This window comes from Emydura macquarii, unplaced genomic scaffold (genome assembly GCF_026122565.2).
Source record: "Emydura macquarii macquarii isolate MOO-44397 ecotype Brisbane River unplaced genomic scaffold, CSIRO-AGI_Emac_v2 contig_3122, whole genome shotgun sequence".
In the NCBI taxonomy this organism is placed as follows: domain Eukaryota; kingdom Metazoa; phylum Chordata; order Testudines; family Chelidae; genus Emydura; species Emydura macquarii.
In genome coordinates this window covers 2041276-2185454 of record NW_027133259.1, presented here as the reverse complement: position 1 = coordinate 2185454, position 144179 = coordinate 2041276, and the positions used below count along the sequence as shown (strand labels likewise).

The 144179-nt window shown below is 42.3% G+C and overlaps 3 protein-coding genes and 2 long non-coding RNA genes across 9 annotated transcripts in view; 1 reads left to right on the top strand and 4 right to left on the bottom strand.

The window, feature by feature from the left end:
* The window catches only part of CREBL2 (cAMP responsive element binding protein like 2), a 21503-nt gene extending 289 nt beyond the window's left edge, over positions 1-21214 (bottom strand). The window contains exons 1-4 of the mRNA XM_067531003.1: positions 21055-21214; positions 10949-11146; positions 9618-9765; positions 1-1071 (exon numbers count right to left, since the gene is read on the bottom strand). The exon at positions 1-1071 is cut by the window's left edge and continues 289 nt beyond it. Of these exons, the coding sequence (XP_067387104.1) occupies positions 1067-1071; positions 9618-9765; positions 10949-11146; positions 21055-21069 (366 nt within the window). The 5' untranslated portion in view covers positions 21070-21214 and the 3' untranslated portion in view covers positions 1-1066. The remainder of the gene's footprint in view (positions 1072-9617; positions 9766-10948; positions 11147-21054) is intronic.
* Positions 21215-43908: 22694 nt separating this feature from the next.
* DUSP16 (dual specificity phosphatase 16) lies at positions 43909-125354 on the top strand. 2 transcript variants are annotated; one of them, XM_067531002.1, is made up of 7 exons: positions 43909-44023; positions 85052-85649; positions 86820-86958; positions 104017-104180; positions 112467-112626; positions 114623-114746; positions 121708-125354. In XM_067531002.1, exons 2-7 carry the CDS (start codon positions 85422-85424, stop codon positions 122882-122884), a joined length of 1992 nt encoding a protein of 663 aa, XP_067387103.1. In that variant the 5' UTR covers positions 43909-44023; positions 85052-85421; the 3' UTR covers positions 122885-125354. The 2 variants fall into 2 exon arrangements, with proteins under 2 accessions (XP_067387103.1, XP_067387101.1); XM_067531000.1 differs by lacking the exon at positions 43909-44023 and having other exon boundaries at positions 81576-85649.
* Positions 44027-52748, bottom strand: LOC137141897 (uncharacterized). Of its 2 annotated transcripts, XR_010916766.1 has the most exons (3): positions 52679-52739; positions 47145-47236; positions 44027-44346 (listed from the first exon to the last, which is right to left on the bottom strand). It is a non-coding gene; the product is annotated as an uncharacterized lncRNA (long non-coding RNA). The 2 variants fall into 2 exon arrangements; XR_010916765.1 differs by lacking the exon at positions 47145-47236 and having other exon boundaries at positions 52679-52748.
* LOC137141898 (uncharacterized) lies at positions 102737-112083 on the bottom strand. The gene is made up of 3 exons (XR_010916767.1): positions 111738-112083; positions 108909-109034; positions 102737-103721 (listed from the first exon to the last, which is right to left on the bottom strand). It is a non-coding gene; the product is annotated as an uncharacterized lncRNA (long non-coding RNA).
* Positions 125355-133560: 8206 nt separating the features above from the next.
* BORCS5 (BLOC-1 related complex subunit 5) overlaps positions 133561-144179 on the bottom strand; it is an 81489-nt gene continuing 70870 nt past the window's right edge. For all 3 annotated transcript variants that reach the window (XM_067531055.1, XM_067531054.1, XM_067531056.1), the window contains exon 4: positions 133561-134417. In XM_067531055.1, coding sequence (XP_067387156.1) covers positions 134187-134417 — 231 coding nt within the window. In that variant the 3' untranslated portion in view covers positions 133561-134186. The remainder of the gene's footprint in view (positions 134418-144179) is intronic.

The window sequence follows — 144179 nt, the reverse complement described above, 5'->3', positions numbered from 1 at the left end:
TTCCCTGCAATTGTGAAAATTTAGATCAGAGAAATAAAAAAAATGCTTAAAACCCATAATTTTGTGCACCTGTAAACATTTAAACCACTATAGAAAAAAAATGCTTACAAACAAACAAAAAATTCAAATTCTGCCAAGCCTCTGTATGCAAGAAATATGGCTTGAAGCCATAGCTAATATTGTCAGTGTAATTAAAGCCAGTCTTGAATTAAAAGGGGAACATAAGAACAAGTGGGTCTACTCCTTTATTCTACTCAGGCAAAGCTTCCATTAACTAGGGATCAGGCCCAATGTAAGTTCAGTGGCTTCAAGAGCCATTGAAAACCAGTGTTTCTTTATTTAAAAAAATTAGGTGTTGCTGCAATGCATTAGTAAAGAAATATTAATAATAATTAATAGTTAATAATTTCTTAATATTTTCTAGTCATAATTTAAAGAAGGCAAAAGAGATAACAGAAATGCAAATGACAGTATCACGAATACATACTAAAAACTTTTGCGAGAATAGTTAAAAGGAGATGTTACAATTTATGCCACGCATGCATATATGAGACACACAAATTCAACCTGATCTTGGGCTACTGATGCAGTATCAAGAGTATGAGGCCACATATCTTCCTGCAGATTAAAAGCACTTTTTTCCCCTTAAGTAACCACCATAAAAAGTAATAAACAAATTAAAACATACAAAAAGCATACAGCAAGAGAATATTACATAGTATGAACAAGCGGGAAATTTAGTGTTAAGGCTGAAATTTTGTTTTTTTCCCCTCCCTAGAGAAGAGTTGTCAACATCAGATGATCTTACATGTCCCATATACTGCAATACTTAAGCATGAGTCAGTTAAAAGTTGAATTTCAGCCTTACCTCTGAATTTCTCTACATTTGTGGGCTAGTGTCAAACTCTTTATGGTGATATTAACACTGATTGTTGTGGTATAACAATTATAAAAGATCACACAATTCAGTGGCAGGTAGCAAAGAGAAGCAACATTTTCTCCATTCTTTCAGGGATGCAGGGCAGGATTGGATTCACCACTGACTTCCATATCAGCTGATCAACTTTCACCCTGAAACAGAAATCAATCAATCACAAGGACTCTTCTAAACATAGCAATGGTTTCAGCTGTCAAGAAAAAGGAAAGCCTTTTGAGATCTAATACATTTTAATAACTACGTGTAAGTTATAAAATTCTTTTGAAAAGCACTTCATGAAATCAAAATTCCTCAGTGAACACTTACTATTATCCAATTATGAAAGCAAACCATGACTGATGGCTCTTAAAATAAATGAATTTATATATATAAATAAAATTAGGCAAAACCTTCTCTGTTAAGTGACAGACATACAGAACCTATCCCCCCACATTTTTCATGATTTTGTACATCAAATAAATACCTGGGATGAAAAAGGGCAAGGTTTACAGTATTTTATTTTCTTACTAACATTTCTATTATCTAAGTATTCCTTGGACCTGATTCACCGCGGCTTTACTCCAAATATATGCCTTGTCATTCCATTAGAATCACTCCGATTCATTAGCATAAAATTGGTGGACTATATCAGTGAAACAGGCCCTTCCTGTCTACTTCATGCACATACAGAACTTGGCTGAACAGCAGTCCACAGAACTCATGTCCTGGGTTTTGTTACAAATCCATGATGCGCTAGGGTTCACCTAACAACGTTTTTAGAAGTCTTTGGATAATTTCTACCCCATATCTACCCTCTCCCCCCACTAGATTTAAGATCCTAACTGACTTTTAGATTCCTTTTATGATGGATAGAGATACGAGATGCTCTCTCCTTGTCCTTCAATATCTTCAGGAGGTAGCCAGCTGCCAGTATGGCTATAGCTACAGTAGTAGACAGGGAAGTGGAGGAAGAGTGTGGGAAGAGGAATTATGGAGGAGAGTCACAGTATTATCTGGTGTATTGGATGGGATCCCCATTTGAAGGACCAGATTTATTCTTTATTGGGGAGCAGTTTTCTGAGCTGTTTTGTGCATAAACAAGATCCATGGGCACAGGGTACCATGTTTGCAAGAATAAAAGTTAGTTTAAAAACCTCATCAGTTTCCAAATGGAGCTGATGAACTTAATGAGCCCCAAAATGAAGGGTTCATGGAGATTAACAGACATTAAGGCTAGAGAAACATTTATAGTCTAGTTTGATTTCCAACATAACACAGGCCATAAAATTTCATCCAGTGATTCCTTAATCAAGTTCAATGACTTGTAATTGAGCTAGAGTGTTTGAGGCAAGCCGGGAGGATACCAAATAGACTGCTGTTCGGACCCATCTTTACTAAGGCTATGTCTTCACTGATGACAGCAATCGCCGCCGTTAGATCGACTTCTCTGGATCAACTGAGCGGTCAGTGAAGACCTGCTCAGTTGATCCAGAAATCGACATATTAAGACCTCCTCCTCAAGTAGCGTAGTGCTGCATTGACGGGAACATGGTTCCTGTTGGCGCAGTGCAGTGAAGAACAGAAGCAGAGAAGTCGACGGGAGTTATGCAAGTTTTTTGCATAGCGTGCGTAACTCTGGTCGACTGCCGCCGAATCTCGGAGATAAATGAAGACAAGCCTTAACTGTCTAGCCATGCCAGCAGAGAGCAGCACCTGTGTGCCTACATTTTTTCTGGTTTGCAGCATGAATAACTATCATAAATCATGGCCATGAAATAGGCTGGAACATATTTCCTTTACATAATTCTATAACCATTTTACCCCACCCAAAACAATGGTGAGAGAACACAAATTACACTCAATATGCCAGATGACTGTGGACTGGCATTTTAGAAAATTCATAGAAGACCAGTGGCTGGCTAATCCAGAAAGCTACACACACTGAGGTGAAGGACAGCAAATGGGGAAGCTATTACTCACCATGACAGGAGATTTAAGGTGGGAGTGGAAATTCCATCTCCTTTCCCCACCCCATAAAACAAATGTATTGCACAAGAAACCTTCAAATGAGATATAATGAAGTAATAAAGAATGGAAGAAGGAAGAGAGGAAGGAGATGCAGTATTTTTGATTAGATGTAAAACCAAAGGCTTGTCCACTTGTCACATATCCAGCTCTGGAAAAGACCATTGCTCTAACGAATAAAATAATTGCTCTGTGTGGTTTCTGCAGCACTGATTCAATAATGCATTTAATGTATGTGCTTAACTTTAAGACATGCTTAAGCTCATGTTTAAATGCCAATGGCCTCAGTGGGCCTTAAGTGCCATACAATTTAAATTTGTCAAACAGAAATATCCTATTGCTTGAAAGACACTATATAAATGTAAGTTATAATCAGAAATTAAGGATTCTCACCCTGTACAGTAACTATAGTTCTTCAAGTTCTTCAACTGTGTCCCCCTATGGGTGCTCCACTTCAGGTGTGTATGCAACTCTTGAGCCCTTGATCAGACATTTTCTATTAGCAGCATCCATTCAGCCCTCTATACAACCTCACGACATGAGAATTATAGAGCTGTGCAGGCAAATCACCCTCAGTTCCTTGTCTATCTCAACATCGGACAAACTGTCCAAAGCAGAGGGAAAGGAGGCAGGTAGTAGAGCACCCACAGGCACATACTGAAGAGCTACAATTACTGTACAGGGTGAGTCACCTCTTCTTCAAGAAGCATCCCTATGGGTGCTCCATTTCAAGTGACTCCCAGGTAGTATTCCCAAAGGGAGGAGGGAGCTTCAGAATGGAATCCAGGACTGAAGACAGTATCACATTACCAAGCACAGCATCCAGTCAAGGCATAGTATTTAAAAAAAAAAAAAAAAGCATGCACTGAGGCCCATGTAGCAGTTCTACATATCTCAGACACTTAAACGATTTTGAATAAAGTTGTAGATGTTGCTTATGATCTTGTAGAGTGTACTATTACCCTCAGGTGGCTCGAGCACCAATTGTGTCATAGCAAGTGACAACACACCCAGAGATCCATCTTGAAAGTCTCTGGGCAGAGACTGAGGATCCCTTGGATCTCTCTGCAATGGAGACAAACAATCTAGTAATTTCCAAAACTGCTTGGTCCTACCTAGGTAAAAGGAAAGCAGGTCTCCTGCTGAGACGTATGTGATTTTGGGAAAAACACCAGTAGAAGAATGGACTGGTAAAATGAAAATCCAACAGCACTTTAGGTAAGACTTTAAGGCGTGGTTGTAAAGAGACCTTGCTTTTGAAAGAGGAGGGGAAAGAGGTCTGCTATCAAGGTCCCCAACTTCCCCAACCCCGCAACCAACCCCGCAGACCAACATAATAGTTCCTAAAAAAAAGCCTTCTTCATGGATAAGCAAAGCAAGGAGCAGGTTGCCATAGATTCAAATGGAGATCTCATGAAATATCTGAGTACCAGGCTGAGAACCCAAGTTGGAGTGGGATCCTTAAGCTGAAAGTAAAAACTCCCCAAAATCTTGAAGGCACAAACTAGGCAAATATGGAATATCCTTCTAGTGAAGGATGAAATGCTAATATTGCAGCCAGGTGAACCTTAATTGAGCTAACTGATTTCTTTAGGTCTAGCAGGTAATCCAGTAAGGCTAAGAGCAAGGTGGATATAGGCACAAATCGGTGACTGTAACACCACTGGTTGGATCTTTTCCATTTCTGAAGATTGGAGTTAACTCGAATAACTTTCTGCTGTTTAGTAATACTTCTCGTTCAGCTGTCAAGCAGGCGGACTCCAATCCTGTGAGCCACAGAGAAGCCATGCTCAGAGACTGAGGACCCCTACGTTGGGGTGAAGAATATAACCTGCATCCTGGGAGAGGAGATGAGGGATGGTTGGAAGCTTATGCCAGATGGACACACAGATGAAGCAGGTAAGGATACCAAACTTGTCTCGGCCAGAATGGTACTATAAAAATAAACCTGGCTCTTAGTATTAGCAGTATTGGAGAGAATGCATGGAAGTCCAACTCCCATTTGTAGTCCTGGGAGAAGTGCCTGCTGAGCCTATCAGCTGTGACAGTCTGGACTTCAGGAGAATAAATGGCTGAGAGTTGAATCTGAAGGGCTATACAACAGTTCCATAAATATATAGCATTGGCATACAGGGTGGGAGGGATCTTGCTCCTCCTTGTTTGTTGATCAGAACATGCAAGCCATATTGTCTGTCATGATCTTGGTTGATTTATACTGACAAGGGGTAGGAACCGAAGGAAGGCATTCCGGATTGCCCTGAGTTCCAACAGGTTGACATGGAGACTGGTTTCTCAGGTGACCATCTGCCCTGAGTTGTGAGGGCATTGAGGTATGCTCCCCAACTCAACATTGATGCATCCATTCACAGTGGGTGGGTGTTGCCGATTGTAGAATGTCCAACAGCTTTTGCTGCTAGTCTTTGATCTAGTCAAGAGTTATCAGAAGGGTGTCAGCCATCTTCTTCATAAGGTCCTGGAACTGGCAAAAACTATCAGCCATAGATGGTGGTGGAGGCATGATATCTTGTCTGGAAACAAGAATGAAACAGGAGTTTGAAAGGCAGCCTATTTAACCACCATAGCCTCCTGTTCCTCAAATGTTTCCTCATGCTGGCAGGTTGGTTGATTGGTTGGGGGGGTTGTACTGTACAGTCCTAGCACCTCAATTTCCAAGCCAAAAGATCTGGCAAATTGCTGCCAATATGCAGTGCCAGGGTCCCAGTATGGCCATTGGGGGGGTGCCCATACGGGAGACAGGGTGACACCAAGAGTTGATCCCACAATCCCTACTGACAAGGATCTTTGTCAAAATACAGGTTCCTGTATGGATGGAGAGGAGAACCCTGAACCCACAAAGAAAAAGACTGACTAAATGCCTCCTTCATCCTCCTCAATACTCTCCAATGGGGGGGCACCAATGGAAAAGGGTGAAGAGAGTCTTGTGGTACTGGGAAGCAGTGGTAATCCAGAGACCAGGGCCTCGGTACCCATAAGTAGTGGGGACTCATCTAAAACTGACATGTTCCTGAAGTACCCAAATTCCTGCAGTATCGAGTAGGTCGGTACTGACGCAGTAGCTGAGGTGGACCGTGCCATCAATCTGGAGCGTATCAACAAAGGGACAGAAGGCAGCTAGCGCTTTGATTTGCCCAGTACCAAGGGTGCCAAGTGGGAAGACATCAATGGTAAATCACTGCAAGACAGTACCGTTCTGGAGGAGTGCATGTCCTGTACCAGAGGCCTGTTAGAGCTGTGCTTTTCTGTGGTGCTGTGGAACTTCCGGCCAGTATCAGAGGAGTCTTTCACCCCTATGGTACTGAGCCAAAAAGTCAAGGTTTCCAACACTGAAGATTCAGTTGGAGATGAGGCCCTTTCATGAGCCAGTTCCCTGTGGCGAGAGACTGAGCTCCTCTTTGGAGATCTCCCTAACTCCTCCAGAGCCTTCCTCTTCTTATGGGAGACCTGAGCCGAGGTCAAAAGGGTGCTGGATCTGTCCTGATACAGATGTATGGGGGAGGAGGTATCTTGCCTTGATTTGGAAGTGAGTTGAAGAGAGCACTCCATCACCAGAAGTCTCAATTTTAATTCCTGCTTCTTCCAGGCTCTGGATTTGAGAGCCAGGCAGAAATTAGCTTTCTGGAAGGTGTGGGATTCTCCCAAGTAACAACACGCTTAGAGTGACCATCTCTGACCAGGATAGCCTCCCAAGGAGAGGCAGCATTTGAAGCCTAGCAAGCCAGGCATGCCCAGTCAGGCAAGTAAGGCTCCCCAGAAGAGGGGAGGAGAGGAGCAAAGACAATGCTCTCACTTCTTATCTAACGAACTCTATACTACCAACTAGTACTAAACAACCAACACTAAACTAATTCTAAGAAAAAAAACTGTACAACGATAGCTGAGGCACACACGAGGTGGACATGCTAGGGCTCCATCTCAGGCTGAGGCAGTAGAGAAGGAACAGAGGGTAGTTTGTGCAGCCCTATATACCCTCGGTATGAGACATGAGGATGCAGAGAGTACATGCATGGGCTGAACAGACACTGCTAACGGGAAATCTCTGATCAAGGGCTCAAGAGGCATATGTGCACCTGAAGTGGAGCATCCATAGGGACACTACTCAAAGTAGTTGTATTAGTTTTGGTGCATCTGATTTTGTTACATCTGTTGTATGCAGAAACCAGCACCTCTGGTGAATGAAATTCATTGTGTCCAAGAAAACAATTCTGGACACCTTACACAGATAGTTTTTCCACAAAAAACATGTAGGAGGCCAAACAGTCATTAAGCCTGTACAGCTGACCTATACTTCTCGCTTGGCTCTGCTGTCCTCTTCCAGGCAATATAGGACATGCAATGCAGGACTGGCCTTTAAGAGAAATATAAAGTCTGTCCTTTTCTGTCTTAATGATGCTTACTTTTTAAATAGATTTCCACCTCTATGTAACTTTTGTATTTAGCAACAGTCAGAAGAATTAAATGTGAGAAGGGTAACATAAAAGCAGACAGCTCAGAATGGAAATAAAAAAAATACTGTACTTAGAATTTTATAGCATTGTATAACTCTCAAAGTGCTATATGAATCCTGGATTTCAGAGACCTCTAAGCTAATCAGTTATTTCAATAGAAAGAATGCAACATTCCATCTAATTAAGATAATTCATTACACTATACATTCTTCCTTATTATTTATTTTATAGTATCTAAAGGTGTTGTAGGCATTCCACAAAATACAAAGAAAGACACAATCTCTGTCTCCAAAGAGTTTATGGACTCTAAGCCCACTGAAATCCACATAACTCCACTTTTTCCACAGTATATTATCTGCATGGAACAACTTACAGGAACAGTGCCTTGTATCAGGAGGTGCAATCTGAAGGAAGTGGGAGAATTTTTAGCAATGCATTGTCAGGGCTCACTTCACCCAAGAGTCTTGAGCCAACCTATTTCCAGAAACCTTCTCTCATTCCTAGCCTGAACTATTGATGCAACCTGACTTCCTTGCTGCTAGTTACCGGCATTACCTTTGGGCAAGGAACCAGCACGGAAGAGGCAAGCTGAATTGGAAGCTAAGGCTGGGGAGAAATTGGCATAAAAACCAGAATACAGAGGTGCAGGGCAAGTGGATGGGGATTTAAAGGAGGCAGTATGTGGGGAGAAGAGATTGGGAGGCAGTTAGCCCACTGGTGGGGGTGGGAGTGAGAGTGTAGACATGTTTCAGTTATGGGGAGAGAAAGAAAACTGCAGCCACAAAAAAAAAAAGGTGGTGGAGGCTCTCAATTAAAGAAAAATACTTGTCTTTATAACCTCAGTATACAAAAAGCGTGCATGCGTGCGTACCCATGCACAATATTATAAGGGATGCTGATAACAACCCCTTTACTTAGATTGCCTAAAATGCTTCATTAGAAAGGATTCTTGCTACCTTTTCTTTGGGAAGTTCTCACACCTCTATTGTTTGTATCAGGCCTTTGATATTCAGCAGGGGAAATGCCTTCATGCTTACAAAGTGCCTTTTCTTTGTCCCACGAAATTCCATTTAGCTTTTGCCAAGATATCATGTGTTAAAAACTGCAGTTTCCTTTCCCTTGCTTGCATTCTACAGAATATTTTTGGCATTCTCCCAAAATAGTAATTGCACACACAAACGTTCTAAGACTGAGCTCACATCACTGTCACAGCAGCCACTGCAATGGGAGCACCAGGGAGCTGCCAAAGCAGCTGTAGCAGAGGGAGAAGTGGACCAGATTCCAATCCAGTTATCCACCATGGGATAACTGACTTTTGCAACTGCCAACTAATGTAGTTAGTCTTGAAGTTCAAGTGGTAGCTGTTCGCTGCAATGCTGAAGGTTTGGGGTTCAAAACCCTGCTGATGCTGCATGATGGGAGGATTGTTACAATTGCACATCATGGAATGTTTTTAATCCTGGTTTTTTTTTTTTTTTAAACCCTTGGAAAATTACATTTTAAAAGCTACATTAAAATAAAATTTGCACTCCAAAGTTGGGAAACATGAGATTTATAGTTGCCCTTGCAACCTTAATTCTTAGTCTTTGTGCATGCATGATATAGTTATTAAATTGTATGATCACACTTTTTCCTCAGAATCCCTGCCTCATTCACTGAACAGGATGGACAGCAAAAAGGAAGAATTAAGACTGCACAGGCAATTGAAAAGCTGAAATTGCCTAATTTTCAATTGCTTGCTTGACTTTGCAACCAAAATAATGTTCTTTTAAAGCAGGTAGGTTAAAGGCATTTAAATACTGTGCACTCAGTAAGTGTTAAGAACACAGGAATTGCTATACCAGAGTAGTTCCTTCCTCCAACAGTAGCCTTGTGCTCAAAAGAGGGCAAATATACACGTCAAATGTTTAATATTTCATCACAGAGAAAATATATTTCCTAAGCCCACCAGCAAAGATCTTATGCTTTGAAACACGTTAATTTCTCTTGAAAATTATTACCCAGCTTAGCAGCTACTATAACTGCATGTGTTGTACTTGTATAAAGATTTTGTGATATTTACATAAACATCCCACTAAACCCTCTGACTCAATGCTACAATTTATCATTTGTGTATGAGAACACACTCTTATGCTTCTGCCTACCACCTTGGCACTCCTGTATGAAGACAGATTCACTTTCTATTTTGTTATCGCAGGCATGATACTCACAGGGATTGTTACTGTGTGCTTCTGTCTTCCCAGCCTTGGCAAGTTTAGTTGAGTTCTGCTGTGCTTTGCTTTGCTCCTCCCCAGTTAGCAGGGCTTTTATTTCAGAGGGGATTTTCCCTTGGTCCATTGCCATGCACCACTGCTTGTACTGAAATATGCAAACACATTAAGCACTAGCAAAATCACATCAGAAGACAAAACAGAGCTGTAATCTTTACCTTTGGTATATTCATTTAAGGTTTGAATTAACTAGCTGGAGCCTTTTACATGACTGCTGATGAGTCAAGCATGTGTGTGTGGTTGCACACCTGGCTTGAGTAAATCTTACTTCAGTTACTAAAACTACTACTGGTGGCAGTGCTACATACTACAATATAGTAATTACTAAATTGCATGGAACACTGTGTGGATTTGCTGGCATATTAACAGCCAGAATACTCCTTCCAGCTCACAACCTTTTAAAATTACGTCACATGAATCTAATGCTGGTGGATACTAGTGAGTTCTTTTCTGGTACTCTGCAAGCTAGAATTATGGGAAGCCTCCATTCCTTTCAGCCACATCACAATTGATTAAAACTTCCTCATTAACAGGCTACAAAACACAGAGAAACTTTTTCATTTTTGTGAGGCAGAGGCATGGGAAAGAAGATGTTACCAATCTAGTCTCTGATGGTTAAACTATAAATGGCTACCAAAAAAGAGAAGAGAAAGTAAAAGATTGCTCTTGATTATCCACTGGTTCTTAAATAAAGGTGATTATTTTGGGTAGCTCAAACCATAGCCTAACAAAGAATAAATTTCCAACCAAAATCTCCATTTTTCAAGCTCATTTTTGCCCACCAATTTATTGTGCCTGCAAAAATGTACATACACCCATTTTGTGCACACAATAACTAGACAACCGAGCAACCAAACACAATCTACACATGCAAATTCAATTTTGTGCATGAAGAGTCAGCCACATGCATGAAAGCAAAGACTGGCTAAAAATGTTTACAAACGACAAATACTCTACATATCAATATTTCAGTGTGCCCCCTCCCATCCTTTGAAATCAGACTCTTTCCCAGATAAAAAATAAGATTTTAAGATGACAAACTCATGCACAGACGTCCCCTTACTTATATCTAGTTCAAACAGGACTAATCTTGTAACCAGGATCATATTCAACATGCAAACCAAGCAAGCACTTAACATATTTATTCTTGTGATTTTGACATCTTTGCCCTAATCATGCTCTCATTTAAGTCAATAGCAAAACTCTCACTGACTTCAATGAGAGCAGGATCCAGCCCAAACCCAGTTTTAGGTTAGAAGAAAATTCCTTACCATTTCCAGCTCTTCTCTGAGCGCACAGATTGCTCTCTCTCTGCTTGATACCAGCTCTTCCAGATACTGGTATCTCAGCTTCTTTCTCGCTCTGCATTCTCTTGCACTCTGACGACTTCTTTCAAGTTTTGCCTTCAAATCTATTTTGGCTGGTTTACGACCTCGTTTGCCTGGTTTCTTTACTTTGCCTCCGACCACCTATAATGACAGTAAATTAAATTTCCAGTCAGCGGGGGGAATAAGCATGAGCTTTCTCATGTTGTACTAGGATTTGCATAGCAAGAAGGGAACCTACTGCTGGGAAATTTACAAGGAAGGAATAAAAATGGTATATTAAAATCAAGGCAGCAATATTCCATCAAATTCTCTAATGCTTCATGAGTAATACTTAGCTATTTTAGTTGATACTGGATAACCGAGGAAGAAAAGTTTACTTTTTACAACTACAGCAGCAACAAGGACTTAAGGTGAAGTCACTGCTCAGCTAGCTACAGTGAGCTACCCCAATACGACCTGGAGAACCCTTTTGCAGAAGCACAAAAAGAAGATCAGTCAACTCACCAGCCAAGTCAGAGGGCCTGTTTGAACATCAACTGCCATTATGAACCATTACATGCAGTGAGGAATCCTGTCCACTAAAGATGTTACATAGCCCCAAAGTCAGAATGGAGTTTAGCATCTTAAATTGGAGTTTATGATTATATAATAAACCTAAAATTATTTTGTTTAACAAAATAAGGGTGATTTCCAAATTCAAAGGATTCGAAAGAGGAAATTTGCAAATTAAAAAGTACTAGCCAGAAAAAACAAAATCATATACAAATCATGGCTGAAGCCCAGCTATCTAGGGTCTCATGCAGACATAAGGCTGGAAAAAAAATTCTATTCATTAATACAAAACAGATCCACTTCCTGTTATCAAAATACACTTTACAAAAGGAATCTCACTCTATATTACACAGACTTGGCCTTCTTAAGATCAGCGTTGCAAAGTTTGACTCACCCATGACAAATTTTTGCTTTTTGGATAGAGGAATAAAAATATCATCTTCTTGGGGATGGGCAGGTAGATTGTATTGGTAAGTTCTCGTGATTTTGCAAGGCTGATTTAAAATGATTTATTAATGCACAGAACTGTAATATGTAAAAAGAAATATTTAATGTTACAGTTCTCTATAATCTTGATTCCTATCTCTCCCCTTAGATTTGGACTGGTAAAAGTCTAACTGTATACTCATTTTTGTAATCAATGGATCTTCATTAAAGAGACAATGGTTTTAATGATTAAGAGCTCATGAATTTTACAAAAGTTACCTAAGGTAACACAAAAGGCTTGTTCCTTAAAAATCTAAAATACACCCCAAATCAAAAAGCCCTCTAACCATGGTAACTATATTATGTATAACAACTTGAAATGATTTTATAGAGCTAGAGCATATCATTTTATTTTACAGCTATAAGCTGTAGCATCTTCCATCTCAAAGTATATACACGTAAGCTCTTTGGGGCAAGCACAGTCTTTTAGTTATGTTTGTAGAATACCTATTATGGTGAGTTGAGACTTCTAGGTGTTACAGCAATAAAAAATAAATAAATATGAATAATGTAGTACACCGAAGTGCAGCCGCCTCTGACACACAGATTACGCTGCACAACAGTGGGAAGAAGGAAATTTTGGCCATGGATACCAGAACAAAGCTCTACATTTTCAAAGAGTGCCATAGGATCTTTGATGCCCATGCAAAGCAGACAGAACCCCAGATGTTAAAGTTTCATACCGGAAAGAGCATGCACTCATGCACACATGCATGCCCACAGCAAATTACATGACATTCTATTTATGTGACGAATGAAGGGCTGAGCTGACCCTGATGTGATTTGAAACCATAGTTCCAGGGAGTCTATTCTAACTATAATCAACCACATTTGCATCCCCTCAGTTCTGATTCACTTCAAAAGGCATCTATGATGGATGTTAGTTAACTAGTAGTTTGGTTACATTTCTATTCCCAAATCCTCTCTTTCAACACCACTACCTATCCTGTCCCAACACTGCCACCTCCACAGGAATTGAATGTGTACTCCATGCAAAGTATTCAGCTCCCATTATTGAATGTGGAGAATCTACTTTAGGACGTCCAACACTAGAAGCACATTCAAATACAGTAGTGCACAGAAAGGAATCATTTCTCTACCATTTACTCATCAATTCCCCTCCCAACACATTTTGCTTCTCATGCACAAAGATGACACAGAGGTCTTTCAAACCAGATACCAGTGCTATTGCATGGGGTAACTCTGCACATGCCCACGCTACCAAAAAGAAACTCTTGCTTTAGGATGGTAAGAATCCCTCAGTTTGATGAGCAGAATATTGAGAATTTTCTCTACCCTCAACACCTTCGTAGATCACTGGCTTAATTTCCCCAGATTTCAAAAACCTGTGATGAACTACCAGTCAGTATTGCACCATTCGCTTGTGATTCAGATGCAGCAACTTATGCACACACTGTATTTTTCTTATAGGCAATTGTTCAAGTGTTACAGCCCATTATTGCTGCACAACACAAACATTGTAGAACAAGTGATATCTGCAATTATCAAAGCAAGTTTGTTTTGTAGCATCACACAGTAAAAGCAATTTATCACTAAGTGAACTCATGTTCTATACTGAAAAGTGGATTATACAAAAGAATTCATTCTTTATGTAGTGAAATGATTCAGCAATCACTTGGCAGGCTAATCCTATCCCTTCACATATTGCCTTTTAGAATTTATTCAAAAGTGGCTGCCTGCCCTGAGCAAACGGGGGAACACAACGTACACAATTACTTCACGGACTTCTACTGATTTTGAAACAAATATAATGCAGACATAAAACCAGAAGAAAATTCAAACCCTTTGTCAAGCTGATCAGCAGAATGTTATTTTAACTGTTAATTCCCTGAACCCTTTCTATGACAGAAGACTCCAAAGCACATAATTTTAAAAAGGAAATTTTAAATAATCATAAAAAATGCCAAGGGAACAAAATTCATTCAGACATTCCTCAATTCATCTCAGCTGGCTACACCTCTGGTAAATTTGGCCCAAAATCTATAAAGTTTTGGAAATACCTCGCCAGAAATATTTATAACTGGTTGGTTTCCATGCAAATTAAGTGTTTTGCTTTACTGCAACAATTGAGGCTTCGTTGCTTATTCTAATATGGGTTACTTGCATAATGATTTGTATGTTTAAAGTGCTACAGGAATTGTATATTATATTAAATAAATAAAATAAAAAGGGTCCCAGGCATTCAGAGTTCATTGTCTTTTTTTATCCATCATCCAAAACACAATCATGGAACTGGTACATTAATCATTTCAAAAGGAGGTTCCACCATTTCTGAATATTACATTATCCCAGAGACCACATCGTAATGATATGATATTAGGTTTGAACCACTTAAGACTCTATGGAAGCATGTGTAGAAATCATGGAAGCATGTGTAGAAATCATGGAAAGACAAATCAACATAACATGGAGAATATAAGTATTGGTGGGGAAACTAAGGGATGAAGCACATTGATGGGGTAATGTGGGAAAGCTGGCAATGCTGCTGCATCAGCATGTATTGTACCAGTGTGACGTTCTGGGGATCAGCCAAACTAGTAAGAGGTTCAGTCGCCACCTGCCCTATAACCTTGGTTGGGTGCCTTTATGCTATGCTGCAATGACTCAGAGCTCTTACACCAGTAGCCACCCCACAAGCATAAAGGTCTCACCCTGGCTTTCACCAGCCTAGTTACTCCTTCCAGGGTGATACCAACAGCCCTTCAGTCCTAAGTCTCCCCAAATGTGTCCACCCCGAGTTCTTAACTACCAGATGCTTGGACTTTTCCCCTCTGGCTCATCACCCCTGAAGATGTAAAACCAGCCCACTGACACCAGCTTGCTTTGGCATATACACACACCATAGTTTGCCCACCACAGATCTGCTTGGGGTAAAAATAAACAAAATATTTAAATAAACAGGGAAAAAAAGGTCACAGATCTAAAGACAAAAATAGGAAAAGCAAACACGTACAAGTTACCCAGAAAATAAACAAAGAACCTCAGGCTTTACATGGTCAAGTTAGATAACCTGTGTTAGAAAAGAGAGTTTATCTATTGCCTAAACAGTTTCCCAGTGTTCCATGGACAGCACCTGCGAGCGATTGTCTCTCGGTTTCTGGATGCTGTTCAGTTCAAACCTCTTCTATTTTTAAAGGTTTGCAGTTTTGTTCACTATAGATATTCAAAGTGGGGAAAACTCCCTCCATCCTTAGTTTTCCAAGATTGAGGTTCTCTTTTCAGTTTCAAGTTGTTTCAATGGTTTTCCCATTAATTTTAATGGCCCAAGCACAGAAGTTATATTCTCTAGAATGAGGGAAGAGTGTCGCACAAATACCAGAGTCTACATGAAAAGAAGAAATTGCATACATACAAGCAAAATGTTGTAGTTTATACCATAATTCAGGTACTTGCTCTTATAAAGTATAGTGGCTGAAGGTATAGGTCTACAGTTTCCTAGGTAATTAATCTTTTCCTAACCTCTGTTATCTACATTTTGGCTCACTTTTAATTGCTAAAAGTTAGGGCTTAGATGGATGCCATAGACATATGTTAAGCAAAACTTCTCTCCTGATAAATAAAAAATTCACATAAATACCTTGGATACGGATATTAGTGAGAATTATATGGTCCCACTGCAGTTCTATCTGCAAATGATATATGCATCTAATGTCCCTAAAGCCCATGGACTAAGACCTGTGCAATGGGAGCTAAGAGTATGAGAAGACCCTGTACGCTTTCCCCTCCACCCTGTCACACTCACAATTTGTCTAAGGATTCTGGATCATAAGGATGCACATGGAGGTAGACAGCAAGGTAAGCAGTGTTTATCACCCTGGGTGTGTGTTTGGGAGGAAGACCAAAGCGGGGTGAGGACAAAGTGATGACCCTATAGCGCCCAACCCCTAAATCAGCAGGGCAGCATTTTAGAGTAGGAGCATGTGTTACATCTTTTCAATGGGTTAACCATGCTTTACATGGACAATACGATTAGGTATGTGAGTGCAGATCTATCTAAAGAGGCATAAGTTGGCCCTCTGTATGACAATATATTCGAGAGAACAGAACTTTGGTTTCATGATCCTTGCCACACTTACCATATTAACAGCATTAACATATAGCAAGGCACTGACTATTAATCTGAAGATTTTTATATCTATACCTATAAAAGCTAAACACACAATACTTGTGATGGTAGAGAAAACTTCTATCCATGTTCATAAGTTCTCTCTCTGCAACAATAATCAAAAATCTAGTAAGCCATAAGCCCTAAAATAAAAGTGACAATACCTGACATACCAAGTACATCACTTACATTAATACAATATAACGCAACTGGACACAATGCAAGAGATTCCGATATTATGGTACATTTCATGTTTCATATTGCTTAACTGACGTCCATCAGATTCTTGGGCCTAAACCATCAGTGCTTGGATTTCTGTCTTCACTGGTAGGCCTAGTTTTCCGAATCACAAAAAGAAAGCTATCCAGATTGAAATTGACAGCTATTCAAAAATGTAATTGTTCAGTTAGTAAATATATTTTTTATGAATCTTAAATAGCACAATACCTAGCATTTATAGTGTAAAATCTTTTATATTTATAACTTATATAGAGAACCCCAATTCTACCCAGCATGCTTTCAGAAACTCCTATTATAAAAAAGGATTTTATTAAAATAAATACAAACGATATTTAAAAAGTTACAGACTTGGGCCAAGCACTATAATGTTAGTGTTCAGTACTGCCCATCAGGAAATGCTGCAGGTTCAATTTCAGCACCACTATCTAAACTCTGCCTAGCATGACCTTGAATGCTTCCTATTGCTCAAAAATCAGCAGCCTCCCTCTGTCCATTAAGGAATTGTGGCCTGACATCAATAAATGTTACATGACAGAGAGTACATACTGATTTAATTTCTTATCTATTCTAAACAAGCCCAGGCATTTTTTTAAATCTGCAAGTCAAAACTACTTTACATTTAGGTTTTAATTTCAATATAAATAAAAAGAAGATTTTACATTGCTATAGGTACCTTTCATCTCAACAGCCAAAGGCGCTTTTACAAACTATGGACACAAACCTGAAGCCACATACCCTAAAAAAGCTCCAACTGGTAGAAAACATAGCAGCCCATCTTCTTAACACAGGTCACTATGAATACACCACCCCAATGCTTCACTCCCTACAGACTGCTCAATAAACAAGTATCCAGCTAGAGATCCCGACATTCAAAGTACTTCATAGGACTGACCTTAATTGCCTACAAGATCACCTGCCCCTCAACGACCACAGCCTCCCACAACAGCTAGGTACCACAGCTGAAATTGTTAGAGGGAGTCTCATGAGTAACCAAGACAAAACTTTCACAGGAGCCTGAGACAGACTATGGAACTCACTTTCAGTACAGTATGGATGACTGCAGGCTTCACCACTTAGAGACAAGCACAAAATTAATTTAAGTAATTTAGCTTTCCCTCAAATTCCTCACATTCATTCATACCCAAGCATAAAGAAAAAATCCTATAAAATAATCAAACTATTTCTCCTATACCCCTCAAAAGAGAAATGTTATTGTAATTTCTATCTGTAAATCCTTAGAAGGCACAAAGATTCTGCAGTGATAGGGCCTATATAAGTATGCACCTACTAAGACCCTTCTTCCTGTACATACTTCCACTGACGTCAGCTTTGTCATCAATTATGTTGTGCTACTGGGATTTTTAAAAGTAAGATCATTGAAATTAATGGGACTCTGCACAGGTCCACACCTATAGTCCCCATTGCAGGACTGGGGCTTGCAACATTTACATACAGAAACACAGCCAACCCTGGGGTATAGAGCAGCAGTCAAGCAGTACTGTATTTGGCTACTGGAACAAATCCTAATTTAAAAGCAGCACCATAGGAACTACATCTATACAAAGTAAACCAGACTTTAGGTTTTACCAGTGGCATTTTAAAAACCATACACCGTTGTTTTTCAATTGGCAGCTTACGGGCCAGATCCAGCCATGAGGGCCTTCTGTTTGGCCACCACATGGCATCAGCTGTTCCTTCATGCCTCCTGAGAAGTAGCAGGAAGCCAGAACTGCTCAGGAAGCAGCAAAGAGTTCTCTCCCCCCTCCCCCTCAGGAGCCTAGCCTACTTTTGCAAGAAGGTCGGCGGAGAGGGGGGAGGAAGGAGCTGTCCCTGATCACAGAAGGGGAGAGAGGAGATAGGAAGAGGAGAATAGAACAGAAAGACCCTGAAACTCAAGGCTCCTCCATTCCTTCTGCCCCCCCCCCCTGCACAGGGATGAGTCCTCTGCTCCTCCTCCTTCCCTGTAACTCCCAGCCTGTGAAGGGGAAGGAGGGTGAACAACCCCTGGAGCTTCTCCCCAGCCTGGAAGGGGGACTCCACTGCAGGCCCACCCGCCTCCTGGGCTGGGAGAGGGGGATGATTTCCAACACCAACAGAAGTGAGACTGAGGGTTACAGCTGATGGGGGGCTGGGAGCTGGGCAGACAAAACTCCCATGGCCCTCCAAACAATAGCCTTGATCCCATAAGCGGCTTCACAAAGGCAGACCCTTGCAGCGCCTTGCCGATTTCAAAGAAGGTCCACTCATTTGGAGTAGCTTGCAGAATCAAGGTCTAACAGGGCAAAATAGTATACATACTAATATCAAAAGCTTAACATGAAACCCTTTGTGAAATACGTTTATCTACAACTAAGTTATTTGTAGAAGTGTTGTGACCCTAAGAGTCCTGGAATACCCACTGTCAGATAGCCTATCATCCTGCAACTCACAAGGTCTGACCTACCCATTACCTAAACACACTGTTGTCATATGCATCTAAAGGCATCTTGTAAGCTATCATATGTAAACTGGTGACTTGCTGGTACTGAAACCATCGCTTGATGTATGTACTGCTTATGTATTTAAAAAAAAAAAAAAAAAGTGTTTGTGCTGGAAATGTTATTAAAATCCACATTGGAGGCAGTGCATAAATACAGTCTGCCCTAGACAAAGGAATGTGGATTCATCTGTATAATCAGCTTCATTACAGGCAGGGGACAGTGGAAGTACATTCACATACAAATTAAACAAAACATTCAAGTTGACAAGCAGCAGCTTAGCAAGCACACAGGTAGCCAGAGTTTGCACCTTGGGAACTGTCCCTGGCTCTTGAGGCAGAAACAATGGACTTTGGGTAATAAAACAGAAGCAAAAAGTCATTTTAGTCATCCAACACTCAGGGGACATTGGGTACAGCAACCTATGAAACTTAGATCCCCTACGCTGGAAGGCTAGAGATGCTGGTAACTTGATGTAAGAAAGAAAACTGCCAAGGCAGATTGTAACTTGCTAAAATTAAATTTTAATCATGAGAAAGCATGTTTTGTTTTGTCTGTAGCTATACTAGTCTCTTTCTCATGCTTAATATCACTTAAATCTGTTCTTTATTTATTACAAACCACTTCCATGCTGGATATTAAAGTGACATGAGTCTCCAGCAAGCTCTCTCTTTGGAGGCAGCAAATTTAATAATTTGTGTGTGTGCAGTGACAGGGACTAGACACTCCAGAGATACATCTGTGGGAGAACTTGGGTTCACTATACGTTACCTGCAAGGCAAGGTTTAGACTGGCAAGAGTTTCCTGGTGAAAAAGACAGAATGGTGTGGCAGTGAGCTAACATGCAACCTAATCCCCAGCAAAGCTCTCACCTGCTGAGGCAGAGGGGTAACACAATGACTTACAGTTCTGGGTGTCCTGAGCAGAACCTCACAGTTGGCTCTTAGAATATAAATGTATTTTAAAAGAAGTCACACTATGCTATTCTCTCATGCAATTAAGACAGATTAGCACATATAGTAATTTAAAGTAAACCACAAGGAGAACTGGATGGTTCCAGGATTTGTAATGGGATATGTGCCTTTCATTTCTACATACTGGTTTTAATACTCCAACCCTGCTCAGGTCAGGGTTTACCAAGCATTAGACAGCTTTTTGGTAACCTAACAGCAACTGTGTTGCTGATATCAGTCCAGTTTCTAGAGAACAAGTGTCCATGGCACAGAAACACCAACATATCACAGCCAATACACAGATGACTCCACGTACTGCTCCTCTGCTGGCCATCTCAGCGGAAAGGCTAAGGACTGAAGGGAACAGAGACTGAACTAGTCTCTCACCCCAGCAATGGCGCTCTAGGGCAGGTCTGAGGCACAGCGGCCCCAGCAAACGCAGGACATATTCGTGCCACTCTTTCTGCGATATCTGCTGTGTGTGTCATCGGAGGAGGTCATTCTGCAGCGTCCTCCTGGTGCTGTTTTGAGCCTGCCAGAGGGAGAGTGAGCGGTAACAGCCCCGTTGTCAGACACACGTTTACCTCCACACCGCAGCACGTTGCTAACGTGCTCACACAGCATCTGGCCTGGGTGATAAGGTAATTATCTACACGAAGACAGGTCAGCACCGGACGGCCCGATTCGCCATCCCAGCGCAGGACACCGGTCCGCTACCAGCGGCTCGCACCCGACGCTTGACAGGACGATCGCAAACAGACAGACTGCAGCGTGCCGCGCAGCAGGGGGTGGGTGCGGGCGGAGAACCGGGGCGCACGCCCTCCTCCGCCCTGCGGCGAGGCTAAGCGGCGCGCCAGGCAGGCGAGATCAGCCCCCCGTACTCACAGCTCCCAGCCCCCACTCCTGGCGGGCGAACCCCGCCCGCCCGCACACGCCTCGCGCCCCCCTCGCGCCGTGTCGCAGACTCAGGGCCCGGCTGGGGGGAGGGGCGCTAACCGTCACCCGTCGAACGCTCGCGCGCACGAGGCGTTACCGCCGCCGGGCCCCTCCCCAACGGCTGCGCGCCCCAACGGCTGCGCACCCCCACGCTCGCCCAGCGGGGCGCCCCGGGCGGGCAGAGGGCCGCGGGCTTGGCGGGGGAGAGGGACGGTGGGAGGGGTCCCCGGCACACGGCGCCAGGCGTCAGCCGCCCCGGGGGCCCGGCCACCCACCCACCTTGCTGTCATCCATGGGGGCCGCCAGGCCGGGCCCCGGCAGACGCCGCGCGAGCAGCAGAGCGCCCCGGGCTGGCCCCTCACAGCAGCGCTCGGGCACCGGGCAGAGCTCGACTGGCCCCGGCTGCGGCCCGCTCCATAACGCGCGGCGGCGTCGGAGTTTGTTTACAGGCCCTCTCTCTTCCTCCAATCAGCGGCGGCCGGCGAGGTGAGCGCGGGGCGGACAGGACGGGTGCATCCTGGGAATTGGAGTTTTGTATGCCTTCTGCAGCCTGCGCTGTCTGAGGAGGCCTCTAGGCCAGAGAACTGCAGCTCCCAGGAGGCCAGGCGCGGTGCACCTTGGGAGTGGTAGTTTTACACCGCAGGGGAGGTGATGGGTTAAGAGGAGAAGCCGCCCAAATGAAAACTACGTTTCCCAGAAGGCGTGGAAGGGGCCCGGCCCATGCAGGGCTCACGCGGGTCTGCGCAGCGGACGGTGTCTGCAGCTGTGCTGCAGGTGTGGAGGGGTGGGGGAGCCAGGAATTTCTGCGCGCGCTGCTGGGGTGAGCTAATGGGTGGCGTCTTGTGCGCCAAAGCAGCAGTCGCTCCTTGCACCGCAAAGCACCTGGGAATTAAACATTACAGCCACAGCACTGCAAGCCACACCCCTTCCTGTCCAGCAATTCACCCCCTCACTTCCAGCCAGTGGCCTCAGTGACACGAACCTCCTGGCCAGCACAGAGCAAACATCCTCACGGAAAACCAAAAGCCAAGTGAGATGCTGGAACAACAGTGAAGTCCTTGGGCAGAACAAAACAACAATCACCAAGAGCGCTGTAGTGCCACCCGCAGAATGATCACACTCGCTGCCTGGCTCACGGCAGAGAATGAAATGTAAATGTAATTAAAGAGTAATAGTAATGGGTGACCTAAATCATCTAAACGAATCTTGTTTCAGAAAGTGCGGGAAGTAACCAGGCGCACAGCCATTGTAGACTTCATTCTGACAAGCTGGAGGAGTTGATTGTGAATCTGAAGGCGAAAGGTAATTTGGGTGACATTTCATCATTCTAAGGAAGGGAAGGAGTGAGAGCAGCAGAATAAGTACAAAGGACTTCAAGAAAGCAAACTAACAAATTCAGAGAACTGATAAGTAAGGTCCCATGGGAAGAAAATCTAAGAGCTAGAGGAGTTCAGGAAAGCATATAAAACTGGCAGATGACACCAAACTGGGAGGGGTTGCAAGCACTTTGGAAGACAGGATTAGAATTCAAAACAACCTTCACAAATTAGAGAATTGAAATCAACCAGATGAAATTCCATAAAGCCAAGTGCAAAGTACTACACGAGGGAAAAATCAAATGCACAACTACAAAATGTGGAATGACAGCTGAAAAGGATCTGGGGTTTATAGGGGCATCACAAATTGAACATGAGCCAACAATGTGACACAGTTGCAAAAAAAGACTAATAGCATTCTGGGGTGTGTTAACGGGAGTGTCGTATTTAAAACACAGGAGGTAATTGTCCTGTTCTACTTGGCAATTATGAGGTCTCAGCTGGAGTTCTGTGTCCAATTTTGGGGGACTACACGTCATTAAAGATATTAACAAACTGGAGAGAGTCCAGAGGAGAGCAACAAACATGACAAGAAGTTTAGAAAACCTGAACTACAAGGAAAAGTTAAAAAACTGGGCATGTGTAGCCTTGAGAAGAGAACACAGAGGGCTCGTCTACACTGAAAACTTATATCAGCATAGGTATCACAGGGGTGTGAAAAATCCATACCCATGAAAGATGTAGCTATGCCAACCTAACCCCTAGTGTAGAGAGTGCTAGATCAATGTAAGAATTCTTCTGTCAATCTAGCTACCGCCTTTTGGGGAGGTGGATTAACTACAGCGAATACGAGTGTCTACACTGTGCCACTGTAGCATTTTTAAATGTAGACATACCCTGAGGGTGGAGCTGATCACAGTCTTCAAATATGTCAAGGGCTGTTATAAAGATGATAGTGATAATTTGTTCTCCATGTCCACTGAAGGTCGGACAAGAGGTAATGGGTTTAATCTGCAGCAAGAAAGATTTAGGTTAGATATTAGGGAAAACTTTCTGTATGCTGGAGGCTTTAGTCACCAGCTGGAGATAGACAGTTAGTCACATCCATGATAGGTCTCTGTCCCTTTCTTCAGGGCTTGTTTATTGTCTTCACAAATAAAGAAAAGTGTGCAAAAAGTATCACAAAAAACAGTCTGCTTAGGGAGTCAGACTGGGGCCACCTGGTCTCCATTAGTCACCAGGTAGGGCCATCTCTAACTGCAAGGGAGGGCTAGCAAGCCTGTCCTGGTTCCCAGCAAGAAGTGGACAGTCAAGCTGAATCTCCCCCCGCCCCCCTTATATTGACCAGCTGAGAGTGTGAGCCAATCCATGAGGTGCTGATCAGCTGTGTCAGATTGCCCTGTTACACACCTCTGCCCCAAAAGAGGAATCAGGTATACTTTGTTCACCAAACCTCCCGTCCATCCATCCTGTGAAAAAAAGTCCACGTTCCCATGGGTGGCTCCAGGCTGGTGGTAAACTGTAAACATATATGGCTGCAGGGCTAGGTACCATTGTGTCAGCCTGGGATGTGTCTCCCACGTGGCATGTAGTCACTGAAGTGGAGCATGGTCAGTAATGAAGGTGCGGGGTGCTCCAAGTAAATAGTAACTCAGGGCCTCCATGGCCGAGTTCATTGCCAGGCACTCCTTTTCAATCACCACAAAGTTTTGTTCACAAGTTAGAAATTTTCTGTTCAAATATAATATGGGGTGCTCCCCGTCCTCAAACATCTGAGGGTGGATAGCTCCCCAACCCTCATTCAGAGGCATCTGTCTGTAGGATGAAGTCACTAGAAAAGTCTGGGCTATGTAAAACCAGTGTGCTGCAAAGGATTCGCTTTACTTCTCCAAATGCATCTGCACACATTGGAGTCCAATATACCTTCTGAGGTGCCTTGTTGTGCAGAAGAGCTATTATAAGGGGCTGTGATTGTTGAGCATGAACTACTAATAGTATCGAGTCAGCCCCAAAAAGGATTTCACTTGTCACTTAGCGGTGAGGACTTTGAGATTCTACAATGGCCTTTAACTTGTCTAGCATCAGTTTGAGTCTCCCATTCCCCAAGGTGTATCCCTGGTATTTTGTTTATGCGCAGCCAACTGGACATTTGGCAGGGTTGGCGGTGAGGCCTGTTGCCCTGAGGGATTGGAGTACTGCTGTGACTCATTAGAGATGCTCTCTCCAGGTATTTGTATAAACCACTACATTACTCCGGTAGGCCCCACCATAAGCCTAGTGGGATAGCAGTACCTTATCTATTAGCCTGTGAACTCAGCACTGATAAGGTTTTGGCTGAAGTACTGTGTCCAGTTCTGGGCACCACACTTTAGAAAACGTGGACAATTCCAGAAAGTCCAGAGGAGAGCAACAAAAATGATAAAAGATCTATAAAATGACCTATGAGGAAAGATTGGGGGAAAAAAGAGTTTGTTTAGTTTGGAGAAGAGAAGACTGAAAGGGACATGATAGTAGTCTTCAAGTACCTAAAAGGGTTGTTATAAAGAAGAGGGTGATAAATTGTTTTCCTTAACCACTGAAGACAGGACAAGAAGTAATGGGCTTAAATTGCAACAAGGGAGATTTAGGTTAGACATTAGGAAAAATTCCTATCTGTAAGGGTAATGAAACACGGGAAGAAATTACCTAGGGAGGTTGTGGCATCTCCATCATTGGAGGTTTTCAAGAACAGATTAGACAAATACCTGTCAGGAATTTATAATACTTAGTCCTGCTTCAGTACAGGGAACTGGGCTAGATAACATATTGAGGTTCCTTTCAGTCCTACATTTCTATGTTGCTGGGACCCTATGAAGACTAAATGGGAGGGTTTGAAATTGATAGAAGCCAAAAGGTATGGCAAATGCAATTGGTTCCCTGGATTCTGGGGCTAAGGGAATTTGCTATTATCCCTTAGTAAGGTATAAAATTGTTATGTATTGGGCCTCCCTCAGTCCATCCAACATCTCATCAATCCGAGGCACAGGATATGTGTCAAATTTAGATACTGCATTTATTTTGCTGAAGTCAATACAACACCGGATACTGTGGTCTGCTTCTGGGACCGGCACGATTGGACTACACTATTCACTATGAAAAGTTCCAGAGGGGTAGCCGTGTTAGTCTGTATACAGCAAAAACAACGAGAGTCCTGTAGCACTTTAAAGACTAACAAATTACATTTCTGTAGACATAAGCTTTCGTGGGCTGCAACCCACTTCATCAGATGCAAAATGGGGCCATGAGTACTGGGGCTTATGACTTTGCATTGGGAATAAGGAGGGAGACTGTTGCTAGCTAAATGGGGAAGTTGTTGCTCTGTGTGTGTTTGCAGAATGCAGCAGAAGAGAGCACCAGAGAGGTTTGTTGGGGAAAGTTTACTGGCACCAAAGATGACCAGGAGCACCCAAGACTCATTGCTGGACTGGAATTCTGCCCAGGATTCCTGAACTCTGAGTCTAGATGCAGTGCTCGGTGTCTATCCTTTTATATTGTGGTACCACTGGGCCTGCGAGTCCTCGAGTTGGCTGTGACCTTGTTTTATCGCCGCACCCCTTCTTTTCCCCCATTCATCCATCTGTAAATAAATATTTCTCTTTCCTCTATTAGTTGTACTATTCTGGTGTATATGTTATTTTACTCAGGGGAGTGGGAGGGTTGGAACAAATGCCCCTGGGGTTATGGGGATTTTCTCTGCTGCTTTCTTGCATGAGTCTTTTCTTTTCTGGAGATGCCCCACAGAGCAGACTCCATCTTGGCCACAAAGGCACTAGAGTTACAACTGGACAGCACGCAGACCAAATGGGCTGCATGGATCCTGGCTGAAATGCCTAACAACTTTCAACGATTGTTTACTTGAATAACTTAATAAAAGTTTGAAGAACAGATGTCCAAGATGGATGGTGACAGGGGGAACATAAAAAAAAAGCATAAAAGAAGCATAAAAGACAGAAGGCCACAGTGATCCTATGAATTATAAACAGATCACATGCTTACCAACTATGTGAAAACTTCTAACAGCAATTCTAGCAAAGAAGAACTAGATAGTGCTAGCTCACAATGGAATAATGCCTTCTGAGCAAAAATGCAGCCCCACAAGCATGGAACAGAAAAAATACCACCTCAAGTCGAACAGGAGGATCACAGAAGATACAAAACAAAAGAAAAACAAAGAGAAATATTCAGAGATGGTGTGGATAGACTACCGAAAAGCATATGACAGCTTCCCATCTTTGTGGATCATTGAGGCACTGCAATTGCACAAGGTTAATCCAAAGATAATTTCCTTTATGCAGCAATATATGATTAACTGGAACACTTGACTCCACCTGGAAGGGAGTCTCATTGTTGAGGTCCAAATTAAAAGAGGAACGTTTCAGGGGGATTTCTTAACACCAATGCTATTCCTGGTAGCAATGCTGCTGCTGACATGGATGCTCCACAGTGAGATAAATTGCGGGTGTCACATCAGCAAAGAACAACAACCAAGTAACCATTTGTTATACATGGATGATATGAAACTATATGGACGGTCACAAAAGGAGATACAGAGATTGATGGCATGTGTAGAAAAGTTTGGTGAAGATACAAAGCTACTAGTTGGCTTGGATAAATGTGCGTCAGCATGTGTAAAAAAGGGGCCAGCTGGTGCAATCAGATGGCATTCAAGTTAACGAAGGTACTAACCTAAATGTCTCTCAGCATGGTCTTACCGGTATCTTGGAATCAGGGAATTGCCAGAGTTTCAACATAAGGAATTCAAAGAAGAAATGAGGAAAAAAATATTACAGATGAATAAGAAATACTCCAAGGACAAAACTCAACTTAAAGAATTTTATCCATGCCATTAATATGTGGGCAATACCAGTAGTACGGTACACTGCCGGAGTGATCAAGTGGAATCAAGAGAAGAAGAAGTTATTTGACATCCAAACCAGAAAGCTCCTGGAGATGCATAGAGTAATGAATATCTGTCAACACATGGACAGGTTGTACATCTGATGATGTCATGGGGGAAAAGGTATGCTATCTGTGAAGGAAGCAATTGACAGTGAAGGATATAACATCAAAATATCTGAGGATTTAGCCAGAGTAAAAGATCATCTGATTGCGATAACAAATGATGGCTGAGCATGCATCCCAGCCCAAGAAAGCATAAAAGAAAGGAGAAAGCAGATCTCCAGAGAAAGTCTCAAAAGATTTACACAGAAATCAGTGCATAGACAATAGTGGAGAGAGATGTAACCCACTGGTGATCTAAGATAAACAAACTCATGGCTGGTAGAAGGATACCTCAAAAGAGAGAGAGCCTCATTATGATTTCACAAAAGCAGTCCTGAAGGCTAATTACAGTCAAAACAAAATTGACCAATAGAACTGCTCCCCGAACTGCAGAACATGTTCTGAAGAGGAGGAGACAGGGGCGCATGAGTTGAGCACCTACAGGAGCATGTCTGAGATAGAGTATATGAACTAAAAATGAGGTCGCCAAGTGTCTGCATAGGAGCTTCTATGGCAAGTATGGATTTAAATGCACCATGGGGTATTAAGACCACTGAATTGAAAGTGCTGTACAGAATGAAGAGGCTAGTATTTTAGGTCATCTGGCAATTGTCACAGATCGAATGGTGCAGTCAAACAGATCAGGCATAGTTGTTGCAGAAAAGAAGACAAACAAGGCCATGTTAATTGATATTGCCACACCAGCAGACAGAAACATCAAAAAGAAACAAGAAAAGAAGATGGCGAAGGATGAAGAACTCTGCCACAAAATGCAACAGTTACAGAAAACTAGAACAGACAATCCCAGAGATTATTGGTGCACTTGGAGTGATCCCGAAGAAGATGACTAAGCAGCTCAATAACATGTTAGGACCACAGGACATCATCATCATCAACGACCTCCAGAAGATGGTAGTGCTCTTAGGTACTGCAAGAATTTTCAGGGAAGTCCAGGGAGAATAAGTGCATTTAAGCATCTAAAATGCAAAAATTCTGCAGAGTGTTTAACAGAATGTCTGACTACCAAAACCTACAGAGTCAGTTCCTGGTAGGATTTATTGATGACTCCTGGGGATAAATTTTATACAGTAGCCTTACCCTTTGTATGCTTAAAGATCTTGTATGTTGTGAAGGTTATTTGTTGTTTGTTTTTTTAAATCCCCATGATGTAATGGTGAGGGATGCTAATAATAAATGGATTTGATCTCATTTGTGGTGATTTTTCTGGGCTGCGACTAGCTGACCTTCTTGTCCATTCAGATAATTTGACAACACAGATAGGGCTGTTGCAGATTATAGGTTGTTAAGCAGATATATTACTTGTAAATTAAAATCTCTTCTTTCTGCAGCAGGAAATAGCTGGTTCATATTCACTAACTAGCTACCAGAAGTAAAAGACAAGGGTTAGATTTTCCACTGCCTTGCACCTTTATTTACACAAGTGTAAAGTAGGTAGGTTAACCATAGGTCCCATTTTGGCAGGACAGTCCCCTTTTTCCACTCTGTCTCAGCATCCCTACTTTTTTGCTGAAACTGGGTATTTGTCCCTGACTTGTGCAGGCAGCGCTGCCTTCAGAGCTGTCCCCAGGGGCAGCAGCCACCACTCTTCGGCTGCAAGGCAGAGTGGAGAGTGGCACCTGAGAGAGAGCTTGGGGAAAGTTCTGGGGATGGGCAGGAAAATGACTCTGCACAAACCCCCCTCAGCCCATCTCTGCTCCCCCTGTGTCTGTGACTCCCAGAGCTGCTCCCCTCCCTGGCACAGAAGGCTCTCCTCCTAGAACAGAGGCAAATAGCACAAGGGCAACCTCATCCTCCAGAAATCTCAGCACACACCAATGCCTGGGTCCCAGGAAGCTACTCTGCCTCCGTACACAGAGAATAAAGCAGTGCAAACTCTGCTGTCTGCCACAGCTTCTATCCCAGGGCAACTACAACATTGAACTCACAGTGACACGCTTGTCTTCCAAAGACTGAACATTTGCTTGCATGCTAAGAAAAAGAACCTGTCAGCCTGCCTAGCAAACAAAGCCACCTGATGCCTCCCACCATAATAACAACAATTCCTGGTGGAAAGGAGCCAGGAACTCTTGGGGGAGAGTTCAGCCTCCAGGACCTCTTCAGCCTGGGGCTGCCCTGCTGAGGCTGTGGAGCATATTGTTAGTGAGGGGTGAGGAGGCTGGGTAGGGGATGGTACTTGTGATTTCTCAGAGCTCTGTACAGCACTCACATGCCCCTAGCACTCCAGCTGTTTGTGTGCAGGGAAGGTGTCTTTCTTCCAAAGCCCCTCTCTAATTGAGGATTCAGATCTGGGGTTTCTTTACCCCTCCCTGGCAACAAAGAGTGACAGGGATTGTGAAATGAAGTGTATTAGGGAAGGGATTCCACCTCTTTTGAGGCCTTGACTTGAGGCAAAAACCCTCAGTGAGAGCAGCAGGTGGAGAAGCTAATATCCCCACTGTCTCTCCACCACCTGGCTAGCCCTGTCAGGGATTCTGGTGTTACTGCCATAGGACCCTGGGCTGGGTTGCCAATAGTCCAATAGCTTCACCTCCTGGTTCCGATCAAGAGTACTCAGACCCTACTTTGCTGCCCAGATCCCAGCCTATACTCATTCCTCTTCACCCTCTCTGCTCCTTGGCTCAGGTGGGGGTGCGGAGGAACATTTGGGCAGGGCAAGGCTTGGGCCAGCTCCACATGTCCTATTTTCAATTTAGGGAAATATAGTCACCCTAAAAGAAGGTGTAAAATCATAATCATTCTGAGTAAAAGACAGTGGAGAATGAGGTCCAGCATCCCTGGAACTGTTAAAGAAAGACATTTTAGTAATCTGGATTTTGTTAAGAATTGAAATTACTCAAAAATAATTAGATAAAGCAAAGGACAAAACAAAACCAAATCATTGATGGAAAGTTAGGTGGAAGCGTGGTCTGAAGCTCAATGAGGTGGTGAAGGGAACAAAAATTAATCTCACTGCTGAAACTACAAACAAAGTAGAGTAGTACAATATGCCACATTCAGGAATGTCATGGCCATGTTGATATGTGTATCTGGCACTTGAACAACAGGGAATTATTGCTGCTGATATGGTAATTGCAGAGGTATAGAAAAAAGTGGGTGGGTCATGTGAAATTCATGAAATACTTGAGGTGAACTCTCAGCAGAAGTATTAGTCACTTTTAAAATTGTGTACACGGATCTCTCTGTGTGAATTGTTTTGTAAAAAGCATATTGTTCATTCTCAAGAGGTTTAAAAATCTGCTCCATCTCAGTGTTGCTTTTTGTTCTAGAGATATTTTGCAACATGCTTTCACTCCTTTTGGCCTACGCTGACAAATATGCCTACATATGCATACCTATTAGTGCCAGAGAAAGTCTGTGGTCTGTGACTGGCCCTTTCAGTACTAGTGCTTGTGGTTGTACTGTAATCATGTTTAAACCTATTTTTGAACGCAGGTTTACCCAAACACGGTTTATATAACATGGACTGTGTTTACACGCTGAACAGTTACAGACCTTGAGTCTAACACTGCAGCTTTGTCTAAGGACACGTCCAAGATTTCTATATAATTTGGGAACAGAGTTAAGGCTCCCTCTACACTATGGGATGGAACTGTGTTGTAACCAGGTCATGCTATATTGGGCTTGCCTTCATTAGGAAAGCTTATCATATTTATGTACCATTTGGGAGTGGAGTAAGCTGAGACTATGCTTAACGTAACTTGTCTTTGTCTACACTGATTAGTCCATTTTAATCGGCATCATGCCCATGAACTAGACTCCTTTGCAGTCATGTTTAAACTTGATAGGATCTCCTTGTGAAGTCAAGCCCACTGTAACTGTGTCACCTGACATGACTGTAACTGAGCCCTCATGTATGTGATTAAGCCTTGCTGACATGAGTAGTACATTGACACCAATGGGGTTACTTATATGATCAGTGATTGCAGGATCAATCCAGTATTACAACCATCTCTGGAAAATGTATTCAGACTTTGCTAGAATGCCAGACAGTAAGTTCTGAATTTGGGTTAATACATCTGTTTGCAACAAAACCCTGTCTGCAATGGAACATTATGCTAGCTACAAACATGCTTGCCAAAGGGTTGGCAACTTGGTATCTGATTAATGTGACAAAACCATGCTTGGCAACCTTTTTTTTTTAATATGGCTGGAGCTACACGGGTATGATTCCCCCAGAGTGAACTGTATTTAGGCCAAACTGATTTTTACTGAAGGTATATTTACAAAACATATCACGCCAAATTCTGCACTGAATAATACTTCATACAATCCCACTGACTTCAATAAGGTTGCATGGGGATACATTTTGTGCAGAATTTGGCTTATAAATCATTACCGAATTAGAATTTGGCTCAGTAAGAGAAGTGGAATGTTCTCAGAATCCTCCTTCTAGGTTCATAGGGCCTGATCTTCTACTGCCTTTATTGTGCCGTTATTTACATTTATGTAAAGTGGGTGTATAATGCTACCATTCTTGCACTTACAGTCTCCAGCTGCTGGAATGGTTCCTTGGGTTCGTGCTGTAACACAGAGCCCAGAAACTGGGAACCAAATAGCTAGTTCTGTGAATCTACCCCAGAGTTACAAAAGCCAGTTTTCTTTGTGCCTGAGCCTGCTCCCATTGAAGTTAATGTAACTTTTGACATTAGCTCACTGCAAGTAGCATCTGACAAAATCATCAGTCAATTCCTAGCTCCAAATTGTCAGATGAAAAAGGTAAGATACAAGGAAATGAAATACTAAGATGCGTAAATATCTGTTAACTTTCTTTTCTTCTCTCTTTCTTTTTTTAATTGGTTTTAGTCTCCAGACTGTTTGAGGCTTGAAAGCATAACTAATTTACTAGAGATGTATTTTCAATTTTGGTGTGTTAAAGGTAATTATGGTATAAGCTCAGCATTAAAAAAATTGTTTTTGCAAGCAACAAGGAAATAAACCATCTGATTTTTTTTCTTCTTTTCTTATCTAAAAGGACCATATTTAAACCACAGAGTCAACTGTGGAGTCACTTTTGACTTTTTAAAGTTAAAATGCCCCTAAATGAAACTTCAGCCAAAGCTCTGGTCAAAAGGAGGACAGTAGGCTTTTCCAAAAGCTCATGTAAATTAGAATCAAACTGCCTGGTTTTTGATTAACGCTGTCTTACCCTCTACCTCAGCAGAATTTAAGGAATGGGGGGAAGGGCACAGAAAAGTCATCAATTGATCTCACTATGCGCTCCTAAAGGTGTCCAAGTTTAAGTACAAAAATATGCAGAGCCCCTTACACCCACACTGTCTGCCATGTGCCAGGTAATTCATGGTCAAATTGCATGCTGTTCATCTGCCCTCAGAAAAGGCTTTCTATAGCATTTCCTCTGGATCCCAGAGGGTCCAGGACCAGAAACTGCATATGGAGAAGCATTACTAATTCCTGAATGGATCCAGCTCTGTATGGTGGATTCCATTCCCCCCTGCCCCTCTCCTCCTCCCCACAAACACACACACAGACAGTACCAGAGTTACTGCCTCTGGAAATAAGGAGCGGGAGGAAAGCTAAAAGATGCCATGAGCGCGTGCAGAAACATAGGACTTATGCATAGGTGGCCTCTTTACCTCTAGAGGATCCCTTGAGGATCTCTCATGGAAGAAATTGGAGGATGCTCCATGAATGGAACTCACTGAGTTTTCTCCTTGAATCGTTTCACAAGTATGGGAATGAACTTGGCCTGAGGAAGGAGCACACAACACATGTAAACTGTGACGCAGTTGTCACTCCAAATGACCAACTTAAGTTGATTGCCATCAGTTAGATGGGTATTTTCCAATCAGAAATACACATAGTTCTTTTATCTTTTTCAGTTCTTTACTTAAATGAGCTGTTTATTAACCAACAACCTCGTTGCTACAATGCCTGGTGTATAAACATTAACCAAGGAAGTGATGAATCTGCACAGTTGACCGCTGACTTTTCAGCTTGAAGTTTTAATTGTATATATAGTGTCTGCCTGGTGAAAATGTAAAGTATCTTCATTGTATCAGAACAAAAGCCAACCAAATAGAGTTGCAAACTTTCCCATTTTCAGTGGAACCATTCCCTTTTCCCATCTTTTTTTCCTCTATAAACTTCCTAGAAAATCTTGTCTATTTTAGACAGGGAATGTCCCATCGCTGAATCTCTAGCAGTGCTGCTGTGGAAAATTCTCCCCTGACCCCCTCAGAAATGTCATTCAGAGTCCCTCAGATAGCTTTCGGCATTCTTAAGTGGGACACATTTCATCCTTTCCCCCCCTGTAATATTTAAAGCAGACAGGTGGCAACCCAACTGGTGGCAAATTCCTAAGTATTTATATCCTTTAACTCACAAATGAAATGAAGATGTAACTGGAAATGTCATGCATTGAGTAATGTGCCCATTAATCAATCATCCAAAATAAACTGGGTTATTATGTGCATTTGTTTGTAGCATACAGTAGCTATTTGCAGATAGAGTTGCTGAAAGCACTCACCTGATTTTCCATTGCCTTGCCCCTTGTGTAGAGATTTAAGGCTAGATTCTCTGGTCTGCCAAGTTCACTTTGTGCCATTTATGCTTTTGCTCAGGCACAGTGGAAAATTTATCCCTTACACCAAACTAGGTGTAAAATGCTTCCAAATCAGAATTCTGCCCTCTCTTATATCAGCATTTTACACCCACTTGGGACTCAACATAAGTCTAAATGACCATGCTAGCTACAAGATGGTGGAGAATCAGTTCCAATGGGCCACATCTGCAGCTGGTAGAAACTGGCATAGCATCTGGCCCAACCTGTTTAAATAGAGTCAAGATTTTAAAAATAAAATCAAAACAAAACAAAACAGCCATGCTCGTGATGATAACCTAATCTTAAATTATTAAAATAGAAAGAATTCACCAGTTAGGCTGGTGGTGCATTATTCTGCATCTCACACAGCTTGGACAATGGAACTGGATTTGTCAGTTGATTCCTGGTTCCCTTGCACTAGGACAGTGCTGTTGCCTTGATGTTCCAAACATGTCAGGAATATTTTTTTTAAATGTTTTCACTGGCAATTTAAAAATATATATGCACACATTCCTATTTATATGATGCGTTGTAAATCCTCTTCTTTTTTCTTTTTAAACCCAAATTTCAAGTCAATGGCCCTGTTCCCACAAACATGTATGTGCTTAACTTTAAGCACATACATGTTTGTAGACCCACTGCAGTCAATGGGTATACTCACATACTTAAAGTTAAGCCCATATGTAAGTGTTTGCAGAACTGGGGCCTAAAATTGCTGCATAATGCCTCTTTAAAACATTCAGAACAGGCTAAATGTCTTACGACAATCATCTTCATTTTACATAAATATACTGGTTTGTTGCATCATGTTTACATTTATTTAGCTTTTAAAGCACATTAATACACTGAACACTCATTGTAAAACACTAAAGAAAGGGGCCATTTTCTAATTTACACTAAGGGTCTTTTACACTATTCTGACATGAAAAGGGGCCTCACAATGAATGTGAATATATAACAATTTTATAACCCTTTTAAAGCCCCTTTATACTAACAGAGCAGTATAAAGGTGCCTTGATATAAATTAAAATTAGGCTCAGGGACTTTTTAGATATGCTAATGATAATGGCTTCCATATATATTTTGTTACTAATTTATAAAGCATTTCACACTTTGGTTCCTTCTTATTTTATAGGGCCTGATTATCATTTAGATTAAGTCCACTTTACATCTTTCAAACAGGGCTCTTGAAGGGGGTATATATATAACTTACTACCACTATATAGCCCAATTACATGACACAGCAAGAAGTTTTACTGGTCCAACAAAACCTAGGACCTACACTACCTGGAAGAAATGCCACAAAGGAAAAAATCTGGAAAAAATCTAATGTGTCTTTAAAAATCAGTTTAATCTGGAACCACAAACACTAAAGTGGCTTATTCATAATTGTATGATTATTGCACGACTCATTTCGCTACAGAGTTAAGGTTGTCTATCTGTGCCTTTCTTATCTTAACTTGTTTGAATTTCATTTATGTATAGATTAAACTCTGAATTTTCTGAATTTATAATGTTTGGTTTGGGGATAATTACACCATCCCAGCAACATTTGGTAGATAAATATTATTCCCATTTTCAGGTGCGGAAACTGAGCCACAGAGCGAGTAAATGACTCGTCAAAGATCACTCAGTGAGATGGTGTCAAAGGCAAGAATAAACACAGGAATCCAGACTCCCAGTCCCCTGCTGACACCATTAGATAAAAGTTTATTTAAGATGCCACACTCAGCTACTCTGACTGATGTTACACACTCAGTTACAACAAAGAATGTTTTTTGAACTTGAAAATATGACATTGTTTGACCCTACCTCCTTCTATAAAAATAAGAAATGATTCAACATGCACTTACTTGAACCTAATAATTAGCTGAGACCTTCCCATACATTTCCATTAGATAATTCTTTTGTCATTTACACTTTAGAAGTCAAATTACATTTACTTTACATTTACATTATTATTACTTTACAAAGTAAATTGTATTTACTTAACTATTCCAACTGATTTGTATGCAAACAGAATGTATCCTTATATGGGTATTCCTTGGTGCACCTGCTGAGTCTTATTTTTTTAATGTCCATGGTCCCCAATAAACACCTTAAAAAGTCTTTCTCCTCCAGCTGGAATTCCCCATCTTGGAAACTCCCCATGCCCAGTTGATTTCATGTTACTTTAATTAGGATTTCAGATAATCACAGGGATATTAGTCAACATATTCTTATCTGGAACTCATCCTCATTAGGTCAGTGGACTGAAATGAATTTTCAGAGACTGGAGAGTCAATGGGCCAAATTAAGATCTGAGGTAAACAGGTGCAACCACAGGGAACTAATTGGAAGATCCAGTAATAGAAGATAGGGCTCATAACTTCCAGTCCTGTACTTTAACCTTAGGGACGTTCTCTTCTCTTTCCACCCAAAACTCAAGCCGACCCTTTATAAGCTTTAGTTTTTGTTTTTTAAATAAAGATCTTCTTTTGTACTCCACTGTTTTTCATTTTGTAACACCTCTGCACTTTTTGGTTCTAACCAGGAATGGAAATACAAGTACCAGTATACCAGCAGAAAGACTATTCTTGATATATATATATATATATATATATATATATATATATATATATATATAGCCTAATTGGAAACAGGAAATACTGAAAAATCTCTTGATAAAGTCTATTCTTGTGAGATTTCCAACTCAGTTTTGTAGCCACTGGATAAGAGTATCTATCTCTAATACAAAGGAGTGAAATAGTTTCTGCGCATCTCAATGGCAGTCAAGAAGACAAAGTAAAAATAAATGATCAGTCCTTCACCCCACCTCCACCTTAGATTTTTGAACTCTTGAATGCTTCTAAAATAGGCATGAGTTAGCCTTGCACTCTGAGAAAAAAATTCCAGGCTTCAAAATCTTCACAAGCTTCTTTTCCATGTAACGTGATATTTACACCTGTCTTTCTTGACATGCTCTTCTGTCTGTTATTAACAATTGGTCTGGTACCAAATTGAAAATGTTCTTGCTGATGCATTCACACAATGAGGAATTCTTCAGAGAGAACAGTGACCTTTTTTTAGTGTGTTTTTACTATGAGGTCATCAGACTGATTTTTGGGTGTTCTCTCTTTTTTTGTTTTTACAAATGAAAGTGTACAAATGAAAGCCGCAGTGGAATTCATGCCTCGTTTTCCCACACTAAGGGATGAACAGTAGCTTGCTTTTTTTTTTTTTTTTTTTTTTTTTAAAGATCTACAAGCACTGCAGTTGCTGCAGTGCTGTAATACAGACTCTTGCTGCAGCAACAGAAGGGAGTTTTCTATCACTGTAGTAAATTCACCTCCTCGAGTGATGGTAGCTACCCTGATGGAAAAATTCTTGCATCGACCTACTGGTGTCTACACCAGGGCTTAGGTCATCTTAACTATGTCTCTCAGGGGTGTTAATATATTGATCAGGTGACAGTAGATTTATTCTTGTAAAGTACTTGTACACGCCAATTCTTAAGAAGAATGTTTTATTATGCTGTTCTTTGTAAATAATGTTTATTACACCCTCCACCTTCAAATGCCTCCTCCAGACCCAGTTCTGCTGTTTCACCTACAAGAAACCATAATGATAGATGATGATTTGACTACTCATCAGTCAGAGTAGCTGATTTTTTTTATTTATTTTTTTTAAAAAAAGTCTAAGATAATTGGGAACCATCAGGAATCCCCATAGTTCATCTACGGAGTCACGTGATTTTATTTTCTTTATCCTCATCCTCCCTCCCACCTTCAGTTATTTTTCACACCCTCATGTTGTTTCTTGTCTCAGATTGGGCCCTGATCCTTTAAGTACCCGTTTAAGTGCTTAATTTTACTAACATGAGTAATCCTATTGACTTCAATGGGACTACTTAGGCAGGTAAAGTATGATATGCCTAACCGTTTGCAGGATCGAGGCACTTTGATTTTAAGTTATTTCGTGCACAAACTGTCTCTTACTGTGTTGTAGACGCTGTCAAATATAAGTTGTTATAGTGTTTTAGATGTTATTTTAAATGCCCCAAAACACTGTTAATACAGAGTTAAGGTTGCCTAGTGGTGCTTGTGCCCTTCCACAACGTGACGAGTAACTAGACTTAGGCTTAGTACACACTTACCGGGAAATTCGGAGGCAGTCGACGGGAGTTACGCAGAGTAGCTTGCGTAACTCCCATCGACTTCCTAATTTCCCTTAAGCGTGCAGTCTCCACTGCGCTGCACCCACGGGAAATGCCGACTCAGCCCTATGCCTTTTGAGGAGGTGGTTTAATTGAATAGACTTCCGGATTGATAAATGTGATGGCGGCGAATTTGCCGCTGTCAGTGTGTACATACCCTTAAACTACAAAAACCAGGAAATACAAAGTTAAGTTACTCGCCACCCCGCAATGTCACCTTAATTCTTCTCCGTGGAGCTGGCAATACCCACTGGGAATAGTTCAGTAAGGAGACAGCCATGATAAGTAGGTAAGAGGAAGTTCTAAGAGAATATGCCATTGTTTGTGTTGTGCTCCATGGGTTTGAATTCCAGCATTTATCTGCTGTCTTCACTGTATTAGGTGTAGCCGTAAGAAGGGTGGATGGATTAGTTGGAGCAGCTGGAGAGAGCTGTTACCATGGCATTTCAAGAAGTGTATGTGTGCTTTGAAAGACTGAACATGTTTCATTTCAGCACTGAGTTATGTAGCTCCGCCAAGGTGAACAAGGGCATCTTCTTGCCCCAGAGATTGTTGGCGGTCTAATAGCACACAGGACAGTGGTCTCCAGGGTTTAGTGATGGGTAAGTGAAGGCAGTGTCTCAGCAGGAATCCTTTAGGCAAGGGTGAAGGGATGGTAACATTTATGAAGCCTGGGGTGGTTTGTGAGGAGTAGGCTCAGTGTCTGAGTATAGGCCAGGTATAGGTAGCTCCTGTTTGCTATGCCTGAGCTAAATCGAAGTTTTGCCTTTGCAAAGAGAAGTGTTAGACTGTCCTACAGGGCTCATATGCTCTTTTCCAAAAGTGTTCTGTAACATCTGTAAGGGGAGAGTGCTTGTATGTGTGTTGTTGGTGTGTAGGATCATTGCTCAAAGACGGCAGAGTTAAGGTTGTGTTGTGGGGGTGGCATGTAACTTAACTTTGTATTTCCTGCTTTTCAGAGGTTTAAATTTAGCCACTCTCCATATCCTGGGCAACTTTAAATCTGTGTTAACAAAGTTTTGGGGCATTTAAATTCCTTGTTTTCTAAAAGATATTCTCTCAGCATCACAATTTACCACAGCCTAGCCCTCCCCCTCCACTGCCTCTGGCTCCTTGGCAATGATTACCCTGGCCAGAGAATGAACTGGCTGCATGTTAGTCCCTTCACTGCCCCTGCAGCATCGCCTTGTCTCTGCCTGTCAGGTATAGCTCGGTTTTCCCTCCCCAGCTGACATCCCGCTGACAGGCAAGTGTCAACATGGTACCCACAGGCTGAGGAGCTAAGGAGAAGCTGCAGGAATTGTGCAGGGAGTAGCATGGAGTCAGTGGGGACATTTTTTGAAGTGGGGGCAGGGGGACAGGCATCACGGGGACATGAGAGGAAGGATGGCCCAGTAGTTAGGACCTGGAGCTTGGAAAACCTGGATTCAATTCCTTGCTCTGCAACAGACTTCCTGTGTGACGTATGGGGATAATAGCACTTCTCCACCTTACAGGGCCGTTGTGATACACTAAAAACTGTGAGGTGTTCAGATACTATGGTACTTGGGGCCATATAAAAAAGAAATATCTGTCATTGATTGGTGGTTGGATACAGGGGACCTTGGGGCGGGGGGAACTGAAGCCCCTCCAACATCTCTGCACAGCTCTGACCATTTCCTTTCCACCCCACTCTTCCCTGCCATGTTCCAACACTCCCCGTCACTGCTTCAACCCCCTTTTCCCTTGCAACAGCTCAGAAACCCCCATCACTGCTCCAACTCCTCCAGCATTCCCTCCATCCCTCACGCACAAACTGCTGCTCTAAGTCCCACTCCCATATCCCTAATGCTATACACACTGCAGCTCCGAACCCACCCACTCCTCAACTTCACCCATCTTGCCACTCCGTGGTCCTGGTCAGTTTGGAGGGGCCATATGGTGGTGTCCTTAATCACCCTCACTACCCTTGCCACCACCCCATGCTACCCCTTCCACACCTTCCACTCCCTCTGGCCTGAGCCCACCAACTTCTCTCCCCCACCACCCATTCCAATTTATTTCTCTCCCTTTAATCCCCTTCCTTTCTCTGCAGTCTCAAATCCCTCTCCCCTTATTCCCTACTCCCCCACACCCAGTGACCCCTCCTCTCCCTGCACTGTCCCAACCCTCAGTACTGGTGCCCCAGACACCCAGTGCTGCTTTGACACTTCCATGTTCCCTAGCTTCGCACCAAAAAAGGTTGTAAGCATTTTAAAGTGTTACGAGCAACTCATGTGAAGGGGACTGTGTATCATGAATCCCCTGACTAAGTTACATTGTTCAGGAAACATGATTGCATTTATCTTAACTGTCTTTCATCTTCCCTCTAGTTAATCAATGCTAATTGATTAATCAGTGCTGGCACTCTGCTACACTAATTCCCCAGGTGGAAAGTAGCAACATGCCCGGCATATATCTGTGTAGAGTATGTGTTATTTATTATCTTTCAGAAAATAGTTAGAGACCCTTCTACATTGGCTGTGCAGATTAGCAAGGCACATTTTTTTAAAAAGTTAAAAAAAAAACCAAAAAAAAAAACCCCAAATCCTTAACAGAAGCAGATAGTAGCAACATTCGGGCTGCCTGGAAACCATCATGTTGTCTTGCTGCACATGTATAGTCAAGCTCTCTGGCTCGTAAGTTTTAGCATGTGCTTTTCTCCAGAGCCAAGTTCTATGGTCAATATCATTTGCAATATTGCTTCTCCACAGGGGCAGTGGCATGTGGTAGTGAGAGAAATGTCAAGCGACCGAGATCAGTTGGGGGACAATCAGAGCCGTATTTGGAGCTCAGATGTGTGCAAAAAAAGCATTATAAGAACCAGTAGTGTTTGTAAAAGGCTGTTTTTTCAGGGGCTTTATTTCAGGAACACTTTCCTGAAATGATCCCCAAGGTTGGACCACTAACACTACTAAGCACGCCTATGAAACAGAAAGTGTCGAGACAGTCCAAGTAAGCATGCAGATTTTAGAGTACTTAGACGTGTATACTTTTACACAGAATCTGCTGCTCAACCTTAACCATACAAAGCTCTTGCTTCGGTATAAGATAAATCAGGCACTACTATTGATTCTTTTTAAGAACATAAGAACGCCATACTGGGTCAGACCAATCGTCCATCTAGCCCATTGTCTTGTCTTCCAGTAGTGGCCAGTGCTAGATGCTTCAGAGGAAATGAACAAAACAGTGCAATTATTCAGTGATCCATCCCTTGTTGTCCAGTCCCAGCTTCTGGCAGTAAGTGGCTTAGGAACACGCAGGGAATGGGGTAGTGTCCCTGACCATCTTGCCTCTTAGCTATTGATGGACCTATCCTACATGAATGTATCTAATCTAATCGATGTTGCAAGAGACCATTCAAAGGTGAAATGAGCAGTTAACACCTCTACTGTGGTAGGACAGAGATGGGTTGGTAGGTGACAAATTGTTGCAATAAGCCATAAATTCAGTGACTTTATTAAGTGCATGATTTTTGGTGTCTAGCAGAGTTATGAATTTAAGTTCCCAGGCTCATCTTTTGAAGCTGTTGCACAGGTTTCCTTTGAGGATGAGGACTAAGAGGTCAGATATAGAGTGATTGTTTTGTGAAAAGTATCTGCCCCTGGGTGATATGATGTTTTTGTCTTTTATCGTTTTTCTGTATGAGTTCACTCAAAAGCGTAGTGATTGTCTGGTTTCACCCACATAAGTATTATTGGGACATTAAGTGCACTGGATGAGGTACACCACCTGTTTTGATAAGCATGTGTAGGATCCTTGGATCTTGAAAAGTGTCTTATGGGAGTTCTGATCCTTGTAGCAGGGGAGATAAGTCTGCAGGTTTTGCAGCTGTTGTTATAGCAGGGGCGTGATGCATAATTACTTTGTGTGATATAAAAAGTATATCTAGATGTTCCAGCTTAACTTTCAATTTCTTTTCCTCAAGGTTTTTGTTGTTGTTGCTTTAGATAAGGAGTTTTTCTTTAACAAAAGTATTTCTAAGATCTTGGCCCTGATTTTCCAATGAAGTCAAAAGGGCTCCATGCAGACATAAGGGTGCCCTATTGGGAAGTCAGCTGAAGGACCGGGCGCCTTACCAATGTGGCTATTTTTCTGTTTTACTTATAATTTGATGTAATATCATTTTAAATTGATAAATATACATTTTGAAAGTCAGCTGACGCAATTATTGCCAGGTGAGACAATTACGATTAATGATCATTTCTCTAGCACAGGATGCAGTGTGCCGTGAGGTTATTTTGAATTTGTTTTAGGACCTGCGTCCCAATAAAGCAATTAGTTAAAAGAAATGCGAAGAAAGGACAGAAAAAGAGGGGAAATTAATTCCCCCTTTTAGGGCATGATCCTTGTTCATGCTGAGTAGTACCTTACTCCATGAGTAGTCCCATTGAACCAAGATCTACATCACCTTGTCTGCCCTAGGGGCTTGTCTACACTTAAAATACGGCACTTCAGTGTAGACGCTACCTTAGCCCACAGGAGGGATTCTCTCATCAGCATAGGCAAGCCACTTGCCAAAGAGGCGGTAGCTAGGTGATGGGAGAATTCTCCCATCTACCTAGCGCTGTCTGCACCGGGGGTTAGGTCCACATTGGTTAACCACATTGCTCAGAGGTGTGGATTTTTTACCCCCCCAGAGCGAGGTAGTTATACCAGACCTAGGACTCTTCAGCATGGTCCAGCGGTTAAGGCACTGGTTTAGGATTTGGGAGCGCTGGGCTCAATTCCTTCCTACACCACTGACTTCCTGTGTGCCCTTGGGCAAGTGCTTTAGGGCTGGTCTACGCTAAGAACTTACATCGGTGTAGCTGCCTCCTCTGGGGTGTAAAAAACCCACATCCCGGAGAGACGTAGCTATACCAACCTTACCCCCCAGTGTAGACCGCGTGAAGTCAACAGAAGAGTTCCCCCATTGACCTAGGTACCACCTCTCGGGGAGATGGATTACCTGTGCCAAGAGAAGAACCCCTCCCAGGTGCAGGTGGTGTCTATACTGAAGTGCAACAGTGGCACAGTTGCAGCATTTTAGTGTAGTGTACATGTACCCTCTGTGTTATCTCTGTTCCTCATCTGTATGATGGGCTTAACAGCACTGCCCTGCCTGCCAGGAGTGTTGTGAGCCCATAACTCAAGGCTCCTGCCCGCCTTAAGGGTGCAGTTGGGTTGGGGCTGGTGCTTGGGGTAAAACTCCCCAGTGTAGACAGGGCTGGCCTGGGAGCGAAGGCAAGAGGGGGGACAGAAGGTGATGGAGCAGGGGATGGGTACAGGAGGCGAGGGAGAAGGGAGAGGAGAGCCGGAGGGGCTGGGACGAGGAGGCAGAGCGGCAGGAGGAGGCGGCAGAGATAGGAAGGAGGCGGCGGGCAGGAGGGAGGGAGACGAGCCGCGGGCAGCGGCCCATGTGAATAGCTGCCTCCTTGTCCCGCAGCGGGCCAGGCTCCTCCCAGGGCCGCCCCCCAAACAAAGCCTTCAAAGAGGAGCCGGGGGGGGGTGAACCCCGCCTCCCCTCGCCGGGCAGCCGAGCGCGGACCAGCCCAGCCGGCCTGACAGCGCGGCGGGCATGTGCTGAGCGCGGCGAGCCGGCCGGCCGGAGCTGGGGCTGGGGCTGGGGCCGGAGCCGGGGCTGGAGCGGCGCCTGCGGCGGGGCGAGCCCGAGCCCGAGCCCGGGGAGGAGAGGAGCGGAGCGGAGCGGTGGCGGTGCCGGCGCTGTCTCCGTCTCCGTCTCCGTCTCCTCGCCCTGCCCCCGGCGGGGTTCAGTCACTGCCATTGGTTTCAAGTGACGCCAGCGCTTTATTTTTACACCGATGAGCTCATCGCAGCAGCCCGGAGTTACTGACCAGCGAACCTCCCTCCTCCTCCTGCCGCTGCCGCCGCTCGGCTGTGCGTTCGCCCTCCTTGCGGGCAACTGGGGCCGTGGGGAGCCGCTCAGCTTCTACCGTGCCGCCCCCGCCCCGCACTTTCTCACGCTGCCCGGGGGGAGGTGGAGGGAGGAAATCTCCAAGCGCCCCCCGCCCGCCCGCCTTTAAATAGCTCCCCATAAAGTTTGGAAGAAGAGGCGCTTCCCAGCGGCTGGAGGCAGAGAGCGTGGAGCCTGCGGTAACTTTTATTCCTTATCCAGGGGACACACGGGGGCTGGGGGAGGTGGTAAAAGTAGAGGGGGGGCTGCAGAGGCTTGGAGGAGTTCTCCCCCCGCGCTCCTAGGAGCAGCCCCCCCAAGCGAGGGCCACCCTCGCTCTCCCTCCGTCCGTCCGGCGGGCCAGGGACCCCGCCACCCTGGGGCCGGGCTGTGGGTCCGAGCCCGTCTATTTGCAAGCCAGCTCTACAGCCTCCAGCGTGGTTTGCTGTGCTCCTCGCTTTGTCGTTTTCCTGACGTGGGCTCTCTCTGGGCTGGAGGGGTGTGTGTGTTTCAGTCTGTAGGCCTAGGAGCAGAATGTTAAATGAATTGGAGTGAGGGAAGGTGCTGGAAGCTGCTAATAGTGATGGGGTTATAATAATAATCCATGCTCGTCTCATCTTCCCACACAGAAATCCTTTTATTCCCCCTCTCTCCGCTTCCCCCCATTTTGTTTATGGGACGGTTTGTTTATCGGGTCGTGACTAATCTACAGCCCCTTTTCCCACCTCATATGGGGAAAGGGGGTGCAGACTGGTAGCTGCCCGTGTGAGACGCTTTTTAGACTTTAAAAAAGTACCTGTTGCATATTTTTTTATTTCTCTTAAACACCCCATGCTCATTTGGGTTGTGTGTATGTTTTGTTTTGTTTTCTTAAATTCACCTTTGCAAAAAATACATAGCCACCTGTCTTAAACTGCAGATTTTAAAGGAGCCAGGACTGAAAGAGAAAGCAGAGCTTCAAGGAGGGAAAAAGGAAAACAAAAAAATTACAGAGTTTAGGTTAATGTGTATAACAAAACAATCTTCAGGATTGTTTTGGGAATTGGTTGACGTGTTTGTTTGTTTTTTGCTTCCATGAACAATAAGTGCTTTTGACCCTTCCAAACTTTGTAAATAGTCATCTGGATTAATGATTTCAATTTTTTTTCTAAATTATTTAAAACAATCAAGATTAAAAAAAAAAAAAAAAACCCAAAAGGTTTTAAAGTACTATCCAAAACTTTAACATTGTTTTGAAAACACTACCTTGAACTTTATGAAACACTTTAACTAGGCAAGGCAACAAAATGGAGGGTTGATGTAAAATCTAAAAAAAAGTTACCTGTGAAATGTTAGCCTGGTTCCATTTTCAATATAGGGGTTTTAAAAAGAGCTGGAGTGATGTTTTGTATTACTTTTCAAGCCTTCCCTGGAATCTTTTTTCTGAATGTTTTAAGAAGCCCCGAGAGGAGGAAACACCTCCACACATCAACATGTGCTGAATCTGATGTATGTGATACGTTTATTGCACAACCTGATCAACAGTGGTGGGTTCAGTATTCAACACCATTTACTATTCATCTAGATTCACCTACATCTAAGATGAAGGACACTAAGCTGTTCAGAAATCTGAATATGTTTTTCTATTATTGCAGTTCAAATAGGTTATATGTCATCCCTCTCTTTCTCTTCATCTTCCCCCACTCCCCAGGTGAAAGGGACATCACTAGTGTATTTTACTGTTTGAGCTATGGCAGATTTTTGCTCAAACATTCCGTGTATGTCCGTTATAATATAAACATATACACGCACTTTAAACTTGCAGGAGGCATTTTGAGATGTTTCTCCCTGAAAGGATGTGTTTTCAGGTTCTCTCTGGGATTTCTGGGATCTTGCATTACTTGCTTTTAGAGTGTGTTCCTGGCAGCGTGTGGTTGGGTGGACACAGAACTTATGAAGTCACAACTGAACAACCAGGAGTTGGATTTTAAATGGGTGTATTTTTAGGGGAGAGGGGAGAAATGTTAAGAATTAATTTCTTTGTGTGATGTTCACCTTGGTGGCTCACTTGAAATTGGAGCATTCACAAAGCCTGTTCTTTAGATGAAGTATGAGGGAAGTGTGTATGTTTAAAAAGCATGTGGGGAGGGTTGGAGGAGGAAGGAGGAGGAACATGCCCCCCCCTTTTTTTTTTGGCTTCAGCTTTTTGAAACTGGAGACAATTTTAAATAATACGCTATTCCCAAAGAGATCATACAATAACCAGATATGCTTGTTGGTGGCAGTCGCAGACATTCCATACAAAAATAGAAATGTGCAGGAGGTTTAATATACCCTGTGCAGTAAGCCTGCTATTACAGTGGTGCTTGCATATCTCCTGATAGCGTTTGTCTCTTTTTTTTAAGAAATGCAGCAAAAGTGATGGAGAAGGGAAGTGCAAGTTTTAGGTGAGAGCAGCAGGATTTGTGGGGTGGGAGAGTTGACATTAAACATGCAAATGTCTAAAAAGACAGTGGCAGTGTTTTAAAAATCAATATACTTTATTCCGTATCCAGATCAGGGTTTTTTTACTCCAAATAAATATCTTTGACTGTGATGGGTCCAGTTTTCCGTTTCAGTGATCTAAATAGAAGGACTGGGACAAAAATTGGCCCATAGTTGCACCAGAGTAACTATGGAAGTAAATGGGCTTGATTCATCTTTGATTGTGTAATGTGCACACTCTTGGTCTAGTGGGGATGACTATCCTAGCAAGGGCATTTGACCTTGGTAGAAAATAGTTTTAACCTTCCATAGGAGCCCTTCTGGCAGAAGCTGTCTGAGGATATGCTGGGCACACTGGGTGGCCTCCTTCCCCAGCCAGCACCGTGCACTTCCTGGTCACTGCCAGTCACAGGCCCTTGGGTAGAGTTGTTGTTATATCTTCCATGTGCCCTTGCAAACTCCAGCACCAAACAGGCTTTCCGCCATGAGAGTCTTTTGCTTCAGTTTCTGCCAGCGGAAGCTAACAGTATGCAGGGTGAATGGAGCTAATTGAAGTTACTGGATTTACACTGGTGTAACCAGTAGCAGAATATGCTCCTCTTTCTCTCACTCTCTATCTGAGACCAGTCTAAATAATTAAGTTTTGCTACGGCTTTGGAGGGCTAATTTAGGGTCCCTTTTGGATCTCTGGAAACCTTACTGTGTCTCAAATATACTCTCCAGCTGATGAACTAATTCCAGCTAATTTTCAGATTCCGGTACCTTCAGGTGAAGCAAAATCCTGTTGCCAAGCAAACAAAAACCTGATGTGGACAAGTGAAATGTCCTTATTTTCTGCTATTAAGGCAAGATACTGACCTGCACTTAAAAATTGTGGCTATGGGACTGGCCAGTACCTCTGACCTCAGGCTGAAGATGGCTTCCCCACCTCAGGTGCCATGTAAAACCTACTGAATGGCAAAAGAAATGGATTATTTGCCTACCTAGTTTCTGATCCTGAAATAAGCTCTGTGACTTCGAGTTCTGCCTTGTTCTAAAGTGTGAGTTAGTTCTGCCTAGAATTTTAGAATTAGTTCTTGTTCATAGTAGATACTTGAAGGACCTGATCCTCTATTCTGTTACATCAGTTATATGATAGGATAGCTTCATTAATTGCAGTGAAGTTATACCAGGATATAAGTAGTGCAACAGAGTGGAGAAACAGACCTGGAATCTCAACTGCCCTCACTACTAAAGGATGTTCTGCGTTGAAGCAAATTGCTGGGATAGGGATGTTGGGATACTGCTGACCTTGCTGTACCTTTGGATAGAAGTTTTCAGTTTCCTGGGCTGTCTAGCTCTTTTGCTTAATGTCTGAAAAAACAGAAACATGTATTTTAAGGAAGTTTGGCTCTGTCCTTTCTAAATTTCTCTAGTTTAGTCAGAGCATCTCTTAGTTTGCTTAGGGATATAGCTTGTTGGCAGCTGCCGACATCTCTAGTGGTGACCTTGTTGGGCACCAGTAAGTTACTTTTGTTACCTCAATGCCAGAAGTCAGTTGACATATAGGGGAGGGGCAGGGGGCATGCTTGGTGTCTCCTGCTGCACTCTGTGGTCCGCTACTGAGCCAAGACTGATCTACTCAGAATTGGCTCTGAGAAGACTGGCTTTTTCCCATTTTGTGTCCCCACGAAATGGTTCTGCAGAATTTGAAACTAAGTGAAATAATTGGGCCGGCTAGAGAAAAAGAGTGAAAGAAAGTTGCCATTGGTGCTAGGGGGTTCACTGTGACACTGCACTGCGTGGCTGTATCTTTGTAAATTTCTGAGGTGCGGTGGGTATGGAGAATGATCCTCTCTTAGTTTTGTTACCTTGCCTCCAGTTTCCCAACGCTACACACTGCAGTTCTTTTGATTGTTTTTTTCCTTCTCTTGCTCTGTGAACCAACTGAATCATTATATTTATGGTTCATAAATATGCCAAATTAATGGGTAAACAGATTGCTTTAACATGAGGAAATCCTTAGTTAAACCACAACGTGAGCCTTGCACCTTCAGCAAACTTTTTAAACCTCTCTCTCCAGTCACAGTATTAGAATAGTTATATAATAAGATCATCAAAACTAAACTCAGTAACGACTAAATTCCCTACACATAGAAATGTTCACATGTGGTTTTCACACCCTTTTGCTTAATATTTCATGTTTAAGATAAGACTTGTTCTGTTTTTTTACATTTAACAAATATTGACCTGTTTGTGTTCTATCTCCTCTTGTATAAGTTTTAATTTTTCCAGATGAAATAGAAGTACAAAATACATTGTATTGATTTTCCACAATAAATCTCCTTTAAAATGATAATGATAACCTACAAAAATTAGAATATGAAAGACATTTTCAATAAAATAATTTGTTTTAAAGGAAGTCAAATTTCAGGCCTAAACTACTCGACAAGGTCTCTAATGTTGAAATCAAAGTATTGATAATTAGTTTCACTGCGCTGTACTTCATTTTGCTCTGTGCAGTGAAATGGGGCTGCTTAGTGGCTAACTTATAGCTTAATGGGTTTCTGCACATATGGTCTTTCATTTAAATGCCCTTACATATTTGTCTTCAGTGTTTTATAGTATTTAGTGGTGAGGGGAAGCAAAAAGATTGACCTGAGTGCTAAATGGTAGCAACATGTGACTGAGAACTTTTGCAGAGAGCATAAAATGAAGAGGACAACAGAGACTAATTGAATGAAATTCCTTTTATGCACACATTCTTGGGTTTGAATGACTAGTATGTATTCAGCCTGCTGGATTAGAAGGCTTTGGCTGTGCATGGATAGCATGGATGTTGCTCTCAAAATAGGAGAGAATTTGTAGGCGGCTTTTCCCCTACTCATTACTCCAGATAAAGTTGATTCTGTACTTCATTTTTCGTCTCTTTTCCTTGATTTTATAGTAAGGCTTGTTAAAGCTGAATCACTGTTAATTACTGGCATATGAAACAACATCCTACTGTTCATAGATAGTTTGTTTATGGACTGATCTGTATAATTCATTCCTGGTTTGAAAGGCTCCTGTCTCATGCCAGTATTTGGGTTTCCAGCCAATGAAGATATTGCAGTGTAGTACACATGGGGGAAGGGATTGGGGGCAACTTTACTGCCACATTTCAAAGAAGATATTCCAGTCCTGCATGCCACTTGGCATCTGTAAGTAGGAAGCTGGTGATCCCCCTAATACATTCTGACAGTCTAGGATAAAAACTGTTCTGACTAACATGCTCTCTTCCCCCATTGAAACAGGTTCTAATTCAGAAGGGTGAGTGTGAGAACTGTTTAAGAGCATGTTATGACTTCCATGTTTGCCTAAACATCGACCATTCTATTTGGAATACATGAAAAGTCCTATATAAAATCTAAACTGCACTCTAATTCAATTTTTATAAAGAGAAATCCGTTAGCTAGAAATAGTTTCTATAAAAATGAGATGTATGTGCTTACTGATGCTTTTGTCATCCTCCTTCCATCTTTGACTTTAATACAACTAATTGCTAAAAGAAAGACTAGCTGCAGCTACCCTTGATTTAAAAAGTGATGTTTGATCCACATCTCTGCCCTACCTTAAACCATAATATGGTAATCAACAGACAAGTTAATTAGGAGTAGATACTTCCCAGAGGCAAATGAATGTAGTGCAGAAATGTATGACCAGCGAAACAACAGTATCCTAGCATTATCCTATTACTCTTGTTTAAAATAGTTAAAATGTACAAAGTATATTAGGGCCAAAATTTTTAAAACAGCCCAAACTTAGTCATCTCAATTGATATTTAGGAACATGCCTGATTTCCTGTAGCGAACCCAATAGCTTCCATTCATGTTGGATTTTGGTCTTCCAGGCTCAGTGTTTGCTTTCTTATTTCTGGGAAGTGAAAGGCTGTCTGGGTCTGGCTCCTCTTTAAATATCACCTCACTTCATTGTGTTACTCACATATTGGCAGGTACATAGTTAAACCTGCTCAGTTATTGTGCTGCCTCGTCCCTTTTTCTTAGGAGCCAGAACACTTTAAAATTTTGCCTTGGAACAATCACCTTCCCTTGTGATGACCACAGAGTTCAAAAACATATGATGCCTTCCAGAATATTTTTGAACGGACAAGCACCATGTTCATTATCTGTTTTGGTTTTTGTAATGATGCATGGGAATCTGTTTTTGAAGGCAGTCAGCCTTTTGTCTGATTACCAAAATAGTTTGGAGAAAAGAGTTAGATCTGACTTGTGCCTCCTCCACTAATCCTCCCTCCGAAATTCTCCTTCAGTAGTAGGTATGTTCCTCATCAATTGCCCTCATTCGAAGAGGTGCACTAAAATTGGAGAAAATTAGAGGAATCTTGCAAATAAAATGTGTAGAGCAAATCGTATAAACATGAACTCCGTTTAAAAAAAATCAAAACAAAACTACTCCCTTCTCATGTAACTCAGAAAGCTTTGCTGACTGCTGAGCAAGGGAGAAAATACTTCTGAAAAAATGTAGATGTCCAGTCTCGGCACAGAGATTTAACGTCTTGCGAGTTCCAGATAATAGTCCAAAGATCAAATCCAGAATAGCAGAAAACAAATGGCAAAGCAGCTATTCATACTGTACAGTAGCACGCACTCTGAATTTTTTTTCTTGCCATTGCACTGATTGAGATATACGTTTGGGGCCTAAACAACATAACTAAGTGGTTTGGTTTTGTTTTTTGACAAACTTGAGTGGCCCTTAAATCTTTTACTTTGTGAACCATTGTGTTGTGACTTGACAACACAGTGCAGGTGTGACCTATTCTGGTATGAGGAAATGCATAGTAACATTCTGCTGCTGCTTTTGTTGAGATGAAGCCTATAGAAAAGCAATGGGGAAGTTCAGGGAATTTGTTTATCTCTAACAATGTTATGAGCTATTCATGACCTCTGCCTTTAAAAGAACAAAACAGTTAATGGCAAGTCCTTTGTGGGCTTTTTTTAATGATGTAGTGTAAGCAAGCACGTTTAGCTATTTTTTTTGGTCAAAACCGCCTGTATGGCAACATCTGAAGTAGGTGAATATGAAGTGTCTGCATTGCTAAATGAGAACACCTCTAGCCTTTAACTCAAAATTTGGGGGGTGAGGGGGATGCAGTATTATGAGAATTATTTTTTCTCTTTTAAATTGAATGACTAACCTCTTCCTAATCCAGATGTGGCACAAATAGTCAAGATTTTACACAAAATAAGCAGGATATTTCTTTGATTCGTTGGCTTTTAGGGCTTATGTTTCAATCTATAATTAAGATGTTGCAGAGTAGGAAAGGATGGTGTGTGTGTGTGTGTGTGTCTCTCTCTCTCCCCCCCCCCCCCCCCCCGGTAGCCCCCAAGCCTTGTTCTCATAAGAAACCTCTAGTTTGTGTTGCTTGGGATTTTATCCTTTAGGTGCTGCTAAAGGACAGCCCCATAAAGATTGCTAATAATGTCACCATACTCAGCTAACACTAGTTTAAAGAGACCCAAAGTTTGTTTTGAGAATTTTAAGGAATACCAAGTTTTCTTACAGAACTCTATCAGCTTTGCCAGAGAAATGGCCTTTAGGGTATTTTGAACCATGGTGAAATCTTTAAAGGCTTGGGGTTACTGAAACACTTTAATTCATTAAAATAAGCAATTTTTGTGGGGGGATTTTAAAAATTGCTTGGCAAGGAGTTTGTCCTTAATATGGACAAGTACTGTCTGGCCCTGATTCAGCAAAACACATAAGCCTGTGATTAACTCAACAAGTCCTACTGACTATCAGTGGGTCTTAAGAATCATAGGTTCTTGGCTGAATTGGGATCTCTTTGAAGGGGGAGAAAATGTTGTTTTAAGATGTATCTGAAAATAAGCCGTGCTCAGGGGGATAGAACAAAGATTTTTTTTTTAGAGCAGTTATGTCAGAAATCCCTTGCACTGGTGATTTGTCCTGTGCTGTTTGTCCTGTCTGGTAACATCCCACTTCAGGAAGGGTAGCCATTATTTTTAGTGAAATACTTACTACTTTTCTATTCTATCCCTCTACAACTCTCCTAGATCAATATACGAAGTGCAACTAACTCTTTTTCTTCTTTAAATGTCTCCGATTGTTGTCAGAAGGCGGCTGTCATAGGTTACAGTTGGGCTTGAAAATTCTACTTGCCTGTGGAAAGCAGGATTTTAAAAAAAATGTCTTCCAAATACCACCAGCTTTTGCAGAATGTAAGCTGTAGTAGTTAAAAACAAAACACCCCTCCCCCCCACCAAATAAAAAACATGAACAAAACTGCAATCACATTCTCTTGTCTCCATACCACCACCTCCCAAAAAAAGGGGGGGAGGGGGCTTTCTAACTCTTATGGTTGTGTAGATAACCTTGCAAACATAAACCAAGTATACCTTGATGTGCTGTATTATCTTCCCCTGTCTGCAGACTGAGCTTCAATGCCTTTGCTACTGCTCCCTGTTGCCAGGCTTCAGTGGGGGGTGGAAATGGCTCAGTCTTGTCAGTTTCCTAGGTCCACACCCAGGTGGGAAGCAGTGAAACTGATGGTAATAAGGTCAATTACCCTAAACAGCAGCCCTAAAGTGAAACTGGGATGAAATAAGGAGAGAACAAGCAAGAAACACAATTTACAGGAAGTGAGGACATAACATAAGGAGACCAGAAGAAGGAAGACAAAAAAAGAGGAAGCAGATAGTGGAGACGTTGCAGGAAAAGATGCACTATGATCTAGTATGAGAAAGAAAAGAGGAAAAGTATAGTGAAACCCAGTGGGCAAAGGAGATGTAGTGCATTTTACAAAAAGCTATTCAAATGGAATGTTGTCTGAGAGTGTTTGTGATACAACTGTGCTTTGTTCCTTTTAAACTATAGGGAGTTGGTTCTAGGTTGGTGACAAGACAGGTATTTTCATTCTGACTTGTGCTAGTAGATATCGAGTAAGGTTGTACCCCCGCTCCAAAAAAAACCCAAACTTGTATTTTAACACAGGCTTTTTGCAATTAACATATGGTAATGATTCTAGATGTAGTCCAGCATTTTTTGAAGTACTGGAAAAATGCAACTTCTGATAGGATCAGAATTGCAAATATTACAGGTCCAACTAGAAAATCCCTTAGTAAGAAAACTCTAATACTAACTTACTTTGAGTTGGATTGTTTTTAAGAGCATACTGTTTTGTAACTTTGTAATCCTAGTTCAGTTTAAATCAGCATAATATAATAGGCACACTAAAATCCTACATACAGAATTGGGATATGTGTTTGCTCTTGGGAAGGGTATATCATTCCTGGTTTTGTGTTATACATTCTAAACAGTAAAACTTAGTACGGCAACCAACAGATTAATTGCATTGCGAATGCTACACCATAACAATAGCCTACCTCTTCATCATTTGGAGAGGCCTCTATTTGTTTAAGGTCCAAGGACAGTAGGCCACAAATAACTTGCTCTCAGGCACCTGTAAAGAGGTATCATATATAAATTCCCACTCTAAGGGGCATCTATCAATCTTCACTAATGATTCCCTGATGAGTGCATGATTTTCTTTTTTTTTCTTCTCCATGTATCCGTGGATGTTTACATCTTAACAGAACATGAGTATGTGGTTAGTCTAGATGGAAGAGAAATTTTGCCCTTAAAATGACTTAAACTTTAAGTGATATAGTATATGAGACTTCTAAAATATGTCCAGTACAAGAGACCCTCTAGTCAGAGCAGGCACAGTGGTGGTGTATTAGCTCCCATCGGCTACTGTGCCATTATTTATTATTTTTTAATATTCTAGTATTACATTAGGGTTCACGCTGAGTGGTGTGCAAACACATTAGAAGAAATGGTCACTGCGCCAAACAGCTTCAGTCTAGGTACACAAAACAGAAAAATATTGATCGATGACTTATAAGCAAAATATCAAAGTTATAAAACTTGTCTAGATGTTAAAATATTCCTCAAACTATTATCCCTCCCTCTCTGTTCAGCATGGCTACATTAACGTCAGTGGAGCTACACCAAATTACACCAGGTGACAGTCTGTCCCACTTTATCTCTCGTCTGTCCTGGAGGGACCATTGAGGCATTTCCCCTCTCCATACCTATTCAGTGCTTGCCTGTCTGCCGAGACAGTCAATACTTAACAGTTGTGGCTTTGTGATGTGGATGTTTCTGCTAGAAATGAGACTGAAACAACAAATTCCTTTCACATAGTCCATGTAAATGGACATAGTCTAATGGCAACTATTACTGGCCACCACACACCAGGACTGGATTAAACTGGCCTCTGAAGAGTCCGAAGGGTTCTATAATCCATTTAAAATCTCTTGGTCTCCGATGAGTTATGAAATTACAAATAGTCTTCACTTGAGGATGAATTTCAGTTTCACTGCTTTAGTTAAAATTATGTTTACCTTATGTAAAGCATTTTGGAATATTTTGAATGAGTGCTATGTAAAACCATATTCTGAATAGATCTAGATTCAGCACATTAAATAAACTAATATTAAACAGTTTCCTGTAAACTTTTTTTTTTTTTTTTTTAACAGTTGTGTGGCCCTATCCTCTTGGACTGCATTCTCTTCACCTTTCACAAGCTGAGCAGGATTGGGCCTAGATTCAGACAGTACTTGGATATGAGGTCTCAAAGGAACGGTTAGGAAATGGTGTTGGTGATTCAATAGGCAGAAACACAGAAATTGTTGTACTGGACCAAGTGCATCTAATCTACTGTTTTATTTGTGAGTGTGGCCAGCACCTGGTGCTTCAGAAGAATGTGCATAAAACCCCCATAGAGGAAAAACTAAAACTTTCTTTGATATCAGACTGAAATATGTTGGCTGAAAATGCGAAGTCAATCTCCCTGTGTCCTTCTGTTTTGAGACTAGATAAATAGGCGTGATTGACTTTACCTTGTCCATACCAATCTTTATTTTGTATACTTCTAAAACGTCCCCCCACCAAATTCAATGGTACCGATCTTTTTAGTCTCTCTTCATACAGAAGCCTTTCCATACGTCTAATAACTTTTCTTGTCTGTTTCTAACCATATAAAAATATGGTCAAAGACCGACAATAAAATATATCTATGGCAGGACTCAACAAACCCCGGGCGCCAGGTCGCCATGGTGCCTAGAAATGTAAGTCTGGCACCTAGTATTTCTCCGGGGGGGAGCGGCTGCCGCGCTCCGGCCAGGGCGCCACTGCGCCCAGGTGGCAGGGCTGGAGGGGGGAGCACTGTGGCTGCCGCGCTCCAGCCAGGGCGCCCTGCCCCTGGGCCCACGTTGTCCGGCTCCTTAATTTTTGGGCTTGCTCCTAGCTCCAAACAAATTTGTTGCACCCTGGTCTCTTGTATTGTGTGTATGTGTGTCGGACCAGAACTGAACACCGTATTCCAGATGGGGCTATATGATTGATAATACAGTGGCATAATATTTTCAGTACTTTTTTTATCGTCATATTTGGTTTTTGAATGCTGCTGCACTTGCTCAGACATTTTTAATTGAGCAATTCCAGAATGATGCATGGATCTTTTTTCCATGAGTGGCCACAGGTAATTTAGAAACTGGTCATTCAAATTATTCCATTCAACATGCATTACATTGCTTTTGCAAACATTGACTTTAATCGGTCATTACGTTGCCTATTTACCTAGTTTGGTTAGGAACCTTTGAAGTTTGTCACAGTAGTCTTGTTTAATCTGAATTTTGTCACTTGCAAACTTTGCCATCTCATTGCTTGTCCCCTTTTCCAGGTCATTAATAAATGTTAAACAACACTGGTCTAAAACAGAAGCATTGGTTACCCTGCTGTTAACATTTTTGACAAGTTAACTCCTATTTGTCTTGTCTCTTTGTTTCTCCCTAATCTATGGTGATATGTTACCTCTTACTCCATGATTTAGGTTTCTTCTATAGCCTTTTGTTAGGGACTCTGTCAGACTTTTTGGAAAGTCCACATAAATCACATCAAACAGTTTTTTAGATGCTTGTTGACATACTCGAAATCGAATATGTTAGAGTTGCATGATTTTCCTTTGCCAAAGCCATTTCGATTTTGTTCCTGTTCTTCTAAATGTTCTATAATTCTACTTTTAATTATTTTAGCCAGTTTCCTTGGTACTGAAATAGGACTCACAGGCTTAGTTCTCTGGATCACCTTTAGTACATTTACAAACATTGGTACAATATGTTATTTCCAGTCCTTCTGAAGTACCTGATTTTAAGAATAGAGTGCATATTTTTGTCAGCTCAGCCCGTCGTCGTTCTTTAGTTCCCTTATAACTCTTGAATGCAGATCATGTGGATCTGGTGACTTACTAGTTAATCAATTTGTTTATTGATAACACCTCTTTTGACGGCGTGATGTCTGACAGTACCTCATCTAACCTACCTTGGGCCTACTGTTTTCAGGAAAGAATTTTCCTAGTATCCTGTGTGGTAAAGTTTCTTTAAAAAAAAAACCAAAAAAAAAAAAACACTCACTTTCTCAGCAACACTGTTGCTTATCCTTAACTGCTCCCTTATGGTCCAGTGCAACTATTGATTCTCTAATCTTTGTTCTGATATACTTACAAAAACACTAGCATGAAATTTTTTATCTTTAACTTTTTGGTCTCCTACACTTCCATTTCAACTGCTGTGGTTTAATTATGCTCCTTTCTATTTGCCCCACTGGATTTGGATTTCCATTTTCTGACACATACTCATTTGTCAGGAGTAACACCTTGAATGTTGCTATTTAACCATAATGTTTTTCCCCTTTGCCTTCCTGCTTCTTTTTCTTGTTAAATGGTATGCACACCTTCTGTAACTCTGTTATGGTTTAAGTAGCTTCTATGCTGAGTCTGAGGGTTTTAATTTCCTCACTTTTGACTTCTGAATCTCTTCCCTACCTCCCAAGTTCAAAATGGAACCATACTGTGCTGTGACCAGAATAGCTCCTTATTTATTTGTGTTGTTTAATACACTTGGGACCAGAGACACCTGACCAAGAAGCACTCCTCTAGTGGAAATTGCTTTACCTAGTAGGCCATGACATTCCATTAATTAGAAAGGATAATTCTACTTGATCTGAGGAATAGATGTGCAGAGTCTGGCAATGGTGAAAGAGTAAAGAAACTACATGGAGCAGTTCATGCTGTTAAAACTGGAGTCAAGGCATCCAGATATACAAGCTATCCAGTTTCAAAACCATTGTCTCATGACCTGCTTGTAACTTGCATTACTTGTATAGATGACAGAACCTTACATAGGGCTCCCTAACCAAGCTGTCATCCCGGATTTTGGCACGTCTTCATTACAAATGTAGTTGTGTAACTTGGTTAGTATGTTGGCCCCTGTGTGCGTGGTGGTGGTGATGTAAGATAACTGTTTTGCATATTTTGCAATCTCATGAGGATCGGTATAGCAAGTGTAGAGGCTTGCCTCTATTATGAGCATAGATGTGGAGAAATCACCAGCACAATGGCAGAATTTCTAACTCTTGTAGCTTGTTAAACCATGTCCTGGATGGCATTTAAAAAAACCTGTATTTCAGTTTTTCTGTTGCAGGAAAAGCCTTAATGAAATGAATTGATGTAACTGCTGCCTTACCCAAAACAGTATGCAGCTAAATAGCAGGAGAAACAGTGAACTGTCACCTCTCTGGGTTTATTCATATTTACTTTGAAGACAATTTGGAAGATGACCTGAAATGGAGGAGGAGGAGGAAGAAAAAGCAGATTTGTGCCACTTTTTGCTTCTTTTTGATTTATAAAAGGCTTGAAAGTTTGTGTGCGCGTGTTTTCTCCCCCACTCTCCATTTTACTACTAAAAATCAGTATGTTTTTTGCTGGTGCTCTCAGTTGGAGGACCCAGAGATATGGCTTGGGAGCACTATCATTCTGAACAGAGGAAATGGAAGAGCTGAAGTCTTAACACAAGTGTTTCCCTCCAACTGTTTGTTAGTCACGTGTTAAATAGTGCCTAAGAAAACCCCCAAAACAAACAACCCTCACTTTTAAACAGTCTGCATAAAAATCACTTCTCTCAATTAATGGGGTGTATTGTTTGGTATTTGTGGCATAATAAGCCTCTGATGTTATCCATACTCTTCCAGGAAATTGGGGTATGAATTTTAATGGAGAAAACACACAATATTTCAGGCTGTCTTTATACATCATAATGAAACAAGACTCCAAACCTTTTGAAATCACCTCCCAGTTCTTGTGCAGATTAACCACAGAGATCTTTAAATCATTCAAATGGACTCAAAGCCCTTTAAAACAAAAAATGCCCTTCTCTTTTTTTCTAAAGCAGGAACAAGTCACACTAGACAGGGTGGGAAGAGACTGGGGTTTTCCCTGCACTATCATCTAAGACATCTTTACACCTTATTTCCCTACCTTTTCTTCTCTGTAGCATTTATAATGTCACTTCACCTCCATTATGTAGCATCTTTAACTGCTGTTGTAACCCACTGTGTTTGTGTCACCTGATAGGTGTGCTGAGCAGTGACAAAACCTGCTCTCTATACCTGGAGGAAATGGAAAGATTCTTGCATATATACAGGTTTTGCAGTTGAGGAAATTAGAGCCCAGAATTAGGTGTGTGAGATAACATGGCATGAATTATTGCTTAATCTGCAGCGCTTCTCTTGAACAGAGATCCTTATTTAAAAGGACACCAGGTTTTAAAAAAAAAAAATCTGAGGTTTTTCATCAGTTGTTGCAAAGTAACAACTATGATTACTATACTAGAAAAGTTTAGAGAAATCATTTCCAGTTGTGGTTATTCTGTGCACTGACAGCACAATGTTTGTAGTCCGTTTCCGTTTCTCCTGTCTCTTCAGTCTGTTTCCTTTCTTGTCGCTGAGCCTTTCATACACTAAAATATTTATCTGACAATCCCTAGTAGTCAGTTGCATTTTTTTAAACATTTGTTAAATAGAATTGAATATAGCACAGAATAAACAGCATATGGCCTTTTCAACTGCAGTGTTATGGCTTTTGGGGTGGGGGAGAGGGCATAACTTCTTTTCCCCTGGCTAATAGGCTTATTCCTCAGGCTAGAGATGTCTCGTATGTTTTCCAAGCCCTTGTTAAGTCTCTGTCTTCTCCTCTGCCTGTGTGATGTGATGCTCTGTCCAATACACATGTACGCTTCTGAATAATTTAGTTATGATGTCATTGTTTGTGCATCTCCATGCTGGGATGTCCTAGTAGCTGGGGCGGCAGATTCTCAACTGGCATAAATTGGTGTCATCACTTCATTTTTAATGGAGCCATACCTGTTTACAGGAGCTGAGGAGCTGACCCAGTATGAGCATATATTAAGTAAAATCTTAGGAGTGTTGGTTTTTCTCAGGGGAAGGGGAAGAGATTTGTTAGGTGTGTGGGGATTTTTATTTTGGTGGGGCGCTTTTTTTTTTTTCTTCATTCAAGTTCTTTCAAAACAGTGACTGTATCACCACAGGAGGAGCATAGGTTTTTTCTTTTGAATTTATTTAAAGTCAACTTAAATCGCCCAGCCATCTTCTAAAGCTTGGGAGTGTGCTTTCCACATAAGTTCCACCTCACCCAACTTCTCTCTCTCTCCCTTCCTTCACCAAACACCCCCTCCCGCCCCCCAGCCAAGACTATTTATTTTTTCTGTGACACCTGACAGATGTGGTGTGAGCACAGTAGTAGGAACCAGAAACTCCTGAATTTTAGACCTAGTCTACACTAGAGCCTGACCTACACATAAAGTTGCACTGGTTTAACAAGAAAGTGTAATACAGGTTTGAGCTAGCCCAGCAGTGCCCAGGCAGGGTTTTGCAACAGTTTAGAAAAATCCTTTCATAACCAATGTAAGTTTAAACTGCTGCAACTTGTGTGTAGATAACGATGGGAAAAATTGTGTGTATGTTGTTTAACAAAATGATAAGCACCTTTTAATACCTAATGTAGACTGGATTTAACACCACCTTGTAAAAACATTTCTGTTTTATGGTCAATCCTAGGGGAAGATAAGGTTTAAACCTTATCCTCACTAGATGCTGTAGGAATGTGTAGCCATCCCTCCCTGTCACTCCCTGAGGGAAGCCACACTCCCTCGCTTCCACCTGCCTGTAACCCTAAGGGGAATTAGCAACCTTCAAGGTCCCCCAGCCCTCTAGTCAGGGAAGGGCAGATAAGCAGCCTACTCGGCTCGGGCTCACAGGTAGGGTGGAATTTCAATTAGTTTCTACAAGCTTGGGCCCTCTGATAGGGCGGAGTCCCATTCAGTCTATAGCTCAGGCCCCCAGACGGCAGGGTTAGCAAAACAGTCTTGGGGCTCTGGCCCTCGAGCAGGGCAGAGTTGGCAACCAGTATAAGGGCTCCGACCCTTGCAGCACGGAGTACTAACTGGGCCCAGCTCTCTCTTTTATACTTCCTGTCCCACCCTTCTGCTTCCAGGGGGGTAGGCCTGGCTGTTCTGGCTCTGCCCCCCAGGGGGCAGGTAGGATGATCTCCCCGTCACTCTTTAAGGAAACCATGCCTCCTTGCTACAATGCTCAGTGGTGTTTAAAACCTTATAGGCTAATATTATTTTTTTAAGAAGAAAAAAGAATCCACTCTCTTCAGAGAAACCCCTTCAGTCTAGATCAGACCTTGCTCTTGATTCTGACGCAATCTCTGTGCCCTAGAGCAAATTGCTTTCCCTTGGTCTCCAGATGCCCCGTTAGTGAAAATGGGACAAGAAGTACTTGACACATCCACCAAGTGACTGACTGACTATTTGCAAAACTCTTTGAAGATGAACATTTTCTAGGTATTTCTTACTGTTAAATTTCAATCATTGTGTGGCAACTTGCTTTCCTTAGCAGATTTTCTGATTTAAAAGTGGAAGCTGACCATGGTTCAGGGAACCTAGTAAATGGAAACACTCCCCTTGCTGCATTTTAGCAAGTAACTGATCCTCTTTGCACCTCATTTGCTTTGACTTTCTCACTTTGTCACTATGAGTTTTTTCTTTTCTAAACAGGATTGTGTCTTTTCAGTCTTCTGGCACTTAACCCATCTCTTCCCACTCTCAAAGTGGACAACTCCCATTGATTTCAATGCTGCATGTGAGGTCATGCCACACAGCGCATGCCATCTTGAAGCGTCCCCTGCCAGCGTGACCCCCTCGTGCACAGTGTGTGTGAGGTCATGCCAGTGGGGGCAGGGCATTCTTCAAAAGGCCGTCTTCCATGCATGATACCAGACAAAATCACATCCAGTTTTGTCTCAGTACCAGACGAACGAGGGACAAATGATGGAAAAACAGGACTGTTCCGCTTAAATCAGGACAGATGGCCTGCCTCCTCCCATCCTTCAGGTGGAAGAGGGACTCCTGTTTCATGACACCATCCCTCAATCACCACCACGCTGCTGTCCATGCAGCTTGTGTCTGCTTGACCTCTCCCTCCAAGTCCCATGGAAGATAGCTGGAAAGATAACACAGCCCAAGACTATATAAGCTTTTCCCCACAATGGGATTCCCCGGAGCTGTGCAGCCAGATGGTAATCCCTGCTCCTGTGGGTCTGTGCTCTGGGGGCAGAGCCTGGGACATGAGACCTGCGTTCAGTTGCCTGCTGTGCCACTCACTTCCAGTGTGGCCTTGGGCAAGTCACTTAGTTTCTCTGTACCTCAGTTCCCCATATGTCAAATGGGGATAACAGCACTTCCTTACCTCACATGGGAGTTGAGGATAAATGCATTAAAGACTGAGATGCTCTGATACTATGGTAAAAAGGGCCAAATAAGTACCTTAGACAGAGAATGGAAGGGGTGCTGCCAGTTACCAAAGCTGGTGCAGGACCTCCATGTATGTTCCTGGTATCCCACAGACCTTGGGGGGATCTGCCACGTTAGAAAGAACAGGGTCTGTGGGGATGAGGTAAAATAGTTTGAGGTAATCTCTGCAAGAAATTCCATGTAAAAAGCACCCTACCCCCTCCAGTTTTGAAATGGGAAGGGTCCTTTGTTTGTTTGTTTGTTTGTGGGGATTTTTGGGTTGGGTTGGATTTTTTTTTTTTTTTTTTTTTTTAAACCGCTTGGGCCTTGTCTAAACACACAAGGTGTACCACTTTAATTATACTGGTATAGTTAACACAGTACAAATCCCACCCCTTAGTGTGACCGTAGTTGTACTGGGGTAACTGTACTTATATTGGAGAAGCTTATTCCTCTACAGGAAGGATTTATAAGCTATATCATTATAGGCACACGTACACTGGTATAACTGCATATTATTTTAAAATAAAGTCCCCCCAATTGACACAATTATACTGGTACAAAAACTGGGGGTAGACCAGGCCTCCTTCAACTCCGAGGCATAATTAACACGGGGGGGGGGGGGGGGGTTGTGGAAAGATGGTTTTTGTTAAATGCAGTGCAACACACGTGCTTCTTCTCAGGCATGAGGACTCTCAAATACACCTCTCCTGGAACTCCTCCACCTCTAAGAAGTTCTCCTGAAAAACCAGGGAAGAACAGACTTGTCATTCCTGGTATTTCTAGTAATATTTAAAAAACCCTTCTCTTGTTTCCCTTTCTTTTGAGGGGCATAAAATAAAGCTTCTAGGACTACTTTATATCAAAAACCTTTTTTTTTTTAAAAAAAAAGGGTACTTTTTTCTGCCTGTGATTTCTAAAATCAGTGGGGCTGAAATATCTTTAAAATGTTCTGTGTTTTGAAAATCAGACTGAATAACTGTGTGGGGCTGGAAAGGTTTGGAAGTGGGGTTGCTAGCCCTCTGGAATACTGTGCTATACATGGCAGTGATTGAAAACCCCTGGCACCATCAAACCAGTCCTTTCAGAATGGACACTAGCGAACTATATCGTTAATGTTTTGGTAGATCTCCAGAGTGTTCAATAACTGTTTGGATGATTGTATTTGTGGGGTAGAGCTATCACTTGTTTTGGCTTCTAAAGCTAATGTCACAACTTCCTGTTGGTTTTTAAATGGTGTATTTTCAATATGTTCCTTTTCTGTATTATGTCAGCATTAATTTAGCACCTCTGAGCCCTAACCAGGGAACAGGACACCATTTTGCTAGTTGCTGTACAAACACAGAACTGAGATGGTTTTTGCTCCAAAGAGCTTACAGTCTTAAGTACAAGACAAGAGACGACAGATACCGAGAGGGGAATGTAAGGCAACAATGAGACCTTATTGGTCAGCATGATAAGTAGTGGTCTTTGCACATGAGGAGCCTACCGTTGTCTGGTTTTTGTAGGCATCATGGCAAAGGAGGGTTTGAAGTAGAGATTTTGAAGGAGGATAAGGAGGTAGCTTTGTGGGTGGTTATGAGAAGCAGCCCCCAAGTGTGTGGGGAAGCATGAGAGAAAGCACAAAGGTGCTCATTTGAAAATGTAACAAGTGAATGATGGTCGATTGGGAGGCGGGAGTTGACATCTTCTTAGTGAATGAAAGATGATAGGTAGGGTGGTGATAGGCCGTGAAGATAGTCAGCTTACGTTTGATGTGATAAAGACGGGCACCCCACTGAAGGGGCGATGTGGTCCAAATGACAGCTAGGAAAATGCTCTTTGCAGCTGCATTCTGAATGGATATGGAGTGTATTTGTCAAAGGCAGAGAAAAGAAGGTTTCAGTAATTAAAGATGTGAGATGATGAGAGGCTGGGTAAGAGACTTTTAGCTGTGTGGATAGCTAGGAAAGGCTGTATCATAGATATGTTATGCAGAAAGAATTGGGAAGAATAAGACATAGCCTGGATGTGAGGACCGACAGAGAGTTTTGAGTTGAGCTGATGTCCAAAGTACAAGAAAGCAGGTGGGAAAAGGGCTGTGGGATGTTGTGTGGATTAAGAGCTCTGGTTTTAGCCATATTGAGCTTGACCTGTTGACTAGACATCCATGGGGAGGTGTCAGAGTCTAGAGTCCAGATTTTAATTGAAACAGAAGAAGACAGGTCTGGCATAGAGATGTAGAGCTGAGGTTCTTCCATACAGAGATGGTAGTTGAATTTGTATTTGCAATTTGATTACCCAGTGATAAGGTGTAAAAGGAAAAGGGAAAGGGATCAAGGACAAAGCCTTGTGGAACTCCTTCCCCAGCTCCCTGAAAGTTGGAAGGGGGTTGAAACGGACCCTCCAAAGGGGACACAGAAGGCACAATTAGAGAGGTAGAAGCAGAACTAGGAGAGGATAAAGTCACAGAAGCCAAGGGAGGACAAGATTTCAAGAAGAGCATGGTTATCTGTGTCAAAGGTGGCTGACCAGTCAATGAGGATTGTGCACTAGTTCTGATTTTTGGCTAGGAAGAGGCAGTTCAAAACTTTTCAGTGGAATGCAAGGAGTGGAAACCAGATTGGAGCGGGTCTTGGATGGAATTGGAGACTGGAAAATCAACATGTGCCATGAGTTTAGAGGTGTAAGGGAAATGGGGCAGTAGCTGGAAAGGCGGGTGGGATTTTGAAGATGGGAGAGATGACAGTATGCTTTTACTGTGAGGGGAAAGAGCCAGAGCAGAGTGAGTGTTAAGTCTGAGCACAGAATGCTAAAGATTAGAAACCGACCCGACTGCAGATTTAATTACCTCTTTAATACATAACTTTGAGATAATGGTGATGTCATTAGCTAATGAAATAATTCCTTTAGGTTGGCCAGTGATCTTAATCTTGTGTTTTTCCCTCACCACCTTTATTTAATTGCAATACAACTGGATGATTAAAAATGCAAAAGAAATGTGGGTTTTTTCAATGGTACAGTGACTATTTTCACCACTCTTCATTAGTTATCAAAGGGAAACTTTTGCTAATGTTAGGAAGACTCCCAACAATTTACAGTCATGAACTTCTAAAAGATTTATGTTAAACATCTTTTTAAAAAATCTCTGCCACAATTCTTGATGTTAATTCCTGCCTTTCCATCACTTCTTCCTCCAGTCTGTTTATTGCAAGAAGTGAACGTGTCCTTAGCCAGATCCAATCTTGTGATATGTGGTTGTTACAGAGCCTGCTTTTGAGACTGTCTGATAGCAATGTCACATGGGACACCAAATTGGTAAGGGGCAAATATGCTACCAGTTGCCAAAAAGTAGCTTGTGAGAACTTGCTGCTGGGACACAAGACCCCGTCTCTTTTGAGGTGCTATTACTATCGTATATTTTTGTGGTGCCTATATCTGTGTTTTGGAGGGGGGTTGGTTTTGGTTTTATAAGACACTGATAGGATTGTCCATGGGGCAGAATTGAGATAGTTAAACTGACTTTTCAGTCCTTCAGAGACTTGGTTTCTGGTGAATTGAATATTGGTTCTGAATTTCCTGTGTTTTCTACTGCCTTTTTTTGTTTGACTCTAATGTTTTTGAAAGAATCACTCAAGTCACAGAGGTGCACCTGCAATCTTAACATGACCTTACTGGAGCTTTTTGTATGGTATTCTGTGGTCTCATTTCTCTTGCCCTATATTCCCATCAATTTCAAAAACATTTTGGCTGTTTGTTTAGATTTATAAATGGTTGAAGTGCTAGTCTCTAAAGCAGATTACTTTCTCAAATACTAAAAACAAGCTAAAACAACTGATTACAGGAGTAGATGCCAAGTAACACAAATGTCATGAAATGACCAGGGCTTTGGAACTTTCTCTCTTACCTTATACGGCTCAGTTGATACCATGGTATCTTTAGTGTGAATGCAGAGCAGATGGGATCTTGGTTACATAAGGACCCATTCACTGAATTAGGCAGGGTTCTTCGGAAAAGTAGTGTATGATCATGTACTATCACAATGCATGTGCACCAGGGGCTGAATTAAGGTTGTATATGGATAACCATAAACTATGGCATGTCTTTACTTCTGAATGCTTGACTGTACAACCAAAGTGTTTATTTTTTTATGTAGATTTCTTAAGTAATTTCCAGGAGTAGCAATAGCAGGAAAAGTCCTCTCTTTTGAGCTGGCTCATGCTTTGCACAGATGGAATCTTAGGAGAATTTAGCTGCAAAACTCTGAATCTTTAAGGAGCATTACCAACTGCAGTTTATTTTTTTGAAGGCTTGAAACTTGGCTGAGTTTTCATGTGGATGGCAAAAAGCACCACCATGCAACACTGGTGTGACCTCCTATGCCAAATGTCAAGTCCCTGCTCCAAAGCATGGAGGCTGTAGGATTGGTCAGCGAAATGGTTGTAAGACTTCTTTTTTTAACATGGGCAAAATGTATTTTTCCCTAATCTTGTTCTCACAAACAGCTGAACCGTGTTAGCTGAAACTTTCCAAAAAAGCTCAGCTTGAGACAGACACCTGGCATGGAAAATTTCATCCCAAATGGTTTACATTTGGTAAAGTTACAATAGAGAAAGTTCAGACACCCTCGTCAGAATAGGCAGTGATCCCGCTTCACCTATAGTAACTCCCTTGGTATTAAGGTTTTTTTTAATAGGGCAGTCGAGCTCAGGGAAATGTGGGAATGACAGTACAAACACAGATTTCATAAACATTCAGCATAGGATAGCTGCAGTGGGTCTTCTGCCTGCTTGCAGCTTGTGGGGCAGACTCAGATTTATCTTGTTGAAAGAGCCTTCTAGTTTTCTTCTGCATCCACAGCTGCAGGCAGGGTAGATAGATCTCCCTCTGGATTGAAAAGTGTTTTGTTTTTGTTTTTTGTTTTTTTCTCTCTCAACTAAAACAAACCAAAATCTTAAATTTCTGATCCAAGTGGGCTTTGATTTGGCTGGATCTGTGCCAGACATTCAGCTAGCAGGGCTTGGACCACTTAATTCTTGGCTTCCAGCAGCATATTGCCTGGTATGTTAGTCCCAGTACGGTGGACAAACAAGAAGAGAAGCCTGAAGGGGAAAACCTGCTCCTTCTGCACAGGAGACCAGACAGTGAATGTTGCTGGAATTGTGGCTGAGGGAAGATGACTGCTCCTTCCTTTCTGCACATCTTGACCCATTCCACAAATACATCACCCAGGCGTCCATCCTCTGAATCAGGGGAGAGCTGAGTTGAGGAGACAACCTCTCTGTTCCAAGAGGACCCCCTTGCCTCGACTTCCTTATCCAAAAGGCATCTGTCTGGCATTTATAGGTGGAGACTGGTTCTCCCAGTGTAAAGCCATTTTGCTTTCCCTACAACCAGCAGACAATCACTGCTGGGGACTGCACTCTGGGACTTTCCCTTCCATGCAAAATTCCCAGCAGAGAAGCCCAGGAAGATAACTACATAGGTGGAGAGCTGTCCAGATAATATTTTATTCACTGGATCTTGGCCAAATACATCCAAGGTACTTACCTCTCCTGTAACAATTTAAAAGGCACACTTTTTTTTTGCTCCCATGTATGTGTCCTTGGAAAATCTGTCTTACCATTTGGTTTGTTGATACTGTATAAATTAAGTCGTGGAACAGGGAAAAACATGAACAATTACTCGTTTAACTTTAGAAGAGCCAGGTTATTGGGTCTTGGTTTTCTTCTATTCTGTATGGCTAGTTTCCATTTCTGCATTTTCTGCTATTGTTGGAGCTGGTCAGTTTTTCAGGGGAAACAAATATTTTCAATTCACTTTTGTGAGTTTTTTTCAGAGAAAATACCACTTTTTTTTTTTTTTTTTTTTTTGAGCAGTACTAGTTATACTGTAGCTTATTGGGACCACAGGTTTTCATTGACCACTCTACCAATGAAAGCGAGAACTTAAATCTTATCCATGATGTAGTTGACGCTGGTGCTGAAAACAGCCATGATCTAGCATGGCTTTTTCTGACCATAGTGGGAAGGGATTTTTTTCCCCCAAATGTGCGAAGAAAACCATGCCATCGCATTGCACCACCGAGTAGTAAGTCTGTGCTATGGATTGATGACATCATGTCAGGAAAAACAAAAATCCCATGTCACCACGGATCAGAAAAACCTGGGCTAGCATCATTTCATTACTAGTGTGGGCCCTGGACAAAGTGTTTAGTGGACTGTTCTGTCGCACTTTCCTTTACACCCCCTTGTATGTTTTGAGAGTGTTGATTAACTACAGAAGAAGCAGAGACTCCTAAAACTGATTTACTTCTTTTTAAGATACCCTATAGCAATAGATGGATAGATTCTTCCCCCTCACTTCCCCCCCCCCCCCAAAAAAAAACAAAAAAAAAAATTTGCTGCTCTACTTGTAACTGGCCAGATATTTTGCTGCCTTGGGGTCTAATCTGAAGCCCACTGAAGTCACTGGGAATCTTTCCATTGACTTCAATGGGTTTTAGATCAGGCCACCAATGCCCAAAGCTTAAACGTTAAGTCCAACCCTCACAATATACTCACAGTCTCATAAACCATCTCTTGTGCCAGAAACCCCTAAGTACTTTACAAGAACCTTGGCAAGGTCTGTGTCTGAAACGCTAGAGATTGAAAAACTACATTTTGTTTTTAGGTCTTAAAACATTACATAATCAACTGTATTTGCCTTATGTTTTTTCAGGCCTGTGTGGGAAGCATCTCCAAACTCAGGGCCTGATGCTGTGAGATGCTGTGTGCCTTCAAAATTCATTCAGGATTTCAGTAGGTCAGGCCACAAAGTTAAAAACAACTGTCAGCACCCTGCTCCCTAGATGCTGTAGACTAGCAAATTAGATTGGATGCTCTCTAATCAAGATGAGGCTTATAAAGAGTCTTAACCTGGATAAAGTCACAGGTTTCAAACGTTGTAAGTCAATAAAGCACTATCAAAAAAAAAAAAAAACCCAACCCAACTTTCTGCAATATTTGACAGGAAGCCAATGTAACTCCCTCGAAACTGGAGTGGCATGCCTGAGTCAGCTTAGTATGAGCTAAGAATCTGGCAGCAGTGTTTTGCACAATGGAAGGCTGAAAGAGGCTCTCAGGAAAGCTATATGCTGCTAAATGTGGCATGTTTGAACAGGAGACTGACATCATTATGATGAGTTCATAGCAGCGAAAGAACAAAGTATCAGCCACAAATTAGACTGACCTAATTTTAAGTCACTTCTGAAAACTTATTAGTACAGCCTGAAGCATTTGTAAGCTGCTGATTTCCACCCTAGCCTCTTGATTAAGCAACAAGTTATCCATTTCTCAGAGAGAATTTTCTAGAGTCTTCTTTCATAGGTTTCCCTCCTTGGCTCTTTCCGTTCTGGCCTCATCCTCCAGATGGAAGAAGTGATTAGAATGGCCACTTTTGGTATACCTGATATTCTAGGATCAGTCTTTAGGAAGTAGGGTCTGGAGATATAACAATAGACAGCCACGCACATGTTTATCAGCTTCTCAGAGTGTAACTGGAAATCTTTGTAAAAAAGATGTAAAATACTCCCACCTTTTGTGAAGCTCAAGAAAAGTTTGACCTGAAATGTAATTGGCTTATAATATCTTATGACCAAGTTAACTAGGCACATTTTAAAACTACATTTTCAAAGAAGTTCTTTAGCTTCTTACCGTTTTTGTAATAACTCCTCTGTAAACTTAACACTGAAATGTTTGTTCTAAATTTTGTTTCCCTTCCTCATACATGCTGATTTGCTTCTGAACTCTGGCACTGGTATTCTGGGCTCTTTTTTTATTAAACTGCTTTGGGGTTTTGTTTCTTTTTGGGTTTTTTTTAACTTATAAAAAGCACTCTTCCAGGATACTCAGGTCACTTGTAATCAAGTTAATAAACACAAAGGTATACATGAGGTAGTTTTATAGAGTGAAAAACTTGTCACTCATGAACAACCAGTCCTTTCCCCGCATCTGCTATTCGCCTGCTAAATAGATGAGCCTACCAATTTAGGGTGAGCTTTTCAAAAGTGTTTTGCATTGGCCGTATTCTTCAACTGAAGTTAATGTTTACTTTTTTTTTCCCTTTCACTGTTTTATTTGTTCTTGTAGAAGTAAGACACTGAACTACTCATAATAGCATAGTTATTAGCTATTATTTATTTGTATTATCATAGCACAGAGGAGCACAGGTCAATGGACCAGGATTCCATTGGGCTAGTATGAAGTCCAATGCTTCCTCATTTGTCATTGAGAACTTTCAACCAAATAACAACTGCTGACCTGCAGTTCCTATTTAAAGGGATCTATAAAATCATTCACTGTGTAGCTGGAGAACTTTCAGAGTGTATGTAATTAAATCCAATGTTTGTTTTTAAATTCTTGTGTATATATTTTATAGCTGTGTATACGTTTATAGAGGCACTTCAAACAATGAGTATGTAATGTACATGAGTAATAGCCCATGCTGCTCCCTGCATCTTCAAAGCTCTGTGGAAACATTAATGTGTTAGCTGCTGCTAACGTCCTGTGGAGGACAGATGCTCTAGAAAACACTAAAACCCAGACCTTTCAAATGTTTCCAGATTGAAAGTGTAATAAGGGAACCTGACAGATATTTTGTAGGGGGAAATACTGTGAGTTTGTGGTGTTCTTCTACATGTATCTATGTTGCTGGAGAGGCTTGGCAAAATTCAGTTTTTATTTTTTGATAATTGATTTATTTTTTGGTAAATTGTTTATTTTAAAGCATTGTTTTAAAGTTCTTTTTTTAACTTTCACAGTTGTGGGAAATTATTTGGGGGGGGGGGTCAGCCAATAAGGAAATGTGACAAAAGTTTACTGACCGTAGATGTTAAGATTAAAGTTAAAGCTTTATAACTGTTAAAATGCAAATCGTCAACATCACAGGTCAATCTACAAAGTAAATATCCTTAAATCAAACTGAGTTCTCAAGCAGCGTTTTTCTTTCTTTGAGAAATTTACAGATAGGCAATGGAAATATTTTGTCTGCGTAATGAAAGCAAAGTTTACTGACATTTACCGATTTGAAAAAAGCTAATCCTTCCAAGCCTTCCCCTCACCCCCCTCTATAAATAATATGGTATCAGAGAGAGGTGCAGGTGGGGAGCATAAAGCAGTAGTCATACGGTTGGAAACAGTAAACCCCTAAAAATTAAATACGGCCTTCTTTATTTTAGTAAAATGACTACCTGATTGGCACATGGACAGGTCATCTGCTCTGGCAAGTTAAATACTGTCGTGACTTTGAGACTACTGCTGACCTTGAACCCTAAAGCACAATACCAAATAAGCTCCTAGCATCTCACAGAGGCATCTCATAACAATAAGTGTGTGCTGTCATGTCATAGCCCCCTGTATGTCCAATAACAGAAAAATGTGTTAGTACAATGATGTCCTTCAAATGATACATTGGAAGTGGGTGACTGAGGGGGACAAGAAGCAGCCCAATGAATGATGTGCATGGGGTGAAATGTGCATGGAAAATGTTTTCAGCTCTGATTTTCTAAATTAGCCCATCCGCAGTAAGTGTGTGTTGGCAGAAGGAGGAATGGTAGGGGTTTGGCCTCTAATCTTGGATCTAAGGAACCTCACGTAGATTCTCTCTGCGTTGCCTCCCAGCTCCCAAGAGAATCATGGTTCAGCAATGATTTACGCTCTCGATCTGCTAGTGCTTCCGAACTCATTTTGCTTGGGGCTTTCATATAGCAGAAGGGAGACAATAAGAAAACCTAACTAAGCATGGGCTTCATTTCTTTGCTTGATTGGGAAGGACTTCAGCACATGCTTAAGTGCACTGGCTAGACCCAATAATATTCCTTCAGATCAGGATGGCGCATATGGGGTAGGGACATCTTGCAGTGGCATTGCTGTAGCTACTCTGTTAACAGAGGACTTCCCCTAGACTCTTGCACTAACACCGCCTCATTTTTAAAAATGTATACAAAATCTTCATTCTGAGGTAGAATTGTAGAGTGTCTGGAACTTGCTTGACAGTAAGATGTAACTTACATTTAATAGCTATTAATCTTAAATGTTCGTGATAGTAAGATTTTTTTTTTAAATATATTTTTGGGTGCTGTTCTTTAGAGCTGACTAGACACATGCAATACGACTGTTTCCAAACACAAGCAGGAAGAAGCAAGCTATTAAAGCTGACCTAACATTAACAAAAAAAATCCCTGTAGCTTTTCTCATGCCCTGGTGTGAATAAGTTGAATGCTTGTTGCTTTCTAAGAGAACTAGTGTCACTTCCTCAAATGGGTGAGAGATCATTTAAATTAACCCACAGTTTACCACAGTGACAGTGTTTAACACATTTTTTGATTTTTAAATGAGGCCCACTCCTCTTGCGAAGGTGATGTCTTGTTTAGAACTATGATATTTAATTCCAGGGAAAAGTCATTAAAATGTTAGTTCCTGAAAATTCACTTCCCCCCTCCCACTTCCTTCCCGCAAAAGAGTTATTCTATTTCTCTTCCACAATAAAATCACCATTATCTTCTGATTTCATGTGTTCTTGTCTCCTTGGTGAAGCATTCAGATCCATCCTTCCATGTGCTCACAGAAAAGGGCACTTTCTTTTGCTGGATCATTACTGGGGTTTGCCTCTGTTCAGCTCTCTCCCAGAACACATACATACACCTTGGCACTTGCCTGCAAGGCTTTTTTTAAGAAAGATAATCACAACACCCTTTTTCTACACCAGTGATCATAACCTTAAAGGGGCAGACTATATCTAAATCCTCAGGGGTCATATGAGACATAAAATGGACTAGTGAAAGAAGGGATGTATTTAAATTTTTAATCTACCATTCCTCCTCAATCCACTGGTTTTCATTTTTAACCTCTTCCCTAGCAAAGATGTTATATAAAATCACTGTTTACATTGGTCTATTCAATTAGGCTGGTTCTTGTGGATCAGTTTAAATGTCGAATTCAAATTGATTTTATTGCTTCTATATTAAAACCTTCGTTTTCTGAACTGGGATTGCCCCAGACTGTAAATGAGTGAGCAGTCTATACTGCTAAAACCAAGGGGTTACTGAAATTTGAAGACCTCAGAGCCATTGGCAGCACTGCAGAGTAGTTGATGATTTTAGTCTGTATTTGTGCATTTTATGTCTATGAATCACATGCTAAAACTTTGAGATGATAAACCACAGAGTTGCATTTTTGGAATGTATGTGGCCAGTCTCCACATCCTATGGGATCCCATAAATAAAACTCTTAAGCATTCTGTGTAGGGTTTATAACGGGAAGGAGAGGCAACTACCATCAACCTCCCAATTTGAATATTTGAGGATAACTGTAAATCCTTAAATCTTTCCTACATCCTGTAAATTAGGTCTTGAAAGCATTTTCTTTGAGAGGAGGATTGTGTGGAATTAGGCAGATGAGTTTAAGGCTTGGTCATTCTACTCCAGCTAAACAGAGTGACCAACTTTATACTAGACCCTTACTAGGCAGAGGACTAAACCTATAGCCCTGGACCAAGACCAAAAATAACAGTGCTCCTTGTCAAGGGGCAGTGCCCCTCTAGCTGGGAGGGGAGGAAAGAATGCTGGGATTCCTACAAGAAAACAACCATGCTAGGGGACACCAAATCTTCTGTCAGCTTTCAACTAGACAGTGTCTGACACATTTGAAGCTACACCATTCAACCCTAGTGGCTGCTAAAATGGAGGGGAACATTCGGGGAGTGGAAGAGGGGGTCTCTCTCTCACACACACACACACACACACACACACAAGACTAGTTAGTTTTTACTGTGCCGCAGCTTGAGACAGTTCTGAGTGGCAGCATCATAGAAAAGACTCAAATTTTTGATGCAAGATACATGCTGAAAGTATTAATAATAGTCATTTTAAAAGGCCTGACATTTTCTTATACATCATAAATAAGCAAAATGGTAAGGAGGGTTTTTTTTTTGCAGGTCACCTTTATTTATGGTGTATTCACTTTTCTAGTGTCAGCAGAAAAATCCCCCTTTTGTCTCAGTGAATCAAAACTACTGTTTAAGTGTAAATAGCTGAACATTGCATTTTAAACTCAGGGGTCTCTTTCGCATTTTGCTTAATTGTAATAAGGCATCCTCTCCCCCGCCTCCCGCCACCCCAGCTAAAGAGGAGGATAAAATGTTTCTGAAAGTTACAGGAAATGTCTGTTCCTGCAACAAGGCTGCCAGGGAATTTCCAAGTGCACTTAAGTGTGATCATGAATGTTGTCAGGGCTCAATCAGTCCCCAACCATGAGCAATTCCTATTCTAAAAGCACTTTATCTCCTTCCCGTAAAACACGCTGAAACTATGTGTGTGTGGGGGGGGGGCGGGTTATATCTGGTCTTTGGTAAAGTTGTCTAGAACGGTGCACTGGGATTCAAAAGTTCAGTGTTCTGTTGCGTATGCCTGAGCAGGACTCCCCATGGTGCTGGTTAGGCTTAATAATTGTTTGTTGTGGAGACTTTGAGACCCATGAATGAAAGATGCTATGTCTGTGTGAATTTGTTAGTCTTTAAAGGTGCTGCAGGACTCTCGGGTTTTTTGTTTGTTTGTTTGTTTTTTAATGTCTGTGTAGTGTGTTTTACACTATGATTATGGTTATCTGAGGCATTGAGAGAGAAAAAACACTAGAGGGACTGAAATCAAGACTTCGGCAGCTACCTAGCGTGGCGAAAGGTGTCCTAGGACTAGTGGAATACCGGTACTGCAATAAACATTGGTTTTGCTCAGAGAAAGCCAAGACCTATTAAGCACTAGGACCAATTCTTAATAGGCCTTTTCCAGCCAAACATTGAACAAAGATGGTACAAAGAGCTTTTGCTTCTCTTCCCTCTGTCTCTACCCCCATGCTTTCTATGGGGATTGCACATATTGGGGGAGGGAGGGAAAGGGAGAGATTTGCAGGTTTAATTCCTGTGTGGGCTTCAGAGGAGTTCTGCTGGAGGGAGCAGGTGTGAGGTCATGTTGAATTGGCACAGTCCTGAATAGATCGCCTTGTGCTGCTGCTCTTGGGGTGTTCTGACTCCCCCCTTTCTTTGTTACACAGGTGTATGTGCATGCAAATGTGGTGGATGAGAAGGGGGTGCATCTTTAGCCTGGAACTCTGGAGGAGTTTCTGCCACCAGGAGACTTCTGCTGGCATAAATTTAGCCCTTAGTAGTAACACTTCTTATTTAAAAACAACAACAAAAACCCACCTTACCTCCCAGTGCTCCTAGAGGCAAAATATCAGCAAAAAAATACCCACACTCTCTATTTTGTTGCTCTCTGCTTTACTGTATCATGTGCATACATGCCATATTTTGCAAAGATTTTAATGCCTGTTATAAAAAGGCTTTAGGCCATTCCTACATGTCCTTTCAATGCCTGTTATAAAAAGGCTTTAGGCCATTCCTACATGTCCTTTCAATGCAAGATGGCATTAGTTTGAGAGGGTCTGCAGCATCTTTCAGAATGAGCTCTGCCCTCTACTGTGCTGGCTTTTTATGGTTTTGTTAGCTTCTGTATGGTAGGTACATCGTTGTGAACCCCTTTTGGATTTCATACTAAGGCAGTACTTGGCAATGGTTTGTTCTGACAATTAAGCAGAGTTGCCAACTCTAGATAGTGATTTTTGTTTTGTTTAGCTCCTATTGAGAGCATTAATGTCTTTGTTTTTACTTCCTTATGATCAGGTTATAACTTAATCTTCTTGCAATAACAATAGGTTCTTGTTGAGTTTATACAGAAATTAGGACATATGCTTTAAACTTTGAAGAACTTAAATCCTAGTTCCAGGCAGTTTCCACTACTGGACTAAGTTGCAACATGATGGAAATGGGAGCAGTTACCATTTCAAATTCATCTGTAGCCAAAAGACTGTCAGTTAACTTTATTAATAGACACTAAACATGCACCTCTGATGTCCCTTGTAAATGTTCATATGAGATGTAGTTGTACAGGTCTGAACTTAAGACCTTTCCAGCAAAAAGATGGGTCATTTGCTTTAATGTCCAGCTTCTCATTTTAGTCAAAGGCTAAGATGTTTGTCTCTAAAGAACAGCAATCAAATCCCTTCCCCCTCCACCCAACCCATTCCATTTTAATAGGGGGAAAAAAATCACATTTTTAGAACTATACTAAGTGATTTTTTGATACAGAGAGTTTTGGGGAGGATGCACTGCAAATTAAGAGGAGTTGGAATTGTGAAGTCTCTTTGCTTTTGACTTTAAAACAAAGTAAAGTCTTTAAAAACAATTATGTTTAGGTACTTCCTTCTCACAAGTGTGTAGGGGGGAGAAGGGGAGGTATCCATCTAAAAACTGGCTTAAATTTGGGTAATCATTTTTGGCAATTGCAACAACATAATAAGTGAATTAATCTTGTTCCTACCACCTCTTCACTTCTTACATACCGTTACACTTTTTATAAATTTTAACATTGCCAGGTGAAAGTGAATTAGGACCTGGAGACCTTGGGATCTAGAACAAGGTGAAATTTGAATGTCCTTATGTTAACGCTCACTTTGGGCTAGTGAACTTCTAAAGTCAGTTATAGTCTTCGCTGCTTGTCTGAAGGTGAGAAGCTAAAAAATTGTACTCTGACATTTGGTGTTGAAGCAGATTAGGTAAGCTGTCAGCGCGAATGACACATGCCCTCACCCAACAATGAGAAATTTTTCCATCTGGAAACAACTTATTGCTTGGGTGGATGGGAGAAGGAGGCCAAAAAATAAACTGGGTGTGTGAGCTGCTGATTATTGAGTGATGCACTATATCAGCAACATTCTTCAGCGTTTCCCATGACTTCATGTTATAGCAATCAGGTTTGTCTGCTATAATAAACCTTGTAAATAAGCCTCATTGATCTTTGGAATGAAATAAACAGCTTGATTTCTCAACATGATCAAGTGATGATAATCAATTATGGCCACTCTGAGTTGGTATTAGCACATTAGGAGACCTCTCAATAACATTACACGTGTATTGAGAGATAAATAGGACTGTAGCCTGTTTGTTGAGAAGTGTGCTATATCACTTGTAAACATTGTTTCAAATGGCTTTATTTGTATAGTGTGCAATATTCCACTGTTGCTTAAAAGGAAACTCCACCCATCTTACTTAGATCAGCCGTCTGAAACTGCGGGTCGTGAGAAGCACTTCAGTGCAGAAATCAAATGAGAAATGTATTTTGAAAATAAAGGGCAAGACTTTGCAGACTATAGACCACAAGGCTACCTACCGGAGAGTGAAATTTTTCAAATGGAACCTTTTTTCCATTGAAAAGTATAGATTCAGGTTAAATAAAGCAGTTCACAAATTTGTGTCAATTGCTGCAATTGTTTTGGTCAAAACGTAAAAAGAAAACATTCAGAACAGTCAGTGGTTCATTTTGACACTATTAAAGCTTTAATGTTTCAGGCTAGATTCACAAGGGGATCTATGCACCATTCACAAAAAGTAGGAGGTGAGGTTCCCCCTAATACCAAACAGTTCAGTGGTTAGGGCACTCCCCTGGTGGGAGGAGATCTAAGTTCAAGTCCCTACTCCAGGTATTCTAGGGTGAGTCCCTCTCAGTCTCTCCTGTTGAAGTTCCTCTACTCTTTTTATAAAATACTTAAATATTAATTGGAGCGGAGACTGGAACCTGGGTGTCCAGTACTCATGTATTCATTGTAAAGTAGAACAGATTCCCCACCCCAAAATAAATGAAAATTCCAAAAAGTTTCAGTTCAACCCAAACCAATTTGTGTTCCAATTCCCAAAACTGCCAGAGAACCCAAAAATCAGATTGACATGGGAGCGGGGCACTTACACACTTCGTAAACCCTATTGGGTGCATATTTGCATTGTTGGAGCCTAAATACTTTTTAAAAATGTAGTGCCAGGTCTACGGTTTGTAGTTACAACTTTCCAGTTAGTGCTGGTAATGGCAAGCTTTCTGAAAAAGGATATTGCCTGGGGCCTCAGGCTGCAGTGTAGGAGACTGCGAACGACTTTCCCAATCAGTACCCAAAATAAAAAAAATTGAGATCTTTTTAAATGTTTCTATTCTACTTTCTATACAGATTGAAAAATTCAGACAAGAACATCATTCAACACTGATGTAATGCTCTAGAAGATGGTAGTTTATTGACAAAACATTCAGGAATACAGACTAATTTTAAAATGTAAATTTCAGATACGTTTTGCAGGTTATTCGTGCAAAGAAGGTGCTTTTCCTCCATCCCATTCGGAGCTATTGGACTGCTGAGCAGAACAAATTTTGTCCAAAACTCCATTTAAACTACTAATCACAGCTTCTAGCTATTACTGATCAAATAGAATGAAGGACAAAGTTGCTGAGCAATGATGCATTGACAGAAAATGTATCTGCAGTGCATGTTTGCAATGAATTGCACTTCCCTTTATCATAAGCATTCTGTTTATCAGGTAATCAAAAATGCATGCTGCCTGCATTAGAGCACGGCAAACATCCTGGACTTCACTGCAAAAATCAGCCAAAAGGGGGGGAAGGTATTTAATAAATAAATGTTCAGGGTCAAATTCTCACTTACATGCACCTGCCATTCATACAAGCCATACCAATGGAAACCCCAGTCTGCATCTGTCTGTAATGCAACTGCATTCTGGCTAGGTGGCCACAGACATGAAATGCAGATCCACTGGCAGAAGGGCGAGCAGGAGCAGCCAGCTGAAGCTTGTGGTTGCGCACAAGAATAAAACTTTCAGAAGTGCCTAAGTCACTTTTGAAAACAGCACTACGATTCCAGGGGACTTGGGTGGTCTCAAAAATTTTTACTTGAGGTTCTCTCTCTCATTGGCTTCCTCACTGCGCTTCACCATTAGACCAACTTGGAAATCCCTACTGGAGTAGGGCAAAACCTACATCTTGCATGCTCTGTGCTGACCTTAAAACTTAAGTTGTCCTGTTGAATTCATTCCCTCTGAAGCATCTGGCACTGGCCACTGGCAGGGACAGGATACTTAGATGGACCATTGGTCTGGCCATTTTTATGTTCTGAAAGATGTGCCTACGTAACAGTGGTGCTCCTTTGGTCATGCATTGAGCCCAGGCCCTCTAGGTCTAAAAGAATGAGCCTCTACTACTTGTTCTGATAGACCTGGTCACAGGCAACAGCGGATTCGTAAAAGTCCATTGGTTCATCTACACTACAGCTGGGGGTGAGCCTCCCAGCCTGCGTAGATAGATTTGTGCTAGCTAGTGTGCTAAAAAAATAGCAGCACGGATGTTGTGGCCCCAGCAGAGATTTGGAGTAGCCCGCATAAACTCAGACCAGGGAGTTGGAAGGGCTTGAGACCCCATGCTTCTGCCTGAGCAGCAACATCCACACTAACTCCAATGGCCAACTTCCTGAGCTGGGAGACTCACTTCCAGCTGCAGTGTAGACAGACCCTCTTGGTCCGTGGTTCTCAACCTATTTACCATTGTGGGCTGCATATGCAGCTCACTGTGATAGGTAGGCCACATCCGCACAATATATATACTACCTGTATGGCCCTGAGGATGTCCAATGGGCCGCAGCTGTGCGCTGATTGGGCCACAGGTTGAGAACCACTGCTCTCTGTGGTCTAGGTAGTGAAGAACCAGACCTTGGTAGCACAAGTTACATATGTGACACAGATTTTCTGCTCTGCTACCTAGCTGGCTGATTAAATTAATAGGTTTCATCTGGCTCCAGTGATTGAAGGTGATGGAAGTTTTGCCACAGGATTTCACTTTGAGCAGGATCAAGTCCCTTATGCCCCAGTCCTCACTGTAAATCATCTACCCCCACATACACAGAGCTCCGTACTCGCAGGTAACAATCAGATCTAGCCATCTACCATGGTTTCTGCTGGTCTTGAATTGCAATACATCTCCAACTGCATGGGTCATGGACTCCTTTCCAGAACAACTTTGTTCCCATTTTTCTGAGCTCAGCGTGGGGAGACCTCTAGTTGGTACATGGCCCCCAATCTGAAACGTCACTCAGATGCAGTTTTATTGAAGTAGAGGGTTTTTGCCTTGAGTTTTGGAATGTCCTGTTCAATCCCCAAATAATCTCTTTAGAATACCACGGAGCACGTGGATAAAAGAGAACTTGAAAAATAGGTTGCAGAAAGAGGAATTTACCCTATGACCTGACCTATATAGATGCCTGACCTCTGCCCATATATTATTTTGATTGGATCCATGGCCAAGACTAAACCTCAGATTTTTTTTTCATCTTTTTACAAACAGAGCAACAGGACAAAATCCACATTTTTATTTTTTTAAACCATCATTTTGATACTCCTTTCTTATACAGTTTTACCACTGTTTTTGAGGTGGGGTTTGGATGTCCAATGTGATATACTTCACTTCAAAGCAGCTTGGCTCTGTATGTGGGTTTTTGTTTTTTTCCCCTGGAAATGATGAGCACCAGTCCCTTTTTAAGGTCTTTCATGTTGGGCACTCAAAAATCTCACTTCAAGGGCCTAAATTTTCAGATATCCTCAGAGAAATACAGAGGTTTTATTGCTTTAGTACCAACGTTTCAGTGGAAGCTTGTCATTTCAGTAAAGAGGTATCAAGTACAGAGGGCAGCACTGAAGTAGTAAACAAATTATTACTAATACGAGTAGGGTTAAGGTGTGTAGTGCCTTTGCTTAGTATGTTTATGCAACAGACCCAGGTTCAATTTACTAACCTTTCTACCTAGGCTGGAAATGCTATGGAGATCACAAGATCAGTCCTTATGGTGCTTGCTTCTCCCAGCTTAAAGAATCAGCTGAAAGCAGAATGAGCACTTTTTTGAGAGGCTCTAAAAGGAATCCCCTCAGGTCCTCTTTGGCCAGAATTGTTGTTGTATAATTTAGGGCCTTGAGGTAGGCTGAAATATTTTGTGGATGGGTGTGTGTTGTGAAATTTGTTTTCTCCCCTACAACTTTGACTTAAAGAACTCTTCTAGAAAATGGTAGAAGTTAATCTGAAGTGTTTTAAAATAGAGTATTAAAAACTGTTGAGTTACTTTGGTTGCAAAGTAAAGCACTAGAAAATTAGATGTCAGATTTACAATTTTCGGTGCAACCTTAATTCTGCCTCCTTGTGCATTCAAGCTCTTCACTGAATAAGGGAAGGGTTCTGTGGGGTGGGGGGAAATGGTATGTGATCATGGAATTAAAGACACTAAAATCAAAACCAAAAACACCAGTGAAAGCCATAAGAATTCCAGGGCAGGTGTAGAACATGCAGCCACTTTCAACTTTTTTTTTTTAAATTGACTAAATTTTAAAAATTTGATTGTCCTTTTTTTCAAATATGTAGTAACTAGCAAGCAATGTTAGATGTTCCAATTTATTTATGACATTGAAACTCTCAGTGGGGTGACATTCCATGTTGATGACTTAATGCAATATCCTCATAACTGGCTGATGTTTTGCAATTCCAGCTAACCGCGGTACCTGTGATCATCCTGTAACTAGAGTTTTCTAAGATGTTTCCTGGTTCAAAGATCAGCAATATAATGGCCTGTTTATGACGAGCCAATTAAGTGCAGCCTCATGACGTTATAATTTATGTTGCATTGGAGCACAATGGGTTGACCATGCATCATGGAGTGACTCAACTTAGGTGAAAGTGATAGCTCCAACTATGAGACTAAACTAAAGGCAAAGTGCTCGTAACATTCAAATTACCACTGATGTTAATACATACCCCGAAGAGTGAAGATTACAAAACTGTATTAGAAAATTTACTGAAAGGACTCAAAAAGAGACACATGCTTCATTTTAAAAGGGGGGCGCAGTCCATACAAATGGAGTTTTAGTGTCTTTAAAAAGAATTTGGCTTTAAAAAAACTGAGATGGGGCTGACTGAGTCAGCAAGATGGAACAAATTGGCTGGGAATTTTTTTTTATAGCCTCCTAACTTAATTAATAATCCTTTTCTGAAGCAATGTTTTTAAACATTTGTAAATCAATAAAATTTTAAGACTGTTGAAAGTTCATGAAACTTCTTACCTACTTTATTTCTCCTTTGTTTTGCAGACTTAAACTCAGCCCTTTACCCATGCAAGCAGAAGGTCTGTCTCATTAAGGACCATTGTAGCTAGTGGAAATTAAACAAACGTCGAGTTAAGCAAACTTTGGATCAGGCCCTAGTATGTCTGGGTTCAGAGAGAGGAATCCAAAATTCAGAATACAATATCCTAATAAAAATATTTTTTCTTGCTCTTGCTGGTTTTAGAAACTAGGCACAACTCACTAGGCTAGCAAGCTCCAGCCATGCTTTTTGTTCTTTCATAACAAAATAGTTTAAAGCCTGTTAACTAGTTTAGCTTCTTTTTAATCCCCTTCAGCCTCCTTTTAAAAGGAGCCTGGACTTAATAGTGAACGTTCTATGTAGGATTGTATAGCTAGGATGTAGCTAGTTCCTAAAGGCCTGCAACAGGAATTTTCCCCACTTATTTTGGACTCTAGAGAAATATGTATTTCACTAGGTCTGAGCAAACTGAATAGCAATGGTGGCAACTTGCCATGAAGCAGTGGGGTCTTGGCAAATAGATAAACAACATTTTATCAACCCAGTGACTCTGTGTAAAAGTCTGGCATTTTTCTTGTGCTGATAAATTCAACGCTGTTCTCTTTAAAACATAAAACAAATTATCTTAAGGGTTTTTTGTTTTTGTTTTGTTTTTTAAAGACTAACTCTTTCTGTAAGAGTGATGAACCTTGTTCACTTTTCTGAATTGAGTTTAGATAGATGGGGGGAGGAGGTGTTTAAATTAGAGAGATACAAGGTTATTAATAGAACACCTACTGCTGTGGGATTTCCTACTGCTAAGCACAAATGACCTGTTACTGTAACAGAAGCCATGTATGCAACTATTTATGAATTAATTTGAAGTCATGAGCTAACAAGAAAGATGATGTTTTCTTCAGAACTGATTCTGCGAGGTTTTAAGTGACTCCTGTAGGGTGCTGAGCTCCTTCAGCTCCACTTGTAATTGGCACCCCCCACCTTGCACAACTGGGACCTGGGTTCGTTATGCTTGCAGAAGACTAAGGTTTACGTACTACTTTAGAACCTGATTCTGCACTGGGAAATCAGCACTTCCATCCCTACCCTTGCACTGTTCTCATTTCAGGATTAGGGCTTTAAGCTATGTGTTCTACCCTAGAAGTTTTGTGGATAGGTTTAGATGAACAGTTTAAAGAAAAATATTTTTTTTGTTTTAAAAAAACCCGAACAAACAACACACAAACATAAACCAACTTAATATTGCAGATTGTGTTAAGAGGCTTTGAACACACATCTTCACGTTGTGTATTAGGTTTCAGAAAAAATATTTTGTAAAAATGAGTGCTTTGAAGTTTATTGAAATGTTCCAGTGCTTAATTTGTATCCCACTAAGAGTGATTGATACAGGGTTTATTATTGTCTCCCCCTCCCTCCTTCTCTAACAATCCTGGTGGCTGAATTATCCTGCGCTGGTATCATCAGTCTGGTACAACCAATGGGAAGTTAAGATTGCCAGGGACACAGGTCAGATGCTACAAGCACAGGCTATGGGTAGCTGACATGCCAGAGAGCTGCTGGATTTGTGCTTTGCTTTGTGTCAGAGGTACTTCAGTTTCACATATAAGACATTTCCCTAAATAACAGGAAACAGCAGTGTTACATTGCAAAACCACACACAAACTAGAGAATGCAACCACTTGTTCCAGAGAAGGCTATATTGCATAGATTGAAGTGCAAATTGTTCATTTTAGGTATGTCTACACTGCAATTAGACACCTGCAGCGGCCCGTGCCAGATGGCTCAAGCTAAGGAAGGGGCTGTTTAATTGCCATGTAGACATTCAGACTCAGGCTGCAGCCTGAGTTCTGGGACCCTCCCTCTTCATTGGGTGAGAGAGCCTGGACTCCAGCCTGAGCCTCTATATCTACACTGCAATTAAACAGTCCCTTAGCTTGAGCCCTTCCAGCTTGAGTCAGCTGGCATGGGCCACATGTGGGTTTTTTAATTGCAGTGTAGATACACCCTTTGTGGTCCCGCTAGCTGTGCTGAATCCTGGCAGGTTTGCCCATGTCTGTTAACCCGAAACACTGTCAGTTGCAGTGCCCTTGGCCTCTATGGATATATCCCAGAGGTTCAAGGAGGAGTGTGTTCTGGGAAATTTAAAAAAGCAGCTGATCAACTGTACTGAGAGGACAGGTTGAACCATTTCATCTAGTTTGTCCACCACCCTGGCACTAAAACTGTTTAAGCTGAACTGGTTCAGGTTAAGTCAGTGTTTAACGCTGCTGAAGTCAACTCCAATGATATTTAGTAAACTGCTTGGCACAGACCTCTCACAAGTGCTCCAGTTATTGTAAACCGAACAAACGGCTTGTCTATGCTAGAGAAATTTACCATGCTAAGACTTCTGCTGTTGGCATGTTGAATGACAAATCAAAAAAATTTGGGTCCTGAAGGCAGCGTATTGCTTTTGTGTGTTCTTTTCAATCACCTTCTCCAACCAGGGGAGTTGATATTACATTTTAGCTTCTGAAAATTTCCACTCATTTTTGCCCTCATTTTAGGGTGAAACTTTCAAGAGATAAAGTGCACAAGTTCACACACACAAAAAAATCCTTTTCAAAGCATCAGGCTCTTACATTTTGCTAAATAATGTTAGATCTTCTCACTAAATCTGCTGCAACAAACCCAGGAGGGGTTTCATTGAATAGGAACACCACTGCTTCGGGCATCGCATAATTCTATTCAAACACATCGTCTAATTCTAACAGTCTCCAAGAGATTGTTCCAGTGGCAATAAAATTCTCCAGTTCAGACTGATTGTATTTGCCTGAACAGGCTAATTGTATGGTCAGGATAGTTGGAGTAGCTTCAGAGCCCACGCTTCCAGATATTACCCTTATGTGTTTGGAATGTACAGCAAAGAAAATGTGATGTTTCAAGTGTATATAGAAAATGTAATAACGGCTGCAGAGCATGGGGCTAGATTGTGATAATGTCAAATATTGTGTACTAGAAGCGCTTTTTTCCCCCCCCCCTTCTCCCTCTTCTAGGCCCTCAGTCCGGTGTAAAGCTGGTGGTGGCGAGCATAGGTAAAGAATGATGTAATGCAGTGGCAGCCCAAAAGCATCTTTTGTGTGGATTGTGAAATGGCTACTCCATAGTCGTCGTCTGATGAATCAGATGTGAGGGGCTGCTTTGTGGAATGAGCCCTTTGTAACAGCGCATCAAATGGAAGCAGAAGGAGACATTCACTTGGAGGGCTCTTTCTGAAAATGGGTTTAACTTTTCTTTTGCCAGTCACTACCAGCATGACCTCATACACTTTCAGTACAATGGAGTGGCTAAGCCTTTGAGTACATAGCCATTACATCATCTCTGCAAATTAGAGAGGGAGGTGGTAAAAGAGGCCTTATTGTTGTCATGGCTGATGAGATAAGGACTCAACTCATGGTTGCTGAGAGGTTGGTGGCTTTACTGGAAAGTGGCACAGAAAAATTGCTGCTGATTGATAGCCGTCCCTTTGTGGAATACAATACATCCCACATCTTGGATGCTATCAGTATCAACTGCTCCAAGCTTATGAAGCGGAGGCTGCAGCAGGACAAAGTATTGATTACAGAGCTCATTCAGCATTCAGCAAAACACAAGGTAAGGCTGGTTTTGCTTTTGTGTGTGTTTAAGGTGTGTGGAAGTAAAACTTAAAAAATAAAATTAACCTACTTCGTAGTGATATGAGTAATGAACTGCCGTCTTCCACAACTTCATTATCTAGTGCTAAGGAGCGACAGTAAATAGCATTATTTCACCAATAATTTATCTATCAGTGATATAGTAATGTTTAAGAATTTAAGATTACTTGAATAAAAACCTCCATTTGTTTACTTCTCTGTAATCATGTAGTATGTATGGCCCTTTATATTTAGCTAATTCACATTTCAATGTATATTTTTGCAAATTAAACTTCAAACATTTTGGTGTATGAAATACAAGGAATACTATCGTAAGGACCCCCTTTAGAGACCAACACAAAAATCTAGTTGCCTAATGGAAGTTGTTTTCTAATCCATGTGGGAAAGAACTGTATTTAGTGTTTTGTCAAGGATTCTTTGGGATGGTCCTTTAGGGCAGCAAGGATTGCTCGATAAGAGGTTTCACTGTACATTATGGAAGGAAATGTGTAAATTACAACCCCTCCCCCCCACACATCTAGTTAAATGTAAAACAGCTTTTATTTGGATTTAAAAGATAAGCACATCAGACTTAGGCCAATGAGAGAGAGAATTTTAAATGTAGTGAAAGTGGATCTATTTATTTGAGGTCTCTCACTGTTTTGGGTTGGGGGACGAAAGATGGAGGGGAGAGAAAGCGAGAACCTGTCTATGCACAAATTTTTTGCTGTGGGTTTACATTTTCTAAAGGTATAGTTTGGAAAGACTTTCAAAAAAGTTACTATTCAAGTTTTATAGCTGTAATAAAATATACTTTACCTGTCCAAAAGTCAAAATAGTTTGGGAGAAGAAGCTAAAGTTTAATGTTTTACATTTGAATGCAAAACGCCTCAATTAAAGTGACTCAAATGTGCCCAGTGGATGAACCTCATGCAGCAAGCTTCAATCCTGATTAGATATTCCAGTTACTAAACCCTGAAGGGCTACAGTTCAGTCAGGTCTAATAAGGGGTGCAAGAATGTCAGTTTTATTTAAAACTGTATGTAAAATCCAGATACTGTATGGTAAAAATGTAAGATCTCTTAGTTCTATTTTGTAAGGGGGGAGTGTTTCCTAGCCTTTTCCTTACCTACAATTATTTGTGTTTCAGATTGAGATTGATTGTAAGCAAGAGGTGGTGGTATATGATCAAAGTTCCAAGGATGTCGCACCTCTCTCATCTGACTGCTTTCTTACTGTACTTCTGGGCAAGCTGAAGAACAATTTCAACTCTGTACACCTGCTTTCAGGTAGGATGCAAGAAATCACTCGAAAGAGGAAGGGTGTAATTCTTTATATATACACAGAGTGTGTACACTTTTTCCTTTTTGTAGATAAGAAGTGTTATACTGAACCTGCTGTAGTCAGTTCACTTAAGTGTATATATTTAGTTGTAGGGTTTAAAAAATAGTTACAGTACTATGTGCAGATGTATATGCAGCACATGCGAGCATCTCTATAAAGCTAAGAGCATCACTTCTATTTACACCAGGGCTTTTTACACCACTAGCAGTGTAAACTGAGAACTGGGTTCTAGGCTTCTTAACTAGAAAAGTTTATTATCTTTGACCCTGAAGCAGCATAAGAATGCAGTTCCTTGCTCTTAAAGCCTTGTATACATGGAGGGGGGGGAAGAAGAAGAGATATCCCTCCATTGCTGAACCAGTGCATAGAACTAAAATATGCACACTCTGAAAAGAAATACCATATTCTCAGTCTTACGTGGTTTTTAAATCTATTCCGTAAGAGTTAAATCTCTATCCCTGCTCTTAATTCTTCAGGTCTGTCAGGGAAACACAGAAAGCAGAGATCCTAGAATGCAGGGTGTGTGTTAAGTTTTTGTTTGGGGTGTTTTTTTGGGGGGAAGGGGTGAATGGGGGAGCAGCAGGCTCTCATCTCAGGACAAAATGCTGCAGACACACATGATGCCAGGAGAAAGGAAGAAGAAGGGGAATGAAGTGAAGCCAGTGCTTGGAGGGAGAGAGAACAGTGCATAGAAATAGAGGAGACTGACCATGTAGGGTAAGTGGACCAGTGGGAAGCACATACACATCAGTGCAGGCCTGAGTTTGGTCTCTGGACCAAATGGGAGCCAACAACACTGTGAAGGCAGCACACTCAGCTTCTACAGATGCGGCTTGTATCTCCCATTCTAGTTTCCCCCCTCCTTACCTGGCCAAGCGACAGAAAGGATCGGTAGGTAAAGAGAAGGGAGAATCTTCCTGACCTGAAAGAAGGGTTTGCAGAGCTTGTTTGACCGAGGAGGGAAAATTTTAGAAACCTGCCCTCCAAAAACAAAAACAAGCCCTCAAAGCTGGCTTCAGTCATTGGGAAGGGAAAGCTGCACAGAAGTGAAGGAGAAAATGGTTGTAAGAAAATTGAAAAGAAAAACAAATGAAATGCAGAGGGAAGGGGGAGAGAGAAGACATTCTGAAGAAAGATTTCCTTTTGGCAGGAGGCTGCATTTGAGGTTTTTCAGTGACTTCGTCCAACAGTGGTGGTGAATTGATTGTGCTTGTTGGGGGTGGAAAAAAAAAAACCTGAGACAATTGCCCAGCTCTAATTTGAAAGCAGGGTGTGGGGAATCTCCGGAAGATCTTCCAGCAGAGAGAAACTCAACTCAGTGCCTCTTGCTATTGATGATGCAGTGAAAAGTCTCCAGTGCTTGAAGCAAAATAAAGTTATGGGGCAAAATCCTACCCTGGAACGTGTGCATTTGATTTCCGTGAGAGCTATGCACAGACATGGGGTAGAATTGTTTAATTATGTCTGGGCGCTCGGAGACTGCTTTTACTTCTTGGCTGTCTTATCAAGAGAGTTGTGCTTCTAAACTTTAGTTTCTGGCCCTACAGCAAAATAGTTCTTGGGTATGAGAGGCCCCCCCCCGAATAAACAGAATAGAGTTAACCTCAGGGCACGGTATAAATGTATTGTGAAGTGCTGAAATATGTGACTCCATTTTAATAAAGCATTAAACTGTTTGCTTACAATGGACTTGTTAGAAGCAGTTCATGCCACATCATGAAATCCTTTTTCTGATCCAATTTACAAGTGTCTGACCTGTCCAACTGGCTGGGTTGAGGATGGGTTTTTGTTTTTAATAACCTACACTGGATTATTGCATCATGCCACAATACAAAGTATTCACACTTAATGTTCCCAGAGGCAAGACGTACCACGTTTTTACTCCTAGAAATGCCATCCAGCTCCATAATAACTAAGGGACCAACCTCCTGGAGAGGAATGAGGCAGCCAGAGAGAATTCCATGAGGCTCACCTCCCAGCATTTTCAGGGAATCATCATCCCGATGGGAGTGGGGAGATCAGACATGGGATCAGTGAGGAAGAGACTCCTAGGTTCTGTGGAGACTGACTTCTATGCATCAATTAAAGGTTTCCTACTGATGATATTGCTCCAGCACAGTAGGACTCAGTGCTGCTTTGGAAACATTAACTCAGGTGGGAGGGGAAGCTGGGTGCTGAGTAGGGGAGTCTCCTGCTCTGCTCCCACTCCCACTTCTCACATGCCTCCTAATCTCCAGGGAGAGAAGGCCCCACAAACTCTTTTGTGGCATCTAGGGAAAGAGTGAGTGATGGTGCAGAAGGAAAACACCCCAGCTCTCCATGACCAGGGCAAATACCACTTGTGTAGGTCATGTTTACACTAAGGAAAAAAGGTTAATTATTAGCATGTTAGTTACGTGTTTAAAACTAAACTATTAATGTGTTAGCTAATCCGTGTAAACCTAGGCTTCCCACTAAAGTTGAGCTCCTACCAGCTAATGTGTTACTACCCCAGTGTAGACAGAATATATACTTTTACATGTATTTAAAAACCTCTCTTCTCACTGAAGGGAAGGCTGTAGATTCACCCTCACTTATAGTGGGGATAATCTGATTTTTGTGGTTGCAGAGTATAAATATAATTGAGAAATGGAAAGAGTTACTACCTGTAGTAGATTAATAACTGTGCTATTTCAGGAAAGATGTACCAAATAAGAAACTGCTAGGAAATAAACTGCTTCATCTCCAAGTCTCCTCCTTTTATATCCAGCTTCCTCTGTTTTTAATATTTATGTAGGAAAATATCTTGCCCAGTCTACAATTGTTTGTTTTTAATAGAAGGTTAGGAACTAAAAAAAGGAGCAAGTCTTACACAAGTGGTGGACAAGGCTGTAGATTATGTAATCTTAGAAACATTGCCTTTCCTGCTTGGCAGTATTTTAAGTATTAGTCTGTTAGACTTAAAATCTTTCCCCTTTTGCCTGTTTGTTTTTTTTGTTTTTTTTTTTTTTAAAGTAGTATAAAATTTAGTTTTAAAAAAATGCAGTAGCTTGCTGGTGCCTCGCTCTGTAGAAGACTGGATAAAATTGTTTTTTCAGCAAGTTCATGACGAGACCTCATAAAATGTTTATGGCTAATAAGGAGTTCAAGGGTCAATGCACCATGCAGAAAGGAAAAACCTAAGTCCAAAGGTTTTTTCTTAATCACTGTGTAGTTTATTTTCAACAATGACCTGAAATAAACATTGTTTGGGGGAGGAAGAGGTTACTCAATAGCGGTTAATAGACTTCTTGGGAGTGATCTCACTGATTCCCATTACTGAGTGTTCGGTGAGTTTGTTTGTTTGTTTTAATTGAGGCTTCTCAAGGCATGCTCTCCCCTGAAGCTCACTTTCATTGAAACTGCAGATGTACAGCTCCTTAAAGGGAAACTATTAGCTAAAACCCTTGATCTGACCTAGTAAAAACAGTTTGTCATCTTCTGGGCAATGTTCTTAGGATTCTGAAGATCTGTTTTGGCGTTTAAACTTACAACTGTGCTCATGATATTGAAATATGGGCACCCAGTGCTTATCCCTATTCCCAGTGCAGTCAGTGGCACAACTCCCTTTGACTTACTGGAGCAGGATTTGAACATTCTGTTCCTACCTCTTGAAAACTGGAATGTGTATCACCACAACCTTGTTTTAAAGCCACTGTTTTTGCAGTGTTGTTGCTTGTGGCAGAAGCAGTTAGCTAAGGAACTATACTGACATCCTCAGTAACAGCGATGCATTAAACAAAGCGGAAAACAAGGAGTCATGTTTTAATTTCAGATCCATGGTGGTTGAAGCTCCACACTCTGCTATAGGGCTACGTGCAGCTGCTTGAAAGCTTCCCCCATTTACCTGGCTTCCTGCTACAGCTTTAATGAAACATTCTGTATATTCCCACTAACTGCATTTCAAAGGCTGCCTGCTGTGAAGACGAAGTGGACGTTTTCTGGTTTACTGCGAGTGCTGCAGTAAGTTCTCATATACTTTAGGGTAAAGGGGAAGATCTTGGCAAAACAGAAAAAATTCCACACTTTGAACATGTTAGTGTAATATACAAGTACCATACTGAATCCCAAAGAAATGGTTCCATGTAAAAGTGTCTAGATCCAGGCCTAATTCTGCAATCCTTTGTCACAAACAGTTCCAGTTACTATTTTAGGATTGCTTTGGGCTAAGGAAGGGTTGCAGTAATAGGATCCATTTTGGTGGTAAGTCTTAAGGGCTACTTTTACTTTCTCTGTCGACCACATGCACTTGATGCACTCATACCACGATATTTGGCATCTTATAACTGCATATAATGTGAATATGGCCAATATAGAAAACTTGCATAAGATAGCATACACCCTATCTCCAGAACACTACATTAGAAGAATGTTAAGGTTGCAAAGTCACACACTCAATGGCTATGAAATGCCAGAAAAAATGTTACCTGTGCAACCCTAATTTAGCCCTCTTTGTACATATACATTATGATACAATTGCTAATTACATGATCACATGCTATTTTTCCATAGGACCTATGCCTTATTTGCTGCACAGGATGAATTCAGTATTTCTTTGTATCTTCTTCTTCCAGTGTGTGGCTCCATGTATTATTGGACACATCCTCCACCCACCCACCTGCATGAGCGCGCGCGCACCTCTCCCCCCCCGCAGGGTCAGGATCTGTAGTTCCCCAGAGCAGTCCCCTGCCACCTAACTAATGGCGTAACTCTTAATAGAAGAAGGCTGTTATCTTCTCTGTGGACAGACCACTGGAGTGAGATGGAGATACTTTGCCAGTGGGTTTCACAGCTAGTTGCTAGAACATGACTCCTGGGAACAATGGGTTCAATTGTAGGTTCTGGGGAGGAGCATGATCTAATCGTTAGACTCTTCTGGTCCTCACCCCTCTGGAATTCAAGCTAAGCAGCTTCCTCCTTCTCCTTGTTGCATGGGCACCAGTGAGGGAGAATTGGGAGCATAGGAGAGCTCGTCTCCCTGCTTTCAGTTCCAGTGTCTGGCGCACACTGGTCCAGCCCAGGCAGCCAAGTGGAGCAACTGGAAGAGTCCAGCTTGGCCCCTGCAGCCCTGGGAGGGAACGTGCAGTTAGCTGCAGACAGGGGCTGGAGCATGTCCAATGCAGATAAAATCTTTGGAGAATTTAGCTGCAAAACTCTTAACACTCTTTTTTTCAGAAGTTTATAACAGACAAATTTGGACAGGTCCCAGCCACCCCCAGGGACAGCAAAAAGCTCATCAGTTATCTCTGGCCAGCTCCCTTGCCAAACTTCAATTCTCCGGAGACGTTAGAGCTTTTCTAGCAGCTTAAGTTATTTTTAAAATAGGCAAAGCAGTATATTCATCCCTCCATCTGAAAAATGGCTGAGCTGTTTTGGGTAAGACACCCACCCTTCTTCCCCCCCATCCCCTCCAAAAAGCTCAAGGTAGATACTTGGCATGGAAACACTCAGCCTGAACGGCTGAAGTTTGACAGTTATAAGCAACTGAAGACAGTTTTATAAGGAGAAGTGACAAGCAATCTTAGCTATTGACCTTTCTACTTCTCCAACTGAATTGTTAGCATCTATGAGTTTCATTCCCACGGTATGAGAATTATTGATGTTTACTCAAGTGATAGTCACAAAAAGCACGTCAATGAGTTAGTATCTTTTTTAAAGTGTGTTCTATGCCGCAGCCAGTTCATAGTAATGGATCCTTGTTTTCTCCCCGTCACTACCCCAGTAAAAAAAGAAAGAATTCAGACTAATTTTCGTTGTATGCAAGATACAAAAATGGAGCCAAAGAACTTCTTTCTATGGCCTTTTTTTACACCGATTATTCTCAACTTTTGCCACATATCGCTCCATTGGTGGAAATAACACAGTGTAAACAAGATGTGCATGACCTTTGGCATCTTTACCACCATATCATCTACACTTGTTCTGTGCAAAGTTGGATGAGATAGTGGTAAAACACCAGTACTCTGTCCACACTGGAGCACCCACCATTGGTGGGGCTGCAGCTGGAGTAGTGCAGGAGCGGGAAATTTGAAGAGGAAGCTCAGTGTAGATTCAGCCTGTCATAACCTATCTTTGACGTGAGTAGGGCCACTCATGTGAGTTAAGGATTACAGAATTAGCGGGAGACTTTCAAAGGCACAAATGATAGGTGCCTGAATGCTGTTTGAAAGTGTTTTCCTTAGGGCATTTCTGCTTTTGTCAAAGCCTTGGTAAAGACCTGTGTGCTCTGAAGCTTCCATCAGTGTGTCTGTCTCTTGGGCTCTCTGGGACACAGTTACTGGGGAGGCTCTGTTACACCTACACAGAAATAGGATTTACTGGCCTAGGCCCCCAGGATGACAGCTGTAAAGCATCCCAGCCAAGGAGGCCATGATCTGGTTAGGAGCCTTCTATTCACTGCTGTAATATAATGGATTTGGTTTTTAATCTGCTCTAAGAACTCAGCAAAACTCTGTGTGAATGGATAGAACAGGAAAGTGCAGGGGGAAAAATGTATGACATGGCAGTGTTCCTAACTGAGCTCTGCTGCGCAAACTTATGTAATGGAAAATGGCAGGCATCCCTGTGCAGCGAGCTGGAATGTCTGAATTGTAATGATCTGTGTAGAGCTGCAGTTCAGTTACACAAGGTGGAAACTTTGCAGATTCATAAAAATTCAAGTCAGAAAGTTGACAACTTTTCTCTCTTTTCTTTGCTGTAAACAGGGAAAAGACTGCCGTAGCTTTAGATAAACATTGTAATGTGTGTGGGGGGGGGGGGGAGGGGGGGGAGGAGGAGAATAGGAATGGGAACACAATTCTGAAGGTGCCACTTATAAGTCACAACTCAGAAATACCTAATCCTACTTGATGCAAAGTGCACTTCGCTAAAGTTCATGTATTTGTATACATACAGTTTTTATATTACTACTGCTTAATTTTGCTATTGACTAGTACACAAGGCATTTCTACAACCCCCACACACCCTCAGTCTCTGTTCAACTCTTGTTTGGAGGATGGCAACTTCTAAAATTCTGGTTTGTTCTTATGGTCTTTTGGTTCTAAACTAGTCTTTTACATTGTCTCAGCACAATTGCTACTAAGAATATCCAGGAGTGAAAATGGAAATGAGGTAGATAAGTTTGCATAAATATAGATAACCAAGTTTAACTTATCTGGCAAAACATTTTTAAAAATTAGAGAAATGTTGGTAAATAGCAGTATTTTTTTTTATGAACTTTTAGTTTTAAAGGTGTATTAGAGTTCCACTTTATAAAACTTACAAACAGAAGTGGCCGTAGCTGGGGGGGAAAGAAAACCAAAACACTTTGGGTTGGTAAAGTGGTAAACCTTTTATCAGTCAAATGATCTCTCATTGCTTGGTTTTGGGTCTGTCACTTGGGATTTGGACTCTACTGTTTCCCACTTCCCATGCCTTCTAACTTAAAATAAATGTATATTTAACACTGAGCTTGGGAAAGGCTAAGCATATTATCTAAGTTAGGTTTGGCAATACTGAGAAACTGGCAGACAGATGAGTAGTTTCTTTCCTTTCCCTCCTGTCCGTGTGGAAAGAGAATAAACTTCAAAGGAGAAATTCTGTCTCACCTTTGAACTCTGATAATCTCTAAATAAACTTCAAGGTGGGGAGGGAAGGGGGGGAGGTTGTGGAAAATCAAACTGTTTGAATGATACTAAAATGTTACAAAGGTTGTATCCCCCTGCTTTGCTTGGTATTGCCAGAATACCTTGTCTCTGGGCTTCCACGCTTTCAAACATACACTGATTGATTGAAACCAGAGATCAATCAATCAAGTAGCTAAGGAAGGAATTGTTCCATGAATCTTGCCATGTATCCATATATCTGGCTTTTGGTTTTCCAGTAGTATGTGTTTGTCAGACTAGTGGGATGTGCGCTAAATATTTCACAAAAGAAAAACCTTTTTAAAAAAGGATGTGCTGTCTCTTTGGACTTCATTTTATAGGTGCTCTTTGTGGATTTCCAGTGCTTTCATTCAGACCTCTAAACAGGGGTATCTCAAATTAACTAAAGGCATGTCTATATGTACAGTGCTGCAGCTGTTCCAATACAGCTGTGCTGCTGTAGCGTGTCTGGTGAAGACGCAGTATGCCAATGGGAGAGAGGTCTCCCGTGGGCATGAAAAGTCACCTCCCCGAGCAGCAGAAGCTATGTCAGCAAGAAAACCTCTCCCGCCAACATAGCACTGTGCACACGAGTGCTTATGTTGGTGTCACTTACGGCTCTCAGGAAGTGGTTTTTTCACACTTCTGAGCAACCTGTTATGTCGACATAGGCTGTAGTGTAGACATGTCTATACTGATGGTGGCAAATTCGCCACCACCAGATCGATCTTTCTGGATCGATCGAGCAGTCAGTGTAGACCCGCTCAATCGATCAGGAAGTCGACGCTGGTAAACCACCCCCTCAAGTAGTGTAGTCCTGCATTGACGGCTCAGCGCAGCGAGAACAGCGCGCAGAAGGGAAGCACAGCCGTCATCGTGTGTTACTCAAGCTACTCTGCTTAGTTTGCAGAACTCCCGTCGACTGCAGCTGAATCTCCAGGTAAGTGTAGACCAGGACATAGTATTAGTCTCCATTAGTTTGAGAAGGAGACAGCTTGAACTCCCTTGATGTTTTAACCTCTCAACTGGGGAACCTCATTTTAGAGATCAGTTTTCTCTCACCCTCCCTCAAATTAAATTTCTTCCCTCTTCCTGGGCTTCACTTCCAAATTCTTGGCAGAGGAGAACTGCACTGGGCTCCCTTCAGAGCTTACCTTGCTCTTATTTTACAGGAGCACAAGGAGTAAATGAAGTGATGTGTGAAATTACCTGTTCTTCTTACTAACGTTTCATATTTCAAGATGTTTTTCCTGACAGTCTCAAAAATAAGGAAATGTTTGGGAGGAGAGAAGGTACTAACACATGCACAGGCAGACACCTCTACCTCTTGCTTTCTTGTGCTTTGTCAACATGTTCTCAACCCACTTAAAAAGGGCACAGTAAGGGTGCCCCCCACTCAGAGGGTGCAAGGGGAGCATGGCCTCATGGTCACACTGTAGTCAGTGGCCAGCATAGGGGTTATGGGGCAGGGATTCTTAATCTCCAGGACTCACCAGTGGGGGAAGGAAGATCTCTTTCCTGGTTGTCCCAGTGTTGGGGCCTCCCTTCCGTCAAGGTGGGTCCTTCTTTGAAGGCAGTGGTGCTGGATCCAGGGCCTACTGCAGCTCTATTTCCTTCCAGCTTTTCCACCCAAATGAGCCTCTCCTCTCTCTTTTATGTGCTCAACCTGATGGAGCATTTGCTGCAGGTGTGTCGGGGTAATGCTGGCTGGGCTCAGAATGAGCCCTTAACCCCTGGTTTCCCAGTGTGGAGTTTGTATACTCCATCACAGGCACCTATCTGTAGAAACTTAATGGGAGAATTTCAGTTCTATGTCTTCATCTTCTAAAAGAAACTTCAAAGGGATGTTAGGAGGAAGGATTGTTTAGTGGTTAGTAATTTATTTGTATTGTAGTAATGTCGTGAAGTCAGAGTTGAGGACAAGGGCCCTATTATGCTAGGCACACATTCAGTGAAAAGTCTAATTCTCCCCACAAAGAATTGTTTATTGTCTCACACTTAGATTGTAAAAGATGGATACAAGACAGTGCAGAGTACAAGGTAACAGTGAAACACTCTGATTAGTGTAACAATCAGTGATTACAACCCACTAGCTGCTTACTCATTGTTGCGTGTTTTATAGGCATCACAGTAGAGATAAGTTTTTAGAAAGATTTGAACAGCATAGTGGTCTGTGGAGTTTTACAGGAAGTTTCTCCCATGCCAAAAGGGCTGCATGGGAGAAAGGGCAGAGGTGAAATTGAACTAATGGGCAATAAAGGCTGGCATCATTGGCAGAACAGCGGCAAGGATTGACAACTTATTGCCAGGTAAGAGAGGCATTAGGGCAGGGCTAACCATGAATGGATTTAAAACTGAAGATGAGTAGCTTGTGTTTCTGTGGTGAAAAAGGGGTGTTTGAGGTAGCTGCAGACCAAGAGTTATGAGATCTGGATCTTGAGTTATAGTAAGTGACTGCCAGGGTCTTAATGTGTGACCACTTAACCTTCACTTTGCCTTTGTTTCCCATATCCAAAATGGGGATAACACCTACCTCACAGGGGTGAGGAGGCTCTATTAAAGAACTTTTGAGTGCCTCTGATCAAAATGTACTATGTAAATTAAGTATTTTTTTATTCAGAACCTGCCAACATTTAAATTTTGCCAAAATCTTCCAGGTTATCTTTCATCAGCACTATCCCTTAAAGTGTGTATGAAGGCCTAGGTTGAACCAGCTGAAGGAACTGTTAAGGCATGAATACTTAAAGTAAGTCACTGGAACATAGCATGAGGCTAGGAGACTTCTAATTTTATTTTAGTTTAAATGCTCTTTGCATTAGGATTTCATCTTGAATGATTTAATTGGGTATTAGATCATACTGGTAAAATGTTTAAGCTACACATCTTTGTACTTTACAAATCCAGATCATAGACCCAAAACCTAGCAGAATTCATTCCTATAAGAGAGGCTGTTGTTGCTCTTTAGTGAAAGTTGCTGGTTTGATGACCCTGGAGAAGGGAAATTATCTGTCTAAAGTAGTGAAATGGTACAGGCAGCTGCAACCAACAATATTTTCCCAACGTTATCAAACTACCCCATTCTGACTTGGAGGGACCAATTCTAGGATTGTGAAAGTAGTTTTGTCTCTCTGCCCATTCAGTCTTTGTATGTGTTGGTAGTTAAACTGGGCAGTTTTAAGGACCTGTCTCAGTTCTTTTCCTACAAAGTAGATGTAACCATTAACAGTGGCAACTTTCTGGTCTGTGTCCCCTCATTCAGGTACCCCGTGTTTAAGCAGTAGTGCAGACCTATCTCTGCCGAGATACGAATGAATTTGAACTGGGAAAAAAAACTCAGCATGAAGGGATTTGTGAAACCTTTTCATCCCTTCTAGGTTTGGCCCCTATATGGTTTCCTGAGTTAGCTAGGAAGGAAGCTGAAACTCCTCTGGTATCAGGATTTCTTAACAATCATCATATCTTCTTAGAACAATCCTAACACATGTAAACTGTATTAGGAATCTTGTGTGTTTTGAGCAAAGGGAGGTTGTGCAGCCACCGCTTTTCAGATGCATAGCAACAGGGTAATTAAATAGCAGACCAGATTTTGGCATGTTCCTGTAAATGGAAGTGGAGGCATGTACACAAGGAAAGCTGGCTTTACAGCAAAGATCTGGGGGGCACTGGGTTTTTCTGCCACGCACAAGTATTTTGTGCTGCTAAACCACTGAAGGCTTTTGGCACCTTCACGTAGTTTCATAGAAACTCCATCAGAGAATCAAAGGCACAAGTAATGAACTAAACAAGTCTGCACTAGAACGCAGTATGGTACATCAGTATGTTGACTGTGCGCCGACCAATGCCTAAAATGAAAGGATGTTCATGCTTATTTAAAACTGGGAACTCATTGAGGAGAATGAGGAATTGATTGATTTAGGTTTGGCTGATTATATCTAATTGTAATTTCTTGTAGCACTGTATCTTCCTAACGCAGTTAATAAGTTTACAGAGCCAAAACAAAAAGCTGAATGATAATGGTGGATTTTTTTTTCTAGATAGATGCAGTTCAACTGACAATGTCAACATCCATTTACCACTCTTTTTTCTTTTTTTGGACATCTAATATCTTCTATTATATGACCAAACATTTCTCCAAACCAAAAAAGAAAATTGTCAAGGCAGAATGTGGTTTTGGTTTTTTTTTGGTGTGGAAATTTTTGGTTCTCAAAAGTGAAATACATTATGCATCTGTCTTTCTGTCCATTATATACTATGCAAATAGGTTGCAGTGAAAAGCCCCGTTGACAGTGTCACATCATGTACAATAATTGGCAGGAAGTGCGCTTTGGAACTGGCAATCCGTGAACTTTTCATACAATAAATAAAAATTGCAATTTAGTTTTGATGAATAGAAACAGGTTGCCATTTAATATATTGATATCGGGTGAGCTCATCTGTGTTACTGTATTTTTATTTGCAGGCTGTAGGGAAACTTTCAAAACCTTCTCTTAAAAAGACCTTCAAATTTCTGCACTTATTGGAGGGATTTTTGCTTGTGTTTTGAAGAGAGAATGAAAATAACGTACAGTTTACACTTCTAGGAAATTCTTTCCCTCCCCCCATGCCCATAGTTTTAAAACAAATAGAAGAGAAGAGGTTTTGTTTTGTAGAAAGTCAAAAGGCCAAGTTGTTTGATTCCAATTTCACAATAAAGCATGGAAGAACCTGAATGGCTCAATAATGCTATTTACAAATAAATACTTCCCAGTCTCTCTAATTCCAGTCCTTTGTACAGTTGGCAGTTGCCCGGATTGCTAGGGCTACAAAGAATAGCTTGCCAGATATTTCATACAGGGAGGGTTACCCTTGTGGGTTTAGGCACCCTTGGCTAGAAGGTGAGCTGAGATTTACCAAAACTTGCCTCGGAGGTTAGGACCTAGACCTAGTTAACTTTATCAAATGCTTCAGTGGAACTTAATAAACTACTAGCTATATTATGACCTGTAGATGTTCTTGCTACAGTTTCAACATGCCCATGTGATTGATTTACTATTTATAAGGGCTAGAGTGGTAGTGAGAATGGGTGTTGTTTAGAAATGAGTGCCAAAAGAAAAGCACATTTTCTCTTCCTAAAACAAACAGCAGCGTGCTGCAAATCTGATCTTGCCAGTAGCCTAGTTCCAATTGAAGTAGTTATGGAGGTGATTTAAAGATTAAGTTTGCCTTGGCAGAAAAGTGATGCACAGGTTATGAAAGTGAAGGCTATACAAAAAAATTGTATTTCTTCTCCAGTAAGCTTGAGCATATGACTCTTTTTGGAGGCAGGATTTGTGCTCTGCGTCCTCTCATGTCCACCAAAGTTAGTTTTATGGTTACCTTTACAACAAGACACCAGGTACTATCACTAATTAAAGCGCTGTTCTTGTGTAAGAAGATGCTTATATAGTGGCATGCCAGTTTTCAGCCTGCTGATACTCTAGTCTGGGACACAACCAGTATTTACAGCCAGAGATGATACTGAAGTTTTACACAAAAAGGTTCTGATAGCAAAGTATCAGGATTCAGTATTTCTGATGTCAAAAATCAACTAACAAAACGTATGGACAATGCCAGGTTATTGGGCTGGAATTTAGTTTCACTCCTACATTACAGCTTAGGTTAGGTACAGAGAGATGTTGTTGTTGTTTTGAGTTTCTGGTACTACGCTATTTATTGGATCAAAAAAGTCAACTGAAATTGTTGCATTTCTGGTGACATCTGTCGATATTTTTACTTTATTAAGGCTTTGTTTATGTGGGTAATGGCTGCTGTTTGGATTGGTCTCTTCTTTTGGGGGGAGAAGGTATTTAACAGAAAGGAACTAAAGACACATTCATTAAGATGTTGCATCTGACTTTGCAAGGAGCATGGAATGTTAAAGGTAGACAAAGTAATTAAGAAACAAGAATTGGATCCTACATCCATTGAAGGTAATGGGTCTATGGAGGAGTGTACTCGTCGCAGGCACACCTCCTCATGGCTGTCCAGGACATAGTTGCATCTTCTTTGGCGGCCTTTGCCAACAGCTGCTCCAGTCCTTGAGCTTCAGCCCAACTTCTGGCTTTGTAGGCCTTCCAACCCTTGGCTCCAGGGTCTTCGTGCCCCTGCCCTAGGTGGGCCCATAGGGGAGCTTGGGCCCACAGTCTGCTATGGATGCCAGCCCAGAGAACCAGATCAGGTTGGTTTATTCGGACCCTCTCTGCTATATGCCTGAGCTGCTTCTTACCATGGCCCACAGCAAGATTCCTCTCACAGTCTATTCCTAGGCTGACTCTCTTCTGCAGATCTACCCCCAAAATGGGAACCAAACTAGTTAAGGGGAACAAAAGAAACACTAAGGTCCTGCACCAGGCCTGCCTGCCCCCAAGAGACTCTGACACTTAAGAGGCTCTGGTTTGGCTCTGTCCTCAGCCAGGCCTTCAGTTGTGAAGCTAGCCTGAAGGGTCCTCTCCCAGTGAGCCACTACTGGGCTGGGCTCTTTCTCTTTTAATTCCTCCCTCCAGGGTTGGCACCTCACATCTGCGTAACGAGGTGGGACTGACTGGCCACACAGACACTCAGTAACCCTTTCTTGGTTAGTATGGAGTCTGTGTACCCCATCACTGGCTCCATCACTGATGCCAATGGGGAAGGATAAGGCAGTGACCTGTACAATGGAAGGATTAGGATAACATTTAAAGGAACCGAAAGGTCTCTTACATGGGAGTGGGTGTAGAGAAAGTCAGTTAACAAAATGTCAGTGGTATCTGGATGCTGGTGTGAGTTGGGGAGGAAGGGGAAACTCCCTAAGGGTGAGTTCTATTAGAATAGGGAATAGTATCCCAGAGGAAGTGTTGGAAGCATCAATTTCTGAATTATTTAAAACCAGCCTGGACAAAACTCTACAAAATCAACTGTAGCAAGCAATCTTATGCCAACAGCAGGTGTGGACTCTATGACCCACTCCCCCATCCATCTCTAACTGTTAGGATATTAGTCTTTTGCTGCTACATACTTGTAGAGACAAAACTGATATAAAAAGAACTAGGGGAAAATTTTCACCCCTTCACCCCTCTGTGGCCTGTTTTGTTTTGTTTTTAAATCTTTTTTTCCCTCATTTTGTTGTGCTTCTCTGTAATGAACTTGTCACTTTCCTACTCCTGACAGTCCATTGTGCAGAGTCAGACTCCAAAAAAGCAAACACGTTTCTTTGAAGGAAAAATATGAAATCTCAAATATGAGTAACTGAAATAAAAGATGATAGTTTGAATCTGTTTACTCTTCCTTCTCCTTTCAGATGATCCACTGGGACTCTGCCCTACATCTTAAATCAGCTTCACCTAAAAGTCTTGACCTGACACATAAGTGACTAAATATTCAAGGATCTCTTTTCATAAGAGGAAAAAGTTTAAGCAATATTTGGTAGATTTTAAACAAATGTGTAAATTGTTTTGAAAATGCCTCAATTATCCCATAATCATTGCTCAACATGTTAATCAAAGGACAAATAATCTCTCTTCTCCAGAATGGAGATGATGTAGAGTAAAATATGAATTGGGGGGGAAGGGTGCCTCAGTAATAGGAAGTCTTGAAAAGACAAACCATGAATGCTGTTCTTTCCTTCTCTCCCACTCCAAGTGGCTGACTGAATTGTTTTTCTCTTCCACTCCTGGCCTGATGTTGCTGCATGAAGATAAGAGAATACCAACAATGAAACTCTTCTAATATAAACCTCTTCAACTGAGCTTGTTACAGGCAATTTGCTTGGCATAAGGAATCATATTTTGGAGATGAATGTTTAGTCCTTAGTTATTGTATTTCCAAAGAAAAGATGATTGAGATCTTTAGCTAATACTCTGTGCCTAACACAACAGAAGGGAGGCTTCTCGGTGGCTAAAAGGATGTAAAAAGAATGGTTACCTATGGTATTTTGTCCTGCTGAGTTGCTTTTGTATTTTGCCAGATGTATTTTGATTTTTTTCAGATATGTAGGAGCTGTTAAGAATGTGACCTCATTTCAAGACTCAGAAAAGCTTTGAAAATCTCAAATAAGATTTAATTTTTTATTTTTTATTTTAAATCACATTGTGGCAAAAGGTGTCAGATCTGTCACGATGGAGAACAGATACAACTCAGGCAGTGGTAGTAGTACAAGCTTTTGTCAAAAACATAGTTTTGTCAATTACTTTACCCGAGACTTTTGTTGCCCGTTCCCACAGTTTGTATGTTGTAAATTCTGTAGGCCAGTGCAGACTGAGCATATAGCATGGCCTTTTAACAGTAACATAGTTCTCAGGGGAAACCTGTCCACACAGGAGAAAGGAAAAGAGCTTGAACTGTGCTTATGTGTTAGTGCTACACACTCTCAACCATGTCTGCACTAGGTTTTACCTTCAATCAGCAGAGCCACATCAAAGATAAGAGTGCTAATGTAGATAGGTCAGCGGTGACCACTGGGATTTTAGCCTTCGTGTCAGCTGTTAGACCTTCTTCTCTGAGCGGATTTAAACAATACCATGGTTAAAAGACTAGCAGCCGGTCTACACGCGTGATAATGCAATGAGGGGACACTTTAATAAAAATAACTAGCGTAGCCATAATGTGCAGAGAATCTAAAGCACTAACCAAAATGAATGAGGGACCACTTGGGTATCAGTAAAATAACAAGAATCTTGATTTTCACTTTTTCTTTTGTTTTCTTGGTTTTGTTTTTTAAAATCGAAACCGAGACATTTCTACTTGCTGCAGCTTTGAAATGTGAAATCTACAGGGAGACAGGCTGAAGGATTTTTTTGTTGAGGCGCAAGGACAGGATGATGAAAGGTTCTGCAATCAGTGTTCATTCAGCTAACAATGTATTTTAACACTTTAAAAACCCCGCCCTGATGCCGTTCTTCTCCTTTTATTGCTGTGACAGCGAGTGCAATGAATTATGCAGTACTTGGCTCAGGGAATGGGGACAATGTCATCGCTAGTTCTAGGTGTCCAGATACCTTTTGGGCGGCGGCTTCTTCTTGTCGTCTCCATTCCACAAGTAAATGTGGTTGAGAATGGAGAGGTACCTCGAAAACCTGAGGCCAGAAAGAGAAAACACACTTCAGGTTCCCCTTTTAGGTTTTTACAGCATTCGGGTGGGCCTATGAGGCAAGACTCTGTTCTGAATTCTATACCGGACGTGGCAATCGCAGCAGCTCTGTCAACTCGCTTCTCTGGGGTTTTCTCACTGCATCCCACCATTCCCCTCCCCTACCCCCGATTAATTGTTTTTGGTTGAGAATTGATACTGGGATACACTAAAATACATTTACATGGCTTTGACATACACTTGCCCCACACTGAACTGAAACAGGTTTTTGCTTTTATTAGGTGGATTTGCTGAATTCTCCAGCTGTTTCCCTGGCCTCTGTGAAGGAAAATCTGTTCTAGTCCCTACTTGTATTTCTCAGCCTTGCTTACCTGTCTCCAACATTGGTCCAACCAGAATTTTGCCTCATCTTTACCTTGGTTGTCAACGAGATGTCCTCAACAAGGTCAGTGCTTTGAGATTATTATTTATAGCTATGGCTGTGTAATCTTCAGAAGTGGAAGGAGTTGCTTAAAAACAAAATGCAGATCATGCTCTCTGAAATCATTGTCTGTGTTTTGTCAGTGCATTTTGGTGTTGCAGCAGTACAACTGCAAAACACCTTGAGTAAATGCAGATGACAACCTTGTGTGGCTTAACCTTAATCAGCTATGGGTTGAGCATTGAGCTATAATTGAGAGAGAGTTATGTAATATGAGACCAAATTTAATCTTATCTGTACATAGAGAATGAGACCTACTTCAAAAATCTACCAACCAACAAGAAATTCATAATCTGTCATTGCAAAAATTGAGCTAGCTTCATGTGTGGCTCTAAGTAGTTCTTCTTCTGGCAAACACAGAAGCCATGAACACAAGTGTACTAATGGCTACTACACGACAAAATAAATATTGTCTTATTTATTTTCTATAGGTGCTAGGAAATATCTGTTTGAAATATCAGGCATCCTGTAGGGAGTTATTACTGCATATATTCTTCTTTAAAATCACCTTATAAAATACAGTCTTGGACAGTCCATTGGGCGTTTTAAATTCACCTTTACTATAGCACTGTGATCACAAGTATAAATAAGTTTAATAAATAATTGTTCCTTGGCTGCTTTCCTAAAATGAGCTGCTATGCAGTGTTTGTAGAACAGCCAATTACATCTTCTGTTGGGATACTAAATGATGTTCTTGCAGGGGCCGAGCTCATGATTTATCTAAAAGCCTCCTCAGTATCTAATTTCTATAGCCCTGTGGGCATACATAAAATAACTACATACCTGGTGTGGCCAGGCCAGTCTCAGTCTTTAGACCTGAAGTCACCTCACTAGGTAATGAGTGAGTGAGAGCGCTCCCCACCCCAGTCTGATAGGCGGAGATTGGGGGGGCATGTGGCTCATGAGCCACAGTTTGGCCAACCCTGGGGGTGATTCTGTGTATATATGTAATGTGTGTGTGTGTGTGTGTGTGTAATGTGTGTGTGTATTTTATTATTACTTGACAGTTGCTACTTACAAGGTGTTTAAGTGTGGAGCTGTGAGAACTATTGAAGACCCATACAGGTTCTTTCCTCTATCTAATGTTAGCTTTTCACCCAAGCAGGGACTGTCCAGTTTCACATGCATGTAAAAACTTCAATGTGTGAAGACATTTCTTGTTCCAGTTTTAATAGGCCTGAAATTCTATCACATTCAGATCCCTTTACCATGATTAGATTCTTTCCAGTTCTTTCTGTTTCTCTCTGCTTTCCAGTCTGTTTTTAATAAGGTATTGGTCATGGCTTTTTGGACCATTTATTTTAATGGAGCCCTTGCAGTACAGGCAATTTATTAGTTACTTTTTTCCACAGCACATAAAGAAAACAGCCAATATGGAGGATAGTCATTTGTAGTCACTTTAGATATTTCTTTTAAATCTTGCACGTATTTTACTGTTCAACAAACCAGTATTTTGGACCTGACTTACTTTTGGTGGATGTCTGAGCAATTCTTGTTTTTCTTGTCCTGTACAATTGTCAGTATGTACAAGCTAATAGAAATCAACAAAGCTTTTTTTTTTTTTTTTCCCCTTGCCGTAAATCGATAGAACTTCTCCAAGAGGCTTTACTTTCTATTCTGATAATTTTAAATAGACAATGCTATTCTGAGCCCCAAGGAGGGTCACGTCCAGATATGACAAAGTCCTGCTCGGCAGCTGCCTCAGGTCAAGGTCCCTGCATTCAGGATGAGGGGATAGCACTCTTGCTCTCAGGTTATCCGTCTGGTTCTGACACTAAGAGCTTTGCCATTTGTTATGCCTATAGTGACCCCTAGCCAGTGAATATCCTGGTGGGGAAAAAAGGAAGCTCTTCTAAACATTTACAATAACAATGTCTAAAGGGAGATGGTGGAATCTCCATCCTTTGAAGTTTTTAAGGCCCGGCTTGACAAAGCCCTGGCTGGGATGATTTAGTTGGGGTTAGTCCTACTTTGAGCAGGGGGTTGGACTAGATGAACTCCTGAGGTCCCTTCCAACCCTAATCTTCTGTGATTCTATGAGAGCATTTACACAGTTGTATGTGTAATCTTCAAGGACAAAGCTTGGGATAACTTTGGTGAGAAGTAGATGTGGCAGAAGAGAAGTGAATTTTTTCAGAGGGAAAAGGTTGCTACAACCACAGCGGCTGTCTGTGAGGTTCCTGGATGCAGCAGAGAAGTGTCTCTTTTGTTCAACAGAAGCAGGGGGGCCTGCAATGAGAATTTCTGCAGTTGATGTAATGGCCCACTAGATTAGGTATGTGTCCTTCACTTGTCAAGGACTAGCGCTAGAATAGGACCTTGGGATTCCATTAAATCCTGCAGTTCTTCATGTATCTGTGAGGGAATTCAAATGTAAAATCACTGTTCACTTTCCATTTTCTTTGGAGAGCCACATAAAAGGTAGAATAAAGTCTAGAGAATCTCTCTCCCCAGTGAGTGGTTCTGTCCCAGTCTTGGACAGATTATTAATTTCTTCACTTATCAGGTTGCTAGAAATTCTAGCAGAGACTAGGAACCCTATCAGTTCCAGGGCAAAGCTGCATTTTACAATCACAGACCTATTTCTCTCTCTCTTTTTCTCTCTCTCGCAACAAAAAGTGGAAGACCCCTCTTGTGAGCTAGACATCTCTTAAGGGGCTTACACTGCAGTAAGAAAGTAGCATTAAGCGTTTTGATGGCTCTCTGATGCTTATTGTTCTGGTGACTTGCCTCTTCTGGCAAGTCTGTAGCATAGCTTTCACTTTGAATATCTATAGTCCTTTCTGCCTTGTCTGTGTAGCTGTGAGAGCAAAAGGAAGATCTCTGCCTCTGGAATCCTGTTGACACCTTGCCAGGTGATTTAGCAGCAGAAAGACTTTCCTTCTCTTTGGTGAGAGTTGCCAACAGCCTTCTTCATTTAGCTTTCCTGAGAATCTGTTTTCTGGTAGCCTGCTAGTACCAACAATGGTGAGGTGGTATGTTCCAGTGAACAGGTTTGAAGAGGGCTCACCATAATAAGAATCTTCAATGATTGACAGTGCCTAGATCGAAGGGCCACTCTCACAGCCTCTCTCTAGTGCCAAGATGTGGCTCTTGAGAGGGGACTGTTAAATCTTTTTTTTTTTTTAAATGTTCCGAGTGGTGAAAGTGAGAACTCACAGCTGGAAGGAAGGAGGGGAACCAACCTTAATGACAAGTGGCAGAGCTCTGTCTCTGCCAAAGCATGGCAGTAGAACTTTCTCTGAGGTAGACATTGTTGGATGCCCCTGATTGAAAGCTGTGTTTTTGTCTCTGCTGCTGCCGGTTACAAGACAAAGCCCTTATTCGGATGGGAGACAGGCTTCTCGTTCAAGCTTTTAGATTATGGAAAAAGTGTAGTAAAATGTATGGGAAATTCTGCAGGGACACCACAAAAATTCTATAAAATTCACAGATCTCTCTTATCCTTGCTTTTTCCTTCTGAGTGTTATCTGATATGTCTGTGTTGTGAGCAGTCATAACCAGACCCGTTGATCTCCACGTAACTAAAACTTATCCAAAATATTCTGCAAAATGAATTATAAATCTGCCATGAGGTTCAGCTGTGGATATTGGAACCTGTTGATGATTCAGTCTAGTTTATGGGGCTGGAGGAGTCTCTGACACATCACTTGGCAAGCTTACAGTGTTGTCCTTTGCAGTCTGAGAGACGCATGGGGGAAACTAAATATTTATCTTGTTGCAGAAGTTTTTGTACACTGGAGTTACCAATAATCCCCAACCTAGACAAATTAAAACAATATTCACGTTTCTGATTTATTTGTATAGCTGGTAAATAGCATCACTTATGTAAGTGATGCAGAGTGTAAGGCATGCAGAAATGTTTGGTTTCAGTTTCTTTGCTAGTCACCAAAATTTGCAACTTCTTTACAAAATCCTACAGATTCTTTACATGCTCACTTTATTGAATTTACAAAGCTTTAAAACAAATATTTTGAGAACACCTATTTCTGTTTTAGGATTTTATATTAGATAGCTTTTTAGTATTTAAAAAAGAAATAGCTACAAAGTTCAAAGTGTACCCATTATGAATTTAGTACTTAAGGCATGACACTGGAAATATGTAGGCATTTAACTTTACTCATATGAGTAGACCCATCGAAATCAGTCAGACTGCTCATGCAAGCAAAGCTATGTGTGTAAACATTTGTAAAATCAGGCTCTTATTAACCATTTATACTAATATTTTCTGTATTTTTGGATAATGAAAATTGACTAATCAGTTCCACTTTCTGGGTCTCAAAACAGTTAAGACAAAGTTGCAGTGTTTGCAAAAATGTTGCAAGGGAGTATTTAGATCCAAATACATTCTGGCTTTGTTGATCTGAAAATTTTGTGTAAGGGGACAGCCTTACATTTTGGCCATGTGCTTATCTGACTGTGTCCCTTTTAAAGGATGGCGTATAACGGACAAGTCTTTTATAGTCGGTCAGTGTGTTCAGGTATAAACAAAAGTTCCTCAGGCTCATGTATGTTTCATAAGGCACATTTTACACAAGAAACTGTAAAAACTTTGGCTTTCTTCTTATAAAACTATTTTGTTTTCTAGACCTGGATTTTGTGTCCGGGAAAAATATGGCATTTTAGGGTAATCATTAATTTTAAGATTAAACATGTCACAAAATGTAAATAACTTGACAAAAGAGCATTTACCTCCTTTTTTCAGAAAGTTGTTAGTATTAGGGTTTCTGGATCTTCCTCCCATCATAACTCATTTCTTCCTCTTGGGTGCCTTACAGTGCAGTCACTGTTCTGGTTATTCCATTATAGTCTGCAGTTCTGGGAATGATTGATATCCCAAACACAAGGAATCATAACTTCTTTCTTTAAGTCTAGCCTCAAAGACAAGCACTAACTTTTTATTTTTTTCCCCTCAAACACAAATAGGTTTGGAATGTGGCTTTTATGCCATCCTCTCCATTCCCATTTACATAATCAATTCCACACCAAAAAATCTTTACGTTTGAGTTGAGGTTCTTGGAGTGAGTGGCCCACCAGCAACATATGAAAAAACTAGGAAAGAAGCCATTCAATGCCCCATCTACATTCACTCATCAGTTCCCCTTCCACAGCTCATATCTCCTCCCTCATCGTGAGCAAACAAGCAGTCCCAACTCCAGCCATGATGGTTGGTGATAAGTGCGTTTTTTCCTATGGTATGGCTTTCATAAATTACATTGAGCGTGGTTCTGCATGTGATTTTTGTATGGGTGTGTGAAAGTAAGTGAGAGAGACTGTCAAACTGTAAATGGCAGCAGGAAGATGTTTCCTGTAACGTTTAGGAAAACTTGCATGTGTTGATCGTCTGTCTTATTTTTTGTGATCTAAATTTGAGTAGATTTTTACAGGATTCACACACACAGATTTCTGCACTGTATTTCTGGCCAGAGTTAAGGCTGCACCTTAGTTATTCAGGATGAATTTGGAGATGTGTGAGCAGTGTTCCTTTTTTTTTGTTTGTTTGTTTTTTTTTTTGTTTGTTTTAGCATTTGCGTTGATGGGAGTCAAGCAACCTTAACTCAAATATAAGATATCTTCCCCCACCCCCACACACACACACATTCCCACCAGACTCCATTCCCAACCCCTGCCACTTTCTATGCACAACTCAGATTACCCCTACCTTCCTGACATATTCAGTTTTAAACATTTGTGTATCAAGATGTAATAGCTAAAGGTGATAACAGGAGCATGATGGGGAGTGGGGAGGTGTGTTGCAGAGTGGCACTGGGGAGAGGGGGATTTGACCTATGTGTGATGGAGAGAAATTAGAATTGGAGCTGGAGCCATGGAGGGAGTGGAGAGGAGAGAGAAGTGGTGTTGTGAATGGAACTCCTATGGAGGTGTTGGTAGCAACTGCTTGGTTAGGGTAGCATAGAGATTGGCACTCCCCTCAGACTAAAACGCTTCTTTCACATTGGAATGACGGACTTAACTTCCAGATTCGGCACAGTAACTCTTCAGAGGACGCATGATTTTTCTGTCAAACTATTTATTGACTCTTGTAGAGGAAAGATTTATAAACCCTTCCCGTTGGAAACATTGTTGCTGTCTTCCTCACATTTCTTTGCATCTCTGGCTACACAAGATTGTCAAACATAGTAGTAAAGAGGACTGTATGATCAGCAGTTGTGCAATTTACCAAATATGTGTTTGTGTTCTTTTTAATCCCTAAGAAGTTATATCCTTATACTGTGCCAAAAAATACAAACACACAAGTTTACCACTGCCAAACTGACTGCTTTTTTAAAAATAGAACTGGGTGTGCAAACAGGAAAAGGGAGAAATGAATTTAACGGACAAAAGATCAGGTCTGTTCAGATATCTTAAAAGCCAACTGTTTGGGAAGATAGAGTAATGATGAGGTGGGGGGACTAATTGCTGTAAACTGTATATTTTTAAAATATTTAAATAGCGAGACCAACACTTTTCTTACTGTATGCTTCCATGTAAATCCCAGCCTTAATTTGACAACTGTATCAATTATTTTTAAACATATATCAAGTTATGCAGCCCTTAATTTGTCTTCCATGCTTCCCCCATCCCAGTTTGCCTTTACTGTTGCAGTTTCCCATACTGTGGGGCTGTTAAGGGTGTGTGCGCATAGACCTGAATTTCAATAGAAGCTCAGTGCCTAATTCCCTTGGGATCCTTGCGAAAATCCCAGCCGGAAGGGTTTAGATGTGTGTGTATAAGTGCACTGCTCATCACTATTCTTTGGAGAAAATTCACCCCACAGCAGAGAGCTTGCACAAGCCTCCCTAAGCCTCCTTTACAACTCCCATGTTTAGGCTGAATTTTACCCACTAAGTCCAGCAAGCCAGAATGGGGGAAGACTTTCCCTTTAACTCTAACTCTTGCAATTCTAGCCTCCAGACAGTTTTGTCGTGCTAAGGGGAGTGCTCCAACCAATGGGCATCACACACTTTCCTTTCCTGACCCCCTCAACCCCCACCAGAATCTGGTCACATGCCGGGTGTCTTTTGTGTAGGGCCCAACCCGACTGGGAGGCATTCTCGGAGCATGCCTCATTGGGCCCTGCAGGTCAGACAGGTGGGACCACCTCCTTTGAAATCCCATGGGGTTTAGGCATGAGCTAGAGCTCCAAGCAGCTCAGCAGCATCAGGATTTAGGCCAGTTTGTGCAGGCCCACCAGCAGAAACTTAGCTGCACGGGGAGTTTAAGTGCCTGCAGGGTTAGGTAGCAACTGCATGGGAGATTTGTGCAGCTCAGCGGTACCTAAATGTTGGACTTAAGCATCCCATTGCCACTTTAAGCATCTAAGTGCCTTTGTGGATCCAGCTGTGAGTGATGTGCCTAAGCTGCCAAAAGAAATCTGGGGCAGAGCTGGGATGACAAAGCCCTGCTTCTGACAGATGTTGGGGAAGATGTATTCCAAATCAGGACATTTAGCTCTTCACCAACCAGGGTAGACTGATTTCCCGCAGTGTTTGGAAGCATGATTTTATATACAGAACATACCTTCATACAACGCTCAGAAACCAAGATGTCCTAGCCAATTGGGGAGGTGGTTAATTTATTGCTTGATGAGAAAGGGTTCATTCTACCAGGGATGTTCTCACTTGCCATTATACTTGGAAAAAATGCAGAGAATATTGATTGCAACGACAAAAAATTGGAATTGGTTATAAATAACACCTGTTAGCTCCCATACTGCCAATATAAGTCATCAGATTCATCTCCCACTTTTCACTAACACCTCTGATGCCCTCCCTGAGAGGGTAATTTTATTCTGTGACAGGTAACCCAGAACTACAAACGTGGTAAGTAAGCCTGTTAATATTGGACATGTTGGCAGTGCCAGTTCTGTTGCCACCAAGTGGAGATATATATTAACAAAAGTGGTAGCAAATTCCACCTCTCCTATTAACCAGGCTTTACACTTTGGAACAGGGGGCCAGTTCCCCCTCCTTCTTTTGTTAAGTCACCCCTTGTGAGTATGTAGTCATTCCATTCCCATTTGAGCTGGTTTCAGCAAGATAATCCAACATGTGGAAGTTAACATTTGTTGGGTTTCTTTGAATAAGAATGACTAGTATACAGTTAGAACTATGCACTTAAGAATTCCAATCTAGCTTCCAGTTTAGTAACACTCCAGGTAGGCTCATGATGACGTTTATGTACTTAATTTTCTTCTGTGCCAGAGATCAAGGCGTATTTTTTCACTCTTGATCTTTGTCTCTTTTATAGGAGCTGATGCAGCAGAATGCTATTGGTTATGTATTAAATGCAAGCAATACCTGTCCAAAACCTGACTTTATCCCAGAGTCCCATTTCTTGAGAGTACCTGTGAATGACAGCTTCTGCGAGAAAATTTTGCCTTGGTTGGACAAATCAGTTGATTTTATTGGTAAGAAGCTGAGATAAAATAGTTCTATGCTAATTATTTATTAGCATTTATAAGTATTTATTTATTTAAAGCGTTTTTATCATTTTAATTTTTTTGCTAACCATCTCATTGTCCCTGTATTATGAGAAAGTAAACAGGAGCACCTGATCTACCTTCCCCATTGTAGTCGTTATTTTATATACCACTGTTGTGTCCCCATTCATACATCTCCTCTCTAAACTCAACATTCCCTAACCTTCAACTTCCATTTAAAATTCAGGTTTTAAATATTTATTTTGATATAGGGTGAATAAGAAGAACTGAACACACTATTCAGGCACCATCCATTTTATATAATAGCACAATAATATTTTCATTATTTTTTGTTCAGTCTCTATGTATCCTGACGTTTTGCTTGCTTTTTTTTGGGCCAGTGCTACACACTGACCAGATGCTTTTGTTGAGTGGACACTGAGGACTCCTGAGTGGTTACAGTTACTATAGAACCTAGCAATGTTTCAAAGTAGTTCAGCTGCATTTATCAGCGTAAAAGGCAATGCCACACTCAAGAACAAAATTACATGTATAAGTGTGTGTATGTGTTTAAAATATATGCAAGCATTCTGCCTTCAGACAGTGTTTGTTAGCTGGTAATTCTTCAAATGAATAATACTGTTCACTACCTACATGGTCTCACTGTTGGCTAGGAGACAGCCCACCTCTCTACATCACACCAACAGATAAGAGATCAGCTAAGGCATTTCTGCAGACAATTTGTAGAGGAGATTTTTTTAAGGGACTGGAAGCAGTAAAAGAATCAGCACATACCGTAGCAGTGCCATCCCAGATTACTGCAAATCACCTCTGTAGCATTACGTGAATGGCATGTGTGAACAAAACTCTTCCCTAATCTTTATTAAAGGGACACTGTTGGGTCAAATTTGGCTTAGACTTAAGATTTTGTAAAAATGAGCTTATCCAAAAGCTAAGAAATTTAACCACAAATTTTCTGTACAATCTGACAGAAGGGTTTTAACAAATAATTTTCTACAGTGACCATAGCAACAGCAGTGTGCTGGAAAATGAACACCATACAGATGAAAAAGGCTGTTGACACGGACTTGCTTGTTGCATGTGTCTTAGCCTAGAACATAGAATTCCCCCCCCCCCCCTTCACATACTGTGTGATGTAACTAACTTTTTTTTTTTTTTTTTTTTTTTTTTTTTTTTTTTTTTTTTTTTTTAAGTTTTCGCTCTAACGTAAGAACCGCAGTATGCTTTTATATATAAATGGATATCTTTGCTTCACAGGAAACTGTCACGAGTGAAAGAGTAAAGTTTTGGGCTCCTCTTTTCCCTTCCCTTGTATCATCTCCTCCCTAATCCAAAACAAAAGTGTGCCTGTGTGTAAATACTACAGGTTTCCTTTTAAAAAAAAATTCTGCAGGAAGAGCTAGAACTTCCAACCCTGGACTGTTTTAAGCTCCCGTTGAGTTTGCTGGGTGCAGAATCAGGATACAACAAAGCTACTACTCCATCAATTTGGTTTTGTTTTTTGTTTTTGTTTTTTTTTAAGGGGAGGGTATTTGTGTTTAGAGCACGAGGGAGGAAGCCAAAAGAGCCGCACTTTTGGGTCCTGTTCTCAGCTTTGACCCTGACCCACCATGTGAACTTGGCCAAATCATTTCATTTGTATGTTTCATTTTACTTGCATATAAAGTGGGAACAAATGCCTCCCACTGTGAGTCCTTGTCAGGATTATTGTTTAATGCATAGTGAGATGGTAGCTTCTGTAATGGTGTAAGTGTACAGTAATATTCATAATACAATAACTGATCAACATGGCTACATGCAGTGAAAGAGAACATATCAGTCAAAATACTGATTTCTGCTTGAAGCTTCCATGGAGTCTATAATAAATAGTGAACTTTAAAGTTCTATCATTTTAAAACCAGGTAGGTGTCTTCTAAATATTTCATCGCAATGACACTTCTTGAATTTTTCTTTTGTTGTACAGAGAAAGCAAAAGCATCAAATGGGAGAGTTTTAGTGCATTGCTTAGCGGGGATATCCCGCTCCGCTACAATTGCTATAGCATACATCATGAAGAGAATGGATATGTCCCTAGATGAAGCCTACAGGTAAGGGTAGACTTTTGTTTTAAATGAGCTTTTGTGTTTGTCATCTTGAAACTTATCAACTTTATACTCTCTCCTTTTCATCCAAGAATGCCTGAAGTCACTCTTGCTTTAAATATGGGCTCCCTGCAGACTCAGCCAAGCCGTTGTTGGTAGGTAGTAAAAACCTAATATTGATGTGGAGACAGCAGCAAAATGAGGACAGAACCATGCATGGAATGAAACAGCAGGCCACAACTTCTATTAAAATGTAACACCGATGGGGTACTACCCCCCTCCCCGATACTCTTCTATACCAGGCATTTAATTGGTTCCAGTGTGGGTTACATGGCTCCCAATCATATAACCCATAAGATAGGCTGGGGAGGGCCCCCCAATCTCCTCAAGACAGCCCTCTCTGAGCCCTAGCATCCTAACCCTCCGCCCCATGAGTGGGACAGCAGGGTGGAGACCTTATCTTGCAAGAACCACAAGGTCTGACTGTCACATGAGCCTGAGGCTCATCACCAAAATGCCAGGTCTTTTACTTCTGGGAACTGCTCATTGTATTCTCTTAACCACACTGGAAACCGGCCACAAGTTGCACGAATAAGTTCCACCCCCCAGTACCTCAGTTAGGTACTAATCGCGTTCCTATTTAACCCACTGTGGCTTGAAGGTGCTCTGAAGAAGGCAAAAAACTCCCTCTGCCAATTGGTCCATGGGAGAAAAAATTCCTTCCTCTCCCCCGAAAAAGGCGATCGGCTAGACCTGCAGCATCTGTCAATCCGGGCTCCCATTCCTAGTTCGAGTGGGTAGGGTGGACCCCTGGAATTGGCCAAAAGGGCTCCACATGGCCCCTGCAGTGGGCTAGATCCTGGGCATTGGGGAATGCTGGCCAATCAGCACACCTGTCCCCCAGCTAGCCAGTAGATGCCAGAGACTCCCAGGGGGAGGAGGTACCTATTGTCCTTTGGCAAGTGTCTCCCTCCTTTGCTATTGGGACTGTCCCCCTTTCACAACCAGGCCCATGTCTTTCCCTCAGCCGTTGATGTGGGTAGGTGGCACTTAGCTCCCAACTGGAGAATGTAGTCTTGGCTTCTTCTCAGAGTAGGTAAAGGGGTAGACTATTAAATAATAGCAATAGCTAGGAAGACACAGAATACACAGATGAGACTACATATATGTCAGCATCTAGTACCGCTGTGCCAATATAAGCTACAAAGAGAGAGGAGAGAAATCAAAGCAACAAATGGTGTTTATAGAGCCAGTGCACTTTTAAAAATGCTAGATTAGCATTAGAGCCAGAGGAAAATTTTGTCAGTTATTTTTAGTAAAAGTCAGAGACAGGTCATGGGCTTCAGTTAATTTTTTTTTTTTTTTTTTTTAAATTGCCTGTGATCTGTCCCTGACTTTTACTAAAAATAACTGACAAAATGGGGCTGACTGGAGGAATGAGAGCCCAAGCCCCACTGGGAAAGGGGGTTCCAGCACCCACCGCTGTGGCTGATGGCTCCGGGACCCATCGTGGCTCGATGCTCCGGGTCTGTGGGGTTCCCCCACCACCCATGGCAGCTCGGAGCTCCGGGGTCTCCCTGCTAGTTGACAGCTCCAACCCTGATGCCCCACAGCTGAAGCAGAAAATGGCACTGAGGTCGCTGGAAGTCATGGAATTTGTGATCTCCATGACATCTTATCCTTACTAATGACTTAATGGTGGCATTGGATGATGTTCACAAATGGCTGCAGTGAATGTCTTCTAGGAATTAAACAAACTAAAAATGATCGTTGACTGACTTTGATGGCAACAAATGATTAATCTTTCAAAATCTTTTGAATTAACAGTTCTTAGTACTGTCAAGAATTTCGTACAAGAATTGAGCTCTGTTTCACAGTAGCAGACAATTTTGGAAACTAGTTTGACTGAATGCTTCTGGAAAAATTGAACACGGTTGTTCTTCTCCAAGTAGTGTCCCTATGGGTGCTCCACTGTAGATGTGTCTGCATCCCTACACTGCTGATTGGAGAACTTTTGGTAGCAGTCTGTCCCACCCAGGCCTGTGCTGCTTCCTGTCAACCACGAGGCCAAATCCCTCCTTCGTTTTTCCTCAACCACCCCTGGCTAGCGTCGGAGTTAGAGCTGTCAGTACGGGGATCAATAACTCCTCTTAGAATGGCTAATTTTAGCTTTTTTTTTGAAGCCCCCTTTTCTTTCTTTGCTACATTTACATTTAATTTTGGCCATTGCTGAAAAGAAAAGGAATGAAAAGGACTTTGTCTTCCCATCGACTGCCTGGACAAAGGTATGCCCAGCTCCCCAGCCTTCAAAAAGTGCCTCAGTTGCAAGGAATCTATCCCAGTGATCGATGGACACTCGCAGTGCGTTCACTGCCTGAGAGAGAAGCACATTCCACAGAAGTGTGGGTTGTGTCACCAGCGCAGATCCAGGAAGGACAGAGAACTGAGGCTCAAACTTCTACTAATGGAGTCAGCTCTTCCACTTCCAGAATCCTGGCAGGAGCCTTCGCCACAACTCTCCATTTTGAAGGGAGGTGAGTTCAGAGAGATGCCTGCAAGCCACTCAAGTAAGGCCTGTGAGAAAAGGTCGGTGAATCACCATAATGAGCCCTGATTGGGCCAAAAATGATCCCTGGTTTGGTTAGTATCATTGGTACCGATGGCACCGAAGTCGTCTAAATCTGGTACACAAGGCACGCCCGATACAAACTGATCGGGCATGGCGAAATGCCTAAAGACCTGATGGGGGCAGGCAAAGAAGGATTGGTACTGCGAGGGTGTGAGAAACATAGAAGATCTACCCCAGGGAAGGCTCAGTTGGTACGGTCATCAATATTGGTACTGCCTATGCTAGCAGAGTCCATTGGTGCTGGCATATCGGGTCTGCATCTCTGACGCTGTCAGTACAAGCCTCTTGGTACTGAGACCTTCCGCTGATACTAATGCCCTCCATACAGACGGATTTCCGGTGCGCAATGGATTTTTTGGTCTCTGACACACCGGACTCTCCTCTGCTCAGTCAGAATTGACCCAGAGCCCTTGGCTCACCAATGACCTTCTGCCATGCACTGCCCTTTTTGTCATTGGAAGTAGAATGCAAGCAAGAGGACCTAGCTTCTCCACGCTCATTTCACCCACCATACAGAGCCCAGCTCCATTACAGACACCAGGTATACCACCACTCTAATTCACAGCCTCCCTCGTTTGGGCAACCGAGGTACCAACCACCAAGCCCTTTCCCACCACAATGGCCATACTGGGACCCTTGGCAGGCCCAAAGGCAACAGGCCTCCGTCACCTCTAGTGTGGCCTGCCGACAGCTGACAGTACCCTTCTTCAGCCGCTGGTTCCTCAGGCAGAAGACATCAGGATCTCAGCAAACTTCCTCTCAGCCGTCCACCTCAAAGAGGCAGTTTTGACGGGTTGGTCAAGCCTGTTAGAGCCTGTAGAGCCTGTTACGTCAGGAGATAAACCACTTCTTCAGCGTAGGGGACATAGAGCTAGTGCCCACACATCTAAGGGGCTGAGGCCTCTACTCTCACTACTTCCAGATACAAAGAAAAAAGGGGGTTAGAGATCCACACTGGACTTCAGAGTGCTCAACAAGCTTGTCAAGGCTCAGAGGTTCAAGATGGTCACGTTATCAATGGTCATTCCGGCACTAGAAAAAGGAAACTGGTTCTTGGCTCTCAACCTTCAAGATGCATATTTTCACATCTCTATTGTACTGAGTCACAGATGTTACCTCAGCATCACGCTAGGCCAAGGCCACTATCACCACAGAGTATTCCCTTTTGGCCTCATTGGTCCCCAGAGTATTCTCCAAAGTTCTTGATAGTGGCAGCCCACTTACACTCAATGCATCATGATTTATCCTTACCTGGACAACTGTCTTCTCAGGGTACAGTCCTTCACCGAGGCCTAACAAGTCACTCAGACCACACTGGACCTGCTTCAGAATCTGGGCCTACAGATCAATGAAAAAAAGTTGACTTCAACACTGGTACAGAGACTAGAATTCATAGGAGCCGACCTCGACTACATCCAAGTGAAGGCACTCCTCCCACTTGACAGATCTGTCAGAGACAGTACGATCCAGTTCCCAAATGTCAACCAGACATTGCCTCCGGCTCCTGGGGCACGTGGTCGCGGACATATTGGTTATTGCTTATGCCAGACTATGCATGAGATACCTCCAAGAATGATTCGGTTTGGTTTACAGGCTGAAGAGAGACAACATAAGCAAACTACTGTCAATGCCCTGACTCTAAGCAATCTTCAACTGATGGAAGAAAATGTTTGTACAGGAATCCACTTTGTTCAGTTTTCCCCATCTCTACTCCTGACCATCGATGCACCCCTCAGAGGATGGGTGCACATCTCAATGGTCACACAATACAGGGCAAATGGTCTCCAGCAGAGAGACATGCCTCCACATCAGCCTGCTTGAACTCAGAGCGGTCAGAAATACATACGCTCACTTCCTCAGACGTGCACATGAGTCATGATGGACAATACGGCCTGCATGTTTTACATAAACCATCAGGGAGGTGCCAGATCTCACTCCCTGTGCATAGAAGCACTAAAACTGTGGAACTGGTGCATTTCTCATGATATCCTAGTATCAGCAGCTTACTTGCTGGAAATACACAACACCACTGCAGACACACACAGATGTGAATTCCCACATGACCATGAATGGAAGATAGATTCAGTTAAACTCTTCCAACAACGGGGACACCAATAATAGGTCTATTGGTTACTCACCAGAACAAGAAATGTCCACAGTACTGCTCCAGAGTGGGAATTGGACAAACACGTCATGAGAGATGCTCTCCTCCTTCCACGGGACAAGGACCTTCTTTACGCCTTCCCCCCATTCCCTCTGATACTGAAAATTCTGTTGAAAGTGACGAAAGAGTTAACATCATACTGATTGTTCTCACCTGGCCCAGACAGACATGCTACTCTTACCTGTCACAGCTGGCACTATGTCCACTGATGACTCTTCCAATCACTCCTTACCTTCAGGATGAGAGGGGCATTTTTCATCCCAACCTATGGATTCTGTGACTCGAATCCTGACTCCTTCATGGTTCCAGCACATAGTTCCAGCACATTGCCTTGAAGAGGTGCAAGAAGTGTTATTGCACTGTAGGAAAGGAGCTACTCGCCGTACCTATGTACAGAAATGGTAGCAATTTCAGATCTGGTGCCAGTCCAAAGGTGTCATCCCTAATACATCCACCCTACCAGTGATCCTGGACTACTTGTTGACTCTCAAGAAATTGGGACTCTGTCAGTTCACTGAAAGTTCATCTAGCAGCAATTGCAACCTTCCTTGAGCAGGTAGAAGGATATTCAATCTTTTCACATCCGACTGCAAAGAGGTTTCTCAAAGGTTCCTGCACTGGTTCCCGGAACTTTTTTCCCCTTAGCAGACCCCATAGGGTCGGCCTACACGCCCCCTGGAGTCCTGTGCGCATGCCGCGGTATATGAGGCGCTGCCGACACTGTGGGCCCTCAGTTCCTTCTTTCTGCGGGAGAACGCGCTGGTTCAGAGTCCGGGCAGAGCGCTGACTCCATCAAGATAGCCTTCAAGCGCGCGTCCCGTTCTTTCTGGGTCTGCGGCTTGAAGGCTTCATAGATCCTGCACTTGTCCTTCCTGTGTTGCTCTCGGAGACAGCGGTCATGAGGGTCGCTCACTGGGAAGGACTTGCCGCAAGCGGCACAGGACTTAAAACTGGTTGAGTCAGGCATGGCCCAACCCTAAGCCCCTAAGGGCTTCTTATCTAATCTAATTGCTAACTGACTATACTTAACAACTAACAACTATACTTAACTCTTAATTAATCAACTACAAATAATGAGAAACAGTTCAGACGGGGAATGCTACTTGCGAAGGCAAAAGGCAAGACATTCCAGTAACCGTCACGGGCGGAAAGAAGGAACTGAGGGCCCACAGGGTCAGCAGCGCCTCATATACTGCGGCATGAGTGTGGTACTCCAGGGGGCGCCTAGGCCGACCCTACGGGGTCTGCTAAGGGGAAAAAAGTTCTGGGAACCAGTGCACGGTGGCGCGCACTCACCTATATTGGAATGGACATGAGCAGCACATCTGGAAGAACAGCAGTTATTGGTAAGTGACCCTGGTTTTCAGTGCGTTACAGAACACTCATGAAGGGAATTTTACAAAATTGCCTGGCAAGTAACTAGGAGGAATCTACTTCTGAAAAATTCTCAGCAGTTGCCATAGCCCCACTGTGCTTACATAGCCCCACTGTGCTGCATTTTTAGATTCAGTTAATCAAGAGATGTAAGTCAATGAACTTCCAATTTGCTGAAGACAGAACTGATGAATTATAGAACCCTTGTTGCACAAATTAGGCCCACCATATTGCAGAACAGGTTGCCCCTGCCTACAACAAGATAAAACAGGATAGAGAGGATCAGGAAATACTAATATTAACAAGATAAACTAATTTAAAATGTTGAGAGAATAAAGATGACCAATGGGGGGGAGAGGGAGAGAAAGAATGACTTTTCTTTATATAATAGATGAAGGCGGCCTGACAGGCTCTTAAAAAACAAAATGCAGAAAACCAGGGTATCCAAGACCAGATAATCTAAAGTAAAAACTTGCACAGAAAAACCCCAAGACCCTCTTAGGTCTTCTTTATATATAGTGAGGAAGCAAAAATAAAGGCACCCCTTTCCCCTCTTCCAGAAGTCCTGTGTGAACTGTAAAAAGGAGAGACTATTTTGGGTTGTCTAGTTGCTTACCTTTGAATCCTTCAATTCAATTCATTGCGATCTCTGCCTTTCTCATGCATCCATTACGTGTGCTGCTTTGAACCGAATCCAAATATCTTAACGAGAGTCAAGATCGTTAAGTACTCTTGATGGGAGTATTATTCACATTTTAAATTGTAGGGTTTGTAAATAATTCTTGCATTTTTTCTTGTAGATTTGTGAAAGAAAAAAGGCCAACCATTTCTCCCAACTTCAACTTCCTGGGCCAACTTCTGGATTTTGAGAAGAAGCTTAAGCAACAGACTGGGCAGCCTGGACCAATTAGCAAGCTGAAACGTTTGCATTTGGAAAAAAGCAGTGAGCATGGACTGGTCCCAGAAGGTGGACAGAGCAGTGGCCTCACCACTAATCAGCTTGGCACTAACTCTACCTCCGAGACCGTGGAGCAGAAGCCAATGGACTCTGGAAGTCTGCCATGCTCGCACTTGCCGTCTTTAGAGGATAGCCCGCTGGTACAGGGCATAAATGGACTCCATGTGTCCTTGGACAAGGTAGAAGATAGCACCAGACTGAAGCGCTCCTTTTCTTTGGATATCAAATCAGTATCCTACTCAGCAAGCAGCAACTGTGTGACTGCAGCGGTGCAGGGTTTTGCATCGTCCGAGGACACTTTAAAGCAGTTGAATGTTTGTAGTATTCTAGAGGGCGGCAACAAGCTGTGTCAGTTCTCCCCTGTCCAGGAGGTTTCAGAGCAGACGCCAGAGAGCAGCCCCGATAAAGAGGAGGCAAATCCGCCTGAGAAACCTCAGAACGCCTGGCAGCTGGACAGCCAGAGCAAGCGGCAGCACCTGGGGAGAACCGGCAGCAGCACAATCCAAAGGTCACTGTTGTACCCGCTGCATCGGAGTGGAAGCATGGAAGACAACTACAGAACAAACTTCCTGTTTGGTCTTTCCACCAGTCAGCAACATTTGGGGAAGTCTGCTGCTGGACTGGGCCTCAAAGGCTGGCATTCTGACATCTTAGCTCCTCAGACATCCACCACGTCCCTCACGAACAGCTGGTATTTTGCAACGGACTCCTCCCACTTCTATTCCGCTTCTGCAATCTATGGGAGCAATACCACGTACTCCGCTTACAGCTGTAGCCAGCTGCCCACCGGCTGCGAGCAGGCCGGCGCTGTGCGCAGGAGGCAGAAGCAAAGCGACAGAGGCGACTCAAGGCGCAGCTGGCATGAGGAAAGCTCCTTTGAAAAGCAGTTTAAGCGAAGAAGCTGCCAGATGGAATTTGGGGAGAGCATCATGTCAGACAACAGATCCCGAGAGGAACTGGGGAAAGTGGGCAGCCAGTCTAGCTTTTCGGGCAGCATGGAAATCATTGAAGTATCCTGAGAAACGGCAGACAATTGTGACACTGTAGCTGGCTTATTTTTCCCATTGTTTAAAACAATTCCCTGTAAATCTGAAATTTTTTAAAAACGGGGCTTCAGTGTGCAGGCAATGAATAGATTTATGAGAGACGTGACAAACTAATATCTGCACTGGGGAGGTCCGCTGTATTTTTTTTGTTTGCTTCCCCCCTCCCCTTAAGGAGGAAGGCCAGACGTTTCAGAAGTTTTCTCTTGACAGATGAAGCAATTATATGCGACAAATTGCACATCCTTTAAATTTTTGTTTTTTAAAGGAAACTTTCTTGGTGACAGGCCATGTCCCTGGTTCCACTGAGATACATTACTAAAAATCACAAAAACTAGTTCTAGGCCCCATTTCTCCCCTCCATTTGCCCCCCACTCCCCCCCCCCCCCAAAAAAAAAAAAAAAAATCAGCAGTGCACCTTAGCCGTGAGACTGAGCCAACTTCTGGAGGGAGATCCTTTTCCTTAAGGACAGAGACTGGTAGTGACTCCAAACAAGTAGTGACTGAGTGCAGCAAGGCTGGGCTGGAAACAAAGCTCAGACAACGTAAATGTTGCTGTAACTACTGTTCTAATAGACAGGTTTCAGGTGACTTAGCAGAGAGCAAAACCCGTACCTCAGATAAAACTAGAGCTTTGACAGCTACCCACTCTCGGGTAGTCAGTCGGTTTGTAAGCAGTGTGAATCGATGGCTGCCCACACACTGAGACTGAGTAAAGCTGTCTACTACGCACAAGTTTCTCAGTGGGCCTAGAGACCAGAGGTAAAACTCAATCTTCTCAAATGTGCTCACTCCCTGGTTCATTTAAACACAGAAACAGACAGGGTTTTTTAGTATGTGATGATGAAGCTGGCCTTTGAGGGTGGATCTGTCACCTCTAAATCTGATACTGTAGGAAGAACTGAGTGCTGGTAACATGAATGGTGGACAATGTGTAAGGCTATGGGCAAGAGGTAAGTGGCTAGGTGCAAGTAATGAAAAATACCATCTCCTGGTCTACTGAGACTTACACAGGTGAATAGAGAGTAGTGGTAGCTTTTTATTTTTGTTTTTAAAGGAAATTGTGTTTGGGTTTGTCCTCTACAAGAGTAATAACAGTATGAGAACTACCCTATGCTACAGACATTATCTGTGCTTTTCCCTTTCTCTAAAGGGGAAGGCTTATTCTCTACTTCCCACCTTGTTAAAAAAAATAAAAGTAAATTCTTTGTTTCCATATCCTTGCCCAAGCCCTGAGAATTCATACATACTTACACCTGCACACCCCTTCTTGTAATCCTCAAACCTTTGTGCTACCCACTAACTTCAGCTGAGAAGTGGAGTGGCCTATTAACGTCGAACCGTGATCATCCAAGAGGGACAGAAGGGACTCCACGTTACTATCCTTGAGGGCCCGGGATAGAAGATGGCATTTAAAGATTTGTTTTTTTTTTAAATCAAGAGAGTGCTGCAGTTCAAAATTTCCCACTACAAATTCTAAAGCTACCCTGAGAATCTGGCCAATACAACCTCCTGTCTATCTCCCATGGTAGGGCCCCTATGCGAATATAACAGAGATTTGCAAATCCTGCCACTGCTGCTTGTTTGTTGTTGCTGGCCAGTATCCATTTCAGAGCCTTAACTACCTATAGAAGATTCCTGCTAGGGAAGATCTTGTCATTTCCTTAATGCCAGAGGGGACAGGGCTAAGGTTCATTGATTTACTTTATTTATTTTGAGAGGGGGAGAACCAGCTGCTTTCTCTCCAGCCTGTGGTTCTTGTGGTACGCTGGTGGGGAGGGGGCGACATGTAGGACCCTCTGTTTGTACATTTTCAGTGCAGGCAGCTGGAAACATAAAATACTTACAAATGATTAACTGCCCTGTAAAAGCAGTTGTCTGAGGTTTTGTCAGTTCAGATCTGGTAGTCACTGAAGCCCTAGTTCAAGTCAGCAGCTTGTTTTTCTTCTTTACTGTAAGTGTAGCTAGTTGGTGACTCAAATCTCAGGTTTTACTATATTGAGAAATGGAAAGAATTTTGTCTTTTTTTGTTTTTGTTTTGTTTGTGGGTAGGATGTGACTTAATGTCCTATGGCAGACTGTTTAAAATTAGCACTGAGAGAAAGCTACAGAGTTGATTAACTTGATCCTAAAAAGTGTGAGACAGACTGCAACTGGAATGGTTGAATCCATAGACTGTGTTTGTTACGTGTGCATGAAATGCAGGGAGAGAGCGTAGTTTGGGCAAGGGGGTAGGTTGATACCACAAAGCATGTCAGGTCTTGGCTAGCCATTACACATACTGCCACTTGTTTATGTATCAAGTGAAAGTGACTTTCAGCATATAAACACACAATGTGTGTAATATACAGAATACACCTGTGAACCATTTAGCAAATCCCATGTAAACCAGATTTCAGTTACAACCACTTTTTTTTTTTTTTTTTTTTTTTTTAAAACAACATTTGAAATCACATCATTCACAAGAAGGGGTTTGGAAAGTATTTGAAAGAAATCCCTGCCAGCAGAAACAAAGCTGAGATTTTCCTGGCTGCTGCTATGAGATTTTTTTTTTTTTTTTTTTTTTTTTTTTTTTTAAACTTCTTCCTTTGCAACTGAAATCTGGTCTCCCTGCAACTCCTCGTAATTCCCAGCAGCCTCTACCCAGCAGTAAAAGCATGGCTGCAGGATCAGCAGTCTGTTGGAGTGGTGTTTTTAGCACGCCGTCGTGGGAGAAGAAAGTCTTGGAGCCTGCCTAGCAGTATGGCAGTGGTATCTTATCTCATTTCTGGACGAGGATTCTGTACCTGAGAGATGCTGGAGAATGGGTTTAAGAAGTTTGGAAAGTGAGATGGAGGCTGGGAGGGGGGGAGAAGTGTCTACATGTTTTCATATGAATATAATGTTTTTTGGTGTATGGCAAGCTGTTTAAATGGTTCAGAGATGAGTTTCTCATCTTGATGTGTCATGAGCATTACTTGTATGTTATGATGAAATAAAATCAGAAGTGGTACCTGTTTCTATAGAATGGCTGAGAAAGACTTGTGTGCAGTAGTCAGCCGCAGCATATTCACCTACCTGTCTGCATTACAACACAGTTCCAGCGGTCTGGAGGGGCTGGCTATAGTGGGGATGTGTTGTCAGCTTTCCCCATGGCTGCTTAGGGTCATGTAATTATTGATGACAGAATGGGGAGCTTTCCTGAAGTGGAGGTGAACAAATACTTAACTGAGCTTAGTCACGCCTGGCAGTCAGTAGCGATTCTACAACTTTAGGGATCATTCTGTGTTCTTGCCTGTTACCACACACCCTCTACCCACTTGAATAGCAGCAGCTGTTGTATCCTTGTGTTAACCTTTCAACTGTCTATTATTGTTAAACACAATTGCACTGTAGTACTTGCTTTACAAGGCAATAATCCAGTTCCCCAGTGGATACACTGAGGCCTTGTAAAACAGCTGTGCTACTCTTTATGCAGCAAGTATTTCAAACTGTTTAAATTACCCCAGGGCAGGGGCATGCCTCACTTGCTCTGCTCTTGTTCTTCTCTTCCCTTCCCGGCATGACTGACATCAGCTTTGACTGATGCTGCAGGTGGAGGTGTGCGCACAGTGCCTTGCTGCTATGCAGGAGTTGAGGAGACCGTGGCTATGCCAGCCTGATCTCATCTTTGAGGCTTAGGGGTAGCAGCTGCTTTCTTTTCTGGGAGACGGTATTAAGATTACTCCCTTACACTACTGCACTGAGGAGAAGGCTGTTTCTTTGAGTGACCTGTCGATCTACGAGCTGGGCAAGGGTGATACCACCTGCGGCTGTAATTACTCCTGCAAACCCTTGCTTTCCTTCCAGCTTAGGAATGATTTTAATAACTACCCACCCAAAGTTCAGCAGTGTCTCGTTTTTTAAAAAAAGCTCCATTTACAATATTAAAAGGGAGAGGGTAAAGTTTTCATATTTCCCTTTCCCCAGGAGGTAGCAGCACCATGTAACTGGCAATCTTACTTTCTGCTTGCTTTTTGAAAACAGGCCACTAGTGCTAAATAAATGCTTGAAGCCAACACAGAAAAGAAAAATAGGGCAAGAGCAACTTCTAATCTAAACTGCTTCAAGTTCTTATGCGAAGAAAGACGCACATTTTGAAAGCCTCTTTAGTGTCCGCTCTCACTCTGCTTCACCCTGCCCCCAGCAAGTCAAGTTCTGATTTAAATAGAACATTTTGCACTTGAGTTCTCCTTGAGAAATAGATCTTAAAAGGAACAAGAGTCTAGTTTCAAAATGAGTGTTTATCTTCCAATTGTTCCTCTCACCCTCTCTGCATACAACAGCCAACCTTTGCATAATTTACTGTACTCCTCTCCCGAAACCAGCCCTCCTGTGCCATCAGAACACTGTAACCAGAATCCAAACCATTCCTGGCAGAAGGGAAGGAGATAAAACGGGGAAAGAGGAAATACAGTTGAGCTCACCAAGCCAGTTCTACTGACATTCTCAGATCTGCCTCTTACTATTTCAGGGGCTTGGCGGCCTAGTGATTAAATGCACTGCCTTTTCACCTGTGGAGACGCTGTATGTCTACACAGCAAAGAAAGACCCATGGCTGGCCTGTGCCAGCTTACTCGGGCTCAGGGCTGTTTAATTACAGGCTCAGGCTAGAGCCCAAGCTGCATATGTGGCCCACATGGTAAATAGGTTGAGAAACTGCTCTACAGCGGAGGGGCATCTGCAGACAATGCGCACACACTGCCCTCTCCAGAGCTTTGGCAAACTTTTGGTAGCACATGCCGTGGAGATGCCTCAGGAAGGGATACTGACAGTCTGAATGTGCTGAAAGGAGGTTTGGAGACGGAACCAGGAGAGAATTCCTCTGTAGCGAGAATGGGCTGTCAGACAACTATCTTCTCACCACCCCTGCCTCAAAAATACCAGCCAGGCAAACATCAGCGCTACTGCGCCTGCCATGGACTCAGACAGGACTCCTGCGAATAGTGGCACTGGAATGCGGAAGGAATCAGCGAGGAGGCATCTGACATCACAACTAAAGTTTGGAGACGTGCTGGAAAAGATTAGACAGGCCTTTTTCAGCTCTGAGTGCGGCAGACAGACATACTAAATTGACACACACCTCAGTGAGAGTACATGTAAAACGAGGGCGGTAGGAGCAAAGCAGCTTTCTTCATGCACCCAGTGATGCTAAGTTATGACTTCACAAAATGCCTTATGGTTGGCAGCTGGGAGAGGGAATAAACCACCATCTCTGAGCATCCACATGGACTGTGGAAACGACAACAAATAGGCAGCGTGCTGCAAACAACAGGTAAGTGAGACCAGCCCACATGAAAATCACAGGTAAAACCAGCCATACTGACAGACTGAAATGAGAGTGGGGGCAGTTCACGAAGAGAGGGTATCAGTGCAGAAATGAAGTAGCCTGTCTCTAAATGAGACTGCAGCCCAGGGCATGTGAGTAAAACAAGCCTAAACAGTTGGGGGGAAAGGGTGAAAAGTTTTATCAGTCTCACCAGTCTCAAAATCACTGTCCACTCAAATAGAAAGGAATAATGCAAGGAGATAGGTTGCTTCCAGCTGCTAAGGCAGCCTGTAAAGAAAGTAAAATGTGTTCATGCCTTTTTTCCCCTGTACAAAGAAGGCCTGGTGTTTTTACTTTTTACACCTTAGTAATATTAGGATAGTCAATTTTCATATTCCCCCATTTTTGATGGAGAACGCTTTGGAGAACAAAATTGGAAGAGAAGTTCTCAGCACCCCTGAAGAGGCAAGAGTGTTAAATCTTTCACAAAATGCTGCTCTTCTTCCGGCCCCTATGGATGCACACTCCATGTGCCTGAGACTAGAAAGTGTTTCACTAACCGTGTCCACTGGTCTGCACCTGTGTCTGCTGCCCCCTCACCTGCCCCAAATCAAAGGGACGCTCGGACTAACTGCCTCTCCAGTTCCTTTCTACAACTCCTGGTCTGAGAGAGAACCCCTCAGTGCTGCAGCTTTGCCAGTGTTCCGGCTTCTAATCAGGTTTCTCTGTAAACAGTTTTACCTTTTAGATAGACAGGGTTTTGGGGTCCTGGATTTTACCCCCTCCATAATGTCATCACTGTATGAGGTTCTTAATATGCCTAAGACCCTCAGCTTCAAGTCTTGCATGGTCTGGCCCAGCTCCTCCCAGTGACTGCCACAGCTTAGGTTTATATTGCCTTGGAAAATCCTACATTCCCTCCAAGTGCAATATTTGTCTTTTTTTAAACCACCCCCACACGCCCAACGATCCTGTAAACTCCAGCACCGCAGACAGCCGATGGAGCAGTCACTGAGGCCCCAGTCCAACCCTGGGTTGTCTGATTCTCCACCCCGTCCATTGTCCAGAGTTGCTTAGCAGCACCCCTCCTGGTCAGACATTCCTTAGCTCTGGACCATTGGAGACCAGGCGTAAGGACGCTCATCGGCAACGGGAGGAGGGTGAGGACAAAAAAAAACTCATAGGAAGCGGGAGAAATCCTCTCTCAAGGCCTCGTGGAGAACTGCCTCCCTGACACCCTCCAAATCTAGTGAGACTCCACGCCCTGGTATGGGTGTGTCAGGGGCTCACAGGAACATGGCCCTGAACTGCCATTACAAGAGCACCCGCAACCACCAGCCATGGAAGGGTCAGGATGGACCCCGGCACCAGCGAGAGAGGACAGAGCAATCACCGGCTACGTGGACAGTACTTTACCACAGCAGGAAGAAGGACATGGCAGTACCAACATCCACTGCCTGCCCTAAATCATTACTGTCAGCTCCACTAAGGGGCAGAGTCCCCTCCCACTCCCCCCCTTACACCCGGGCATGCTATCCTGGACCCCCTGGCTCTGTCTTCTGACCCAGAGCCGCCAATGCTCTCAGAGCCGGTAGCCTAGATACGCTGCACTGTTTGCTGGTCCCCTCTACCTGCCAAGGTATCACAAGCAGTACAGTTGCAAAGGGGGGGCTTAGAAGATACAATTTTTGGTTGTGCCCTCCCCAACCCAGGCCGGTTGGGTGGCCCACTGGGGTGGCACTTCCTCCCTGAGCCCCGCCATGGGGGGCTGGCCGGCCTGAGCCACCTGGCATTGCTGCTCTTCCTCCCCCTCGCCCCAAACATCCCTCCATGCCTCCCTAGGAGGCTGCGCCCCACAATCGAAACACCCCTAGAAGCTGTTGCTAACTGGAAGGCAGAAATCTGCCAAGGGGGGGTGGGGAGAGGAGATGACCCTGCTTCCTCCCCAACCCCCGATGTGTCACCTCTGCCTATCCCAGATGGGGGAACGTGGTAGACTACATTAGTTGGAAAGGCAGCCTAAAAAGTTTGAAAACCACTGCTGTAAAGTAAGTAACCTTCCTGTCGCCAAAGGCAAGCGTTTGTGTTAAACAGGTGTTACTAAAACACGCAATGTTTAGACAGCCTGCTCAAGTTTCAATCCCCTGATACCAGAAACCAACCTGGTTCTCCAGAGGATTTTCCATCAAGAACAGGAGGCCAATGTCTAATATCTCTACTTTAAAACAAAAGAAACAAACCACCAAGCATTTTTTAGGAACCCGCAAGCCATCAGACCTTCTTTTACATCATAATGCAGAAGCAAAGCACAGGAATGTTTGTTTTCCTTTAACAGACACCTTTGAATGTTATTAGTCGCAGGGTGTAGGACTGCATCTCTTCCAGAGCTGCTGGCAACCTGTGTTGCATAGATGACAGAGTGCAGTAATGAAAGGGTTATTGGGACCCTCTTGATGCTATTTCAGAGGAGGTTTGGAAAAGGAATTGCATTAGTAGGCTGGTGACTCAAGGCTTACATCAAATGCCATACAAAACAGCGTGAAGGTGGGAAGAGAGCATCTAACACCTTGCGTATTGCATAGGTCTGCGACTAAGCCAAATAAGCAGGACACGGAGTAAACAGGAGAGCAGCAGCAGTTAAGAAAACTAACAGCAGCAAAACGGCCAAAGCAGCAGCGTATGGACATACAGAATGGAGTAGCTTTCCCTCGGACTTAGAGATAATAAGGGCTAATGGTGGAGAGATGAAATAAAACTGTGACCCATTACAGAACATGTACATGGCATTTTACAAAGCAATCGTACCACGTGCGCTTTCTGGGCCATCCATCGAATAGAATGGTTGACATTTGTGTACACACGTTAGAAGAGGTTTGGGGTCAGGGCCCAGTTATAGGATTCCTTTCCAATTCAGCTATTGATTTTTACTGGTTTGTTTCGATACCTGACACGAAGGCCTGCATACCACATTGTTGTTTCTTTGCTATCTGCAGAGCACTAACAGGGCGCTCAGCGGTGTCCAGAGAGCTATACAACAAGATCCTCACAAATAAGCATTTTTTCACCATTAGAGCATTTTATAGATATTCCATGACAACTGTGCAGAAGTTAAGCAGCTGCTGACTGGCTATGTCGTCTGCAGCAAACAACGTCACTGCCTTAGTTTCTGAAACTGTAGTAAAATGGACACCGGCCTCAATTGTGCTGCAAGGAGCAAGGCTGGAAAGCACGTAGAAGACGGGAAGTGTTGGGTATGTGTATGCGCACACGCAGCACACTTACAGACAGAATAAATTGCAGAGCCACAGGCTATCCTATATCAGAGATGCAGTACGTTAATACCAGGAGTCCAACTGCCCAGACCTTTATGGGTGAGAAAACACGTCCAGTGCCACCTTCTAAAAAGAGCCCTAACACAATGATATCTCAGACCTTCCCGGTGGTATAAGCCTCCAGCTTCAAGCTCTGCTCAGTTGTGGGATATCGATCATTCAAGTCGTCACTGGTCTGGGACAGAATATTGCCCCATCCTGGATTTCAAGCCTGTGTAATCTGAGAGAGAGAGCGAGAGAGAGAGAGAGCGAGTGTGTGTGTGTGTGTGTCAGTCAGGTTGATTTAAGGAAATATGGCAGCTGTTGGAAGCTGCTCGAGGGAACGTGAGACATCCAAGGATGATGGAATAATGGGCAGAGAACGGGTTGCGGCTCTAAGGTGCATAACAAGGGATCTTATCACAGCGCTCCACAATTTATCAAATGGATCTCTCCACCACAGAGGTGGCGTGTATTATATGGCTTTTGGCTTGCAAGTGTCTTGAGACAGTCTAGGAAAGAGCCCAGGACCTGGGGGCCTGATTCCCCCTTGCCTTGAACTTTGTGTGGTCATTAACACTTGTGCAAAGCATTTGTAAAATGCTACCACTGGTGAGAGGAAGGGGAGAATTCTGATTTGGTAGTATTTTGCTCACAAGTACACAAGGTGCAAAGCAATGAAGAACTGGGCCCGTGAAGCTGCCTTCACCTGCATGTATCCTGCTAATAAATCTTTTGCCAAATCTGAATCGTTAATGGTTCCTCATTTCCTAGGACTCTATTCCCACGCAATGTTCAGAGGGCTCAAGTCCAAGCATTGCTATGGTTTCAAATGTAAGTCAAAGTGGGCTGCACTCCACAATATGGATATCAATACCAGACCACCTGGCCTTAAATAACGCAACAAAAGAGATCAGTAGGCAGCAATTAACGTTGGCAGGAGCCTGAGTCACTCTCATTCACCACCGCTTAGACACAACTTTGGCTGAGTAAATTCTCAACACGTACAATAACGTTTTCAACGCTCCAGAGGAGACATTCCAAAAACCTCTGGGTAAATCATCTAACCAGGCACGACGTGGGGAGGATGCCACAGGAGGCTCTCAGATAGAACCGTGCATGGACTACCGGCCTTCAAAGCCACCAACAGGATCACCCTGCTTCAGGATCGCTAGATCCAGGCCTGCTGCCGCACGCGCCCCGTGCCATGGAGAAGCGATTACCAAAGCCAGGTACGTGGTTGTTTTTCACCCTCTCAGCAGCATTCTGTGGTTAAAGTAACAAACGGAAAAATGTGGGTCCCGATTCCTTTTCTGAGGCCTCTACAAGCCTAAAAACAGGGAAGGTTTCTTCACTTTTGAGAAGACTAATTGTGGATCAGCTGCTAGTTGCTGCATACTGGCAATGCAGGTCATCACCTATTTGTGGCTTACACACAGCTGGAGATCTCAAAGCACTTTACCAAAGGTGAGTAAAGTATCACTTCCCCCCTTCTACAGACCGAGAAACCACGGCACAGAGCGGGGAAGTGACTTGGCCCTAGTCGCCCAGCAGGCCAGTGAAAGAGCTAGGAATAGAACCCAGCTGTCCCAGTCCCAGAGCATAACTCTGCCCCCAGGAGCACACTGCCTCCCTTCCAGAGCTGCCCCATGTTTGCAATAGAACGAGACTGTCCGGCTGCCTTTGGCGCAGTTTGCTGAGCACAGTCCCAAAGGGTGGTGAGATTTTAGTCATGAAACAATGCACTCAACTACACTCAGGATGAAGGTACGGGAGCCAAGCATACCAAGCCCAACGGACACTTCAGCCTCGCTTGAAATACACAACTACAGCCTTCCAGTTAAAGGCAGCTGCCAACAATCTGACCAGCCCGCTAAAGGCCCCCATCACCTCGCATTCATCTCCTGATGCCAAAAAAAAAAAAAAAAAGCAGCCACCAAGGTTTCAATAGAATTGCTCCGGGGCACGAGGTTGGGGTGATGGTCCCGAATTATTCTCACTGCGTGGGGGGTTAAAATAGGGCCTTTATAACAATAATGACACAGACACTCGGAACTAGAACAGTTATTCATTTACAGCCCCCATAAATTAGTAAGCCCATAAAAATAGGAGCCTCAAGGCAAGAGATGCTGACTAGAACCAAAAGGGAAACTTCCTTGCCACGCAAACCATGTTAATTACATCGACAGGCAGATTTAATGAGCCTCTTCTTGGCTCCACACATTCATCTATAAAACACACTTATTTCCACGGCTGGGGAATCTTGTAAATAACTGTCAGCCATCTAATTGTCCACATCTCCAGCGGCACGGAAAGTACATTAGAGGGTTTATTACACCCAGTACCCCTTTGAAAGCTCAGATGGAGGAATCGCCCCTCCTCGAGGCTGAATCTAGTTAGAGGAATGAAGCCCATGTTTCAGTACAGATGGTGGTGCTATGGGGATACGGGAAGGGTAAATTTTCTTCTCCAAACAATCAGAATAGGGAGCTCTTTATTCCTGGCTGTACCGTTTCAGTTCACAGTTCTGGCAGCTGAGACAGCTCTTCCTCTTAAAGCCTGGCAAGAAGTCAGGGCAGCAAAGCTGTCTGTTCCAAATGACTGCCAACCAGGCGTGCTGGGAGCATGTCCTTGTGCTGAATGTTTGAAAGAGAAGGTGAGGAAAGGGAGTTTGGAGCGACTAGAACTTGAGCTCCCGGTCAGGTTTCATGCTGAAGGGCTCCAGCCTCTCACTTTCGGGTAGCATGCTGTTCAGCTTCTCCATGAGAGGGACTGTCTGGTCGATGCCCATCTGTATGCGGCGCAGGATGGCAGACATCTCATTGACCTTCTGGATCTGCTCTGCATACTTGGCGTACCTTTTCTGGCGCTCCTGCATGAAGCTATAGAGCGTTTCCACGGAGAGATCCATCTGTTTAAAAACAGAAAAGAGCAGGGCCAAATTAGGCTAGAGTTTACCAGATGCCTTTCAATGGGGCACGTGACTCTGTTACCGGTGATCAAGTGTATTTGTCACTCTGCCAGATCTACCAGCAGCTTCTCTAGCAGCACCGACTTCCCCATCTGTACAATGAGATAATAATATGTATCTATTGATCAGGGAAGTGGTATGGATCAGTTAGTGCTGGAATAGCACTTTGCATTTATATTGCTTATTTCATCTTCAAAGTAATTCACCATACATCATCTGCTCCCAACTTTCTAATCTCCATTTTCTAAAACCTAATAAGTGTTCCAGCTGTTAGTCATTTATAATGAATGCATGACAGGATAATTCCTATTTAAAAAAAAAAAAAAGATTTTGCACATTGACAGATCTAGTGTATACATCTTTCATTCACAGCATTTGGGAGTAGTTATATTCCAAACTCTGAGAAACCATCTAAGACCCCAAATACCCAACCTTGCAATGGCTCAGGCATATGATCACACACTTGCACGCACTTCAATTTGCTGACTATTCAAACTCTGGTATTTCCGAGCACTTGGGCACAGGTCTCGTCCTTGGCACACAGCACTGGTAAGTGGAAGTCCTCAATCAGCAGTTGAAGTAGGATAAATATACAGAATTGTGAAAGTACTACATTCAGTCTCCGCAGAAAACTACCTCCTCAGTCACAGCTGAAGAAATGCTAGGTGGTGGCTCCCAGATGAAGGGCAGAAAGCCAGCGTGATTGTCTTAACTTCAGCCCACAGGCCTTCCGCTCTCATTGCCACCAGTTCAAGTTACCATTGTGGGACTTAAACTGGCAACGTAATGACAGTGACTTTCTGGAACCCAGTCACAAGCATTTCTGATCACGAAACTCCTTCCCTATTTCCGCATCCAGCATTGCTTTCTGCTGTGTGAACAGGGTTTGACTAAGGTTGCTCGTTTTAAACTAATTGTGGTCACTCCGTTAGATTGAGGGCGTTGACCCCTGCAACTGGAAGCTCCGCCATGATGTACAAACAAGCTAGCTTTGCTAATCATGTCTGCTCTGTACACTTACCCACACAGCATTCACTGAACAACTGAAAGCCTGTCCCAGCATGCACTAGGCTTCTTGAAAATCCAGGAAGGATTCTCTGGGAGCAGACTCTTTAACTGCTCCAAAATCCTGCTTGTGAATCTGGAGGGGGATTTCCCCCAAGACAACATAGGAGAAGAGTCATCCAAGGTTTTATTAAATGACCACTGAATTCAGTTGATCCAGTCCACACCAGCAGGACAGCAATGTCTGGCAAGAGCTCAGGAAGAAAAACACGCCCTTTCAAACAGCGGGGAAGGAATCAAGGCAGGAAAAAAAATACTTTGCTAAGAAACTTAAGTTACAAGTAGCATTAAAATAATATCTGTCTTGTTTAATTGCCCTGAGGATTTAGGAGCATTTTTTCTATCACCTCCACCAGTGCCGGATACAACCTTTAATTCTTTCGAGCCTGCTTTCTGTCACTCTCAGGCTGAAATCCTTACTTTCTCCTCTGTTCTTTCCTATAGATTCTTCTCTCTACCCTTTCACACATGGGACAAAATAAAAGCCAGCAGAGCAGGAAACTCCAAATAGTGTGGAAACAATGTAAACCCGCTTAGGGGGGTTCCTTCCATTAAAACTCCAGCTCAGTACTTTGGTGCTAGCTCTGTAAATTGTAGTGTGTAAAAGCAGACCACCACCAGGTCTCCCTGGGATGGAAGTAAATTCAATCCAGTGCCTAAAAATGACCCACCTAATGAGAGACAGTGCTGCGGTATGGTAGCCAGTTGGAATCCTCTCAAAAGTCAGGATGCCTCATTAAACAGAACAACACGGGGACAGAAGCAGAAATCTCCCTTGGTTGGGCAAAGCTTATCTTTACAAAAGTTTGAAAATAATAATAATAAAAAAAACCCCAATCAGAATTATTAGCTTCTATAGCACATTTTATTAATGGATCTCTGAGCACTTTGTGAATGTGGGTAAGTATCATTACCCCATTAAGGGAAGTGGAGGCACAGAGAGATTATACTTGACCTGCAAAGGGGAAAAACATTGGGCTTGTGCTACTTTTGAATGAACAGACAAAGGCCACCAAAAAAAAAAAAAAAAAAAAAAAAAAAAAAGCCCCTTCCTCCCCCAATAAAAAAGGTGGGGTCGTTCACTAGTCGATTTTTTTTTCCCCACATTAGTAATTCAGGTTTTGTTTACTTTTGAAGACCACAGCAACTGCCCAGCTAGGGATCTCACAAGAAGAGTGAAATTTGAGCAATTGATTGAGGGGCAATAGGATTTTTAATCAGACTGTTTAAAAGAAATGATTTTTTTGTGTTAACATTCGTTTAGAATGCCAATGCCTATCTGTGCATTTAGGCCTGTCATCGTTACAGGGCTAACTGCATCTCTGAAGTCAGTGGGTGTCTTTCCCTTTATCTAAATGGGCTTTCAATCAGGCCTTAAGCAACATGCCCAAGGACAAATAAGTGTGCATCAGAGTCTGGAACTAAAGCTCCGACTTCCCAAGTGCCAGTCCAAAGGGTGAGCAACATGACAATACTTTTTAACCAGGACTTGGGGAAAAAGGAAGTATTTATCAGTTCGGGTGCAAGAACTCAAAATACACTTCCTCCGAGACCTTCCTCACTTCCCCTCCCCTCCTGTCAAATCGAGGCTTCCCTGATTTTGCAATTCTAAAGTAAAACAGGATTTTTCCCCCCTAAAAAACGTAAGTCTTTTAAACAGCATAACATAGTAAAAACAGCTACAAGGCCCAATGTTTTGTAAATTAGTTCTTTTGCAGATCACACAAGTCAATGGCAGAGTCAGCAACAGACTCCAGGTCTGCTGGTTCCTAGTGCAGGGTCCTAGACACCGGGCCAGTCGTGTAGAGATAACATTTTATGCACCTAACAAGTAAGCAGGCAGTGTTTACATTCATGAAAACGCAATCTCAGCCGACAGGAGTTGAAACGCTGCAGAGGACTCTGGAGGTGAGAAATTTCTTTAGCTAGGCGGTTAAATTGTAGGCTCTAGAAAACGCATTATGATTTTGTTTTACTCAAACTTTCTATCGTTTGATTCTGGACTCTGATAATAGACGTACTCTGGTTTTCACTCTAAATACACCCCAGTGCTGTGATATTAAGCAAGGTGCTGAATCGTACAAGCTGGTGTGCGCTGTTCCCTTTGAGGCAGCAGACCCAGTATTACTGTGAGCATTCGGTGGAGAACGGACTGAACACACTACAGGGGAAGGTTTCAAAGGGACTTGGGTGCCCTATTGTTAACCTGCAAGGCAAAGTAAGGGCTGGCAGAGCTCAGAGGAGAATGCTTGGGTGGCTAACAGGCTCGTGGTACTGGAAGCTGACACCCAGGTAAGCACAAGACTCCCTAATGATGGAGGCAGGGATGTAAGAAGGTGACATTCAGTCCTGGGTACCCCAGATCCATCACAGTGGTGCAGTCGGCAGGACTGACACACAGCCTGTTGGTTAGCTAAAGATCACAATACAAGCACTTATAAACTAGATTCTAAGTCGTTCACAAGTGAGAAGACTGGGAATAGACAAAGAAGAGTTTGTTATTTTCTGTTCATTTCAGGTAAGGGAAATAGAACAAAATAAAAAATAAAATGAGCAAGCAGGATGGATGGCCAAAAGATCAGAGGGATCCACCGAAAGGGCCTGAGAGCAAAGGGGCAAAAACAACCTGACATACCCCCCAACAAAACAGCCACGAAGTTGGAGCTCACCAGGACGGAGCTGATAGCAGAAAAGGAACAAGAGCGCCAGAGGTGAGAAGCTGCAGAGATCCAAAGAGTGAGAGTCGGAGAGAGAATAGCCCAGGAAGCTGCACATCAGGAAATCATGGGAGGTGGAGGAGCAGAAACACGTGAAGACTGAGCACATACACAGGACACTGGAGATTTGGATACAAAAGCCAGCAAGCGAGCCTCTCCCAGGGTCACACAGCTGGGGCAAGTTGTGACCTAATTACAAGAAAACTTGTTGCACTGAGGAATATTTGACCATCTTGTAAAGGACCTGCAGTGTATAGAACATCGGAGGACCAGAGAATGACTGTTGTGCGCTCCAAGCATTACAAGTGTTGAATGATATGGATGTAAGTGAAGCTATTAAATGGTATGTTTTTAAACTGGTGTAATTTGAAACCTTTTTAACGGAAACAGAGACTTATCACCTCAAATTCAGGAACCGTAAAATGATTGATAAATTATGTCATGGGGAGCATGTGCATAAAATAGCAGATTATTTGAAAAAGAGTAAAGGGGCAAACACCTGTGACAAATGGACGGATTTAATAGCTCACTAGCAGTTCTTTGAGGTTTGCGCTGAAGAAGCGTGAATGGCTGTGTGGGAGAAAACTCCTGTATCAGCAGAAGCAGCTGCAGAAACAGCTGGACATACATACAAGCAAGACTATGCAAGAAGTGCAGGCACGAAGAGAAGGGTGGGTCCCGGGTTTGTCCCTAGGAATAAGGAAGGGGTTGTGGAGTAAAATCCACCCCACCCGCGTACCAGTCTCCTTCGAGAGCCTCCGTCCAAGAAGATGGCCCCACAAAGCACTACACGTGTGCTTCCCCTGATCACATGAAAAGGGAGTGTCCTAAGAATGACAGTTCCCAGGTCACTCCCCGATCTGTTCAAGTTAATACATCTACCCTGGAGTCAGAAACTTCAGTGGTGGCAGCGGGAGCTCTCGTTAACTTTGTCAGGTCTGACCTCCCGAAGGTGGAAAAAGAGCTCATAAAAATGGCCAAAGTAAATGGTAAAGTCTGCCAAGGCTGGCAAAACACTGGTGCTCAGATCTCCTGAGTCAGGAGAGATGTGATTCAGGAAAGCAATGTGCTCTCTGGGGAAGAAGTGAACCTGCTATTGTTACGTCAGATTAAAAGGTAAACCTTTAGCATGCATTGAATTGGAATGGAAGGTTTAAGGGGTAACTAAAAGTGGGAGTTTTTGAGAATTTACCAGCTGATGTGCTGGTTGGTAATGATATGTTCTCACTGCCCAAATCTGTTAATCTTGTGACCTGTAGGAAAGAAGGAATATGTCTCGGAGTCCCCCAGAGTGAACACTGAGGAAGGAAAGGTGGATTCTCTCTCTTTTTCAGCAGATGATAGTTTTGCGTCTCAAGGTGCAGGAGAAGGAGAAGCCTTTCCCCTTACCTGTGACAGTTCTCCTTCCAAGCAAAACCCAAAGGATTCTGATATTGAACAGGAAGCAGACAACGAACCATATTCATCAAACCCCAAATCAAGAAAACGGGAAGGTTTTTTGTACAAGAGCGAAGGACGTAGAGAGATGCGCCCATGGAGGGGGCGGGAATAGAAGGCCTCTGGAGCCCTACAACAACTGACTATGCCCACTAAGCATTGTGGGAGTTAATGTTACTAGCCACAACTACCCTTGTACAGGCCACTTGGCATCGGAGAGGAACATATGAAAAGTTAAAGGCAGCCCAATATTCTGAGTATTTATTGGCCCAATATTCATCAACAGAAGCGGGGAGGTGTGACCCAAGAATCCCTTAATGCCAGCTGGAACTGAGGTACAATTATTGTTAAACTGCAAGGGAAAATAAGGACTAGCAACGCCCAGAGGGGAGTGCTTGAGTGGCTAACAGGCTGACACCCTGTTAAGCACAAGAACCCCTCTCCCATTTTCATCATGAGGGAGTCTAACAAGATGATTCACAGTCCTGGGCACTCTGATAACCATCACACACTTCATGCCATTTTGGGACATTTTACACACACTGAACTGTTGCATGTCATTCCACAGTTCTTTCTGGTCCATGCTGCTGACCGGAATGAAGATGTTATCTTAGTCAATGGAAAATTCAGATTAGCACTGTACCCTACTTTCTCCTTTTCAAGACAGAGTGCACAAACGTGTAGCAAAATGAATGATCCTATTCCTCTGAGTCAGTGGGATTTTATAGCACTTTTACACGACTACATAGATACCTTGGGCAATGGGAGGCAGAGATCACAGCTTCTAATTTTGATCTCAATTTTGTGCTCCCTTGTGCCACTCACATTTTTTCACAAGGTTTCAAGGTTTAATATGGGAAGGGAAAATATAATGAAAGTTTCATGACTCTTGAGCTGTGAAACAATTTTGTAATGGAGACATTTGCCATATTAACAGAGGTAGAAAAATATATTCCACAAAAAAAAAAAAAAAAAAAAGCTTTGTCATTTTCAACCCCTCTCGAAATTTCCCTGCTGGCACAAAGATTTTTCTCTTTTCAATAATAACCTTGCAGATCCCAATGAACCGTCCCAAAATTTTGTTTTTTGCAGGTTTCTCTTGTCCCGGCTGCCAGAATTCTCTGCAGGCTTTCAACCTCCACGATTGCTATTGCTCAAAGAACGCAGCAATCAGAAGCAGATCTGTATTCTGCATAATTCACTTATTAGAACAATGCCCTTTAACATAAATGGCCTCCGCTCTGCACTGTCAGGTGCCTGGCTATGAATGAATGAGTTTCTTCTTGCAGCTGCACATAAATCACATCTGAGAATGACAGATAGGAACATGATTGCACGGAATGTTAGTCATGATGAGCTGGTGTGGAAATTCTTTTAAATAAATACACTCCAAACTGAAGACAGTCCCTTCTCTCTGTAGAAGCTAGAGTAAATGTGTTTGGTGAATTGCACTTCTGATAATGCCGTGCAAGGTTAACACAATTGCACGATGATTTCTTGATGGCGGAATATCTACTTTCTCCCTATCTTCTGTGGTTCAAAATGAAAAACATATAGGCTGAGTAACCTGGTCAATGCATAACACAACACACAAGAGATCCAATAGGCATCCAGGAAGCCTGAACACTGCTGTCTGAAAGCAACTGCGGATATAGTTTTTCTCTGGAGTGCTACCAGGCTAACATTTGCAAAACAGATGATTTCAGGTTTTGTTTACCTCTTCCAAGACCAAAACCCACCTCAGCCCCCTCCTTTTCCATTTATATAATGTGTCTTTGCTGCAAACAATGCCAAAGAATCACTCAATCCATTCTCTACAGAATGGTAATCTGAGCTGGGGGAAAAAGCATTTTTTCAAATTGGATGCAACAGTCTTACTAGGATTAAAGATGTACACTGGATCCGTACTACACACTAAGGGCCAAATTCCACACCCATAAAACTCCACTTATTTCAATGGGATTTCTCTACATCCATCTACATGGTCCTTCATCGCTATAGTGTCTGAGTTGCAGAGTGTCTAAGAATTTAGTGTCTAAGAGTGTCTAAGGTTTAGCCAGGGCTGCAGAGTGTGTAAGCCAAGGTCATTCATATTTTTGGATGCAGGTTGTGCATTTTTTTAAACTTGAAGCAACACCAGACGATTTTTTTGTTTGTTTGTTTTGTTTTGTTTTTTTAAAGTTCTGTAATTTTTAACATGAACCTTTTCTCTAGGTTGCAATGTACAGGGTGCATTCTATACCTTCCACAAATCCTGACTATAACAACCCATCTCTCTCTCAGGACCTTCATCCAGCACTTCCATATCTCTAACCAATTGGCATCTCCTTAAAAAAACAGACAAAGAAAGATGTGACAGATATCTCTCATCACCAAATGCTGCTGTGAAGCCTTCTGAGAATACTGTCAAAATTATGTGTTGTTCTGCTTAAATACATCTAATATTAGAGAGTCCTGTTCTCGGTGATGTGTGACTGAATATAAAAAACACATTCACGTTCTCGAAGGCCTTACAGAAATGTGTATTGTGGACAACTACTGTCCACTATCATTGCATACGTGCTAACTCTATTTTTCTTGCTTTTTATTATGGTGATTAAGAGTGAATTGCAAGTTAAGAAAAATTTGGAGGCTAAGCATTTACTCAGGGCTTGTTTTCACTATGGCGCTAAATCAGCACAGCAGCTATCAATACAGTGGAATCAATTTAGCGGGTCTGGTGAAAACATGCTCAGTCAATGGGAGAGTGCTCTCCCGTCAATTCCTGTAATACAATGAAATGAGAGATGGAAGCTATGTTGATATGAGAGCGTCTCCCATCAACATAGCGTAGTGAGGACACGGTGGCAAGTTGATGTAGGGTACGTCAATTTAAGTTATGTTATTTATGTAATGTCACCAGTATACCTTACATCAACCGAGCAATGTAGTGAAGAAAAGCCCTTAGTGTCTCTTTATCTGGATCTGTTGAATTATGAGTTAGCACTTTATTAAGGGAAGTTTAACCCAATGTCGACTCAAAAACATTTATAAAGTCAAAACTGTTTGTAAGAATGGATCAAAGTAAATGTCATTGTCACTACACTTAGCTAAATCTAGACTGGAATACCACAAAATGCCACTCTGTATTAATCTACTTCATTCCCTATTTTTTTCACCTGTCTGCCCAGGTATTTACAGTCCCTTCAGTGTCTTCCATTTTTCTCCCCACCAGCTGTAAAACCCCACATCCAAATAAAAAAAGCAAAACATTTAAACCTAATAAAAGTCAATACTTCCTAATGTATAATAGGATTAATTAAAACTGGTTGCCAGTGCAATTGCCAAACAATTTACAGGATAATAAGCAACCTCAGAGTTATTAGTTTGATCGTTATCAGCAGATTTGTGAAACCTGATTCATCGCTAGGTTCCTGACTTCCTAGTCTGAGCTGCAGATTGTCCTTTTTTAGATTTTAAAACTCATCAGGAAAACTCACTAAAAATTACATTATTTTAACAGTTGGGAGTGCTTACTTACTCTAGGAAAGAACAAGATTTTTGTCTTCAGCAAAATTATGGGAGTTAACAAAACTTGCTACCATGAACAGTTCAAATAGTATGTTGTTATCCAATTCTCTGAAATATTTACCTGATGCTGTTCTTCACCACAAGATTCATGTATTTGGTACACAGAAGGGTCATAAAATTAGTCCTTTTACTTTAGAAATTGATCAGTAAATTGTCTCCCGGTCACTGGATTTTGTTTAATCGATTCAGATTTCATAAAAAGGTACTGCAAATTTTAATACTGCAATGTTTCCAAATTAGCAGAAAAATTCCCTAGTTGACCCCAAATAAGAAATCCTTCAGTTGGTGCCCTCACAAAATATTCGGCACTGACTTAACAAGTGGTATCTGTGAGACACAAGTCTTTTCCAGATGCATTAATATGCTCTACATGGGGCGGCACCTAACATCTATTCAAACCGAAGCTCAGCCTGGAAAGTGACTGCTCATTTGTTAAATGGGTATCACATTGGAGTACATGACACTGGGGCTCTGCGATCTGCACTGGCAGTCTATAGATTTCTGTATGGAAATTAAAGTAGTAGTACTTTTGATCTGTAAATGTCCTAAATACTTTAGGACTCACTTATCTGAGAGAATCACATTACCACCACAGAAAGCTGTGCTACACTAAAGTGGACCAGATGAGGTTCACCCAAGAGCTCTGAAGGAACTCAAATATGAAATAGCTGAACTACTAGCCATGGTATGTAACCTATCATTTAAAACAGCTTCTGTACCGGCTGACTGGACAATAGCTAACATGACACCAATTTTTTAAAAAACACCCCAGAAGTGATCCTGGCAATTGCAGGTCAGTCAGCCTAGCTTTAGTACCAGGCAAATTGGTTGAAACTATGGTAAAAATTAGAATGATTAGATATATAGATGAATACAATATGTTGGGGAAGAGTCAACATGGCGTTTGTAAAGG

What these genes read in the sequence shown, in the direction of transcription:
- DUSP16 (XM_067531002.1), top strand. Translation starts at nt 85,422, where the DNA reads ATGGCTGATGAGATAAGGACTCAACTCATGGTTGCTGAGAGGTTGGTG. An exon ending in AGCATTCAGCAAAACACAAG is followed by an intron (nt 85,650 to 86,819) that starts GTAAGGCTGGTT and finishes TTTGTGTTTCAG; the next exon opens with ATTGAGATTGATTGTAAGCA. An exon ending in TCCCTAGATGAAGCCTACAG is followed by an intron (nt 114,747 to 121,707) that starts GTAAGGGTAGAC and finishes TTTTTCTTGTAG; the next exon opens with ATTTGTGAAAGAAAAAAGGC.